Consider the following 144179-nt stretch of genomic DNA (forward strand, 5'->3'; position numbering starts at 1 on the left):
TGCCGCAGTACTGACAAATAACCCCAAATGAAAACCCAGATAATGAGATTTTGTAGCTTAAGTTAGTCTCACTGCAGGTTTCTCATTATGAAGACTAGGTAAAAACCTATTTGAATCCTCCTTATTTCAGAAGACAGATGAGGTGAGACACAGCTCCGAGTTACCTCTGTTACACCATACAGTGAGACTGGGGGTAGCGCATAACACTCAAACATGAAAGTGTCAGTCTTGTTGAGTATGTCTCTGTTTTAATTTGCACTTTTCTTTACACCAAGACTTATTATATATGGGAAAACATGGGTATGAGCGAGTAACTGAAGAGCAGATATTTTTGAAGAAGCATGAGAGGGTTAGGCCTTCAGTTCTCATGGAAGTGCGGTCAGAGACGGCACCTCACTCCATTACACACTTCAAAAATACAAGCCAAGTGAGAGTACTAAAATCACTCCTTTTCCACAGAAAGGCTTAAGGAGAGAAACGGCTGTAGTGAGGCCAGCTGGGCGACTCAAATCCCAACCAATAATTAGCCGTCATTTTCCTTACGATTCAAGTGTGCGTAAAGATCTCGCCTATTTGGAGAAAAAACAACTTCAGCCGTGAATGGTCAGTTTTCATCGTGAGCTGGATTACAAATAACGTGATCACTTCAGGAAAGACTCATTCATTCTTGTGAACAGAAGCGTGCTCCCTTCCTCGGTCTCCTTCTGGCCCCATGAATCTTACCCTTACTCCTGTACGGTGGTGCAAGTTTCAACAGGCAGGGCTGGAAAATGTTTTAATTTCTGTTTATAGGCTTTAGGAAAGTAAGTAAGTTAATTGCTAAAAATACACAGCAATCACAAGAATAGCTATAACATTGAGAACCGATAGGCAAAGTTAAAAATCTGGAAGTGGTATCCCGAGTTTACAAAAGGGAAATCACATCTGCTTAGTAAAGTTTGCTGCTCTTTCTGTATGGCTTTGCTTAAGCTGAACGATGGCTGAATTCACGCGTTTATCCTGGCTTTGCTCTTCAGCCAAGTTTCCTATTACCACAGTGAAGCTCTGCTCAGCCCGTCATTAACATTTGTCCTGAAGTTTCAGCAAATGCCCCTTGAACTCCAGAGCGTTGTCTCTGATGCAGAAAGAACTCGGTGATTTTTTAGTGTTTATTGGAGTATATTCTCAAGAAAATGCTATTAATACCCTTGCTAATGTTAACGATCCTGTGCATTTCTTTGAGAAATATTTTGACTGAAATTGTTGCACTAAAAATCTAATTAAGTTTAAAGTTGAGGTGCAGATCACTTCTATTTAATTTTTAACTACAATTTTACAAATATCTCTATTAATTTTGATGCTCTCAACCTTTGCTAAAAAGTGATTCTTTTTTTTTGTCTGTGGCTCCACCTGTTTTTCTTATTTTCTCTCTTCTTTACTTCCAGCGCAGAATTACTGTGCTGCCACAAGCTTTCGCTTAACCACCAACCAAAGAAGCCATTTACTCTGCAGAGTTTAATTCTAGCTTGTACACTTCAAGTGCAAATACTTACTTAAACTTGTGGCTAATTCTAAACAGAGCTAGTCAAGTGAATAAAGCTACTTACGTTAAAATGTCTGCGAGATTAAGCTTTTAGGCTATGTTTACACCACACTGAGTAGTGCTTTGTAGAGATACCCAAGCTAGATAGTGGAAGACAAGCCAATTAGGTCGGTCCTGCAGGCTTTGCTATCGTAACTAGATGATTTCTAGGATCCACTGGTGCGCTGGTAGTGCTGTACTGTGCCGTGTACAAAACGGCCTGTTCAGAACTAGCCCTGGACTTTCTCAAGACAGTACTGCACAGCGTTATCACATCATTAGTAGTATCAGTAAGGCAGGGATCCTGCTGCAGGAAAATGCTACATCATTTAAAAAAAGAAAACAACAAAACATCCTTTCATACACAGCACATATTTTTAAAGCGCTTGTTTAAAACCAATTATTGGTTATACTATTTCCGGCTCAAAATCAAACACGTATAATCAATTTTAGGCCACTATTTCAAAATTAAAGCTCATAAAATGGACATCTTACTATGTAGAACTCCTCCTGAACAGCTACCGAGGACTGCAGTTTTTTAACCAACTAAATTTAGCCATCATGAAAGGGCGTAATGATAATCAACATCATTAAGACTCTAGAACAATTGATGCCTTTTGCAAAACCTTTTATATCAATTTTAAATGTGAAGCGGGCAGCTGCATATCTTAGCTAGAATACAACTTGTATTGCCACCAAGATGCTGAAACGCAATTTAAAAACTATTCAAAGACACAATTCCCTGAGATCGCAGAAATACACTGCGTCCTCAGTAGAAATACTGAAAAACCTTTTTGCTGTTATTTTTATCTATGAAAGAAATTATGTGAAATGTGAACTAATTTCATTGTTTTGACACAAACATCTTGCCAAAATGCTGGTTTTGAATATAACTAACTTGTTCTCCATGTCGTTAACTGTGGCACTAAACTTGAGTGCAGTGCTGCATTTTTTTTTTGCTTCTTAGCTATCAAAAACTGTACATAACTTAAATTTATCAGTTCCTGAAAAGCTACAACATTTAGAAAGTTTGGTCTCATTAAAAGATGCATTACTATATCTACAAGTGACAAAGGAAGTTTTGCTATGGTGATCTCATCTGCAGCCTATGTGACTTAAATATATATCGATTTGTGTATCTAAATGCCCATACATCTATCTAACGTTAACTGCAGAGAAAGAAGAGAAAAAAACCACAGCCTGTCTGTAGAGAGGATTTATACCCAGCGCGTTTTTCTACTTTGAACTTCAGTTTCAACAGTCACCTTGCAATTATTCTTCATATTGATCTTGGCCACGCTGAAGCCAGAGGCAAAGAATCTTACCGATTGTTGTGGAGTCAAGTCTGCCCTCAGTTTTTGCTAGTATAAATCAATTACAATGTTAAAGTCCACTTGGGCCTTCTTAAAAATCCTATAAAATCTGGTCTGCATTCTCAGTGAAACTCAACTTTCAGAGGAAACAAAATTGCAAAGAGCTAAAAGCTCATTCTCCATTGTAGCTATTTGAAGGGTTGGAAGAAGTTTCCCAAGTTGTTCAATGGCAAGGAAGGGCTTAATCACCCACTGGCATACACAAGATTACACTGTGCATTTCACTGAATTACAAACATAAATTTCCTTGCACGTCAGTGACCAAATGAAAATACCTATGAAAGTCTGATCACTTAGGAGGAAAAGAACAGCTGGTCATGCCATACAGCATGTGCCTAATTCCCACCTCAGTAACCAGAGTTATTTCTCGACATACAACAGGCTGAATTAGGACTCCTGGAACAAGTTAGAACTTCTGTCCTATGAAAAGCTTCCTCCCATAAAAATGTAAGTTACTGGACTGTAAGTTACATCTTCCAAATTTCTTGTTCCAAAAATGCCTGAACAACTTTGACTCTGTGTTTGAGTGGGACAGTCATCAAGACTGCAAATGTCTCAAATCCAAATTTTGAAAGCCTTATTCCCTATTACCCTGTCTTAATGCCCTAGCTTGATTAAAGCAAGGTGCCAAAACCAGGCTGAAAGCAGCAAGATGAGGAGTTAGAAATGATAACTTGCAGTCCTTCTGAAAAGGATCATGTTTACTAACACAAACACGTCCTTCCAACAGTGCAAGTTCCACTCAGCACTGTGCCCAGCTCCTTCCAGATTGATAAGGTGAATTTTCGAATTCTGTTTAGATAATCCCTAGACACCTAAATTCAACAATTTTGAAACGGGTTTGACTATTCAGTGACTGCCTGAAAAGGCAGCAGTTGCATACTAGCCTCAGCAGGAAAATAATCCACTTGAAAATATTTTCCCCTCAGACTGCTATCAGTAATCCTCTTCACCATTTTAAAAGTTACTAGCCCTTATGCTTATCACCAAATCTGAAACACCATTAAAGTGATCGTGATAAGAAAGCTTACCAGAGTCAGTAAATACTTAGTTTAAATACGGCAAAGATGGAGATCGAGAAGACCAAACAATCCAGCCCCCTCTGCTTTATCGCAAAGGAACTGAGGGAGCACCATGCCACAGCCCCACGCAGACAAGCATCTTGCTTGTAGCATGGTATAGAATTGCACTTTAGATATAGCGAGGTGGGGGTCGGTCTCTTTTCCCTAGTAACAAGGGATAGGACAAGAGGAAACGGCCTCAAGCTGCGCCAGGGGAGGTTTAGGTTGGATATTAGGAAAAACTTCTTCACCAAAAGGGCAGTCAGGCACTGGAACAGGCTGCCCAGGGCAGTGGTTGAGTCCCCATCCCTGGAGGTATTTAAAAGACGGATAGAGGTGGTGCTTAGGGACATGGTTTAGCGGTAGACTTGGCAGTGCTAGGTTAACGGTTGGACTCGATGATCTTAAGGGTCTTTTCCAACCTTAACGATTCTACGATTAGTTATATAAGTAGTTGTCCTGACTGTTCTTTTTTGTGGTTTTTTTTTGTTTGTTTGTTTTTGGTTTTTTTGTGGTGTGAAAAATGTGTATTTTTCCTGCAACTGTATCTGGAGTTTCACTCCATTTGATCTCTCTGTTTATCTGCAAACTCCCACAACATTGGAGCATTTCCCATGGCTTTCTACCAAAGCAACTGTAAGAACTCTGGAATAATGACCTCTGATTTCTGAGATACACAGCACATGTTTTTATGTTGGAAACTTCAAGTTCCTTACAGAACTTGGATACAAAATGCCCCAAGAGTTAAAACATACCACAGGAAACTAAATACATGTTTGTTTTTTTTTTCAAAAGACTATTTAGGAGCATGCTGTAAATTAGTGTAATAAACCACGAGAAAGACAGCTCTGAAGAACTGTACGATTTAAAGTTTTAAAGCTGGGGGTTCATAAAGGGGGACCATCATAAAAACCTACGAAGTCATGAGTAGCGTAGAGACAGAAGGTAAGGAACAACTGTTTGTTGTCTCTTCAATCCACAAACGAAGCAGGGATCTGCAGGCGAAGGTAGCAGGAGCCAGAACAGAGAACAGCGGCTCTCCTGCCAGAGGGAGGAGGCCTGTGGCGCTCCCTAGCAAAGGACCCTGCGGGCACACGTAGCTTCCGTGGGCTCCACGGAGGGGTGGTCCTCCAGTAGACACACTCGGAGCAGACGTCCTTCAGGGTTTACCAAACGGACAAACCAAACCAAGCTCAGGAAATCCCCCGAGCTGAAAGCGGTTGAAGCAGCTGCTGTGCTTATCCTGTTCTTAACTGGCTTTAGGAGTCGGCTGATGCCCATCGCTGCCCACAGGGGAACGGGCGGCCTTCAGCACCGTAGCTGCTCTTACGTTCCGTGCAGAAGGAACTGCAGCCAGCCCGCAGCTCTTCAGAACAAGTGTCTAGCAGCTGACTGTATCTTGCTGAAACAACACTAAGTTCACCTGCCTGTTTTTTTGTTTTGTTTTGTGTTGGTGTTTTGTTTTGGTGGTTTTGTTCCAGTTTTTGTTTGGGTTATGTTTGGTTTTTTTAAGAGATTTACCATCTCTTTAACAATAATAAAAACATTATCTAATACTGCAACTATACTTGTCCAGAAAGAAGAGAGTATTCTTAAAGACCTGGCAAATCAAATGTATATAAAGTATGAGGGATTAAGAAACCAATTTGCTTATCATCCTATTTTGACAAGATGAAGTCTAAGGATGGAACCACTCCTGTCAAAGAATTTTTATGAACTCAAATTATTTTGTCTAAATACTAAAGCCCCAGTAGTATTGTCTTCTCTATGATATAGCCCTACCCGTAAGATTTATGAAAGAAGCAATTCTTTGAAGTCAGATTTGTTTACAAGCATTACATATTACCGGAGATATTGTGTCGTTCAAAGCTCTGCTGCTCACTTTACAGTCCCTTCTAGAAACACACTGATATACTCCATTGTTACAAAAGAGCCTATCAATTATTTTCTCTCAGTTGTGCCTAAGTTCCCCAAGTTTTTTGTAGGACAGATTACTGATGTCAGGTCATGGACACCTGGGATCTGCAAATGCTGGGGAAGAAAACTTTTACCACCAGACAGGGCCAGCACTGTGAGAGCAACAAACAAGGAAGACCTTTCCCACAAAACTTTTTATGATTTCCAAAGATTGTGTGTTTATTTCTAGAGGTTTTGACATGAAAACAACTGAAGGATAAAAAGTTATGTGTAGTAACTGCTCATATATGTGAACTTATCCTTTAATAAATCAGGCATGCTGATTTACTTTATTCCCTTTTCTCTCCCATTTAACAAAAGCACTTCACAGAAGCTGACACATAATATACATAACTCTCAGGGCCCTTAATTTAATTTTTTTTTTTTAAATGTAGTAGGCTGCTATAGCTTGGCAGCTGTTCCACAGGATCTTGAATAAGAAGAGCTATAGAGACAGGATCTGCACCAGTAAAACTGCCTACTTCCAGGGGACATGAAAATTTTTGTCACGTCTCAGGAATTCTGTCTTTTCCTCACCAGGAAGATATGACGCTTCTGAAAGCAATTAAGCCAGGAACAACTCAGAAAATTTAGTCTTGATAGCCATCTGTCATAGTAAAGGGGATCTAGATGAACCTTCTAGAAACGAGGTACCCACAGAAAGTGCCCCAGCAGCAGCAGCTGTATTTCAGCAGCTCATTCACCACTCCACTTGCCTTTTTCCTGGATCCTCTAATTCTGCTGCTCTGAAACATGGTTTTACATCTTTTAACTTGCAAGAACCTATAACCCCAAGTATCCTCTTCACCTCCCTATTTGTATAGAACAAAATAATTCTCATCAGGGATGGGGAATAAAATTATCATCTCCAGAGAAGTCCTAAATGGCACAAAGCTTTCCAGCTGATGATTACTTCCTGGAATTCCAGGACATTTTATGAATTTACACGATGTATGTCAACCTACAAAAAGGAAGCAAAAGACTAAGTGAGGGAGGCCAGAAGTCAGGGCTTAGGGAGAAGCAGCATCACTCAAGCAAGAAAAACTTTTCATTTCAGTTCGGATCATGAACAGGAACACACTACTGTCAGCAACCACTGAAATGACTAATTTTAGCTTTTTGTGCTTGTGAGTAAGCCAAATTTTCCAATACTCTGAAAAAAGGCATAAGATCCACACAACTACAGTGCACCACAGGAAAGAAACATGGACTGAAGCGCTGCTTTAGACACACGCAATAGCACTGTACTCGACTAAACACTCCAAGGGAATCCCACGAAGCAAATTACACCCGAAAGGGCACAGAAACGATCCCCCCTGCCCCCACAACAACCGTCAAGTATTGTTACGGGAAATGCGAAAGTTAAGGTTTAATATATTGACATCTTCATGATCCACCGCCATAAGACGTGATGGCATTCTGAAGCACTGTTTTAATCCTGTGTGCCACGTGGCAGCCCAGGCCTTCCCGCAGGCTGCCTCTGATCTAACTCAGGCTGGTGCTGACTGACTCTTACCCTCCACCCAGCCAGACCACTTTCTCATTCCAACAACACGCAGATGGTATTTGTCTCTACCACATTCTTGTTCTCTTCTCCTAATTCTGAAAAGGATTCTCTCATGTTTTCCTGTCAACACAGGAACTGGTTTCCCAAATAAGCTGCTGCTTCTATCACTCCTCTCCCGTCAAGATTTTCTTATCTTTAACTCCATACGTGCCCGCAGTAACAAATTAGTTGACCCATCTCCAAGGACAACCTCGATAACTAATAAGGCTTTTAAGAGCCTGCTGACGCCTGCTTTATCACGTACCATACCTACTTGTGGCAAGACTCTGTAAGAATCGTATCCACGTGCTCTGTTTGCTTCTGATGCAACAGCCTCTTTCAGGTGCAGCCTACAGCACTCTCCTTTCCAGAGGCGGTCCAATTAAGCTGCAACATCAGTGGGTTTTAGTACCTAGAAAATGCATGTTAGTTTGGATTACAAAGTTACCCTGGCTAGGGAATATCATCTTGAGCTACCAAAATCCACATTAGTTCAACCTCCCCATTTACGTTTTTAGGGAATGAGCCTGGGATCTGAAAGCATGAGTACTTCATATTTAAATTCAGTATTAGGTAGAATTGTCAGCAGACAAACAGCAGCGCATCAAAATAGCACTTTATTGACCTGATAAATAACACTTTATTGACCTGATTTAACCACATCCTCTGATAACCTGCACCATGCCAAGAAAAAAACCTGTCTGTATCTTACTAGAATTGTAGTGTTATACGAACAGAAATAAGCACATACTATCTCAACTGTATTAAAAAGTATGTATTAATTCACCATAAATATTTACAAGTGACACTTTTTCTTGTAAGACTGTTTTAAACCAAAAAAATTCACAAATAGTAAAGGGAGAATCTAATAAATTAATTGAGAGCCACAATATTGATCAATGACTGCAAAAGACTCAAAGTTACATTTTTGTTTTTATTTTTTAGGGAAATCCAAGAAGAATCCAAAAATAGTGGTTTGACTCTAGACGGTTATATAAATCTTGTGAAAGAATAAATATGCTCCTTCAATAACAACATCTGCACCATTTTCAAACTAATCCAGTTAAAAAAGAAAGTATGTTGAGGAAAGTCATTTTAAGTTATTTATTTACTCATTTATCTGTGTTAGCGACAGCATTTCTTCTTTTATTTAGAATTTATTTCTAGAATAAAATAGAAAAAAGAAAATACATTTTACAATGGCAAAGATTGAAATCCTCAAATTTCATTTATACAAATAGAATTCTATCAATTCTTACAAAGTACCTGCTTTTTTTTTTTCCACTTTGCTCCACGATATAGCCCAAAATTAATTTTCTGTGAAGAAACAGAAAAGTTTATTCTAATAAAGCTAGAGAACAGATAATTTTGGCCCCATGTCTGTAAAAAAAATTTGAATGCAGGAAATCACATGGAAGTTAAATGCAAGAAAATCTATAGACTTCAAAAAAAAAAATCAATCCAACAAGCCGTTCTAGAAAACATGGAGAAGATGTCACCAAATAATTCATCATTTGCAAAACGATTCATATCTATAAGATAGAAAGCTGCTCTGTCAAAGCATAGGAAGTCAGTGCATGACAAAATTACGTGTTCATTCAGGAAAGGGCAGTTATCCAACAGTAGAAGTGTGACATCTACTGGCTACCACATCTACTTGTTCACACACTTCAGCCTTCGTAAAAAGATCTGAAACAGGCTGCCTATCGCTCACCTTTAGTGTTAAAACAAATGCAGTAGTACTTATGGTGGTGCCTGTGTTTAAATGTCTGTATTAAAAATGTGCACACATATCAAATCTTCAAATGCTTTCTTTCGTTACCCGAATTAAAAAAAAAAAAACAACAGAAAAAATATGCTTTTATGATATATAATTGATGCAAAAATTTGTCTAAACCTTTAATACCAGAGATAAAAAGATCCATTTTATATATTAATGCTATATTGTTCTAATACAACCTATTAAGTGCCATGTTCTTGGGTAATTTGCCGTAACTGCAATACAATTCTTGCAAAAGCTGTCCCCCAAAAGATGATCATCCTATATAGCATTTACTTACAGACAGTACTATATTACATAAATATTTTAAAAAGTCACAGACTCAAGCAATAGAAAAATCACCCTAATCTCTCCAAAAACATAGAGACTATAAAAGATACTATAGAACTTTAAGATTTTTTTTCACTAATAGATAGTGCTAGCCTCACTCTGGAACCAAGACAATCTATCCCAACTTCTCTAGTGATGAGACCGAAGTGCTTTATTACAGTTATAGCATTCCTTTTCTTAGGTAATAAACGCTGCCCCTCTAATAATACATTAGAAATAATACAAAATATTAAGTAAGATTTTGTTGCTCTTTTCTTATACCCTTATCATGATTGCGTAGTGGGGAAGTGACTATTTTTCTCAAAAAATTCTCTTCTCTGTTATGGTGATCTAATTCAAATCCTTGCTCCCAGAACTGTATGCTTTATTTTCACTTTTGACTACAAAACTACACTTCTGAAAAGGGCAAGGAATCACAAACTGCATCATTTGAGAATTACAATACCTTATTTTACAACTGTAGTGTGTGCAAGTCACCATTTCAATGAAATTTCAGTTACAAATATTCTTAAACTGTGAGAGTACAGTAGGTTCTACAGAAAGTAACATGGATAATCAATATTCTACCATTTGAAACAAAAACAATAAATAAAAGTTTAAGTACTAGAACTAAGACAAAAATATTCCTGTACATTGTACAGTACCTTTTCATTAAAGCTTCTTAGCAAAAATATAGTAATGCATTTCAAGCATTCCAGTTACAGATGGTTCAATATTAAAATTTCAAGGTGTCCCCATCATGAAAAAAATATTGCATTTTTCCATAGGTGCAGCAGAAACTGTCTCTCTCTGAACAAGGCTTCAGTCTTTAAAAATATATAGACAGTAAGTATGAATTCAAATGAAACATTAAAAAATTATAATACAGTACTGAGGATGTACGGTTGTTGTGCATTACGGATTTTACATTCCTTCTTATTTTGTAAAAGCAAAGCTAGAGAGCCCATTGTATATCACTGAGTTCAGCTGCGTCCCCAAGTCCTCCATCAGCCTCCAAGTAATTCATAAGAGCCGTCATAGCAGTGTCATCATTTTCACATATTGCCTCGAAGTCCAGATGAGAATTACCACCTATAAAATTATTAAAGCGTTAACGTATGCAGTACAAAGCATGAAGAATATGGTAACTTTCAACACATATTTGTTTTTAAACAGCACTTTCCTTTGAAGTCAAGGCAAACATTTACATGTAAATGTTAAAAAAAACCCCAAACAAACAAGTAATAGAAATAATGGCTGTCTGCAGACAGTTACAAGGACATACGTAACTTGATTTAAGAAGACTTAAGTCTTGTCAATCCATTGGACTACCTCCAACTGCTAGCTAATAAAACTTGTATCCATGCAGTGAAGTTCATGTCACTGAAGTAGAAAACTGCTTTCTACTTTATGTCACCTCAGTGGGAAACACAATCATGTACCTGAATTCTCATCTGATGTATTAGGCCGGATGAACTCCCGAAACCTTACGAGTTACTGTGTGTTAGCTCTAGAAATCAACGCTATACCCTTGCCTTTAACAACAGCAAGGTAAAATGCTTTAGCTCAAGTATCAATGAAAAATGTTTCCTGGCCTATCTTGGATAAATGTTTGTTTGTTTTTGGTTTTTTGGTTTGTTTTTTTTTCCCCAAACCCTTATGTGAAGATTAGCTTATTTTTTCCTTTGGTGGGTTTTTTTTATATAAAGGTCTTATAGCTAAATCAGAAGAGAGCTACAGGTTATAAATAAATAACTAAATAAAGCTCTAGTAACTGAAATAAAAAAGGAAGATTGAAAAGTTTATAAGAGCTGAAATACAGGATAAGCATAAACATCGCTTTTATAGCACTTTGCCTTTTATGTTAAAAATAATACCACGGCATCCTCCTCTTATAGTGTCAGGGAATCCTATATCCAGACAAACTGCTGCCTTAGTGCATGCTTGAAGGAGGGGAAAGAAAAAAAAAATTCTTTCTGAAACATTTTGACTAGCCCTTTGTATTGACTATTCATAGCTTGCAGTTAAGAAAGAGGTAAAGTGTAAAAGGACAATAGTTCAGAAATTACAAACAGTTCCCTTACATTGCACTGAAATACTTTTCCTTACCCATCTCTCTTCTGGAAGGAGAACTAGTAAGTAGCTAGTTAAAACTGTGGCATGCAAGAATGCAATGGTAAACTTCTGTTAGAGGATGTTATTTTTGTCATGAGATTCAATCACTGATCAAATTTTGCTGTTTGCCTTCCAGCGATAACACATCTGTTTTAAGAGTGCTCTCATCTTAAGACAGACAGACAAATCTCTTTACAATTTATACATGGTTGTAAAGTAGTGCACTCAAAAGTTACACGATTTAATCAGAAACATCTTTCCCTGCAACCCTCAAAATATCCACAAGAGAAATAAATCTTACTGAGGAGAGGTTCATTATTGGGAAATGGAATAGCACCCTGGTTTTGTTCTGAAGTCTCTAGAACTTCTGTTTCCGAAGGACATAACTGAATCAACTCTTTATTTGGCACCTGAAAGAATAGAAATAGTAAAAGGGACAGAATTAAATCCTAAATTTAGTCACAATTATCACATTACAGAAACATTATACAAGTCAGGGTAATCTTGTTCAAACGTAGGCTTTGAGCTATCTAACGTTATTCTTTTACATTCGGATTTTTACAGGCAGTGACATACTCACATTGCTGCAGTTTACAGTTAAAGCTGGAGAAGGTGACTTTCTCAAGAGATGTGATGGACTTAACTCCCCAGATGGTGAAGAATGCAACCTAAAATTGTATATGTTTAGTTGATTTACCAAGTCACATTGATCATAAACCGAAAAATAGCCTATATGTTGCAGAACCCACCAGACCCAGTGACGAAGCACAAACCAGCTAATCTGAGACAGTGATGTCTTAAATTCTCCTGCTGCAAGTTTTGCTAACATAAAATGCAGAAGACATCAATAAAGGCAATTACTTGAGCACACTTTTATTTTTCTGTTGAATCACAAGCACTGACAGATCAAAGAGTAACAGGTTTCAGAATTATGCACACTGGGACAAATAGGTACATTTCAAATACATACAGAATACGGACAACATAAGGAAGTTTGGCTAAACAGTGGAGGGGAAACAACACATCCTTCTAATGCTCCCTCTGCTATTACTTTGTTATACCCGTCTTTCCATATATTCATAAAATTCCAACTAAAAGTAAAGATCGCTTGTTTGTTACCAGAATTCTTTGAGATACTGCTCATTCTCCCTCATCAAACATGCTAGATATGAAACTAACAGTGAAAATGTTGTACCAGGGCCCTTTGGACAGCTTGCTCCCATCGCCCCCTGCTCTTCCTGACGCTCTCCCAAAGCACAAGGCTAGAAGAACTGGGGCACTCTGGATGCTTTTGTTTCTGGCACTTCCAAAACGGGGTAAGGGATTGGAGGAAAGGTAGAAAATGTGTGAATACACAGCCTATCTTAAATAAGTCGAGTTATTTGTGTGGAGTATTTGTTAGTTCCCCGCATTCCAATATCCAGTGCGCCATTTGATAAGCAGTACTGCCATCTCTAAAAGCTGGGACAGAAACTCCAGATTGAATAGACTTATAGCATCGCTGTAGCTGAAATGAATTAGCAGCTGATGAATGATCAGTTCAGATATGCTTGTAAATAGAGCTCTAGGCATAGTCCTGAAATTTTAAAAAATACTTGGTGATGCCTGATGCACAGCTTGAGAACGATCTGTGTCTTACTGATACTAAAACAAACACAGAGAGCAGATTCGGGTAGCAAATGCACTCATCCTACTGGATTATGTTTGTAGTCACAAAGGTATTTGAGGAAAAACAGCTGGTGTTAGCCTCTGTTGATCACTTTTGTCTAATTTTGATTGCCTCAGCGCGTACAAGATAGTAACATAATTTCACACAAAAGAAAAATGAAGAAATATCATGAAGTTCTACTCTTCGGCTGGAAAGAAATACAGCATTGTTCTCAGCAACAATTCTGGAAAACTGAACTACCTCTGGGTGCAAGCAACTACATCCAGACATCTCCAGAAACATTCAGTTGTTATTGATGAAGCCTTCAATGGCTGATTGTATTTGTGAACACCTCTTCCTCTTACAGAGATAAAACTAGTTTATTTTCCCCCAAGATACAGGACTGTAGGATGAATATGATGCCAGAGATCCCAGTCACACAATGCAACTGTTCCCTTCCATAGCTGGCTTCTTTTCAAAACTGCCCTCTCTTGCATCATGCCTGGATATTAACAGTCAGAGATGAGAATTTTTGCCAACTTACTTCAGTCTTCGGAAAGATATAATAAAAAGTGACTCTCCTTCCCTCTATAGGTGGTACCGGTGAGAGGACATCAACAATGGTCTTACCAAAATGTAACATCCCATCTTTGCTGTTGAGGAAATCAATCAGTTTTTTGTTGCCAGTGCTTTTCCTCCTCCTTTGCTGGATAATCCCAGCAACCTGCCAACATGCTGTGGGATGGATTATGATTTTTTTCTTTTTTCCCTTCTGAAGTAGCAATCTTTTCAGCCCATCACAACTAAAGTGTTCTTTTCTTCCTTCCACTGAAAATGAAGGATTCCCTGTGCAATTTGACTATTCTAGTAAAGGGATGTGACTTCATCGTTGGAAGGCGATTCCAAAATACTGGAAACAGAGAAAGAAACATCTACCACTGTCACTCATCACACTCTTAGGCTCTGACCATAGTTTTTACTGTTTTGGAAAATTAAATACTGTCTTCTGATGAAGAGACAGCTGAGAAGACAACCACATTGTGAAGAGGTAATATGGAATCCTGGACTTCAGCATGGATTTACAAAGGGGAAATCGCACTTAATGAACCTGACAGCCTTCTACAAGGAGGTGACTAGCTCAGTGGATGAGGTCATAGCATTGGATGTTATTTACTTTGACTTTAAAGACTTTTCACACTGTTTCCCATAACATCCTCACAGACAAGCTGATGAGTCAGACTACTACTGGAACAGCAGAAGCTGACTATGCTATGGCATATTGACGTATGTATAGACTGGGGACAAGAGGCTGGACTGCAGCCCTGCAGAAAGAGATCTGAGGGGTCTGGTTGATGGTAAGCTCAATGTGGGTCAACAATGTGCCCTGGCGGCCAAGAGGGACAATGGTATCCTGGGGTGCATTAAGTGCAGTATAGCTGTGCTTAGTATATATAGTAAGTTATATATAAGTAAGTTTAGTAAGCTGCGCTTACTATATATAGTCAAAAGAAGCGACTGTCCCACTAGACTCAGCATTGGCATGGCCTCACCTCAAGTACTGTGTGCAGTTTTGGGCTCCACAATGTAAGAAAGATATAAAAATATAAGAATGTGCCCAAAGGAGGGCAAGAAAGATGGTGAAAGGACTAGAGGGCATGACTTCTGAGGAACAGCTGAGGATACTAGGTTTGTTCAGCTTAGAGAAGAGGAGAATGAGAGGTGACCTCATTGCTGTCTACAACTTCCTTATGAAGGAGAGCAGAGAGGCAGGTACTGATGTCTTCTCTCTGGTGTCCAGTGACAGGATGTGGGGAACAGCTTAAAGCTCTATCAGGGGAAGATATTAGGAAAAAGATCTTCACTGAGAGGATGGTCAAGCACTGGAACAAGCTCCTCAGGGAAGTGGTCATGACCCCAAGCCTGTTGGTGTTCAAGAAGCATTTGGACAACACTCTTAGATATATGGTTTAACTTTTAGGTTGCCCCATGTAGAGTCAGGAGTTGGACTTGATGATCCTCATGGATCCCTTCCAACTCAGGATATTCTATGATATGAAACTATTCCTTATACCTCTACCATTGTTGCCCAAACTGGCATTCTTCTTCCTGGAAGATTTAATATTTAGTATATTAGTATATTAGTGCCAGTGGAAAGAACTACATGGAAACTTGGAACACACTGCTCTGCAGTCAAAAAAAATTTCTTGGCATTCCTTTACCTGGAACTGGAAGCATAAGATCTAAAGTCTGAAGGATGGCTTCATTATCAAAGCTAACACTTAGATAACTTGTCCTGTGCTGATAGGATGATAGTACCGTTATCCTAAATTTGACCGTAACAAAAGTGGTTGGATCTTCTGATGAAGCCTTAATTCCTAAAAGAGCTGTGACTGAAAACAGACTTTTTCTGTGCATGTGTGTGCATCCCAAAGTCCTGGAACTGGCTGGCTTAGAGACTTTTAAAAAAATGTTCTTAGACAACAAATGCTGATACAGTGCAAACTGACATAGAGTAATAACCTCTCCCTCTATAAGCAAGTCAAGCACCACTGTGGGTGCACAACACAAAAAATACATAAGGATATTTTCACATTAAAATTATGTTTCTTCCTTTCAAATTCCTTGGCTATGCTGTGTCCCTGCTAAACTAGTTAGTTTTAAAACAGTCAATCTTTAATTAACAATTTGAATCTTGTATGGATTCCCATTTGGAATGATGCAGTGAGGTTTTTTTAATCTATGGCTGGGTACTGGGAAGGAATTGTGCTATCACTTTAGTCTACATTCATGATAATCAGGAAAGGGACAAGATAGGCTATGAAAGCGCTCCACTAGGGACTGTTTCAAGGAAAGTTCTCCTAGCAGAGAAACACTATCAGAAAAATACAAACACTACTCACAGACAACTGATTTTCCATTCCCAAATGGTTTATCTAACTATTTCAACATGTGAAGAAGCTGCATCACAGTAATGCTTTTGAAGTCATAGTTAAATAATACTTTCATTAACAAAGGAAATTGCATGCCCAGAACAAAACTATTTATCAACACCAGTGACGTGTTCTGCTATGCATGAGACTAATATTAGGTTATAATTGGTATCTCATAATGCCAGTGCTCAAACTAAAAATATTTTATATATATGTAACACAATAAAAATGAAACTTCAACAACCCCCACATAATCACATAAAAAACTTTTCTCTCTCTTTACTGAAAAGCCTAATGTATGATGTTAAGCATTTATTACCTTTGCAATTCTAATATTTCATTTGCAATTTCGGTTCCTATACTTCCAGCACCAAGAACTGTTCCAGAAGACATTCCAGGTACACTTACTAAAGACTGTTTTACAGCATCTACAGTTAAAAAAACAAAATAAAACCTTAAGTTTGTAGCAGTTTCATTACACGGCAAGGAACAATCACCTCAAGGATTCATTTTAAAGCAGTTTTTGTTCTAGATCACTTAATTTTAGAAAGTAAATTCCTTAAAACACTAACTCATGGGGGAGGGTGTTGTGTTATGTGAAATATAAAGATAAGTGAATAATATATTTGTGAAAACTGCTGATCTCCAGTAATGAAATTAGCTTTAATCATTACCACCTCCAGTCTCTCTCACAGACAACGCAAAACACATGAGAAAAAAAAACCCTGGATTTTTCAAACTGAAATCAGTTATTAAAAAAAATTTTTAAAAGCAAAAATAAAAAACCTTATAGCAAGATGACAAAACAGCATGTAGAAATCAGAATCTATGCATAGCAGAATAATATTAACAAAATATATATCAATATCAGTATCACCCTATATTCTACAGGTAAACTCCAATTGTACAATTGCATTTCTTCAAAAAAAAAAAAACAGGAAAAATGTGAAGAGGGTCTGTGACAGAAGTATAATATCCTGTCAATCAAAATCCTAGCTATAGTAGAAGCTGCTAGAAGGAAAAGATATGCTATAAGCCCTTCTGATCACAGTTATGTGAATGATATGAATTAGGATGCTGTGAGTAACTAGAAATTGTCACCAGAATTAGCTTTAAAAAAATTAATCCTTCCTTGCACAGCAACCTAGAATAAAAAAATTCCTGGACTGAATAAATCTAAATTTGTAACGATTGATCAGGAGATGCACTTATGATAACTGTAAGAAGCAACACTTGCCTTCTGCAGGCTGGGAACCATGGGGGACCTGTTCTTCAGCTGACTCATTATGACCTCTGAGATTTAAATAAGTAAAAAACAAACAAACAAACAAAATCAGCAAGTTTTTCAAAGGCAAAACCCAGCATATTTATGTTTGATTTCAATAATACTTTACACAGAGTAAAAACTAACATTCTCGAACTAGTTAAAAAAAAAAAAAACAAACCAGAGATATTCCTCACGTTTCAATGTTCAATCCTTTGTACTGTTGTTTCTGAAGCACTGGGTGAAATATTTATTTCTACTTATTCCCCAAATAAAGAAGAAAGGCCAATATAGTTGTCTGTGCTCCATGACAAGAGAACAAGGCTACCATTTTTACTCCTAGGAGGGAGACCAGTTAACCAGAAACAACCGCTACAGGGACAAGGCAGTGGCTACCTCCTGCCCACAGCTGCTGCTGCCTACCTTCCCTCCTCTAGACAGTTGCAGATGCCCAGATCTCCAGGGCAGGCAACAGTGGCCATTGGCTGTTGGGCAGCACAGACTGTCTTAACTGCTCTTCTCTGTCTTCTTGAGGAAAAAGGACATGGGCAACATAGGTGGGTGTTGACTTAAGACATGAACCAGCTACAGAACGGGTAAAAGGTCCCCTTGACAGCTTGGTTTAATGGAAATAAAATCCCCTCTGTCCCCCTCTCAAAAACCTAGTTGTTGGCAAAGATCCTCAGTATCATTGGACCAGTCCAAATTATAGCTCCATTGCAAGGCACAGAGAATGAAAAAGAATAATTAAAAATAAAGAACAAAGAATTAAACACACACATTTACTGTGTCACAGACTTCTCCCTTGCAATCAATTTGGAGAGTGTCTTGTGTCCTGCCTTGCATTTTTATGATCTATCAATTATGCTTCTCCACGTTCTGACACATGGTAGGTAGGGCAGCACTTAAAAGTATGTCAACTGACACATGCAGTCTTGTAAAGTGCAGAAGGAAAAGCAGAACTAACTTCATATTTCCATTTATTCATATCTACTTTTCTTAAAAGATCCTTCCTTTCTTCCTGTAATAAGAAACTTTCACCTCATTTTTTCTACTGGAAATAGCACACTTTTCAGAGTTAAATCCATGACTTAAGGCTGAAATAAAAATAACTGGTAAATGCAAAAAAAATGTTCTTCGAGGTTACTCAACCACTTTTTGTGCAGTGTTGATATTTTCTAGTCTTGTTCTGCTTCTTAAACAGGTTGCTTTCTGTTAATGATAACTGTAATTAAGACAAAAAATAACATGGGAATTCATATCATGAATTACTTACAATACCACAGTGTTGTTTGATACAATGTACTCCAGTTCTTTGGTCCACGGATTCATGAAACTAAACCACTGACTCTTTAAAGTAACAAAAGTCCCATCTTTTGCTCTAAATTTGTAGGAATTTGTAAATACTTTTTCTTTATTCTGCAACACTAGATAAGAAAGGAGTTGTAATCACCATATATATACTTAGAAAGATAAAGTTAAAAAAAATAATCTGTTTTATAGCATCATAAACCCAAAATGTTTTTGATGGCCAGAAATACAAATTAAATGCCAGAACAACTGACAGGACCGGACCCCTGCTAAAATCAAACTACAGTTTCAGCGATGTTAATTATCTTAAATTAAAGCCCAAGTACTAAGTTTCCGCAAATCACTAGTAGGGAGACTCCTGACTTGGTGAACTTTCATAATCAGTGTCTTTCATTACATGATTAGGCATATTTGCTCTTCAGGACTCCTTCCTCATTCTTACAAAGAATTGAAGCAGTGGGTTGAAAAGAAGCTTTAACATTATTCCCTTGCGATTAAAGCACTGCACCAAGATCCAAGACAACAGAAGTCAACAGAAGTTTCTCCCTGCTTCTATTACAAGCTTTATGCGGGCATATCTTAATGCAGACATAGAAAAGGACAATGCTAAGATTGTTTATTAATTCTCAGCTTCTGATTTTTTGATTTATACTGTTTTCAACACAGTAGTTACATGTGGTTATATGTAGTCTGGGAGGACCAATTATTTTGTACCTTCTTTATGTTTTTCAGCTAGATGATTGTGATCATCTTGATGGCAGTACTCGTAACAAGAAGTTCCTAGAAGCTCTTGTGGCAGATACCCTAAAATTGCTGTTGCACTGTTAGAAATAAAAACATGAACTACAGCGGATTCAAGCAATTGCAAAGCTTGTTTTCTTCAGTATCAGATAAAGCAGAAAATTAATATTTAAAGAAATAGGTGCTTGCGTTCATGTATGGGAAAAAGATATAACATTAGTATAGCTCTAAAACAACAGGAAATATTTTTCACTGCAAATTATCCATTTGCAATGAATGGCAATTCAAAGACAAAATAACAGTGTTTAAACATGCAAACCACATGTACACACAAAGTAATTATGATCATTAGGTCTTCCCATTAGCCAGTCAGGGTACTGGTCACACATAATGAGTCATTACAAAAATTTAGTAGTTGAATTTTGCTCTGCCGCTTTAAAGAATAGGTTTAAACGGACACTTTTAGATGAAAGACAAGATGACTGAAAACAATAAAAAGCTTCCAGTGACAATAATGAAATTCAAAATGCAAAGTGGTAACTCCGTCTATATAACAAATAAAAGTCTGATTTAGAAAGTTCAGAAAATAGGAACTTAGCTTTCACTTCTAATGAAATGATTTGGTACCTCATTTAGATAGCATGTATGCATTCCAAATAGTAAGATTTTAAGTAGTAATAATTTTTGGTTAAGTGTTTATTACTTAAGTCATATGCATAGCTATGAAGCTCTAACTTGAGATTTTTTCTTTATGAATAAATATCAGTGCATTTTACAACATTTTAATCTTGCTATCTCATCTTTTCCTATAGAACAATACACTTACTTTTATACATTACATTTTATGTTTGACAAAAAAACCAAAGCCCAAGTACTCATAGATTCAGAATGAACTGCTTCCTGTGTACAGCACCTAGAAATTCTATCCTGCTTGAGAAATTACAGTTCTGACAGGAAGTATTAGAAAGTTTAACTAGTGGTGTCATTTTCATTTTCTCTTCATTAAAGAACAAAACGCTTACCGCTGATCTACATAAACAAATTTTCCATCCATGGCAAATCGTGTAACAAATTCTGTTGCTTTGACTTTTATCTCTCCACTCTTTTGTGGAACAATATAAGGGTGTAACCTCCCAATTGCAACAAGACAGTTAAAGTTACTACTGTCCTTTTCTATATCATTTTCTTCTTCTACTCCCACCTCATTAGGAGGCCAATTCTTCATGTACCCAGTACAGTGAATGGTACAGTATTTTCTGTGATCTAATAAAAAGAAATGAAATAAGAAGCAGTTATGGTTCCAAAAGTAAACTGAATTACTTTTTTTTTTTTTATTCTGTTCACCATGAGACCAGGAACTATATTTTATGCTTACCTACAACAACTGTACAAAGCTATAGATAATTTTACAGAGTATTTTTTAATTAATTTCTTACTACTTCATTTTGGCTTACCTGGAGAGAGCGCTTCTAACCCTACGTAAGATTTAGGAAGATAAGCTATAGGTGTTGGCAGAAAAAAAAGTAAACCAACAGTCTGGTAACCCACAGATCACTCTCTCTTTATATAGCTTCATACGTACTGTAAATTAAAATAAACTAGAGAGGCACACTGTAGTTTCCAAATCAATTTACCTTTTGTGAACATGATGATCTTAATATATGCCTACTGCAATTGCTAAAAGAATCAGTCCAGAGAACAACCCAAACCAACCTAGCTTATTTTCTATTTATCTCAGGCTTCTGAATTCCTCAATTTTCTGGGAACACAAGTATTTTAAAACTCTTCTATTACAGCATACACTGTCATTTATTCCTATGGCTGGTAGACTCTTTGCTGTCTATGTAACCTGCAAACATCCTCATATGCATCAAGGCATAGAGATGACATTATGTGTCCTACAGTAATTATCTTTCAAAAAATTGCCAAAGTATTCTTGATATCTGTATTCTGAACAAATTATGCTTTACATAGATTTGACTGCGTTAACCTTATCAACTATGGAAAACATAACTCTGTAAAATGAAAAAACTAAGTTATCCTACTGTGACTTTGTCACAGTTTCTCAGATTGTCAAGGTGCCTTCCCTCAATACTGCTTTCCTGAGAAACTTTTACACACGTTAAATTCTTATCTCACCAAGTTAGTTGGCACATCAAGGGAGACTGAATTCTATTTACTTACAATGACAGACCTATTTTAAAATTTACTATTGTATGGCATATCTCAACAATAACAGGTTACATTGGAAAATAAAAAGTAGGATGATTTTTTTCAGGGGCAAACAATTTCAGCACACCTTTGCAAAAATCAATACTAAGGTATTAAATAAAAGCTGGAAATTACACTTAAAAAAGATCCTTTCATTGAAAGCTTGACAAGAGTATACTGCTGTACAGGCATACCAAAATATGAACTAAATTAAAATTATTGGAAAAATGAATGGAATTACACTGATAAATTAACTTTACTATTAAAAGCAAAAAAAAGGAAAATTCGTATTTTAAGTACACACAACACAAAGTAAATCAGAAAAAAAAAGTTGGTTTACTTGCTTTTTTTCCTTCAAAACAGTAGATTGTGCAGGCCTTATTCACAGTTATCTTCAAGACATATGTTATTTAGTTTCATTCTTCTGATCTGCTCCAGTGCTTTCAAAAATTTCCCTGAGACTTCTAAAATTTGACTACAACAGACCATGCGCTCCTAAACAGCCACTGTAACTCAGGTTCCTCCCTCCCTCTTTTCCAGGAGTGAACAGGGAGGAGAAAGAGTACAATTAGACTGTTTTTCAAAACGTGTCTACAGCACATATTTACACTTCTCTACAGCTATTTTGTGAAGTCAGTGATAACTACAAAGGGTCGCACTACTGACTCAGAACTTAAATATACCAAGTTTCAAGACAGAAATTCCCCACTTTATCTACACTGTTTGAATACCTTTCTTCTTTGGGTTGGGCAAGCACTCCTTTTCTTCTTTGACTGTGGTCCTACTACATTTTATCCGACAGAAGAAGGAACGTCGAGCACCAGAATTCAGTCGAGCTGGTCCAGCTTGAAAATCTGTGTGTACTTGCAAGCCAGCTTACAAAATTTTAGTAAAGTAGTTAAAAAAACAAAATCCAACAATAAAACTTCAGAATACAAGGCCTTTTCTTCATTTTAGCTTCCAGCACATTCTCCTTACTCTTTAGTTGCCTAAATTTTGTCCGTACATTAAAAACGAAAAAAGTCTAGTAACTTAAGCAGGGCAAAGAAAACATGACTGTCACACAGATTCCAAAATTAAAAAGAACTACCAAACTATTTTTAAACGCTTCTTGATATTTTGAATGGTATTTCAATAAATATGCTTTATAAATGTTCAACTTCTATTTGGTACAAGGCAGAACTGCAAAGATGCTTATAAAAGCCAGCTATAAAATAGTGATTAGCTGCACAGTACATAACGTTTTCCATATTAGAACTAACTGTAAACAAAATAAGATTTGGTTAAATTAGGATGACACTTAGCATTTTCAGAGAAGACAGTGATTCTTGATATTGAAGTATTTTATCCCATGTTCGACTACATCAGGTCTTTTGTATTGACAAGACCTATCAAATACAAGAAAAAAAAGTAGTATGCCTGGTAGGAAGAATGTCAGACCACATCTTGGTAAATGTTCAACAATGCAAATTTCAGTCATTCTTATCTAAAATAAATTCTTTTCTGGGCTAGCTTTTAAACTCTAAGTGCATTCTAAGCAGCAGATAAGCATCCAAATATGTTTGGTTCATAGAAATTATACCTCAAGTTTGTATATCCATGCACATATTAACACATGAATATGTCCTGCATAATAACTAAATTTATTAACATCTCTCTAAAAAAATCTGAGCACATTCAAATATGACTTACTTTTCCCATCTACGAGCTTCTCTCTAGGAGAGATATCCGAAGAAGAAAGTTGCTCCTTAACTTTTGCAACATCTTTTGGATGCAAGTAATCAAACAAACTTTGTCCAATTAAACTGGCCTGTTCAAAACAAACAAACAAACAAACAAACAAACAAACCACACACACCAAAACCCAAAAAAAGAAGCACATTGTTTTAGAACAGGACCCCATACATATTACTTATCTCAGAAAAACAACTTTCTACACCATTTAAAAAAAAAAGTGAAATACCACAGTTACTCTAAACATCAATATTTTAATCCACATTTAATTTGCCATTGTTTAATATTACTTTTATAAAAACTAGGAAGTAAAAATATAATTTGTTATTTCCCATTTGCAAAATAGCAGATTTAATTGGATATTAAAAACCAGTTCTGTAAAACCAAATGTTTTATTTATGTACATAATATGATTCCTGATCCCAGTGAAAGAAGCTTATGCACAAAATAACTCCACTCACAGATTATTGGGGGTGGGGTGGGGAGAAGGTACAGAAATAGGAAGAAATATTCATGCTACCTAATGACCGAGCTCTAATTTGGTTGGACAAAATAGCACTACTGAGCCAAGAGCTGCCTGGAAGCAGGGGTCAGCTCACTTCAGCATTCCTGAGTAGGGGATATTTACAGGTATCTCTCTGGCTGGGATCCATTCAACCTGCTGACTCTGCTGATCAAAGTAACTGGTCTGCTGCACTACTGTAGGCAGCACTACTTTCTTTTGAAACAGGAAGGAATTCTCACGGAAGTGGGCTAGTTTGGGTTTTTTGATTGCTTACCTTCACCACAGCAGGTCAAATCAATGGGTAGAAAGGAGCTGTGTTGACAAGCAGTATTCTAGATTCAAATTGCAACTCATTTTGGACCCATGCCACTTGCTAAGTGATCACTGCATACATAAAGCAGAGCACTTTTCCAATAACCCAGAGTCAGAAACGGGTTTAAAGAAAGGCTTCTAAGAAAGCAGGATAAACATACAGCCTCTTTCATTTGCCCAGCTGCCATCTAACCCTAACACAAAGGCAAAATGCTGAGTGCCACTGAGAAAGGCTAATAGCAGCCTTGTCAAAATATACAGGTGTAACAGATTAGGCTGCAGGATGGAATTCATGACCTAGAATGATTCCCAAATAAGCTAATAAATTCATGGGTTAAGTCAGTCATGTTATCTGAACCTCTTTGGCTTGAATAGCAAAGATCTTATGAGTCTGGAAGTAGGTATGTCTGATGTGAGAGACACCAAAAGGTACTTTTTAGTCTTTGAGTAAATTCAGTGTAGAAGTTTAAAAAAAAAAAACCAACAAAAAACCCTGCTTTATGCTTGTTCCCGTAAGATAATTCAATTAACTTTCATTTAAGAAGATACAGTTTTGTGTTTATAAAAAAATAAAAATAAAAATAAAACCTATAAAACAGAGTCCAGATTGGTTACCCTTCCGTTTTGAAGAAAACGAACAAATGGTTTCAAAGCTATAGAAGTAGACAGATGGAAGCACTAAGTGTTTTAGCCTGTTTTTGGAACAGAAGTCATAGATGCAGGAACAAGTTATCATGCCTTGATTATTTGTGGTAATTGTCCATGATGTTAAATGTCATGTAATGGAAGGTACTTATATTTTTCCCATTTCTCTTATTCTACAGGCTAAGCTACCTCACACTGTATCAGTTTCCTTCCAGTTAAGAGTATATACATGGATAGTTATTGTGGATGAGGTATTATGTAGTGCATCTGAGCATAAAGGCATTACCAAGGAAAGCTTAATTAACTTCCACTGCTGAACTACCAGTTTTCCTTGGTCTAAAAAAACAAACAAACCCACAAAAAAAAACCCAAAACACCAAACTACTCAAATCACTTCACCATTTAAAAGAAAATCTCTTGGAGACAGAAATTAGGACATCTTCAAATTATCCATTCCTCTCAGACTAGCAGTTTTCTTAAGTATGATCAATTGAAATCTGGTGCTATTACTCAGGTCAGGAACACTGACTGTACTCGCAAATATTTCATTCCAGAATATTCAGACTTACTATGAGGGAGGTTAAATCAAAGAAATTCCAAGAAATTATACACAAGGACTGTTTTTTAGTAATATACAATAAAATGGAAAAGTTCAAAAATTTCTAACAAAATGCAAGGTAAAAGCAAAGCAAGAAACTCAGTTATAACCACCTGATCATAATTAAGTATTTTGCAAACTGATTCTGAGACAAACAGAATTTTTCCTCTGTTGCATCCAACCACAAACAGGAATCCGTCTGCAGCCTGAAAATATAAAGATAATGTCTTTTAAAACATACAATTAAAACAGACAATGAATATTGATGACAAGGAAGCACACTTTTAAACCTGATTTTTTTAATTAAATAAGTTCTAAATCACACGAAAAAGGAATTAAGATTGCAAGGACCAAATCAGACCTTCAGCTATAGACAGCTAAAGTTTCTCAAACACAGCTTTGGGGAAAGAGGCGGCAAGCTGCAAAACAGCTTAACTTGGGAGTCATCTTACAGATCTTGGCCAAGTCTGTTATTGCAGCAAAGGAAAAAAAAAAATAGTTGCAAAAGAGAAAGGGTAAAGGGGTGCGGGTATATGACGAAGAGCAAAAACAAGAAGAAAGATTTTCTTTCAGGTATTATTTCTGCATCTTTTTCAAAGTACATCTTTAAAAATTTAAATGAAGCAGAACAAACAATTGCAAGTATATTTATGCGTAATTAAAAGCATTCTCTATACTTGCATGCAGACTTCTGTATCAACATAAAAAAATTTATGTATTAAATACGCGGATTGTATACAGATTTATTATCCCTTCAAGGGCTGCTGTCTGCCATGCTCACAAATCATCTTCTCTACCCCTTTATGAAAAAGCCTGTATAGCATAGAGCATTTATAAACCAGTACTTATCAAGTACATCAAAGCACTTGCTTGAAGAAAAAGATGGGGAAAAAAGCACTCTCCAACTAAAAACTCAAGTTAATGGCAAGCTTTAATAAGGACATCATTTAACTGAGAGTTTCCTTCCACTTACCCTAAGGATTAACTGTCGGAGCTCATCATCCTTTAAAAATGAAGGTTTATATCGGACTTCTGAATAGGAGCTACTGGAACCTGAAAAATAGGTTATTTGTAGACATGTCAAAACTTATATTTTTAAATTTACTTTTAACAGAGTTATACTTGTTTTGTGTTTTATAAATTTTCTTTACAACCACTACAGCTGAATAAAAAAAATTAACACTTCTAAAAATATTAAAAATAAAAAACACTCATAAACATATGCTGGTAACGAATATGGGCACACAACCAATTTTTTCTTGTCCTTTATTTAGCATAAAACAAGGAAACTTCTGTTCAGACATCTTTAATGTACTGCTAGAGAAATGGTATTATGAGAATTGAATTTTCTAGTAACATTTCATAGGCCTATTTCAGAATCCTTAACATTTGCTGAATAACTCCAATGTTATCAACTGTCACGAATAATGCTTCATTAGTACTATATATCCAACAATCCAAAAAACACTCTATTGTAGTTAAATTTAATGTCTCACTAAATGTAATGAGACCGACTCACTACATTTACTGTTCTAGTACCTGTGGCAAGTACTCTAAAATAATTTTTAGCCATTACAAGCATTTCCACAACTTCTTCTAGATATTTTTTTAGGTAAATAGCAGTTGAACTTTTCAGCAAATTCCAGCATTCACTATAATTCCACATAGTATCTTGTATTTTCTTAAAGCCTTTGTTTTGAAGATATTATATATAATAACTGTGCTGGATGGAGTCCAGGTTTCATATCCTATTGTTAAAATACAAATGTTTGAGCTGAAGATTTCTTGTAGATACTTGTTTAAACTGCAAGTGCAATTACTGCCCTGCTAATTAGTCACATTATTTCTTTATGCAAAATTCTCAGCCCGCTTGGGCCAATGGGCTTCTCGAAATCCTTTCTAACCTACCTTATTCTACAGTTCTATTACTGTCAAGTTAGTAGCATAATTTGTTTCCTACACTCCTTTCACATAAGACTAATGGGGTTCTTATTAGGTATGTTTATTCATAATCAACTTTTTTGCAATGCAGATAGTCTTTGATCTTTGCTTACAGTTGACCAAATTATTGTTCTGAAACAGCGCTGCCAAAAATCCTGAAATATTGTGTGCTGCTGATAGACCATGTGATATGCAACTTGTATTTGGATATAATTTTTTTAGGGGAGGAAAAAAAAATCCCCAAAAGTAGCAATAGCAAAAGGAGACGAAATACATCCTGGTTTTATCCTGACACTGAACCATTCACTGAGATCCATGATTAACTTTGCTAGCTGACTGAGGATATAAACTTTTGATAGCTCTCTCTCTTGGTACTCTCTAACATTTCGTGGTGCTTAAGACCTTAATGTAATCAAAGTCATCAACGATTCTGTTAAACTATATTTTGTCTTGAAATATTCCTTTTGACTCCTGTTCTTGCAGGCAAAAAAATAAGTCTGAAAGATGATTATGTCCAAACATAATTTTTTCTTTAGTTTTATGCAACTGGTTTTGGTTTGATGAAGTTACACTGTAAAAGACTTAACCTATCACTGAAGTGAGTTCTCTGTGCTCCCTACCAGTGCAACTACTTACATCAGTTTCTTTAGGTAAGCATTTTTTTAATGGTCTTTTTCCATGATGATGTAAATTTCAAAATCAACAGATAAACATGGAATTCCAATACAGAGACAAAGGGTTGATGCAATCACAAACACGGCAGTAACAAACAGGAGTGTGAAAACCATTTGCTTCCCTATTAGCAGTATAGCTGTTGGCATCAGTCACCACAGATATTACTGTTCCAGAAAGTGTGATGGGAAGTGGAGAGATCATGGAACACACGTTTAATTTAGGGGTTTGAAAATAAGGAAAGACAGACTTGCTTGATCTCTGTCATTTTTAAAAAGAATCAAGGAGTGACCCAATTGCAAGGTATACTCTTAGCACAAAGAAAATATCAGACATTGAAGGGTGGCTTTTTTTCTGCTGTACTAAGCAAAAAGAAGAAATGAAGTTCTAGAAGCTACAAACACGTAAATTTACATGAAGAACAGACTCAGAACTGAATTCAGTAAGGAAACAAAATAAATGACCTTTGATTTATTTAACATCAAAGAAGATACACAGTATAACTCCTGATAGAACAAGAACTTTCAGGATTATTTTCCTAAAACCCACCTTTTAAAGATTTTAAGTGTTGCACAGCCATTCGTAACACTGTAAGCTTATCTAGCTTTCGTGCCATGGGATTGCACTGAGGTATCATAGCAGACAATTCCTCTATCAAATTATTCATTTTGTCTCTTCTTCGTTTCTCTGTTTGACTGTGAGCCTCTCTAAGAAGAAAAATTGTTTTAGGAAAGATGTAGAACATATGATTTTTCCCATAATATTCATCAATTCAATTTTGGGAATGGAACATATCACAAGAAGTACTACTGCACTGAAACAGTTTTTCAGACACTACTTGTATTTGACAACTGAATTGGATTCACTTGCACAAAGCAATGGTCACAATAATGATGTGAAATATTGAGGGGGGAAAATATCTCAAGCAACAACTTGATTCTATGTGGCAGGAACAAGAGGCTATGAAGACTTATACAAGTTAAATTCTTCTTGTGACCCTTGATGTCCAAGTGAATACCTTGACACCTTACTGTATACCAGAGAACTTCTGATGTCGTTAGTTATCACTGGAAGACACTTCTGCTCCCTGGCTCTATCTCTAGATAGAGAGATAGATAGATAGCCTGTGTAACTAAGATGGGGTATTCATTCTGCCATTCTTTTCTCTCTCTCTCTTTTAAACAAAGAATGCTCTAAGCACTTGCTAAAGCATCTCAGAACTCCGTTTTATGCAAACTCACAACAATCTGAGATGAACCATGTCTTCTTGTTGTCTCATTACCTTAAAAAATTACTCAGATTGAAGACAGACACAAACACAAGCATTTACTCATAGCACAGCACAAGCAACAGACAACACATTTATATGTGCTTATAATAGATGTAGTGGAAACTGAAAGAAAAAGCTACGCCTCACCTAATTTTACCAGAGGGATTTCAGAAAGCTTTCCCCTTCATCCACCTGATAAGGTGGTAGAAAGGGTTTCAGCCTCTGGGCATACCTTGTGCCTCAGGTTTCATCTCTTGGTAAACCTCTGTCCAAGAACTCAACCACAGAAAGAGAGCTTCTCTTCTTGGACAGTTTTCATCAGAAAACCCATTCTAAGGCACATGACAGTGCACATTACAAGTATGTTTATATCTCAGGTCGCTTTTTCTTTAATTCTTTCTAGTGGAGTATGTTAGCTTTTCTAGCTGATCTCCTCCCCTCTAACATCCTCTAGCAGATCAAGAAAAGTTTAGTTCATTCCATTCCCTCCTTACCCAGAAGACAAGCTAGCCACTCAATTAAAATGAAGATTATTTTCCTTTCTGATTGAGACCAGACACAGTGGTAGTTAACTAAACTGGGGGACAACATATTTTGGTTAACTGATCTCCAAAACTCTTCCTCTTAGGCATACTGTAACAGAAAGCATTAAAGGTAATAAACTTAATTACATCTGGCCTGTTGAGAAAGAACAAACTACAGTTTTGAAGACCTAGTCTTCTATTATTTTTATTATTTTTCCCCAAAATAAATCCCCCCTCCACACAAATAATTCTGGGTCATTCATCCAAGCAATTAGCTTTTCTCTCTCTAAAGCCTTTTTTAAAATTTAATTTTATCAGTTATTCTCAACTCTACAGGTTCACCCAACCTTTCCTTCATGTCAGGTAGGAACAGTCAAGTAACGTATTGTGTATGCTCCTTGAACTGTGAACCCCAGGAAGACAGATACAAACATCTGGGGAAAGAGAACAATCTTCCACATCTCTAAGAGTCAGTAAAAAGTTATAGAAACCTGAACAGGTGGATGCAGAAATTCAGGTGATGATGGGATGATTCAAAAAGACTGCTGTCATATTCCCCAGTTACAAAAGGGAAGGGAGAAAAGCAAGTTCTCCAATAAGCTTGCGAAAAGAAACACTGGAGGGGGGTAACTTAAGCAAAGCCTCAAAGTGTCTTCTAGTAACTTTTTCCCTCCAACTAATGAACCAAAACTTAAGGAAAAAAAGTCAACAATACAACATGAAAGTTATTAAGGCAATGTACAAAACATTATCTTGTATAGCAATCTGGGATACTCAGTAAAGAAAAATGAATTTTTGAGTTAAACAAAACAACCTGTAAATATATTTTGGAACACTTTCATTTCTTCCATGTAATTTAAATTACAAGAATACTTCATAATTATTAGTTAGCATACTATGTAAACAATGCTTTTGACAGCAGAGTGGGTTATGTATTTCTGCTTTGACATCTCTGCTCACATGACAAATGAAAGACACTTTTATTTTTAAAACAACTTTATAAAGCAGCTGTAGTTTTACTAAGTCGCTTGTCTACAGTTTAAAGTATTTGTTTGGATGAATCAGGACTGCATTCAGTCACACAGCATTTCAAATCTTACAAGTGCTTTATGTGAGTTTCCATTTGGATTCAGGCAAGATGTGAATGCAAAGTGCAATGGCAAATCTTGAATAATTCCCTATGCAAAAACTTGTTCCAGAACAAGACTTCTTTGTCATGCTTTAGCTGAATCCATTTTCATGTGGGATAAATTTTAAATACCTCGAAGTGTAGACAAATCTAGAAAAAACAATTCTCAAATTCATACAGACTGAGGATCAGCTCCTCCCTTTATACACAACTTGAGCGTACAGCATTTAATTCTCACCTTGAAAATTCTAACCTCAGGTTTTTGCTAAGCCATCTGAGATATTCTGCAACACAACTTTCATTAAAATTAGTAGAAAATAAAATCCTCAAGGAGGCTCTAAAAATTACTATGTATTTAGGGGAAAAAAGGAAAAGTTTACTGTTAAATATTTGACAGTTTTAATGAACGTTACCCCCAAACTCATATTTTACTGTTGTGAATCCTAGTATTTACTAGCAAAATGTACTTTTACTGTAAATTAGTACCTGAAATCTTTTATTTTAACATGTTCTTCATCTTCACTCCTAGGGGAAAACAAAATATAGTTTTACATTGCATATTTAATACTCGGCACTTCTTTTCTCCCATGAATTCAAAAAGATACAGAAAATGCTACAAATTTACTATGGCTCTAACAAAAGTATACCCACAAAAATTCCTAATACAGAAATGAGCTAGCAAGTGATGCATAATAGAAAGAGACCAAAGCATAACTTCCAATATTCATAGTTATGTGAACATATCATGGGGATATTTCATAATTATGGGGCTATTTCTACCCTGAAGAAAACAAAATTAATGGAACATTCAAATAACTTAAGTCCAGGCTTGATTTTTTTTTTTTTTTTAATTTAAATATTTACAAGAGACATCATCTATTCATATTTTTGTTTCCAAAATCTCATTGCCAAAAGATGAAAAAAGTAACCCTAGCCTAGACTGGGCCTAAAATACACTTTAATTCCTCACAGTCAGAAAAAGTAAAAATTGAGTATTTTCCCATACCATACAGCAATGACTGGAAAGTCTATGTAATAAAATTGTAAATTAAAGACAATCATAGTGTCTGTATCATGACAAATACTTGGCAGCAGGAATATATAAAGGACAATTCAAACAGGGGCACTGATCTTTTTTTGTCCCTAAGATCACTGTATGCTTCACCACCATCTATTAACAATTTCAGAACATGGCCTAATAGGTATCTTGCTAATTCAGTATGAGCGATTTGGTACTTGCAGAGAGGTCGTTCCCATACAAATACTGGCTACTATTTTCTTTAAAAGAAAAACTTACACAAATATTTTTAATCTTTCTACAGCGGTTTTTGGGTTTTTTTTTAATTCGGCAGTGAAAACATCTCATGCAGTACTCTAAAGTCCATTCCAGAGGAGAGACCTGCTAGCCTATGAAGAGGCTAGACCATTTTAGAAGAGGCGTATGTTGTACCAGAAGGATTATAAGGACACAGGCCAGTAAGTCAGCAGCTGTTTCCTATGAGGAAACAGAAGTAGGAGGACAGTTGGAGATTATAGCTTTAGGAAAGACCTCAAAAGCTGCTTCCACCTGTAACTAAGCACTGACCCCAGCAAGGATCCAGCAGCCAAAGCCAAATTAACACACAATTCAGAGATCCAGCTCTTCAACCTGAGATTTCACTGGAACCTAGGAATCTTCTAGACAGTCTGGTAAACCCAAGCACAGGAGCAGGTTGGGCTCACAAGACCCTAGGACTTCTCTTCAGTGAAACTGTTTCAGATTTAGACAAGTTAGCAATAACTAGTATTTTTCTTTCATTTTAAAAGAAACGTTTACCAGAAATGTGCATATACTATGAACTCCAACAGAAATTACATTGTCTAACCGTAAGAGAAGAGGCAAGGGGGAGCCGGACCAACTGCAATGCAGCATGTGGCCTATTAACTAACCCTCCTTCTCCCTCAGGAGCTCCACTTGGGGAAGAAACTAGAACAAATTTGCTACTCAAGCAATCAGTCACAGCCTTCAATGGATTTATATAGCCTCTGTCCTAACAGCTGTGTTGTTACCGATATAAATAGCTAGATTAAAACTACCTTGACTACGTGAACATAGGGTGACATTCTACCTCATGACTATAATGTAGGTATACTTAATCAGTACTAGAAAGAATAGAATGTGTATTAATCAGGAGAAAATAAAGAATACCACCTTTTCCTCTATTTTCTCAACTGATTTATTAAACCTACTTCCCCATTTCTTCTAAAATGGAAACAGAGATTTTAAAGACAGAAGAGAAGTATTTTTATTCACACTTTTCCATCATGAGCACCGTGGAAAAAATCCACAAAGAAGCAAACAATTTATCCCCAAAGAAAGATTTTTATACTACCCAATAAGCCATGTACCAAACACTGACTACCCTGCAGAAAAGGATCTGGGGGTGCTGGTTGACAGCAGGCTCAACAGGAGTCAGCAGTGTGCCCTGGCAGCCAAGAGGGCAAACCGCATCCTGAGGTGCGTCAAACACAGCGTAACCAGCTGGTCAAAAGAGGCGATTATCCCGCTGTATTCAGTGTTGTTATGGGCTCCCCTTGAATACTGCGTGCAGTTCTGGGCCCCACAGTTTAAGAAGGATATTAAGGTACTTGAATGCATCCAGGAGGAGGGCAACAAAGCTGGTGAAAGGGCTGGAAGGCATGCCCTATGAGGAGCGGCTAGGGAATCTGCGTTTGTCTAGTTTGGAGAAAAGGAGGCTGAAGGGCGACCTCATCGCTCTCTACAGCTTCCTGAGGAAGGGATGTGGAGAAGGAGGTGCTGATCTCTGCCCCCTGGTACCCAGCAACTGGAGGCAGGAGAATGGCTCAAAGCTGTGCCAGGGGAGGTTTAGACTGGACATTAGGAGGCATTTCTTTACCGAGAGGGTGGTCAAACACTGGCACAGGCTTCCTAGAGAGGTGGTCGATGCCCCAAGCCTGTCAGCATTTAAGAGGCATTCGGACAAGGCCCTTAACAACATGCTTTAACTTTTGGTCAGCCCAGAAGTGGTCAGGCAGTTGGACTAGATGATCCTTGTAGGCCCTTTCCAACTGGAATATTCTATTCTATAAAAAAGAATTCTGCACAGCTACATATAAACAAATATATTTTCTAAAGTAAGGTAATCAGGTGCAGAAAAAAAAAAATCACAGAAAAGAAATCGTAATTAATAACCATCCCATAACATATATAAACAAACAGTTTACTTATGCTGCACAGCCAATCTTAACTCTGGTTTCTCACCTTGTAACAGCATTACTTTAACATAGTTGTGGTAGTTCTATTTTAAAAAGCACTTGACAAGGTTAAAACAAACAAAGAATGTTTACATGCACCAGTCCTAGAAGAGTATGAGACCTTTCCCTAGTCTCCTTATTTAACTGTTACTTTTCATTCATTACCATTCTTACCTGAACTTCAATACTAACAAGTGTGGTAAAGTTATAAGCAAGTCAGAGTGTCTTCTTAGAAAGAAATATCAGAAAACCTTAACATTGGATGGACCTATTCATCCTGTTAATTAGCTATATTTTTATCACCTTGTGCTGTACAAAGACCTGCCCTTAGACAAAGCATTCCTTAAGGCAAATCACACAGGTCATCTAGCCAAACAGGAGAATGTGACATGTTTATAGTACTGAAAACAGAAATGGATTCATTTATAAAAAGTACCTTTTCTGAGGATCACCATCAACTTCAACTGTATCCCTGCAGAAACAGGTAATAAAATGTAGTTTGAAGCACAAAAAGACGACTTGATATACCCAATGAAAAAAAGTCACAGAAAAATTTTAGTGGAAACCCCATTTGATAAGTTATTTTCAGCAAGAACATTAGTTTTTAGAAACTAATTACTAGTTCTTATAAAACAATACTTCTTCAATCGGTATTTCAACTTGGACATGAATTTTTTTTATGACAGAAGTTTCACGAAATCAGAGGGAGATCCAAACTTCAAGGAAATACTATTGATGAGCCAGCACTTTTACTGAACAGGTAAAAATCAACAAGTGCTACTGAAAAAGAATGGAGACTTTTTTTTCAGAAACCCCTCCTTTTTTAAAGGTGGATTTTCCATGCTAGTTTGGAGATACTTGTAATGGACCAGATCTGCAGGCTGACTTGTGTCCCTTACTTCTGGCTGATTAATATAGCTTTGAATAGAACACTTTTAAAAAAATATTTTTCTGTGTAAATGATTATTTGGTTAACTGGCATCTGTTTGGCAGTTGCAAAACAGGAGAAAACAGTAGTAGTATCATCTCAGTAGTCAGGTATGACCCACTTAAAAAGACTGAGTATTACTGTAGGACAGTCCTCATTTTTAGGTCACAGGTCTGTCTGGACATTTAAGTAAATGGCTGCCCTGGTCACTGAAGAAGCAGTTCTGATTCTGCAGTTCTAGATCAAAGAGCTTAACTAGTAATCTTGTTTCACGCTTTAAGGTGATATTCTAGTGTGCACCTGTGAGACTTCAAGCAACTTAATAACAACTTACTGCAAAGAGAACTTGCCTTTACTAGCAGACAAAGAAGGAAAAAAAAAAGAGAAAAAAAGTTAGGATTGAAATTTCAGCATTAGAGACACATTACCCAGACACTTCAGGCCAGGAAATGGCATTATAGAATTCTACATATATGCCTTAGATTTAAGGATTATTTTTTTCTATTTTTAGTAACTCAGGACTGTCAAAGAATGCATTTGGAAGAAATTGTAATAAATAATGGTAATAAATAAAGGAAAGAGGATTAGACAGTTACCACGTTGCATAATTAACAGATGAATGTCTCAAATTTATGTTGAGACAGATACAGAATCAGTTTACTTACTGGTTATCAGAATCACTTCCCTTGCGCTTCCTTGGAATCTCAGCCACAGAAGTGTTGAAAGAAGTGGTAGCAGGCTTAGTTATTGGATTCATGAAGCCGGGGACTCCAGAAGCAATGCATGGGTTTCCATCTATTGAGAAATTATCTGTGAATGAGAAAAAAAGCTCAGTGTCAAGTAAGAGCTATCATCATGTATCCATTCCGATGTTCATTTGGAAAAAAAAAAATTGTCCATGGGTGGCTTCTATGCCTCTGACATAAAAAACATAAAGGTTGCACTGCTACAACCTAAGTACAGAAAAGAGTACATTGTCTTCCCACAGTCCTGTTAAAGCTCTCATCAACCCAATCAATACACCAATGCAATATAAAATACACCTATTCTCCTCCTTACACAATCTTAGCAGACTACACTTAAATTCCCCAGCACCTCAAACATCCTGCTGCAAAATCACAAGATGTGGCATTAGTTAGCAGATCAAAATATTGCAACTAACACTAAATTAAACTCAAAAAATACACAGTGAACTATGTTTTTTAAACAAGCCGGACATCCAAAAAAAAAGAAAGTTTGCCATAACTATGTTTCTGACATAAAATCTACAATTACACATAACGTCAGTCATGTAAGTCAGAAGAGTCTTCAAGACTTTGATAAGCTTTCAAAGCTTATCAAGTTCTACCTCAAAGTTCCCTTCACAATTCTCCTCGCAAGGAAAACTGCTTTGTTTCTGGGTGGGACAGAAAAGTCACAAGCCAAAATAATTCTAGCGACCTACTGGGAAAAGAAAACAGTCTCAAGGAATCTAAGCACTATTACACTTTTTTCTATATCAGTGCAAAGCTATCACAAAGAATCACCCAGCTGATGTTTAGGTACAGAAACAAAATTAACTCTGTTTCAGCAAATGTAGGCACTCCTTTAGGCTTCACGTGCCAGTAAGGAAAGTATCCTGTGTGATACATCTAGAAACAATAAAGAATGATCTCCATGAAGGGACAGATGAGGGGTTGGGAGAGGTCATTTAAGGAACTGAGCATCTCCTACTTTTAGCAGGAGGCAAAAACCAAGATCAGTACTTTTAAAATACAGCAGGAAGAAAACCTGGATACTTTATTGCAAGCTTTTTTTTTTTTTTTTTTTTTTTTTTTTAGCATCTGTGCTGTCTGTAAGCAATAGTTAAAAATGTGTAAAAAGAACGATACACAGTGTATGTTCTTTTCCTCTTAGGTGTAAGCACATCTTTCACCAGAAAAATTACCTTGTAGGTCCTCATTTTCTGTTGAAATATGACTCTGGAGAGTTAAATGAAAATAGGCTAATACTTGAACAACAGCTTGCCTGGTCTTCCACTAATCCTCTCTCTACCAAGTCAGACTACACAGAGTCAGCCCCTGTTTTATTTCAGAAAGCTCTTTAAGTCACACAGGAAGTTCCAAAAAAAGAGGTGGAAACTCAAAGAATCAATAAATACTTGACAAATAAGTAACAGTCTTTGGGCATCTGCAACAGAAAGAAAATGTGGTTTCTTCAAATACACAACATATTCAAGTCAGGGATATTAAAAATACATTAAAAGAAATGACATCATAAATACTACAAGGGCAGAAATGGTAGATGTTTGAAATATCTTTGTGATTATTCATCACTTCATAATAATCTCATATTTCTACTATAAATTCGTGCAATTATAAAATAAACAAAAAACCCCAACAATTCCAAAGGAACTCTATTTATAAAGACAAGTTTTAATTCACTTAGGTCATAGCAGCCTATAATTACTAGATTAAGTTATTGAAGTATAATCATACTTCATGAATATTCATGAAACAGTACATACTAAACAGAAACCTACATGTATCAAAGACAAGAATGCCTTCAGCAAAACAGATCCTTTCGTCCTGGAACAAAGCAGGACAGAGCAGACCCACTGACCTAAATTCTCCTTTGCACACAGATGGCCAGCCTGCTTCCTAAACCACTTCCCTTTAAAGAAACAAAACGAAATGCATCATTTACAGCTTTTCTGATTTATCCTTCATATTATCAAAATAACTATTTTTTCCTCACAATCAAGCAACGAATTCTGAATACTCTGCTTATCTCCTCTACATTTCCTAACAACACCCTTTTTTTCTTAACTAAGAAAACAAAAATGTTTAGATTATCAGCAAAAATGACCTATTAAGAATGTCTACATTACAATTTTTAGGTGATAAATTGAATCCTAAATACTATCACTGTGACAAACTAAATGCCATGTTAAATGCCATCTAACTAAATGGCAGTAAGATAGCTTGTTGATCTTAGACAAAAATATAAGGTTAAGAATCTGTATTGATCCCTGATGTGTACAGCACGCAGCATATAATATTTACATATATTCTTTAAGATTCTCAAAAAGGCCCAACACAAACCAAAACAAACCCCAAAAAACAAAAACAATGCAAAAGCAAACAAAAAAGAGAAATAAATTTAAAGCTTCAGAACTACCAAACTTAGTAGAAAAGTAATTATTTGGAATTTAACAGACGAGCAAATAGTTTTAATACCTACAGAACAAGCAGCAGACAGAAACAGTTCATAAAGCTAAGTCAGCTTGGAGAAGTCAGTAAGAGCGCTTTAAAATAATCTCTTAGGGCTTTATAATAGCTACCATTATGATACTAGGTGATTTCAAGGTGCTTACTCTCTCCCTGAAGAGTGTCTTAACCTCGTGTAGTCTGTGATGATTTTTTTTACTTCTCCGGCTATAGCACTTTGGGAGAGCTGGATAAAGAACTTAACAATCTTTGGGTTCACAAAGAGAATGAGCTAGAATGCACCCCAATAACCAGGGTGTGCTTCTATGATAGGAAAAAGCTGGATTCTTACCCTTCATTTGTGCACCTGGCTGAATTTCTTATATTTTCAATTTCTGTGAACATTTTCATACCATTAACATCAAAAACAAACACCCCTAAGAACATATAAAGCAAAACTAAATGTTTCCCAATTTCATAGCACTCTTGCTTCATGAAAAATAATATCCAGAAAGACCACTCTTTATTACAAGTTTATTTTCCTGGAAAACTGAAATCATTAGTCAATTTTTAAACTACTAGAAACAGTTTAATACAACTAGATATTTTGTTTTACTACCCCAAAGGCTATTACTTACACTAGTCTGGTTTGCAAGTCAAATAAAATTCCAACTGAGAAATGGGGCTTTTTTAAAAAAAATTATTACTGTTCATTTCAAAGTTTTGCTAATGCCCTGGCATACTGATAACTGAATTTTAATGGTAAGTGAATAGTTCCTCAAATACATATGTCTATTTATGACCTATGTTTGGCTCTCAGTATTAAGCATATATGCTTATCTATATTAAAAATTAAAAATATTTTGAAGCATATTATGCACATTAGGACAGATGAAAGTAATGCTGAAAAAAACCCCACTGTAATCATTCTCTCTGCGAAAAAGCAAAGCCCACCCAAATATTACAAACACACCATATGAAAAATAGCTCATTCCCAGTAAGTGTATCAGAAATAAAAACCTATTATTTTAACACTAACTTTAGTATATTTCATAATCAGGCAAACAAAGTATTTAAGGAATGGTTATCAATATATACAGTTCTCATCACATCAAAATACAAGACCATACCCTACTGAACTACCACCTCTCTCATGTTTTCCCATAAGAAAAAAAAAAAAAATACAGTCCCCAAGGGGGTTGGCAAGGAAGTGAACAACTGCAAATGAGCTACGTGGAACTACTGTTTAGGGGTGGGATATGAAGTAAAGACATACGAAATCAACTGTATTCCTGTGTTCAACAAGGTTCTGTGTAAGTCACATGCAATGTATTAAGAAACAAGGCTTGGGAGACTCTACATTTTTCCAATTACTGACAATAATATTTTCTAAATGCATGCCACATTCCTGAGCTGTTTTCTCCACTAACAGTTTTAACATTTTCAGTTCCTAAACAAACACAATCTATTAGAAAAGGCTCATGGCCAAACTCCACCAGCCATTAAAAGGTGAGATTCATCCGAACAAATAAAGATGTCCACATCTGAACTAGCCATTCTAGTCCCTCTTGGAGGGAAGAAGACATTTCTAGGGTGATTCATCTCAACCTAAAATAGATTCTTACAGTTGGCTACATGAAATACAACATTTCTAGGGTGATTCATCTCAATCTAAAATAGATTCCTACAGTTGGTTAGATGAAATACAGTCCAAGAGTGCCTACCTCTATTCAGTAATTACACAAAGACCAAAGTAACTAGCTGAGACTTGTATATCTACTCCGTAGATGTCCAAAGATAAGTGAGATGATTCCCACCCAAGGTGGCTATAGAACTATCTTGCAATTCTTAAAATATAACAGCCACAGACAGCACCTGTTCGTGTCACATGCAACAAGTTTAAGCCCAAGACAGTCTTTCAAAATTACTGCCATAATTACGCACTACCACCTCATGACCCACTCACCCCCCCATGAAAGGTTAGCTTTTCTGGCTAGGTTTACTCCTCGTAGGCTTTCCTAAAATATTACTTTAGTACTAAAACATTATTTTGACTTTCTAGAATCATTAAAAGGAAATCATATAGGATACACATAAGCACTCCAAAAATCAGCAGAAAAATACAAGTCATGTAGGTTTTAATAAATAAATAAGCTGTCAGTCAGCCCTCATTTAGACAGTTTAAAAAAGAACAGCTAAATCCATCCATCAAGATATTACAGTAAAATATGCTTGAAACAAAATGTCAATGAATAAGTATATTTATAAAACTTATGGGTGGCACTCTTCATAGTCTGTGAATAAATGTACACACCAGACTTGGAGAAATGTCGCAGCTCTGCAGCTGCTTAAGTTAACAATGTGGTAACACTGGCACAACCTTTCTAAGAATAAGAAGGCACTTTCAATACAGCTTCCTATTTTGAAACACTTTCTGGCAGAAGGAAAGGAGAAGAAATAAGCTGCTTTGAATTGAAATTTCTAAGACCACAGATGCCAGAGACTATCAAAATGTGTGTTTTCCAAATGTATGTTTCTGGCATGCACAAAAACATTTAGCTAGAAATTCAAGCTTTGACAAGTTTAAAGAAGTCAAAATTATGTCAGAATTGACCATAGTTCAAGTGGCACATAAGAGCTCTTTAGTCTAACTAGGTGAGTTATTAAAATTGAAATCTACTCACACAAGCCATTAGGCTATGTCTAGAGTAGTAAATACAACGGCATAACAGCCACAGGTCAGTAGAGAGAAGCAGCTGGTGCAGAAGCCCCTGTTTCTAATTTGTAAGTAGTTCAGGGAGCTTACACTAAATCACGTTTAGTCTGGTTCACTGGGCCAAAAATCCTTACAATTCATGTGTTTTAAAGCTGTCTGAGAACAAACCACTGGTTCAGCCCCTTATGTTTGGAGTAGGAGTATGTTTGGTATGTGCCTGGAGTAGCATTAACCTGGCTACAATAAAATTCTAGTTTAGTTTCTTTTGAAAGGAGTCCAGTTCATTTATACCAAAACTGCTCTGCAAACCAAACCAATGAGCAGTAAGTGGGAATGATGGGATTCAATTCAAACCAATGCTATTGCTCTGTACCAAAACGCTAATGTGCACACAGCCTCTGAGTACTTACTTGATTTCAGGGTCTCAGACTAAAGTCGTTAGGAGTGCAGTCACACAAAGAAGCAGAGATATATAGAACCATACAAATCTAGGCACACAAGCAACCTAAATTTTCTAAACTGAGGTACTACCAAAGACGTCAAGTTGGATTCTTAAGTTTTGTCACAATTAACACACTGGGGTTTTTTTATGATATGTCTCTGATTACCTAAGCAATTACAGACATATCTATCTATACATGCAGCACACACACAGGATAGCTATTGAGTCAAATAATCTCAAATAACTCCATAGCAAAATAAAACCATTTACATGACATACAGTCATTTTTCTAAAATTATTTTAACAAATTCTTACTGCAAATTTTCATTAGAGAATGAGAAAACTATACCTATATCCTACACACAGAGAGTACTGTATGAGGAAGGAAGTTGCAGGTGCTGTGATATGCATCACTTTACAGGTCCTGCAGATCTGAACAGCTATAAAACAAAGAACCGTATTTTCTAAACAGGGGTGAGAGTTGTACTAAATATTCTTTTTATTTATTTATTTTAGAGCTTTAAAATAGGCCATGAAAAGCACCTTCAAACTAGTTACAGCAAGTCTGGCATCCAGATCATAGCCCACAGTATCTCTCATTAAAAGTTGGGGGCAACGATTTTCATTGCAATTACGTTGTGAAAAAGTAGAAATGTACTGTCTAAAACAGGGTTCCCCCCCCCCCCCCCCCCCCAATTTTATAAGCATGGGTAATGCCGGAGCAAGACACAGAGGCTTCAGTAATGAAACCATCTTATGAACACCACTATACAGAGAATAAACTCTTATAGGTTAACTTAAGAACACTGGATTTGTTTTTAATATCTCAAAATGATGAAAGGAAAAATTATAATATCCTGAATTACAGAAACTTAAATCAAACATTAACATAGGCAACTGATTACTTTCTGCATCTATTTTTACCTATTTTCACCACTCAGAAGTAGTCAAGAATCACAACTTAACAATTAAATAATACATTTACTTAATAGATTTCAAACACCAAGTATTTGGCCAAACCTATCAGCGTATTAAAAAGTATGACTATAACTAGCTAATGAAAAGATACTACACAAGCCCTTGAAAGGCTACCCTGCTTTCCCAGTTACTTTCAGGCTCAAACCAGGTCGCTGATAGAAATCGAGAGTCTCGTATATCGTAGTTCATTACTGAAAAAAAAGCCCAAACCAAACTCTCCAATCGTATACTGCTAAAGGAACAGAGGGTAGCTGTTTTCTTGTAAGTTTTTGATTCATATTATTGTAAAATGCTGATTCCCATCAAGTCAGCTGCAGAACTTCCGTCGTTTTAGCTGGTCCTGGGGTCCAAACAGGGAACTTTCAACAGAGTATTCACAATGATTCACTTCCCACAATCACCCACCAAATTATTTCTTCTTACAATGAATCTGAGTCTTAGTTGATGTGAACTGTCCAGTTTAGAGTTTGTTTTTCATAATGTGCAAGTATACCAACAATAACCTGTACACTCAAGTGAAAAAAACTGTTAAGCAGCTAACCTTAGTGTGGATCTATTCCACAGAAATTAAGATACTTTCATCTTTAAAAAAAAACTAATAGAAAAAACCTGTTACTTCAAAGTCTGTTAGAAGAATAGGTATAAACATGGGCAATAAAAGAAACCAGGGAGGAGGGTTTCTTTCACAATAGAACATGAAAGCCTATGGTTCATTGCTTTCCCAAATCTATTTGTAAATGGAAATGTCCGCATATTTGGGGTTTTCTTTATTTTGATTATTTCCTTTCCTTACAGTATGCGCATAATATAGAAACAATAAATCCTTGTTTTAAGCATAATTTAACATACTGCAAAAACTCCACAAAAAAAAACCACCAAAAACCCCACTTTGTTTTCAAACACTACATTACTTGCTACAAAATTATACCAGTATTTAAACAATCAAGCAGCAGAGACAGAAAAAGGCCAATTATTCTAGACAACCAGGATCCCCATATCAATTAAAACACAAATAACCCAAAAGACGTTTAAAAAACAACAACTACTAAACCTAGAAGAATTGGTGATAACTAAACAGAACTGCAATGATGACTTAGGAGGGCTTTGCTCACTTCTGTTTTTCAAAACCCCGTACAAAACACTTCTTTCTCCTCGGAGAGGGGAAGCGACACACTCAGTTCAAAGCAGGAGGAGCAGGAACAGCTGCTGGTGGTTTACAACTAGCCTTGTTTTACTACCAGAAACTTATGATTAAGAACAAGGAAGGAATATCAAACCTTGGTCACCATACAGCGTGGGCATGCACGCACACACACACGCACAGAAGCCAAAATCACTGTACCTAAAATACTAAATTATGTTTGCATACAGAAAATCATACTAGCGTATTAGGAAGACATAAAACGACTAAGTGTATATCAGTACACTACATACTAAGTTAAAAAAAAAATTTTTTTTTTGGTCCACATCACATCAGTATGATGACACATCTATAACAGCAATAAACAGAAGCACAGAGTGAACATTATACTGGGGATTTCTCTGTAAGTGCACAATATAACGCCGTTGCATCCAGCCCTGTCTACCTTTACGGAACTTCAATGGGAAAAAGGAGTTAGCAGCGTCCAGGTCACACTTCGGGCCAGCGTGCGTAGAGACCACAGAGTGAGTTAAAAAAAAAAAAAAAACGACCCACCACCACCACCACAGAGTGACACTGGGAACGCGACTGGACCGAAGTGCCCCCGCAGAAAGGCTATACCCCACAGGCGGCCGCGCACAGCCTGGAGACCCGCACCCCTGCCCCGGAACCGCGGGCACCCGCCTCACAGCCACCGTCACGCAGGGCTCACCCGTGCCACATCACGGAGGCAGGCAGGCAGACAGACAGACAGACCGACCCCACCCGTACCCACGCTCGCCCCACACACACACAGTGCAACGCACCACCCGCAGCCGTTACAGCGGGGCGGGGGGCACCCAGCCGCCGCCGGCCAACGGCTGCCCCCCGAACGGCCCCTCCCCGGCCCCCACCTTCAGTGGCCCGCCGCTCCTCCTCAGCACCCTCGGCGCCTCCCGCTCCTGCCTCGGCCATGGCGGGCGGCCCCTGCCCCGCTCCACAGCGCCCCCGGCACCGGCGGCATGCAGGAGGCGAACTAAGGTGAGGAGAAACAGCCCGTCCTGCCGCCCCGGGGGAGGGCTCACAGGCGCCCCGACAGCCGCCCCCCCCCCCTTCACTGGCGCCGCCTCAGCGGCGCCGCCGCCGCCGCCGCCCCCCCGCCCGGCCGGCGGGACACTTCTCGCGAGATTTCGGGGCGCGCGTGAGCGGGGAGCGGCCGGTGTCCAACGGCTGCTGGCCGGGGGTGGCGGCAGGGCCCCCTTCCCGCCGCGCCTCGGGCTGGCGGCCGTCCCTCATCCCCGGACAGAGGGCGGCTGGAGGCGAAAGGTGGGGGACCCGCCAGGGCGGTCGTGGCGGTTGGACAGGCCACGCTGCACCAGACCAGCTGTGTGGATACATGATGGAAGTGCCCCTGCTCCCTCCTGCCGTATGGGAGAACCAGGGTAGGCGCGGGCCGCTTCTGACCTTTGCAGTACGGGAAAAATCCCCAAATCACTTTGCCTTGGCCTGCATAGCTGTTACATTGTGGCCAAGAAGGCCCATGGCATCCTGGCTTGTATCAGAAGTAGTGTGGGCAGCAGGACCAGGGAGGTGATAGTGCCCCTGTACTCGGCACTGGTGAGGCCGCACCTCGAGTACTGTGTTCAGTTTTGGGCCCCTCACTACAAGAAGGACATCGAGGTGCTGGAGTGTGTCCAGAGAAGGGCAACAAAGCTGGTGAAGGGTCTGGAGCACAAGTCTTATGAGGAGCGGCTGAGGGAGCTGGGGTTGTTTAGTCTGGAGAAGAGGAGGCTGAGGGGAGACCTTATTGCTCTCTACAACTGCCTGAAAGGAGGTTGTAGCGAGGTGGGGGTCGGTCTCTTCTCCCTGGTAAGAAGGGATAGGATGAGAGGAAATGGCCTCAAGTTGCACCAGGGGAAGTTTAGGTTGGATATTAGGAAAAATTTCTTCACCCAAAGGGTTGTCAAGCATTGGAACAGGCTGCCCAGGGCAGTGGTTGAGTCTCCATCCCTGGAGGTATTTAAAAGACGGATAGACGTGGTGCTTAGGGACATGGTTTAGTGGTGGACTTGGCAGTGCTAGGCTAACAGTTGGACTTGATGATCTTAAGGGTCTATTCCAACCTAAACGATGCTATGGTTCTATGATTCTATTCTGTGATTTTCAGGGTGCTGTACAGAGGACACCTTCTCTGACGTAGAATTAGGATCTTGGAATGATTTTGGTTGGGAGAGGCCTCTTTGGGTCATCTGATCCAGTGTGTGGTCAGAGCAGGGCAGAGAACAGTCACACGTATCAGTAAAAAGTAGCATAAAAATAAGGTTAACTTTTACCAGTATATTAAATTGTGTTAGTAGACCTGGATTACACTAGGTGCTGGGGCTATAGCTGTGTTTCTTGCTAATACCAGGAGTGCACTTTTGAAGTGAATCTGCCCGTTATCCTCGCTATGCTTTGGTTCACATCCTGGAGTAGTGTGGGCATATGCGAAGTCTATTCCTTTTACACGGAGACCACGAGACACGCTTCTAAGAGCTTAATGTGCTCCAGCTGTTTCCAGGCATTCATTCCACAAGACCCCACTAGAGCTAGTCTGAACTGAAACCTCTACAACACGAACGGCGTGGGCATTGGGACCTCAGCAATGCCTGTTCCACTTGACAGAACCGTTCTTCCTGTGTTGCCCTGCTTGTTAATGTTGATGTAGCCTGTGCTTGCTCAGTTCCAGTTAAAGGTGTGGCAGAATAGGCTATCGCCTAGGACTTACACATCCTTATCTGTGCCATCTTCCTGGGCTGCGCATGTGCCTGCTTCTACCCGTTGGACTCAGGTATGAGGGAACTTGTATGTTCAGTGCAGCTGGTATCACTCACCTGCAAGGCTGGATCCAGATGATCGGTGACCTCTGTGAAGGAAGCTGCTTCTGCAGGTGTACTGTTCGGTGGGCTTTCAGAGCTTCTCTCTGTTACTAGTAATGGGGGTTCCTTTGGAACTAACAAAAGTAGGGAGTAATACTGTGTAAAGTATATTACATCCTTTCGTTATCTGTTCTAGTGGTTAATATCTAGGTCGTTAAAATTTATAACTTTGAGCTGCAGGCACGTGATTGTCTTTTTGGGTCTGGAGGCATAATAAAATTAAGACACAAAGAAAAACATCCTTTGCTAAAAGTGAAAAAGGAAGTGTGACTAAATACACACAAAAAAAGATTCACATGGTTTTAATAAAAGCAAGAAAATTATTTACATAAGTATTTTCATCATTGACTACTTTATGCTGAGGGGAAGTATATGTGTGTGAATGCCAGTTATCTGTCCAGGTCCAAGGAATCTGCAAGCATGCAAAGGGTTAAGACAAAGCTATGGGTTATACAATTGCTCTTGCAGAAATAAATTGCCTGAAAGATAGTTTTCTGAAAGGCTGTTTTCTTCAAGGGGATAGTCACATGCAACCGAACAATGAGCCTGGAGATGTAGAAACAGTGCAGAGGGACTCTTGTAGTAATGTTTGTAAGCACCGCACCACTGGTGGTAACATTACAGGTGATTATGGTTATTTATAAAATTACAAGAGACTGTTTACTATTGACTCTCTTAAAAAAAAGAAAGCTTTTTTTTATCCCCCTTCAAAATTAAGGAAATTTTGAAGTCCTACTAAAGATTCTTACTATAGCTTGATATACCTGGACAAAAACCTCATATGTGTAAACCAGCTGTTTCTATGTCTGTTTTCTCTGTGTAGGAAAGTTAGTATTTTATCTTGGGAAAGCTAATGCCTTGAAACAGAAGCCTCATCAAATCTTTGCTTCTCTGCTTCCATCATTCTGTCTAAGACAGTAGTTCAGTATTGTCTTTATTTTCATTATGTATAAACGTGTGTCTGCCAAAAAACTTTAATAAATTTGAGAAAGTAAATCCTCACAAAATGACATGGGCAAAATCTATTTGAACACCTACGAATTTAATGTAACGTGGTGGAAGATTAGTAACTTCCCTAGTCAATGATAGAGCTGGGAAAAGGCAGAAAACAAAGATGTGTTTCATTCATAGCTTTCTGAGATTTAGGCAGAATTTAGTTGGCTAAACTCCAAACTATAATCTTGAGAACGATTACTCAGATGCAGTCCTGAACTCCCTTTGTGCCATCTTTTATACTTTGACGCTCCCAAACGTTTCACATTCGACTTGGAAGCCCCTGTCTATATGGGAGTGGGCGGCTCAGGATCTTGCCCTTAGCTAAGCCCAAGGGTTAGACTAGGCATGTGGAAGGGCAGAGTGGGTGAACAGCTCTAACAGAATATGCTCACCTGGCTGGGGAATCGTGGGTTCCAGCTGGGGATGTTGCTGAACAAATGCAGTTGCGCTACTGTGACATTCTCAATGCACAATTTTTCATAAGGTGCTTTTTTTCCCTTGAAAAGCCAACTTTTTCTCAGAATTTTAAGTTGTATGTAATCCCACAGTTACTATTGCAGTGATACATAAATTCCACCATGCTGAGTTCAGTTGGTCTTAGAGAATTTGTATTGGAGAAAAGCAATTACAAACCACTTCTGCCCTACATAAAATAAAAAGCAGTAGGAAGAGCTAAAACCCAGGAGTTGGACAGTGTTGCCATCTTTGAGAAAATCATTGTCATGAATGCACATTTGTTTTATTCATATATTACAACTAATATTGAAAAAAATTTCCAAAAAATTTGTTCATAGGAAGCTTAAATGTCATGTTTGGCCCTGCTAAAATACTCTTTTGCCCCAGTTTTGAAGCTAGGAGCTCCCTCCTCCAAGTTTGCATCATCAGTGGACACCCAAATGTTAAGGAGATTTCAGAAGAGTGAGTCAGCCACATTGACTGAAAATGTTTCAGAGACTCAGTAACCACAGAAAGTTAAAGATGGCCATTGTTATAAACCTCAGTGAGTTAAAATATTTAAATAGTTCCAGAAAACTGTTTTAACAAACGTAAAGCTTAACAGCTATTAAATACAAACTCTCTCCATATGGGAACATTCAATGAAGACATTAGAAATGCGAGTTGTGGTTTTTTTTTTAAACTGACTCCCTAGAAACAGAGCTAATGTACCTTATTCGCATTTTATTTAGTATTTTTTAGTGCAGTAATAGAAGTACTTGTAATGCAAGGAATGCAGAAATTTTGGCACTTTATGGTATGTCTAGTCCGGAAAACCAGATCAATCCCTCAGCAGTATTTTTACCTGTCATGTTTTCTTCTGTGTATTTCTCATCCATGCTCAATATTATATCTCCTGGCACTTAGAGAGCTCTTATAAACATAATGCACTGCCAATTCATCAACGCAGATTTTAAACACCATTTATTATACTTATTTCTTATTCAAACGTGATGATTGGCCTCTTTGTTGAACGTTTCATACATTTCATATATGATAGTAACTGGTGTTTGTAGCATATAGTTAGCCTTGAGTCTTGGCAGAGTAGGATCCCAGTTTATGTAAGGCATTGATTTGGAGTAGGCCACACTTGATATTTTTGCCCTGTTTTTAGGTGAGCACTTTCTCTTGAGTAGCTTTTAGCTATAGAGAACAGAATGCTTTATGTAAGCAACGGATAGCCTCTTTTTTCCAAACAGCTTATACAACAGCTTGCTAAAGGGGTAAAAATAACAATCAAACCTCAGAGCAGTTAAATAATTGCCTGAGACTGAGCAGTTAAAGAAAGGTGTCTGTATTATTACTCTTTTTTCTTTTCTGTAAATGATTAGTGACATGTGAAGCATAGCATGTCTTAGGTGTTAGACAGCACAGGAAGAGCATCCAGTCAGCATTTCTCTGAGATACCATCCTGAAGAGGATGCACATTTCTTTGTGTATTTGCTGGGGCCAAGCTAGCTCCATGCACGTCACTCTTAATTAAAAGAAATTTCAGAAGCTGAGAGTGACTGGAAAAAAGCACTCTCCTCCTCTGAGGCAATACTGAGGTTAACTGTTATTAGAGTGACTTATATTGCTTCACATAAAAACATAGGTGACTGATTAGGGCTAGCTAGCTAACTTTTTTCTACTGAAACTTAATAACACTAAACTGAAGTTACTCAGCATACCTGTAAATACAAATACAGGTTTTCCACAGACTTCTGTTCCAGAACACAAGTGTCTATGGTTTCCCCTCAGACCACGGTATTACATGGCTCAAAGTAATGTAAAGAACAATACCTGTGTCCTGAATCAAGTACATTTTATGGACTACATGTGAACAGGCTAGCTAATTAGAAGAATAAATACAATTACAAAGCATTTTTTTGTCTGTGGTTTGTGCTTGAAGGTCGTTGGGTTACTTTGAAGGGCACCACAAGCAATTTTTTGACTTTGCTATAAATTCTGTGCCTATGTAAAATCTGCTATCATTTTAAAGCAAAAGTTCTTCCCCAAATCAGAGAGCTTTTTGCTTCAAAAATTATATAAATAGCATAATCATACTGTAATCAGCCAATAACAAAAATAAGCTCTTTAAAGTTATTTCCACTCAATAATTGGTCCAGAAGCCTTTCAAAGAAGCAAAAAAACAGCACAAAAGAATTCAGGCTTTGCCAGCAACAGGCTGGCACAATACAATGAGTGAAGTTGCATAGATTATGTTATGCAGACTGGATTGTGATAGTGATACAGTCTGGCCTCAAAGAGCTTTGAATCACAGACAAATTCCTCACATGATTAAACAAGTTTAACTTGAGAAGAGCTTCTAAATCTTACTTGCTCTCCCTCTCTAATCTCAGTATCGGAGCCAGTAGGATGGTCAATTTACTTTGTGGTTGTCTAATAAAATTAAGTCAAAAAGATTAGCATTTTCCAAAGTGCCTATGTTATTCTGGAGTCCTGGCTGGGGAGGTTTGTGCCCACAGATGAATTCACTTGCTTGTAAATCTCTTGCCTAAAAGTCTCTCAATTTGATGGTGCCGCTTTTGATTTAAAAACAAAATGATCTTCAGTTTTTAAATAGCCTTTTCATTCCTGGCAGAAATGAGTATTTTCTGAATGCCTAACAAGAGCCTAATGTCTAATGTCTCTGAAAAACAGTATTGCTGTTACAAATCTCTACACACGGATAAATAAAGCTGCTTAGGGGGTCTGCTGAAATGAAAAGCAGTTGAAATGTGCCCATGGTGCACAAGTGGCAGCCCCCTAGCTGAGTCCTACCTCTCTAGGGTCAGTGAGATCCCACCCAGTGCCTTTTCTGCTGTGGCTAAAAGAGAACAAAACCAGCTGTGAGGGCAGCTGTCTCCAAGGACAGAACACCTTTTCTTGGGTTTGCACACAGCCAGTTGGTGAACCTCCAAGCTGCAATTGTGTCATCCATCTTGCCTGCAAAGGTCCCGACAATGCCTTACATCATTGTCTGAAAGTCTTCTCCTTGATTAAAGCAGATTTGTCACCTGCAATACAGATTCCTGATCTTTTCAAGTGTTACCAGCCTCATGTTAAACAGCTGGTATAGGAACAATGTAAAGATACAGAAATGTAAACCACCTTAAACCTGCACCACTAAGTCAAGGCAGAATTAACTGAGAAGAGAGACCAACCGACTGTAGCACAGAGTGGGCCCATAAGGACGTCTAACCTCACTCAGCAGAACTCTGCTGACGGAATGCAAGGCGTTCGTTGTTCGCTGCCTGTGAACTTCACAAATCAAGAAGTCGTGCTGATCTGTCTGCTTCCTAGAATATGCAAAATCCATACTAGGGCCCAGCTTGGGTCAAATCCCACAATGACGTACTATGCTATTCCAGAAAAATGCATTTAAATAAATTGTACATTTTGCAAACCTCCCTTGAGGTATTAGTTTAATTCTATCAAACAAAACAGGTAATATTTTCTTCCTTAATAGCAGAAGTACCCTGCAAGTTTGTCACCTTCGTAACTGAAGCCACAAGACATCCTCTTCACATACTGCTTTTCAACCATTTGAACTCTATAGATAGTAAAATCTTTTTGCCTTATTTGTAACAAACGTAAAAGCATGGCATCAGCAAACAGCTTGCTTTTGAGACCATGCTTGTTCACTGCTTTCTTTGGGCTTTAGATAGGGATCTTTTGCTGACGTCAGTGGGAGCTGGATGAGACCTCAAAGGCAGCTCGCTGGACTGAAAATCGTGAGATGTGCGTCTAGTTTACCAGTGATTCACTCCGTCACGATCAAGTCACTGGAGTTCTTATCTGATCATGTTGTTATTAAATAGCTATACTGAAGTCAGAAGTAGACTTTGTAGAGAACTTAAGTGTCCAAGACTAGCAGAGCTATTGCAGTTTTTGAGTACCGCAGAGATGTATGTTCAAATCAGTGCTCCCATTTCAAGTCTCCAAGCTTTGCGGATGGCCGCGCGTGCATGGACGTGGCCCAGGGGAGCGTCTTGGCACCTGCTTCCCCTTGGAGCTCCATTACCTTCGTATTCTAGCCCGTACATCCACACTGAGGGGCAGATTCTGCCTCCATCCCCGGAAGGAAACAAGGGGTTATATAGACTTAGTGTGCATGTAACGCTTGCGATCTGTAGCTGCCGTCTGTTTTTTCAAAATGTGGAGCACGGGCTGTGGTTACACTTTTACACAACAGCTTCAAGGTCACAGCACTTACTCTGCAGATGAGCTGCCCTCTCAACATCACTCAGTTTCGTGGGCAGGAAATGTAGAGGCAAGGACAAACATTTTGTCTTTGGATGGGGGAGGATGGGCAGAGACACCTGGAGGGGAAGGAGCCGCTACCAATGGAGGTGGACTGCCCAGGGACAGCACATATAGAGCGCGCTTATTCCTAGAGGAGAGAGAAGCAGCAGCAGATGGTGGCTTGCTAGAAACAGATTAAAGCAGCTGGTACGGAAACAAGATGTGGCATCAAGGGTCAGTTCAAATGAGAAACAAGCTGTCCCTAGCAGGGTTCTGACTTGCTTGGGAAATGAGAAACCTGGGTTGATTTCCCTCCTCAGCATGAGGAGGTTCAAGCCTACATGCCCCATTTCCCTAGAGAACAGTAACCTCCACGCTATCACATAATCCGTAAAGGGATGGTGGGAGGAGTAGGAGGTGGCGAGATGAACTCTCTCGGCATGTGTAAAGATTCGTTTCCCCTCACGCCGACTGTAGAAGCGTTCTTGTGTGATGAAGTGTACAAATCCCAGTGCCATTACTATTGACAGAGAGTAAGTTCATTGTATTATATATACATTAACTTGCCCTTCAACTGTCCCAATAGTTAACATACCTGGTATCTTTCAGACAGCAACTTCTTTTAGGCAGAATGGCATTCTGTGCAGCAGAGCCTAGTGCTGCCGAACCCAGCGTAGCTGACAGGTTACGGTCTACTGGCACCCACATTTAAAACCTGCTTTCATCCTTGAAATTCAGCTATGGGATAGGCATTTTAGAACCTCTCTGATATTTAAAATTTACCTGCGTGATAAATAAAATTACGTTAAGGAAGTACATAAAGCACTGCCTGAACTGCGAATACATCCTTGTCTAGTCCAGAGCTGGGAACTGCTATTGTCATCACTCCCAACAGCAAGAGACAAACTCTTTTGAATACTCCTCCCTTCTCTTTCCACAGGAAGATTATCAGAAAAGACATTTTATTGTCCAAAGCATAATGGTTTTGCTTAGATACAAGGCACACTTTGTACAAGAATAAAGACATGAAAAATGCACAACAGATATTTGCAGTATGTTTTATAAACACTAAACTATATAATACTTAGAAGTGGTTGATACAAAAAAAAAACCCAAACATTTCTGCACACGCTGAAGGCATAGCCTTTAGATTTGCCATTAAAGTGCTGTATTTTTGAGGAATACTGAATTTGGTAATGCAAAGAGATAAAGAACTAAGCCTGCATTTCCTTACAATATGTAGCTTTGAGATAATATCTGGTTACTGGAAGAAAAGTGTAATCCCATTAGATAGAATTTGTAAAATTCTGTTAAAATTGTATCGCTTACTGAGAGCAGCAGTTCTCAAGTGGAAGGCTGTTATTCACTGGAGGGCTCCAGAGAAGGCCAGTCACCAGCTGCTAGCTCCTCTTTGCTTTCAGCTGCTCAACTCTGTAATCATTTTTTTACATGACTATTTCACAACTGCATCTGCTGCCACTGCTCTAAACTCGGCAAGAAATGGGGAACAGTAGGACAAAAGTGTTTCTGTAGTGAATCAAAGGACACAACTGCCCGTGGAAGTCTTTCTTGAATAAATTATGGTCTACAGGGAAGAAGATAAGTCTCTTGTGAAGAGCAATAACCATTTTAGAAGTAGTTTCACGTGACTGCAGTTGGTACAAGTTGAGCAATTTTTGCAATCCCTACTTTCTGATCGAGAGTAGGGACACTGGGGTTTTCACTGTCTATGGAATTCAACATGAGAATACACAAAATAGTGTCTCAGTCCCTTAGGTGCCTCCCATTCTGGAAGAGAAACCAATCCAGTACACTGGTGTGAAAAAATAAAACCAGCAACTTTACAAAAAGAATGCTACTTTTATTTTCAAATGCTGTAAAAAGCCTCATATAAATTTTTTATAATGCTTCTATGTAACTTTCCCAACCACAACTAATGAAACAGTCTAGGAAAAATATAGCAGTTGCCATTTCGACTCCAAGAACGAGCTGCTGTAATATATCAACATTAAAAGGACAAGGTACAGTATGTTACAATGCTTGTAATTGCTCGTATTATTGAAAAAGTGAGAGCACTTCCTAAGCATTAGAGTATAACCAGGCTAAACTGCAGTATTCCCTACTTGCTGTTGCAGAGGAGGAAAGCCACCTCTTTAGAAGGAGCCGACACAACACCCTTTGTACTGCTTATGCCCATTTATCTTAGTAGTGTGGAGAGCTTTCAGCAAGCCCCTTTGCACTTAGGTGAATTCACCCACGTCAGATGCTATTATTCCATACTGTATCCAACGGCTCAGGTGTTTTAACAACTGACCTATAAAAATAACACTTATATAACTCTCCAGCAAGGCAAATTTAACAGTGCAAATGCAGTATCAACAATATTTGATTTCTGAATGCTGGCAATTTTTTTAACTCCTTTTGCACATGAAACAACTCTGCTGATGTCCTGTACCTAAGGCCACTCACTCTTGCTGACTGGAGATGGAACAAAGTGCAGCAGCTCAGCTGCATTTCCCAATCCAAGCTTCCTCCCCAGTTTCAGGGTATTCAGATCCAGAATTTGGATTCAGGCTCAGCACTTCCATCGATGCACTCAAGTTTTCCCTGCTGGAATAGGTTAACTTCCCAGCAAACCTCTGATAACAATTTGCATACACAATTCCACATTATAACAAAAGTTAACAAAACATACTTCCAGAAAATAAATTTTCACATGGTTGCAATCATCAAGCCATTTCAGGATCTTTGGTACTCCAAGAATAAGAAAAATAAATGGCACAATGACAAACATCGCCTAAGGAAAACAACACAACCATCCAAAGGAATAAGACAAAAATAACAAAACAAAAAGATATGTTGCACTTCCATTTTTTGAAAGCCAGTGTAGGTTAACCTTCTGTTCTCTTTCATCCATTACAGTGTCACAGTTTCACCTTTAAAAAAATTCGATCATCCTAAAAGCAGTAGTTAATATTTTGTTTAACCTGACTTATTGATTAAAATAATGCTATGTTTAAAAAAAAAAAAAAATCAACTACCACAATACAGGAGTTTATGCTAAATAGGCTGCAGGCTGTTTCCCTATGGATATAACTCCTATGTGAGCACTGATATGATTAATCATCCGCAATTTTAGATGAGTATTATCTTTAGTGTTACAAATGTAAGGGTTGAGCTTTTTCCCAAGTTTGTAAACCAGTGAGTATGTACAGACATAGTTGTTTAATAGATAGATTTAAATTAAGTGTGTATTTATCTCCCTTCCCCCAAACCCCACAAGAAAAAAAAAATCACCAGTATTACTGAGCATTTGCAGTTTCCATGATCTTGTCTTAGCAAGTTCAAGCAAAGACTTTGTTTTATATTACGCAAATAGGGTTACTGTGGTCTTTTGAAATGTGTTGTTCACAGGAATTCCACTTGTGGTGCACACAGTGCCCCATGAATGAAACTGGAAATTAATAAAAATTCTCTTTTGAATAGCAGTGTCCTTTGAGGCCAAGTTTGCATCTCGGATATTTTCTGACCAAGCTTCTCTGTCTTGGTAGAATGGATTGAAGGCCTTAGAAAAGGAATTTCCTTTTCTGAGAAACCTCAGAAGCTGCTAGGGCACTGGCAGAATAAAGTCTGAAAGTATAAACATGGATTTAAGCCAGTTATTGTTTTTGGACGGTCTTTGGATGGGTACAGGTTGAGCTGAAGCTCAACTACATTGGCAAGGCTAAGAACAACACTGGAGAACTTCTGAGGGATGTTGCCCCAACGGCAGTAAAGGGGTGTTAATTAGTGTAAGGTCTGGGAAGAAAAACGGGGAGATCAATGAGCTGTTCCCACAGGAGCCTAGCATTTAGGCAAAAGTTTAGCTTAGCCATGTTCTGATATAACACTGTATAAATTGGATGGGCCCTGAGGCACTGGCTACTCCTCTTGGATGAGCTGAAGACTAAAATTTTTGTTAGAAATGGAGTATAAATAGCAGATATTAGATGCTTGAAGGGAGACAAAATATTGGAGGAGAGACATCACTGAAGCCCATGAGGAACCTAGTAGCTGTTGGATCAGGGAAGACTACATGCACATTAGAAAGCCATTGATGCACAGAAATCTTGCTGGTAAATGGTCTTTTATGCAGCAGATGAACACCCCAGTGTGTTTTTAAAGCATACAAATAATTCAGAACAGCTGATACCATGGTGCCTAACAGCAATAAATATTTCCGTAATGGCTTTATAAATAGTCACTTCCATTTTGCTGCAAAAGCCAGTCTAATGGAGTCTTTCCTACTGTATGCCAAAACAGCCTGTGCTTCACTCCGATGCCTGTTGCAGAGGTTTTAGAGTGCCTTTCACTTGCATTCAGAGGAGGAAGACGGCAACAGTGACTCTGTTTGTTCAGTTACTGGGGAATTGTTCATTGCTGTAAAACTCTTTTGTAACCAGCAAATGACATCAAAGATCTCTACTGTACTGCAATAGATTCCCAGTACTGCAGATAATATGCTAGTACAGGCAGAGATCTAGATAAATTTGCCAGTGACCAGATAATTGCAAACTGTTTGAGGAGTGCAATTCAGTCCCAAACTGCTGCTGGGCTGAGAAGCAAAACCATACCCTGGATATGGAGGGATTTCTGCTTCGGTTTCCTCGACCTAGGAGAAGGAGACCTGCCTCTGCTGTGAGTTTGTCACCATCCTGCAGACTGCGGAGAAGAGCATTTAGATGCTCCGCCCAACTCAGCTGTGGTTGGTTGTGGTTCCTGGAAACTGGGCTGCAGACTCAGCTGATCCTTTGTAATCCCATGGTTCACATTAGATGGAGACACTAGAAGATGGAGCCCACAGGAGAGTGAGTCTAGCGGGGCACTCCACTTCCTCTAGCTTGGCAGAGGCTGCTATGGGGTATTCTGGAAAGTAAAGGCTAGAACGGCATCCCTTCTGCCTAGAACTTCTTCGGGAGACAAAAAAAGAAAAAGCAGCAATTTGATCACTTTTCTAGAATACTTTTTGCACAGATAGAAAAGGCTATTTGAATTCTGAGTAGCAAAAAGATGATCTGCTTTACAGGAGAGGCAGGAATGCAGCCCTGGAAACTCTGCCATCTCTTCAGAACTTGGTATCAGAAAGTTTCCCTTCTGTTAAAAATCTTTGTAATTTTTATTCAAGATTCCGGTTTTCTTCCGAAGTTGCCAGCAGGCATCATCATCTTAAATGGTAATACCCATCAACTATCATGTAAAGCAGAAATACCACTAAACAGGGACTGTCGCACCACCACGCACAGTGGAAAAAGGAAGAAAGAGAAGGAATGATCGGCTAATAAAGCCCTCCAGTGGGGAGAAGTGAGGGTGGGCAGGGTACAGGTAGGCCCACAGGACACTGCTATTTAAAATAATTCAGTGTTGCCACACTCATGGGGCATCTGCAGACCACAAATGGAACACCCTTGAGCAACTGCTCAGAGAATTTTGCAAGTGTGGGCAATGGTTTTTTATACTGCGTATCTAAAACCCACCAGGTAAGCAGTATAACAACAATGCTGCATAAAATGATATGTTTTACTCCTGGGTGGATTAGATGGCTTACAGTACAAACAAAGCCACAGTACAGAGGCATAATTAACCGTTATACACACATAGGCAGTGCAGTTAAAGGGATGTACGTTCCTTTTATTCCAGTACCTTTGTATAATAAAGTTAACAAAAATATTCAAATATTAAAAAAAAAAAAAAGCCAGCTGGCACTGCCAACTAATTCCTGTAGTAGTCTTAGAAATCCTAATCCTGTAGAATTTCCTTGTGAAATTGATGCGCACCAGAGTCAATGTATTGATAACTAACGCCAAGCGGGTCTGGTGATGCAGCTACCTGAGGTTTGTATTTTTATTTCTTTTGTGGGTTTGTGTTTTGTTTCACAACTTCCCGGCTTTCATGTAGGAAGGGATCGAGCCACGCTGCGTGAGCCCTTCAAACCTCTTGTAGGTATAATTGAGGAAAACCCAGTCTTTGGATTTGTAGTCAGGTTCCGTTGTGTTTGGCACTAGAATTCAGAAACAAAAGTAAAAACAAAACAATTAAAACCAGCGCTGCTTCTGAGGACTTTTCACAGAGCACTGACAAAAGCAGCCCATAACTCTTATTTCCCTAGTCAGCAGAAATTCCTTGAAGAAATCCTGTTTGTTATCAGGTCAGTTGCCTTTTGTCAATGGTCTGAGAAGAGTTATAATTTCAGCATATATCTCTGAAGCAGAAAGTTTTTTCTTGTTTGTGTGGGTTTTTTTTTTTTTTTAGTATGTCTACACACCATAACGGGTTCCCATACCTTGACAGGAACCTCTAAAACACCCACAGGATATACAATTATGAGAAACATAACATTTAGGATGCTCCATGCACAACAAACGCATGCATACATATCGTGTTATCCTCACCGCAAACAGAAGAAAAAGATATATCAAAGTTCACCCAAGAGAACTACCCGTATCATGCACACGTTACTCTCCTAGGACTTCCTCCCTGCTTAGAGCTTCAGCAAGGCTTGTACAGCCTCCTTTTATTTTACGAACAGCCCATACGGCTGGCGTGCTGCACGTAGACATTCACTGCAGTGGCCTTCTGTATTTAGCTCTCTGGTTGCTGCTTTTAGAGTTCTATAACAGTATTTTCAACTCAAGATGCCAAACACACCAATATCGATGTTTGTATTTACATATCTAGATGTACAGTAACATTTTCAGTGGGTCTGAAATGCCAAAACCAATACAAATGTACTTGGCATTATCCAAATACGGACTTAAACAGCTTAACTTAGGCACTGGAGATTGATTGCTTTTGCATTAAAAGGACAGACTTCCTTGCCATTAAATAAAAGCCATTTCGGAAAAAAAACACAGCTTTTTGATAATTCTTATGGCTGTTAGCACATGTACACTTATCTGTCATCAATTAATCCTTGTTATATATCTGCCTATCTTTAAGCCATTAATAATTAATTGAAAACAGTGGTAGCGGGGAGAATTTGGCACGTCAAGAGAATCAAGGCTTTTATGTATACCAATTTCCTACAACTTGCCAATAGAAATTAACAATTAAAAAGACTTACATGATTTGCAGAGCCACTCAGGTTCATAAATCACTATATTAAATAATGATCTGTCTAAAAATTTTTGCCCACAAATATGTGAACATTTATGTTTGGCATGAAACTCAAAAGTCATTAAAGATCAAAAGCAAATCGGTGCATAAGGTTTTACCAGAATTTGGCTAGACAGACTGTATGGTAGAAAACTGTACTGTTTTCCATGCTCATTATATATGCAAACCATTTTTACTAATAGATTTAGCTGTTAAAATATGTGGACTTTTTTTTTTTGTCCAAAGTTCTAAGGAAGTAGAAGGTATGAGAAATCATAGGTTTAAATTTATATTTGAAAGAAAGTCTCTAGATCAGGTCTGTATATTAGCTTGATTAGGGTATCAGAAAAATAAACAACAACAACAACAAAAGCATCTGTGGAGTATTCTGGCATGTCATAGATAGAAATTTGGAATTTGCAATGGCAGTCTCACCTGGCTGTAAAATATCAGATTCAGGAAATTCATCGAAGTTGGAAGTATCATCAATGCTTTTGATTTCTATAGGGATTGCAGCTGGTCTTTCCCTGCAAATAGAAATAAATGCCAGAATAGTCAATACTAGGAAAAGATATATTAAGTTCCAGTTTTGTTTAACTTAGCTTTTTACAGTTACAACATCCCTTTAGCTTAAAGCACAAAGGTTCCACTGAGTCCATTGGAGATGTATCTGACTCGCCTGTTTGCTGACATCATGGGGAGATTTATTGGTTTCCTATCTAGCATTAGTATCTTCTTGGCAAACTTGGGGAAAACACAATTTTCCCATTAACTGAAACAGCATTCCACACTTATCTGCCGTATAGCTATCGCTACGATCTTGGTTGTCACCAAAAACCACTGTGGTTACCTTCATTTCGTAAACCCAGCCTACCCAGCCGAGCAAGATTTTACTTGCATTTGGAGCCATCAGATGTGTTGCTTTACAATTCCAGTGCTCATCAGCCTGGACCTCATCCAAGTACCTTTCGACTGTAGCTCCTATTTCTGACACTCAGTCACCAGTGTCTCTCATCCAAAATGAGCTGGCTCTGACATGTTCCTGCTTATTAGCTCAACAATTAGGGAGCCCTTTACGAAGTTTTAAGGTGGCTTTCCAAGTTGCTTAAGTGATCTGTCCCACGAAAGCATTCAAACTGCAACACGGCACTGTGGGAAAGTCATTAATTTACACCTGTAAACTTATTACGGGTGTAATTACTACAATTACAATTAGATCCACTTCTGGGTGGAACGGGGAAACGCAAATGTGGCATGAACATATCTGTTACTGCTCTTGCTGCTTATTAATGTCTCCCACACTGAAATGTTAAGTTAAATGAGGCTTTCTGCACCAGAGGAAATGAGAAGTACAAGAACTGGACAATCATACGCCCACAGTATGGATTTTCATGTAGAAAACTACAGTATTACTGAAAGAATAGACTACCTCAAACGTTAAAGAGAGCTGAACAGTAACTTTCAGTTGAAATGATGGCAGCTGTGGGGCCACCAGAGTCTGCTCTGAAGGCGTTACCACTTTGGGTACGTGCAGATGTAGTTCAGCATCTGCAGGCAGAAGCTCAGGCTGGAACTGGTACGGCTGCCTCGCCCGGGCCCTCTACCCAGGCTTGGCCCAGCAGAATTTGACCACAGGGGCTGCGACTCTGAGGTGAGTCAGTGCCTCTGCCCAGCGCTCTTGTAGACATACCAGTTCACTCAGGTGTAGTATCTGCAGCGTGCAGTAAAGACATGCCCTGTGTTTTCCTCCTACTTGCTGCCTCTCCTCTTCATTCATCTATTTCCCCTGCATTCTTGCAATAGAGTTTGCTTTTCTCGTGCTCCTATTACAAAAAAAGTCGATTATAGCAATAGCTCCAGAGCCCGTTACTACTGGAAGGGGAGCTCTCTGCTGATACCGGAGCATGTACATCAGGAATAACTCAGCCACCCTACCACAATTTCTGTCCATCCTGGGCACTCTGGGGCAATCTGAGGCATCTCAAGACAGTTAAACTCTGATCAGATCTATGAATGTCAGCAAGGCCTGAAAACCTTCCCTGTCATCCACCTACTGCCAGCAGCTGCCTTTCAAAAGAAAAGATAAATTGGAAATAATTATCCTTGACATCATAGTACATTAAATTCTTGCTTTCATGGCTTTTATTCTCTCTACAAAATGTGTACATATAATACCTGATATGTCCCCAGTCCACTCCTTCAAAAAACGGATGACTTTTTATTTCCTCTACTCCATTACTACCAATTCTATTTTCCGAGTCGATACAAAACCTGAAAAAGTAGAAAAAAATAAAGGGAATGTTACAATAAATGCAGACAGAAGCAACAGCAAATAAAACTGCTGTGGTATCCTGTATCACGAATTTGAGGAAGTTCTTTCAAATTGTTCCATCACCTGGGGTAACGTAGAAGGATCCTGTTGCATCAAGGAAAGAAGGGAAATAGTAGAAGCAGAATATTGTTAGTCCCAAAACAAAAAAGCTATGATGACAGTAATTTACACCTTTTCTAAACTGTTGCATCTCCCTACCACTGAAAACTCCTCTGCATGTTCTCAACTATTTAAAATCCATGTTTCAAAGTCAAACTACTTTGAACAGATACACTTAGTGAAATAGGGCTCTCTCTGATGTCACATTTTGGAACCACAATGAGCCAGACACATTCAAAACATGCCATGTCACTATTCACCCTGTCACCCCCTCTTGGCATGTTTTGAAGAAATAGGCCTTAGAGGTCCAGGTGCTGGTGGTACAAAGACCCAAGGCCTATTTCTGACATGGCCCAGCTGCGTAACCTCAGCTCAGACTCTAGAAGAAACTGGTAGTTTATGAGAAGCAGCTGTGAGGAAGTCTGTAGAGTCAAGTAAGAAGAAAAAGGTGAAGTTGGAGACAGAGATCATAGAATCACAGAATGCTCTGGGATGGAAGGGACCTTTAAAGGCCATCTAGTCCCCATCCCCCCTGGCAACTGGCAGGGACATCTTCAACTAGATCAGGTTGCTCAGAGCCCCATCCAACCTGACCTTGAATGTTTCCAAGGATGGGGCATCTACCGCCTCTCTGGGCAACCTGTTCCAGTGTTTCACTACCCTCATCGTAAAAAAATTTCTTCCTTATATCTAGTCTAAATCTACCCTCTTTTAGTTTAAAACCATTACCCCTTGTCCAATTGCAGCAGGCCCTGATAAAAAGTCTGTCCTCGTCTTTCTTCTAAGCCCCCTTTAAGTACTGAAAGGCTGCAATAAGGTCTCCCCAGAGCCTTCTTTTCTCCAGGCTGAACAACCTCAACTCACTGAACAACCTCAGCTTTTCCTCACAGTAGAGGTACTCCATCCCTCCGATCATTTTTGTGGCCCTCCTCTGGACCTGCTCCAACAGGTCCATGTCCTTCTTGTACTGAGGACCCCAGAGCTGGGCACAGTACTCCAGGTAGGGTCTCACCAGAGCAGAGTAGCAGGGCAGAAGGATAGATAGGATTGTTGAGATGGGGACTGTTACCTGTTCAAGTAGGCAGGAGGAAAAACACCAACAAGGAAAAGTATAAAATCCTAAAGAAAAAAAATAGGGAGGCAGAAGCTCTCTGACAGCAACTCAGTGACATCAGGGATTTGTTCCAGGGAGCAGCAGAGGCTGACCCTTCTCCTCTGGACTGATGCCTGCCTGGACCGCTGCCCAGCTGGCTGGAAAAGACTCTGAAGTATCTCATCACGGAGATGGTGAGCATACTAATGCTTAGCCTAGGAGTTCATTAAATCCTAGCTATCTTTTGTATGTGTTAGCAAAGATATAACTGCTTTATATTTTTACACCATCCTTGCAGTCTCTTTGAGCATGGCAGAAGGTGTCAACAATGACACAAAGAGGGAGGCTTACAATAACAGGAAAAAATGCACATTTCAAACAAAAAGCTTGGTCTTGCCAAGCGCGGAGTCACCTGACGACCTCCTGGAAATGGGGAGTGCGTGGTAGCATGGGGATGTGGGCCTCCTGTTGCTCTAAAAGTCAGCTGGACTTTGTTAAATGAAATCCTGTTTGCCTACATGAGCAAAGCCTCTGGTTGTTGATTTAATTATCCCAAACTCATAATCTCTCCACACAATCACATCATCCAGATTCACAAGGCACTTTTCACATCAATACATTGCAATACAAAAAAGGTCACCTTCTCACTAGTTAGTGAAATTTTCAGCAGGTAATTTAGTAACATAGCAAGTTAGGCTATAAACGGTCTCCAATTATAGACTGTAATGTTCTTTTCCTTGTAGTTGAGTGTCACCTGGGAAAAAAAAAACTGCTTATATTTCTACTGCAGCCCAGCCAGTTGGCTGATGCCAAGTACTAATAATAGACCTCAAACCTTGTAACAACAGTTAGCCAGACCAGGTCTCAGGACTTGTCAGGCTTTGTCTGGACTTGAGCTTATTTTAGCTTGGTTTTATCTGTATCCATAAAAATAAAAAAACCTTTAGCTTTGTCTGCAACTTCCTTTAAATTGAAATATATGTTGTCTAACTTGTCCAAGCTGTAATGGACAAAATACCCAATGGCCGGGTGTTTGTTGCCTAACCTGCTGTTCTGACCTCATTTTAGTAAATTGTCTATAACTAAAGATGTTTTACCCCAATTTAATCCTTCCATATATAGAGAAACACTAATAAATTCAAGTAGTCATTGTATAAGTAAATTCTTGAGCAAGACATGTTAACAAATAAACTGCCTGAAATATCCAAAAATGCCCCAAACACAGCCAAGACTGAGGAGGAAGAAATCCACAGCAGCAACACTGTGCTCTTTCCAGCAAAGAACTCAGGATGCTGACAACACACAGGAGAAGTTAAGCAGAACACTAGAGAAATAGACACTGAAAATGTAATAAAACTGTTATACACAAACTTATTAATGAGGATTAGCAATAATTAAATAATTTGAACTGTTGGTATCACTGTAACTGGATTAAGAATAACTGTTGTATGTGTTATGTTTGTTGTATGCTACTGCAGCACTGCTTGGACTCGTAATAAATTCTAGTTCTTGGCTCTGCCTCTGAAGTACATTCCCCTTTTTGCCTGTAACAAAATTGTGTACGCTTGTAATATTATCTTGGGGGGGAGAAATCAAAGCCAAAAACCATATCCCCCCAAACCTCCCAGGACAAGAGAGCATTTCTGCCCGACCTTGACACCAAAACCCCTTGCAAAAACTTCAATGCAAACTGAATGGATTAAAAACTGTCATTTTGGAAAAAGTGAGTAAATCCAAAACATCCAAAGATTTATGTTCAGCGCATTAAACGCTGGTAAGCGGTTATTTTCTAATTGCCTCCGAGAAGAGAAAAATTGTGCATTAATCACCTTTCCCCCCCCCCCCCCCAGTCTGCTCTGTTTCTCCTGATACTGTGGTACAATCAAGATTATTACAGCTTATTCCTTCATATCAAACAAATGGCAAAGGGAAAAAGACTAAACAAACAAACAACAACAACAAATCCATCAAGGATGGTGACAAAGAAGAAACCAACTTTCCCTCCAATCTAAAGCTTCCTTCATGCAGAACCAAAAGTTAACCTAACGGAAGATGACTATGTCTGGGTGAGTGGCCAGAAGTGAGCTTTTGTCACTGACCTTAGAATTAAATCCTTTGCTTTCTCTGAAATGGGCACCTCTGGAGGAAATACCAACGTTTCTTTCCAGTTCATAACTTTCCTATAAGTCTCTTGTGGCGTTTCCGAGCAGAAAGGTGGATATCCTGCACAAACAAAGAGAAAAATTAACAAGCTTTTCTCAGAAGAGGAAAGTGACCTGCGCCTCTGCTTTTGCCACTACGGCTCCCAAATCTAACAAGTAGTACTAGCCAAAAGTTTTCTCTTTTGTAATGCAACATTAAAGGTTATTTTATTACTTCCAAGTAATGAGACTGAACCTCAAAAACATTTAATAGTGCACAGTTATTCACTGAAACAACTGACTGAGGCTGCATCTCTTGCTGTCTTCTTGGAAAGGTGGGAGGACTTCAGAGTTTTACAGAAGCTAAATTTGGGGTTTTCTTCAGGTAGAACTGAATGAAATTCTGGTATCTCCACTATGCAGGGGATCAGACTCGGTGAACTAATGGACCCTGTTACCTTTGAACCCTGTAAGTGATTCTTAAGTTGGGATCTTTAACGTACCTATTAGCATTTCATACATAATCACTCCCAAAGACCACCAGTCACACAGCTTGTTGTACCCAGTCTGCATAAATACTTCTGGTGCAATGTAATCTGGGGTTCCAACAGTAGAATAAGCCTGGAAAAAAAGAATAAACTCTTTAAAAGATAAATACTACATTTTTACACTTTGCAAAACCTTTTCCTGGGGAGTCACATATAGGACCTTGTTATTTGGATGGACAAGAACACTTAATTTGAGAATTCACAGTATCTAAAAATCCCAAGAACATTATTCTTTTACATGAGTAAGCACAGAGAACCTTGAAAGTAAATGGAAATCATCCTCCTAAATGTGATGAAATCATAGAATATTCCCACTGCAATATCAGAAGGTCATATTAGCTAAAGTTTCAGGTAGCCATATTACTAAAATACCCAATAAGTTCTGTTGTTGTTGTTGTAGGTTTTGGGTTTTTTTTTTGTTTGTTTGTTTTTTTAAAAGGGATAACCTGTGGTAGATTCCCACGTGTGACACTCGTGATACGCTAGCTGTTCCATGTATTACCTTGTCTTTATTACAAAATTAACTTGAGCTCTTACTGGACCCAGGCTCCATCCTTTTAACCTTTTAAATGTGCAGCCTAGATGATTCTGGCTAAGGACTAAATCTTGAGCTATTCGGGAATTTCTCTTTACTGATGGAAAATTTTGCACAGAGCAAAGGAGGAAGAAAAAAACAAAACCCAACAAAAAAACCCACAAAACCAAAAAAGTCCACCAAAACCAGTTTTGCCAGAAAAATCTTTTACTTTCATTGGTCTGACCAGAAACAAAATACTTCATTTTATTGAACTGAGCCAAAACATTTGGTTCTGAATCAGTGAAAAACCAAGAATATGGCTCCTTTTCAAATAGCATTGATCCAAGTTGTCGTTTTGGCCTTTTCTCTCTGTCGGACTGTCTCATGATTCACCTAGCTTCACCGCACAGTTCTGCCACGTCAGTCTTTACTGACCTGGAGATGTAGTCTTTTCAGGGATGCAACTCCAAGCGGAGTAAGGGTGTGAAATACAGCCCTTATGAGGCAGTATGATTGCAATGTAATCTCATTATGTCTCATGAGGAAAGAAAAAACACCACCAAAGCTTTTTGGGAATACTGCAGCATATCACTTTTTAAACAGTGTGTGCAAAATAAAAAAGTTCCAAAATTTGAAAACTGAAGTTTTTGCAACTGCTGTTTGGTGAAAATCACAAGCAGGGCTGAAATTCTGAAATCCCTTGGCTGACAGATACTTTCCTTTGATTCAGTTAATGCCAGAGCTCCCTTTATTTCTTGATCACTTTTCATTATAAACCCAGGCTTCAGCACTCCAGTTCCAATACCCTCTACTGCCTTTCCATCACATTCCTGTTCAGCAGAAGGACAAACAAGTTTTCCCCACAATTCTCTAAAGAACCACGCAGCTAGGCATCTTCTTGTGACACTGGACTTGTGACTGCAGGAATTAAACCCAGGTGTTCACACACAGTGTCAATACCAGGTCAGTGTAGGAGACAAACTCAAGATACAGCTTTGCTAAGCAGTTACTGACACCTGAGGTTAGTTAGTCCAGATGCTCATAAGGGAATCAAAGGCATAGAGAAGAGCAGGGTCTTGCTAGTCACAGCTCTGAAAACAGACAGACAAAGCAACCCTGATCTCTGAGCTATTCCACAACCGGAATCACTGGACCACCTTCTTTTTAGTTATTTGCAATTTTGGGAGCTTGAAGAGAGTGACATCTGTAAGGAATAAGGGCCTTTCAAGTTTTTAAAAACCAGTAGCATTAATGCCAAGTTTTTATGTAACATTTTCTGTAAATAGTTTAAAAGAAAAAAAAAATTATACATAATTTTATTAACTCACCAGCTGTCGCCTGTTCTTCTTCCATGTTTCTGCTTTTCTCTTTGAGTTCATATTCTGAAATGCTAATTTACAAAATAGTTATTAGATAATAAATGCATTTGTGAGAATTAAAAGAAAAGATTGATAACGTTCTGTTTTCAAAGAATGACTGTTTTGTATCTTTAGAATGCTTTAGTCTAGAAACAAATACTTGATTATAACTGGAGATGGGAAAATGAATAACTACTGTCCAATATGCAGCTGAAACTCATGTAAGTAGGACACATGATCAGCAATTCTAAATTAGAATTTGCTAAAAGTTTTACAGATTGATCTGAGATCAGCAGCACTTACTATTGCAGCTGGCAACATATATTCAGATACGGGCAATGCTGTTTTAAGCAACGAGTGAAGAATCCAAGAAGAACTGCAGAGGAATTTTACATTTGTAGAATAAAACACTAATGTGGATGTGTCACCAAGGCACAACACCAAGGTTGTTGATGAACAATTTTACTCCTAATAAAAGCTTCATGAGATTGTCACTGACTTCAGTAAGTCAGCACATGAAACCTATGTCCCTTCTGAAAGAGTATTTCTGTAACTTCACTAACACTGTTATGAAAAATACATTAAAATATAGATACACCACATTATGTGTATTTGTATCTGTGTACAAATGTGCAAAAATACATTAGCACTGCAGAAATCATCATTTCTTTCCTGTGAAATGCTTCCATGTCCTGGGGAACATGCATTTCCAGTTTTCCAAGTAAATGCAACCAGCCTGACCAATCTTGCTTAACCCAGCAGAAATAAATTATGATGTGGCATAGCTGCAGCTCATAACTATTTAAATGTTTAACTAGGACACCTTATACTTACAGAAATCACTTGGCGGGTTGTGTGTAAGATTCCTGTAGAACTCGGTTCTGTGAGCTTTCTTTAAACCTGTGCATAGCCCAAAATCAGACAGTTTTACATGACCCTAAAAAAATCAGAGAAGATAAGAACATAATTTAGAATGACAGTGCTTGAAAAAGAAAGTCTTCATAACTGCACTTGCCTTCTCAGGCCATCATGGACTCGCACAGGACTATCTAATCCAGGACAAGTAGGCAAATAATGACTGAATCTTGAGGTACTGCAAGAGTGTGTTTTTTCTCAAAAGGGTTATTGCCCCCTGGGAATAGTTACATCTGCAATTCTGCAACTGCTGAGGGCAGCTAGTTTGCCTGTTTTTTGTTTTGAACTGGATACCGCTGAGACTGAGAATGCCTCCAGGACAAAATTCCTTTGCTTTGTTTTGATAGTAACCTGCTTTTAATCAGGTTTCCAGACATCAATGCTAGATGGTCTACAGATTTGTGTATGATGCTTACTGAGTCCATTTCATGGCTCGCTATAGTCAGTCTAACAGACAGAGTGTTTCCACTGGTGAGTGGGTAATAAAAAAAAAAAAAAAAAAAAGATAACTGCAGGAATTGAACTGATTATTTAGCATTGTCTGAATGTTTCATGCTTTCATTTGTCTTGAAGTAACTAAGTGTATCAGTTTTTAATGTGTATGACTATGAGCATCTGGACACCCTAAGTGAAAGGCTTGCCTTAAAAGGGTTAAAAGGCTTTCCAACAAAAAACAAGGGCAGCTTTGCTTTGTTTAAGTACACTAGTGTTCTACAAGGAAAAGAAAGTGACCACTTTCTGCCTTTACTCCAGCTAGTTTAAAGTCACCAGTGTGGCACTACTGGTTCCCACCGAACCACTATAAATGGTATAGTGCAGACTGAGATGTTTAAAGCACAGGCAGTTTACATGTACATTACATGCCTTAGCATCCAGCAGAAGGTTATCTGGTTTAATATCTCTGTGGATGAATCCCAGCTGGTGAATAGCATCTATGGCCAGCACAGTTTCAGAAATGTAAAACTGTGTCTCCTCTTCTGATAAGGTGTCTTTCTTCATTAGTAAGGTCATCATGTCACCTAATCACAGAGCAGAAAATACAGCTTAGAAATCAGAACATTTTAATCACAAGACTAATTCTATGTGAAACCCCAGTAGAATCCAAATTTAACCTTAACTGGCCTTATAGCTACTAATTATAAAACTATTACTGCAAGGACCTACAAACCCAACATACTTTTTTAGTAAACTGGATGTCTAACTGTTGAAAATCCTAAATAGGAATTTTAACTGGATAGCCCAGGAAGATACGGTGAATTTTAATGCATAATACATGTATTGCATGTATTTACTAGCTCTGTGTATTGCATATATTTACTTCCTTCAGCAGTAAAAAGCAGAACATTGGATCAGAATAATTATTTAATCCAAGTCTATTTTAACATCTCTCCATAACCTTTCTCTTTCCCCTAAAAATCAGGAGTGGTTACCTTACTGGGACTTCATTTAAAAGGACATTAAAGTTTTTTATTGTAACAAATTACACAGCATGCTTGTTTCTAACATTTTATGAAGCTGACAGCAGAAGCTAAGGAAGAAGTACTTCTATCACCTAACACCACAACATACAGCTTACCTCCAGGTAAGAACTCCATGATCAGGTAAAGATTTCTTTTATCCTGAAAGCTGTAAAACATTTTCACTACCCAGGCTCCATCTGCTTCAACCAAAATATCTCTTTCTGCTCGGATATGGGCCACCTAAAATAAAAAACAAACAAACAAAACTATTATTAAAGGACAATTTAAATATTTCATCAAGGAATGCCATATTATATTTCTAGTCCTACAATATAGTTTCTTCATTAAAGATCGTGAAAATATTTTTCATACTCTTTTTCATATTCATATTTTTCATAGTTTTTACTAGATCCTACACAGTCCTCACAAAATACCCAGCAGAAGCCCACAGAAGTCAACTCAATGTTGAAAATAACTGTTCACACAACTTGGCAGAAGCAGTCTCTAGAAACACAAAGCATAGCTCATTAAGCTGTCTCTGTTTATTGGAAAGAACTGAAAAAGCTGGTGGAAGAGTGCAATTCCCTTTTTTACTATACCCTAAAATGAAACAGGAACCTTCAAAAAAATTACAGAGCTGACCATCACAGAGCTTTATACGGTACTGTAAGCTCAGACAAAAATTTAATGTGCAACTCAAGGTGCAAATACTGACAAAATTATTGGAAAAGGCCAGAGCTGGTCTTAAAGAATGCAAAACCCAAGAGGTAAAATGGTAGATGCATTCTGATTCCTGTCAGAAGTTATCAGATTTCTCATATATGTATACAAAGAAACAAAAAACTAATAGCTACTTCTACACAGATATCTCACAGTTTAAACTTGGCAAGATAAGCCTGGGGAATCTTCTCTAGCAAAAGCGACAGAGTGCCTAAACTAATTACTTCCCGAAAAACCCCATTTTGGGGTTTTTGGTCAAGTGCCTTGGCCAAGTGGGAACAGGGCTGGGATGAGCGTCAGCCCTTACAGATGACGGCAGGTAGCAAACAGTTCAGTGGCCAGCATTAAAGCAGTGCAAAAATGGTCAGGGTCTTGGGCTATTTAAGGGGGGGTGGGGAAGGGAAGAGAAAATGGAGCCGTTCCTCCAAGTGATGTGCACGAAGCTGGCCCAGAACTGATACAGCCACCACTGCTGCTGATGTTGGTCCTGGGCAAGTGAGTTTGGGAACGTCTGACCTCGCTCAGGATATTCCAGTCCCAGCTGAGGTTTTTGAAAAGATATACTGAGAGCTGCTACCCCATGAATTCACTGGAAACTAAGAGTAATAGAGATTGGAGGAGAGGTGAGTGTTTCACTAGAACGTACACTCATCCTGAAGGAACGTGACAGGAATAAAATGAAATGGAAAAGTGTTTCTTGACAGCTGTAAGATTTTCATTATTCAGACACCAGAAAGCAACTTCTGGAGAGGAAGTATGTACCACTATTCCAGCTTTGAGGGCTATTTCCAATAAGCAGCAGAGTCTTCTGCGTCTCTTCCCCAGTTTTACTGGCCAGGAGCATCTTTATGCCTGTATCTGCTTTTCACAGGGTTTCATAGAGCAATGGGTTCTCTCTGTAGGAAACTCTGATTTATCTAGCTCTATCTATTCTCGTTAGAATTTCTTTCCACCCTCCACTCCTCAATGTAGCTATAAAATATAGTATTAAAACCTTGCTTAAAACACAGCTAGGATATCTCCCAGAGCTATCAGGCTTGGGAGAAAAAAAAAAACAAAACCCAAACTTAATTTTCTTGTATTTGTATCCTGTGTTGCATTCCATTGAACAAACCAGGCAATGAAAATTACAGCAGATAAACACTCTCCAGGGAAGATTACAGTCCCAAACTAAATGGAGAGTGTGAGCTCAGCCTCCTTGCCACATCAGGTTATGAAATGGGGGCAGGACTTCAACCAGAGGGCCACACACATCCTGGCTGCTGTGCAGGACGTGCTGCTCCTCTGGTTCCCTATATTCAAGGCATGGGATCGAGGAGACAAAAAGCCTGCGCCAGGAAAAAAAATGAAGTACAAGTAGGGAAACGTAATACAAGAGCAAATGATGGGTAAGGTTTGGACAAGTAAGGTAAGTCCTCTTTTATCTGCCCTTTCGCTTGAGACATCCACACTTACTTCTTTGCTTTGTGGTGCTGAAGTACTTACTGTTTCCCACCAGGAATTTGCAGTGAATTGTTAACTAAAATGTAAAAGCAAAAACCAAACCAAACCAAACTAACAAGACGACAAGACCCAACTAAAAATGAAAACAAAGCCAATGAACAATGTGACATCTGTTGGTATCTAACCATCAAAAGAAAACACCAAGTGCTCTCAGTTTTTACTTTGGCTCAGTATTACTTTACAAGAAGCATTTTCCTTGAAATGCAATTTTACAGATTAAGCACTATAAGGTCTGCACTGATAAAGGAAGAGAGAAAAGATATCTTTGTCACTATTCCAAATTGGTTGTAAATAAAACATTTTAAAAAATGCTGTTACACAACCTTATTTCCTAACTTCTACTTATTCTTTTGTACTGTGATAGCAACTCCATAGATGCTTTGGACTGCTATACCATTACTGGGGCTTTCAAAGTGGAAAATATGACCAAATAGTATCTGCCACATAGAACTTCAGCAATTTTCCAGACAGCGTAAGTTTGAAAGCTAGGGGGCTTATACAACACAAACCTGCTCTTTCTCCAGCATATCTGCTTTTCTTAATATCTTCATTGCGTAAATATGGCCTGTATCCTTCTTCTGAACAAGGCGTACCTATAATGAGAAATATAACCCAATCAACCTTCTCTACCTCAGAAACTAGACCCCACCGTGAAATCTACTGGAAGGCTCAAAATTGGTGGGCATGGAAAAGTTCTTTTGTTAAACACTTAAAAACACATGGAAAAAAAATAAATATTTCTACACCATGTACAACACTAACACTAGGGATGAACACATAGTTTGAAGTAGTTATTGTTTTAGGAAAAGTTAGCAGGCACACTAAATTCCAGGTAGCTGTGAGATTGTTTACAATAAAAATTCAGGAGCAGATACGACCGTGATGTTACCCAGGTCAGGGAGAATGTTTACGGAGAGGAGCTCTGCAACTGCAAATCCATCATTTCAGGGGGCCACACAGGCAACACCACTCTGGGCTAATAGGAAGCTGTGGGAAACTAAGGGCCTCTCCAGGGACCCTGAGAAATCAATGCACATAATTCATTACTGGACTTATTACACTTGTACAGTTACTCAAATAGCTATTCTTCTGCAGTAAAACTCCCCAACTGGAACTTTTTATTCTGCAATTAAAATGTTTCATTTTAATGTTCAATCCAATTTTAATATCCTGTTCAAGCAAGAATGCCACAAACCTCCCCAAAAGCTCCTCTTCCTATAACTTTTAAAGATTCAAAGTCATCCAAGCCAAGTCTAGTCCTCTTCAGTCGCAGAAACTCTGTTTCTTTGCGAGCGTGTTGTGACCTGCGCAGTTTTTTCTAAGGAGACACATACACAGACATTTATAAGTCATTTGACAGTAGAAAGTCAAGATATACCATCTGCCTTCCATTAGGGATTACAGAGAAAATGGAAAAGGAGAAGTCTTTCTTAATTTCTCAAAGTATGGTCCACGAGCACAGTCTTTTATATAGAGGCCTCAGGCCCAGTTTCACTTTTTTGGGAGGGCTGTTTTGTTTTTTTTATTACTTAGATATAAAGAAACAGTAATAAAAATTAATAATAATATTAATTTAAAAAATCATACTGGTTCAAACAAAGTACATCAGTCCAAAAGCTAAAGTCACTAGTGAGGCAAGGACTCTTGTTTTTGGGCAGTGTGAAGGATCAATAAAAGCTGAAACTTGCACCCTACCGAAAAGAGTGACGACAGGCAACAAGGAGCCTAACAGGCAGCAGAGATCCAACTTACGCTATCTATAGCAAAATCCATTTGGTTTAGGGCAGGCAAACACTCGTATTTGAAAGAAAAATCTGTCCAAATCCTGTCATATGTTTTGTTCTATAAAAACGTCAATGGGATTCACCCTGAGAGAAGACAAACGCTGACCTATGCTCCCAAAGATGCTGAGATCTCAGAGGCTGCTAGTGAGACCCATCGATCAGGCACCTGCCAGGTTTTGTACTAGGATGACAGTGCCATTTAAATCCACAAGATGGCATTATGCACCCACACTTGCTTCTCCCTCTCCTAGAAGTTACAGCAGCCACACAAACTCAGAAATGACCGAGGCACTGTTCCTACTTCTTTGCCTGCCTATCCTGAAGGCAGTACAGGCAGCTGTGCTGTGATGAACCTCAGAAAAGCAACTTATTGACCAAAGTTCTGAGAGATGCCAACTGGACAAAGATCCCTCCTCATCCGTATCCAAACGGAGCAAGGGTATGCCCAGTTTATTGTTTAAATCAACAACAACAAAAAAAAAGGTTCAGGATTTTGCTTTCTACACACTCCTTCCAAGGGCATCTCACCTTTTTTTCTTGCCAAACATAATGGCAAGCAATTTTAATCTTTGAAAAGCATACTATATACTTGCTGCGGCCACGTGTCTCATGACTAAGGGTGTGTCACAGTTTAATCCCAACCAGCAGCTAAGCACCACGCAGCCGCTTGCTCCCCCTCCCCCTCTGGATGGGATGGGGGAGAGAATCAGAATGGTAAAGTGAGAAGACTTGCAGGTTGAGATAAGAACAGTTTAATTGAAATGAAATAAAATAAAATAATAATAATAACGGTAGTAATAGTGAAAAGGAAAACGACAAAAAAAAGCAAAACCCAGGTGATGCAACTGCTCACCACCTGCCCACTGATGCCCAGCCAGTTCCCGAGCAGCGATCGCTGCCCCTCAGCCAGCTCCCCCAGTTTCTAAACTCAGCATGACATCATACGTTGTGGCATGGCCCTGTGGCCAGCCTGGGTCAGCCCCCCCGGCTGTGCCCCCTCCCAGCTTCTTGTGCACCTGGCAGAGCATGGGAAGCTGCAAAAAGTCCTTGACCAGTGTAAGCCCTACTTAGCAACAACTAAAACATCAGCGTGTTATCAACATTATTCTCATCCTAAATCCAAAACACAGCACTACGCCAGCTACTAAGAAGAAAATTAAGTTTACCTCAGCTGAAACCAGGACATGGTGGCAGGAAAAGCCTTAGGTATCACAAGTATCATTCAAGTGTATTCACAGCTTCCCTAATAAGCAAGTTATTTACAGGGGCAACATTCATTTACAAAATAAAACTTAACGTCATGCTAGCTAATGTTTCTGTAAGCTCCTCAAATGCCAGTTTGAAGTAGTGCGACAAAAGCAAAGGAGTCTCTTCAAAAGTTACTTAAGTAGTATTTACCTCCTCATCTGCGAGGCCCTCCTCTTCCATAGCCACTTCTAGCTTCTTCTGCCTGTGAAGGAGATTGCTTTTTTTTATTATTTATTAAAAACAAACATAACACTACAGCAAGACAATGCCTTTACTTTACATATTCCAGATACCAAAGAATTTGCCTCAGATGGAAATTTGAAGACTTACTGCCCACTCCATCCATTTATACATTTGTGACCAAAGCTGTTGAAAATGTATAAGCAAATCTAAGCACATACTTACGTATTTGCAGAATTAGGCATTAAAGGTCCAAACATATAATCGCTCTAATGACTTATATTTCTTCATATAACCTTCTTGAACGAAGGCTGGTTTTATCAATTAGGATTACGAATCAGAATAAACATTGGGTTTTTTTCACCATTTCCATCTCAGCTCTACCTCCAACACCTCAGCTAGCTTCAGCTTTCACCCCCAGTCTCAGCCTTGCTGACCTTTGCCTGGTCACACAACTGGTCCTGCTCCCCCTCCCCCTGCGCCAACTCACTCTACGCCCCTGGATTCACCATCATCTCCTCCCAGTGTCCGGCCTGGGCCAGGCCTCACCAGTCCTGGGGCTCCTCCAGCTGGTGCCATGCCAGGCTGGGAGGGTCTAAGCAGGGAGCGAAGCCTGGGAGTACCCCACAGACGGCAGGGGGTCAGCATGTGGCAACGCGTTTCCTGGACCCCTCTTTTTCCGCCGGCGGGATGCTTCTTTATGACTGTCAGGGCGCAGCTTTCAGAAAGCTGGTTACACACTAGCAGCAGCCAAGAGTTCAAAGGCTGGGTGCGAGGCTGCTGGCGTCTTTCCTCACTTGGGGAAGTACAGCAGGATCCCCTAAATTAAAGGCCCTCGGTAGACAGTCTATTCTTCTAACTAGAAGCAACTCAATTACATGGGATAATGACTAAATATGATGAAGAGAGAAACCCTGCTGCTCAGCTGAAAGCCCCTCAATTAAAAACATATTACCAGGGGAACGATAATTTCACATGCTGATGACAATTTGAAACACAACATTCATTACAATCAAATGCTTGATGCTTTGACACTTAATTCAAGTAGCACTTCAACACATTGGAGGCAGAATTGGGCACCGATGAGAGAAGTTAAAGTGGAGATGACCAATGCATACTCCCACGCAAGGAGTACCAGTCAACACCACCACAGAAGAATTTAGAAGTGGGTATTACATTACCCCCAAAATTCTTCCTGCCCACCCAAGAGCCTCTCAAACCCTCCATCAACAACCTTATGCTCTTTACTGCCCCTTATTTCCACCCCAGGCCACCCCCACTTCTCTGCCTCCTTTCTTTACCCCATCACCCTGTCAAACACTTCTCCTATCAGTCCTGTTCCCTACCTCCTATACGCTCCCTTCTGCAGGGTTTATGAATCTCAGCGTGAGCTCCATGCTGCAGAGCATGAATAGACACCACAAGCCACTGCCTTACACAAAACCAAGTTACCACCCAGCAGCAGCTCTGCAGCATCTTCCTCTGTAGAGTTTATTCCCTGCGGCATGCGCAGAGGAATCGCAGGTCACCAGCCCCACACACAGAAGTGGAAACCTCGCACGTGCTGCGAAATAACACCCTGCAGAGAACAGTTTCTGCAAAGTTGTAATAATCTGATGAGCAGGTAAATCGTATGAGAACATCAAAAGTCGAGGTCCTTGGTCACGCAGTGACTGCTTGGTGCAGTAGCAGAGGATGTTCACAGGTCTACCAGCACAGCCAGCAGCTGAAAGGTAGCCCGTGCCCTTCAGGGATTAGATTCTTGTTACTAAGTACAGAAAAACTTCTGAGAACTGCTCTGTGCACGGGGATCAAAGTGCCCTTGAACAAACACTGCCAAAAGCCAACCAGAAAACGCTGAAGAGGAGTGAGAGGAAGCAGAGCCAGTACCTGGTTTCTCTCTCTTCGTGCTGTATAATTAGGTTGCTGTAGAAGTTCTCCAGCGTAAGTTTGGCCACCGTCACTCTCTCCCGGGTGTGGTTACTCATGGGAAAGGATGTTGTAGTCCCTGCAGTCATCGCCATGGTAACATGTACTGAAACAGAGCATGTCAAATCATTACTCACTTGAAAAAAAATTAATATATATATATTTTTTTATCCTCTTTCCCACTCTCCATCTCCAAATTCTTAGATGCTATAGAATTCACAAGGAATGCACTGTTCTTTAGATATAAGAAAGTCCATTAAAAAAACCCTGTATTATAAAATTATCCCAAGATAGCAGGAGGACTTAACTACCCACTCTCTAAAAAAATAACAACATGTTGGCAAAACAAAGGGTGAATCATAGCAAAGAATTATGCAGGCTATGGGCAGCGCTTGTCCACAAATGAGGAAAACGTACCTCCGGCAGACTGGAGCCCAGCCTGGGGGAGGGAAGAGGCAGCAGAGCACAGAAGGGAAAGGGGGAAGCGAGAGGAAGACCAGGCAGCTCCCACAGCTGGACATGTAACCAACTCTAGGACAACTTCAGAGTCCAGAAATGGTAGGTGCTACCAAACGGACAGGATAAAGTGAAAAAGTAAATGGACAAACCCCCTAATCCCATCCAGAGGAGAAGCTGTTTCAAGGACAGAAGATAGCCATTAAGTATCTTTGAATTGTAAAGCCACTCAACAAAGTTACATGTGGACAATTGGGGGGCTTTCTAGAAATTATCCCATGAAAACAAAATAATGGAATTGCCATATTTTAAATGGAAAACTTCTGTTGCTGTTTTTCTGTTTGGTTGGTTTTTTTAAAGCAACAACCAACCACCAAGAATAGAAAACCCTTCCCCACCACAAGGCCATTAGGCAGCAAGTCCTTCTGTTTATTTCCTATTTATAATCCTTTCCGACCACCTCATGCTGCTGATGAAGCGAGTGTTTTCTGGAGCAGTTGTTCCTTACAGAGCTCCCTGTGTTTGGATTCTCAGATTCGGGGTGTGGGGGGTGTGTGTGTGTGTGTGTGTGTGTGTGTGATGTCTTCTTATGCAGCTGTAAATATGTTACCATGTACAGTAGTTATAGGTCAGGGCACATGGTCACTGAGCACTTAAAAACTGGGAAGAACGAACAAAGAAGAAAGGCCGCTCTCTTCGATAGCTTTCATCTTGAACCCAAAGAAGTTGGATGTGCTAGAATAATGCTTTTAACGCTAGGAAAAGACATCTTAGGGCAGTCCTGAGTCCTTGCAACTGGTCTAGGGAAGCCAGGGGAGATTTAAAAAAACAAACAAACAAACAAAACCCAAAAAAACCAACCAAACAAAAAAACCCAAAAAACAACCCACCAAGGCAAGCACAGTTTGTCCTAGGACTCACGCCCTACCTGGAAGTGGGTTGAGGCACTTTAAGAGAGCCTCACGGACGGGAGCCACAAATAGCAGCATCTCAGCCCCGCGCTCATTTGTTCAGGTTGTTTTGGGGTTGGTTTTGGAAAATTACACAGAAGTACATACACTTCCTTTTGATTATTTACGTAATGCTTCTATTTCACCAGGGGATTTTGAGGAAGACAAATCCCAAATTAGGTTTATGATCTTCAATCATATCCTAATACCTTTTAAGGTGAACCGATTAAAGGTTTCATACAGAAGAAAAACTGCATGTCCACATCAGACGGGAAGACTGCTTATTTCTGCTCTGGGTTTTTTGTTTTGGATTTGCCTGCTACCCCCTGTGAAGATGGTATTTCATCTCGTGGATTTTTAATTGGATTTGGTGCGACAATAAGATACTTGTTGCCAGAAACACAGCTGCTGTGTCACAAATAGAGGCGTTTTATAGCATTATGTAGATATTATTTTAGCTGAGTATTTTGGAGCGCGCAAGACACCAGAGCTCTGAGAATAAAAATGTATCTTTCTATACATATACAGTGAAGTTTTAATAGCACTACAGCTGCTTTATGATGATGTCGATATTTCTATTTTTTAATCAAACTTTTATTCCCTTCAATTTTCTAATAAAGAAAGATGAGAGCTGTGAACTGTTAATAATATTTACTAAAAATTAAGGTGTTTATTCTTCACACAAACATGTACCCCATACTGGACACTTCTTGGAAAGCTGGAGAACTTGCCTCTGCTCTCCGTATTGAGTCCGTTATACAATACTACACTCTCTTTCTCCCTTGATAGGTGGGAAAAGATAATTATAAAACAGGTCTCTGAGAGCAAAACCTACAGCACGTTGACACACCCAAATCAAACCGAGCAACTGCTGACCACATGCTGGCATCTGCGATTAAGTTATTTCAAGAAATGAGCTAATAGAGTAAAAACCCGCCTTCTGATCATTTTGGAGCGTCAGGATAGCGTAGCATTAACCCAGGCTTGAAATGGATTAACCTTTACTTAAGGTATAATGAGTGCACTCTAGCACCGGCAAGCAACAGGGTATTTATCCTTTGCACGTCTTGTATTCCTGGTAGGATAAAATAACACTGTAATTTTGTTTCCTGTTAATTTGTTTTCCCCATGCTCCTATACTCACAAATGCAGACATTACCAAATAGCAAATCTAAGTCACTTGATTTTATTAAGCCTGTAAAAAGGAGATAACAATTCTGGCGCTAGCACGCCATGCTATAAATAGCAGGGCTGACCCTCACTGTGGTTCTACAGTAGGAAAATATAGATGAGAACCCAATCTGTAAGCTAGCGAGCCCAGAGAAAGCTATTTAAACAGAGAAGAAACTTCTATCGACTTCACCATCATACCATGGCGTGAGCCCACCAAAGCAGGAGGGATACATCACCAGAAGCATTTGCTTCCAGCACCCCGTGTACCCCGCAGACACCCCACCAGCCCTGCCTCCGGACCACGCTGTACCACAGCGTAGCATTTCCTCGAGACAGAGTTTACTTGACATTTGCTCAGTTTGCAACTGGTGGCCCCAGTTAGCTCTGTCACTGGGGGCTGTGTGTGCATGTGTGTGTGGCATCATCTTTATAAAACCAAGAAGCTCTCCAGGTTCCCCAAAGTAAGTGGAAAAGAGCACAGACCTGGCAGGGGACACTAGGTACCCCACAAAATCCTATGTCAACTCACAGCCCAGAAAACATCTTCATCCTTTTTCCTCCTGCCTCTCTGCTTCCACCAGCAAACCCCCAAACAAAGCACAAATCCACATCCCAGACAAAACATTCAGTTGGGAGTAACCAAGTAAAATCCTTAAGTATGACCTTTTATAAACAAATGATGCTGGAGGGGATGGGGGGGGGGGAAGGAAGAAGCTTTTAAGTGGGGCCGTTTATTGACAACACACTACTTCTACTGACCTCAGCACATTAACTGGAACGTTTTGAAAAGGTGCCACCCATAGTTCTTGGAAATGCCCTCAAAAACCTACTAATTCACCCAAACTCATGCCATTTGCATAATGGAACCATTCTACTCCTGCTGCATCATCGGCCTTGCATTAGGCTCCCTGGACCACGAAGAAGGTCATACTAACCAGCCAGATGTATTTGGCCTAAACTCCTCTGGCTCACGAGGACAGAAGACCTTTCTTTCCGAAGGGCCTGTTACTTTGGAAAAAATGATACACCACTGGCTGTGAATGAGAGAGACATCAAACCAAGCTAATCAACAGGAGACAGTGAGCAGCGCACAGCCCGCAGGACAACCTCTTGGAGCTGCCAGAAGCAGAGACGCCATATGTGCTGCTTGGCCCAGAAATCGAGCCCGTGCCTCTTGGACGGATGGCTGAACTGACAGCACGAGCCCTTCTCCTGATGCCTGCTCTGCTCAGCAGCAAACACCTATGGTGTGAGCACAGGAGAGAGAGGGATGAGGAGCTACAGGTGTGGGGTGACCGGGGGCATCTTGCCCCAAGAGGCCGGTGGGACAGCAGCGTAGCAGGGAGGAGACGAAGGATGTTCCTGAAGGACAAGGGACAGCAGGATAGAGCAGCAGACAGGGGACAGCAGGCCCAATTCTAACAAGCTGGAGTTATCAAGAGTCTCCTTTGAGCAAGTCTGTCCTGATCAACCATCTCCTTTCCGGTAGAAAAATGCTGCCTGGTCCAAGCATACATTTGATCTTTTTATTCCCAGATCTTTCCTGATTGGGAAGCAGAGAAAGGCCAAGCAGTGTTTACTACAACTTCAGTCTGTGCTCCCATCTATCACAACAGCTCTAAGTCAAACCCTTGACCGATTTTCCTGAAAGCGTTTCCACTGGTGAAAACGCCACACCCAGCTTCTGCTATACAACTGGTAACTCAAAACTCACATCCTCTCCAGGGTGCTTTTCTTGGCAGCTCCCACAGTCCATCATTAATGTTTTCGTGTTAGGCTACTGGATTGAGGCTCTGGTTAATCAGAGCAAAATCACTGAGGCATCCAATCCCACCTGCTATGACAACTCAGAAGAGGAGAGATGGAAGAAATCAAGGCACCTAGAGAACTGTTCTCCCCTGAAAGAAACATTTGGCACCTTGCGGGATCATTTTCTAATCGGGAAGGTATGAGAACACAAAATCCAAGCCTCTCGCACATCGTCTCCAGCCTCCACAGCTCCATCTCGGGACATCCGTGATGTGCGAAGAAGAGAGCAAGCACAGAGCTGTCGCTTAGCAGGAAGGAAGGATGGAGGTTTGACACCCTCAGTAATTTTAGAGCCTATTTCTACATATCCAGGTAGCTCTAGACTTTAAAGAGAAAAGGATAACAAGGGATGAAACAGGATCTCGACACACATGTGCTGCAAGATCTCAAAAAATTCGCTTTATAACCCCATGGCATACTTTCCAGCCTGTAAAATGGAGCAACAGGACAGGGATATGGAGTAGAGAGCATAATCATAACACTTCACATCACCAAATGTCTGAACTGTAGTGGTGGTGAAGATTCAAATACTTCAATAGGAAAAAGAAAGGGAAAAACAAAAACAAAACAAAAAAAACCCACACAGAAACCAAACACAAACACCACCACACACTAAAAAACAATGTCCCCCCCAAGCAGGTAAGTTCATCATTTCAGATCCTTCTAACATTCTTCCAACCTTTCGCATTTACTTTTTTAATGATTTCTCACTGAAGTGAGAATATAACCGCGAGACTATGCTACAAGCAGTGAAAACTGAAACCAATCTTTCCAGCTATCTATCTTCCTTATTAGAGGGTTTCACATTTCTCAGGATACTTCAGTAAGCTATTTGATCAATTCTTGCTTCCTCTTCCACAGATTGCCAGCAAAAGCGCAAGTCTGTGCCAGTTAGACAGTGGATATCACGACTGGACTTCACTTCTGTAAGAATGGGTCTGAAGGTGCCGGTCTCTTTACGGGCAAGTCTCCTGCACAACTGTGTTATATCGCATAGCTTGTTCTTACTATCAAATAAGGCTGGATCTATATCATCAAATTAATCTGGACCTAAGTGACACAATGGAAATATTCTTAGTTTTGAAACCATGCGTGTAATATAATTATACAGCAGCCCTAGAATAAATTTACTCTGGACTCATTACTTAGTGCATATTTAAGTTAGGGAGCAAACACCACATACAATTCTCTTGGAGAGAAAAGCATGTTTTTTACTGCATCACAGAACGATACTACGTCGTGCTGCTGGGTCTCCGATTGGGATTTAAAACGTAAAGCTACATACATTTTCAGCAGGACAGGGAACACCAATCCTTCCTCCCAAAACAGCTACATCACTTCATAGAAAGGCCAATAATAATTTTCATTTATACACCCAAGCACACCCCTAAAGCCCAGCAATTAGGAAGGCAGTTCACTGTTGCAGCAAAAAGGGTGAAACTTCAGAGTTTATAAAGTTTCCACGTACATTCCAAGGGAAGCTGGCTCCTGAGTGAAAGCCTCTGGGTAAGGCAGATACCAAAACATATTTCTGCCTTTCAAAGTTCCCATTTTCTCGGCACGACACATTTTGTCATTCAACTTGCTCCTGAAATGAAGCATACAAATGGCATTTTTCAAGAATTAGAAAGTAGAAGAGAAAGGAGAGAGAGAGGCTTTCTGTGCCAGACCTGTTCCAAAGTAAACGCGTACAGCTCAATAAAGCGAGTACCTTCAGAAACGCCAGCTATCACCACCGTGTGTAGTACTGGAGCTCTTCTGGGTGAGAAGTTAAAGCAGACTTAGTAACACTGCTTGGCTCCTTACAGACAACACAGCAGACCAACTCGCAAAACTGGGCGCTAAAAAACCACCGGTGACAATGATTATATTTAAAAAAATTAAGTGCTATCTAGGAAAGAAGCCTTGCTGTATCCATGCTGCAAGTATAAGTGCCAGCCCTGCTGTCTCCAAATTGTTTGGATTCTCTTCAAGAGAGACAGCAGATATATATATATGTGTATGAAAAAAACCAAGCCACCATACACAAATAACAGCATGATTCACACCAAAAGGCAGTGGGCAGGGACAGATAAATGAAATAAGCAACCAAGGGCTCAGCAGGACGAGGTGGTGTGACATACCAGCAGGAGCGAGGGGAGGAGCAGCAGCTGGAGCAGCAGCCGCCCAGGCACCCTGGGCAACTTCTGAAACATGCAACTGTACATGCTATGAGCTGACGTGCAAACAAAAAGCAAAGATAAAAATGTTGTACAACAGCTGATAGCTCCAGTGATGAAACAGAAGGAGAAAGCGGTCATACTGTGGTATCAGCCTGGAGGGAAAACGACTTTCTGCGCTACAGTTTCTGCTAGCACAAATTCGGCAACTGCACTGTGCGTATTGTCACCATCCAATTGTTTATACTGAACTTCCTCGTGGAGAGGTTCCCTGCCTTCATAACCTGCTTTAAATCCACTTCCAAAGCTTTTGAGAAACCTCCACAAACAAACAAAACACTAAAGGATCCCAAAGTCTCCAAGCAGCAAGCAAATAAGAAAACCCCACTACTCCAATCTACATCAAATATGGGCCAATATTTTTCAACTCTCAGAGCCTGATCTTAGTACTTGTGTTATTAATAAACAAAGATTTCCATGTTCAGAAGAGAGCCTTGTCCAAAGTTCACTTATACCAATAAAAAACCCACAACCTTCAGCTCAATAGGGTTTGACCTAATATTCCTATTCTTGACATCTGCATGATGCTAGCTGTGCTACTGCTGTTACTGAAGTTCACAGTTATCGTATCAGTGTGTTTGCCAAGCACTGCTCTGGGGTATGTTTCAGAAAGAAAAATAAATATTATGTTCCTACATAATGCATGTTTTCAGTAGTATCACCATTCACAAGCCCCTTTTTTATTTAATATGCTACCTGAACGAAGCAACATTCCCTGCCAAACACAACAAATCAGATACTTCACACACAGATTCTTCTTCTTCGATGTTATTGCCAAGACCAGATCTTTCTGGCACCCTCCCGTTTTTACAACGGTCCCTATCTGGGAAGGGAAAATGAAATAACAAGACTGCAACAAGCTGTCGCTGACACTTTAGCATTTCATTTACCTCATTTATATACTTCATTTCCTCTAGTTTGTTATTCATTCCCCAATGTGTGTTATGTTCTAATAAGTTTTGCTACTTTGAAGTTACAGAGTGAATTACATCTGTTCTATTTAAAGTAGCACTAAGAAACTGAGTAAAATTAGCCCCGTCAGAACAGGCTTTGCTATTTAAAAGCAAAAGATGTTCAAATGTTTTAGCCATTTTAAGTCATTCTTGCTTTCCCCGTGGAGCGTCTGGGTAAGTCGCCCGTTATAGTCACAGCTAAAAGCAGAGCGCGCTCCGTGGCTCACCCAGCCCCAGCTCGTAAACCAAAAAGAGCGGACGCTCCCAGTGCCCTGCCCCCACGACCGTGAGAAAACCTTGAGGAGACGTTCACAGGCACACAGGACTTGGGTATGGAAGCGCTGCACGGGTCCTGCAGCCTCAGCGGACCGATGACACCAGCGAAACCTGGGGGACTGCGAGGCCCAGAGAGCAACCTGGGGTGTCAGTGGCCAGCTCTGACATGCCCCCTAAACCCCAGAAGAGCTTTTCACCCAGTGCACCCAAGTAAGAGATGCTTTCAAAGCAAAGGAAGTTACTTTCCTACCTTGGGGTAGACTCCTAAACCTGTCAATACCCCAGAACATAAAGGAGGGGTTCTGAGTAGACCAGGCAAAAAACCGCACCAAAAACCACCAACAACCCCCTCCCCAGCAAAGGCCACGGTTGTATGCACACTGTAAGCTGGCATTAGCCAGTACTGTTTCTGAAAGAAGCTGTCCCACTTTCCATCAAACCATCTGCTTGTTTCTCTCCCGCTGCCACTCGATGCTTTGTGCCAGCACAAGAAGCTGCGTAACCCAGATTGAGGAACTGCACCGGGCTAAACCGACTTCTTTTAAAACAGCTTTGGTGAGGCTGGTTTCACCTGTATTGATTGAAAAGGGCCACCCCTCCTCAGGCTGAGCCTCTTCATTCCTTCCCATGGAGTTTGCCTGAAAGCCAGAAGCAAGCGACAGGGCCTTGTCTTTTCATTTGGCTCACAGAAATTAATCTTACAAATCATTCCAACACACCCGCAGTAATGATAAGGAAATATTTCCTAATATGGAATAAAAACTGAATATTGGAGTCGCGCTGCACTCCAGGATTTCCTGCTATTCAACGAAGCTGAGCAGCAGAAGTCTCCCATCAACAGCGGCCGTGATTCAGTTCTCTGCGACTTCCAATGAGCGGCAAGCATGGCTGACAAACACAAATTCGTTTCCCTGACAGGAAAAGATACAGGCTGGGTGAAATGTATGTATATACAAAAATATATATGTTTATGGGTTATATAAACGATGTATATTTACACCTATATAAAATATATGTGCTTTGTTTTCTTCCTTTTAATCTTTTGTCCACTTCAAGTAGCAAAGAAACTTTTGATCCAAACAGCATAACCTTTGCTTTCACTAACAATGGGAGACTGGTCACCTAAAGTTTAGAAACACAAACCCACTAATAAGGTCACTTCCATCTCAGCTCCACTTGCCTCAGCCTTTGGATACAATTACATTCTTTATGCTCTGCTATCAATAGCTCTGTCCCCAAGTTAAGAGTACATTTTGAGACATCCTGTACTTAGCCCACTCACTCAGCGTTGAATGACTTGCAATGACATACCAAAATCTTCATGAGCTCAGTCCTTTCAAATAACTCATTTTATTTTTCTTTACAGAAGGGCTTTTTAAGGCAATCCAATCATTTGGGTTTTAGCAGTACCCACTCAAATTGTTTTACTGTGCATCTGTGTGTGGCTGCAAGATACGAGCCCCTACCTACCCCATTAACCTCATGTAGGGAGAGAGGAGAAAACAGAGGTGGTACTTCTGCTCCATCAGCCAGGACGGAGGGCTAGAGCTAGAAACAGGAAGGGAATAGAGGTGCTGGTGTATCCACACCCTGCTCTGTCTTCCAAGGAGTGCTCCAAATGGGAGGTCAGCTCAGGACAACACCCTGGGTGAGTAAATGAAGCACAAGACACGACGAGGGAACTAGACTTGCAGCCCCCACGCAGCCGTCCCTCTCTTCCAGGGTTTACCGCAGCATCCGAATTGATGCATTTTAATTTATTGGCAACAAGATAAATCAGTAGCTTGCTGAAAAGCTTACAATGCTGTGCAGTGAAATGGCATTTCATAGCTTGCTTTAGCTTATCTGTATCTTTCCTTTCTCCTGGCTCTCCCCAAGTTTCACAGTGCTGCAAATCTTTGTCCTCTTACAAGTGTCTAAAAACAGGAAGCTCTTCTGTCTACTGAAGTAATTGCATTCCTGTGCACTTAAGCATTTTCTCAGCTTTTAGCAGGCACTTGCATCCAGGCATATTCAAGAAAACATTGTTTTAAGATCTGCTAAATTAACTGGCATAAAAAAGCCCATGCTAAATATTTCGCAGCAATGTTTTGGATCAGGAAATAATTACGAACAGAGCAAGGTCAATGACCAAAAACCTGCTTCCTCCTCAGTTACTGGTTTTCTGGATAAAATTATACTCAGGTCTAATGAAAGATACATCCCACTCCAAAAACATGTACAACTGTCTAAAAGTAAAATTCAGTCACAGTCGATTTCTCTACATCTGGCTCTTTCATGGCCAAGAGAGACAACTTAGTGCAGAAGTAAAGAATAAGAGGAGGAGCTTCTACCATGGCACCTGCATAAAGTTGCCTTGAAATTGTAATACATTTTCAGCTTTGATCCAAGAAACTCTACTCTCAAATTTTAGGGATGCTGTAAAGCCTTTCTATTTTCTAAGGAACCTAGGGAGGCAGGAGCAGCGGGGGGCTTCGCCTTTGGGAACTAAGAGGGATTTTTGCATTGGAGAATGCTGGAGGAGAAGAGGGCACTAAGTTCGTTTTTCTTTTTACTGGTGTATGTTCAAAACCCCAACTCTTGCTAGGCTCTTTTTAGATCACAGCAATCAAATAAGTATAGTAATTACAAATTACAAATGATAAGTCTGTGCCAGCAAAGGAGCTGACCGCTAAATGAGATGCAGAACATCAATGACTGGCTATGGCCTGTGCAATGCCTGTAGTCAGGGTTAATGAGCACAACAGATCCCTCTGGCCTTAAAAAGCTGCAAATGCAGGTAGTGCATCTTGTTAGTATATGCAATACTGGAGAGCAGATGTTTGCCCATTCAAATCCCACTACAACAGTTCATTTCTTTAACTATGATTTTTGGAGAAGGAGACAGCTGTTGGCACATAAAGCAGACTACCTTGATGAGGCCCAGGATACAGAGAGATGAAAAGATGTGTGCCGTCTCTTGATGTAAGAGAGCAATACATGGTACCATCTTCCTAGTGCCTGAAGCTGAGAAGCATATTTGGAACGGCAGGGATGGAGCTGTGCCATACTCTTACCGCCAAACCATCCGGAGCTCTGGCCATTGGTACCAAAGGTGGAGAAAGAAATATTATTTCATAAAGGAACCATGATGGCAACATCTGATCCCTACAGTGATAACAAGGACAACAGAAAAGAGAAAAAGATTACCATTCTGCCTTATTATCAGACTGGTTTAGGAGAGAACAGTCAATACAACCACAGTTTTGCATTTCAACATTTATATCACTTTGAGAACAAAAATACACTGCAAGTGGGTAGCTGGGGCTTATAATTCTGAGATTTAGAGGTTTAGGTATAAAGGAAAACAGCTCTTTCAGTGACAAACTCACAGAGCCTCGCCTTCATGAAATCTTGAGTCTTCCTGTAGCCTATTGCTTAACATCCCAACTACCCATCTCCTCTAGGGCTAAAGAGTGATCAGAGCAGTGCTTTGTTATGGATATGTGTATATACACGTGCTCCCTCCTACACAATCACATATCCACCCTTCTAGGAAGATAACAGAAAGGCAGAAAGGAAAAGGAAATAAAAGATTTGCACCTAGGTGAAAGATGATGAGGCTTGTGATGGGCATTAGTTCCCTGTGGAAGTTCATTCTCCAGTCTTGGCCTGGGAAAGCTCACTCAAAATGGGTGGTGTTTTCCTCTAAGTTAATCTCAGAGATTTGATTCAATTATCTGGTTTCCTAGTTAAAGGACAAGAGAGGCAAAAGCAGGGTGTGGACAAAAGCTCTGGCTATATCCAGCTGCAAGAGAAAGTGAGAGGGAAAAGGAACAGAGGATATCTGTTTAAGTTTCTAAAAGATACTAAGGCTGTATGTAGCTGCTATGCTACAGTTAAACATGCAAGAACGGGCCAATTTCCAGATTAAAAAAGTAATAAAGAGGCCAGTTTCATACACTTTCAAGATTAAATTGATTATGGCAAGAGTAAGAGAACAAGACGACAATGTCTCTAGGAGCAAACCTTTCCCACCAAGAAAGCCTTCAGAACAATCTTGTAGCATGTCCTGAGGGCTAAGCATGCTCTCGACTGAGAAAAGGAGCAAGACTCATCAGTAAGAAGGACTCTTGATGGAACACAGGTCACCTCATACACAGGTACAGGCTTTACAGAAAAGCAGAAGGAAAAGCAACACTTGTGTTCCTGCAGAATGGCTCTCACTGTTCCTTTTCAAGGTATAAGTTTCTATTGCCCTGTAAGGTGACTAAGTGTCATTGTGCCTCCATTTCCTTATCTGTCAAGTGGAGATGAAGACAAGTGGAGTTACCTGCAGGAAATTCGAACAGAAATATCAGTTTAGTGCAAACAATGTGTAAAGATGGAGGCTGGTGGAGTGGCAAATAAAGGAGTCTTTCAGGCAGCAATCTGAATTGCTTGACAAGTTGGATACAACCAGCTATTTCCCATAAATAGTAACCAGAGAAAAACCCAAATAAGCCGTAGGAAGAATGAGATCATTTCCACTTTGAAATATTATTTAACATTAACATTTCCTTATGGGGATGGGCCCCATGCACAAGGCCCTTACACAGAAAGGATAGACATTGCTGCCAAGTTCTGTTTCAAGGAGTGTCGATGCAGGTCTATGAATTGCTTCTTAGAGAGAGAGGTCCCTCCCTCTCACTTTGCTGCTCCCTCCAGTCCTGGCCACGCACTCCTACAGTTTTCCCAGTAATGCAGCCATAGGCAAATTAGGTGAACTCAGCAGCCTGACAAACCTAAGCTACCAACCACTCCCATCCCCCTGTAAGAATGAGACCATTTTTCCATAAAATCAGCAAGTTGGGTTGTCCCACCCTCCAACTACACAACTGCTGAATTTCATGAAAGAAGAGTAACGAAACATGGATAGGCACAGAGGACAAGGGGGAGAACAGCACCATCCCTTTTGCAGGCACCCAAATTTGGACTACATCCAAGTAGCGTTTGGATACACTCGTGGTGATGGGAGGACAGGTCTGTCCCTTTTCAGTGGCCAGTAATTCAGACAGGGTACAACATACAACCCAGAGTCTGTGACAACTGTTAAAGAAATGCTCTCACCAATGAGTCACGTTCCTCTTGCACCAACTTTTGCTGGCTTCATTTGGAAATGGGCTGGTGGAGAGGACGGCTTTGCAAAGCTCTCAAAAGACAGGCTACAAATACTTTCCTCACATCCCCTTCAAGCTGCAACACTAGGGAACACAATTCGTTTGATATTGATGAAAAGGGTTATGGTGAGGCTGATCACGATGAACAGCTGAACACCTATACCCTAGATGGCGTACCATATGCTGCACTCTTTGTAAACATAGCTAGGGTCATTCATGAAGACCAAGAAGGGTTCGTACTACGTGCTGCTTCTGCTTGCTTCGGAAGCCATACCAAGTGCTCCTCCTGGAGCACTGCTTGGTTCCTGCATGTTGAACAAAGCTCAACGCGGAGAAACAAGCTCAAACAGCAATGCTGACATGGAGCAGAAGTCCACACTGTGCAGCACAGACATAATTTGTGCTTGAATTTGAATAGTTTTATGCTCGCCCAAAGAATGCCAAAAGCAAGGACTCAGAGCAAAGCCTGGTACCTGATCTACAGCAACACATCAGGAACATCCACCTTAAGACCCACTCGCATTTCTCACTCATTCCTTAATGCGTCCCCTCTCATCCCACTCGACAACTCTACCAGAAGAGTTACCAGCGAAGGCATGCCTAACACAACCTCTAATGGTGACTTGAGATGACAAACCTTTCTGCAAAATAAAAGCACATTAAATTTCCGGTATTTGCCAGTGATGCAAGTGTTGAAGTCATGAATATTTTGAGTTTTCTTTTTCTCATTGCAGATGATGTATGTACAGTGGAAGGATGCTCTTGCGGCTACAACACAGGAAACTGCATTAAGTAACAGATGATCTGGATTCTATTTTATTTCCCATGTACAAAAACAAATGCTACAGAAAAAAAAAAGAAAGAAAAAAAGAAATGTACTTAGGGTGTGCCTCAGTTACCCTACACAAAAACAAACATATCATTCCTGTACCTAGCAGGTCACATTAGGAGGCTTAATGAGTTCATATGCACAAAGAACCTGGGCTCTTTAGAGAAAAGATGCTAAAGTAGTATTAAAAAATTACTTATTAACTCATTCTGAAAATTCATTTAACCTGGCCCCAAAACTTGAGGCATGTGGCTGCTTCTTTTTCATTGTGCTTCTCTGAGCTGCCCATTCGATCAGACTGGACAACCAGTTAACTACTACAGTCGACTGCAGAAGAGGCATTAATCTGTATATCGTGGATTTGGAAGGGTGAGTGGCAAGATGAGCAACTGAGATGTTTTTCACTGTTCCAAGGACAGGGTTGACGTCTCATTCTGGTTTCAGAAACTGAAGGAAAAATATACGGGGAAAAAGCAATAGAAAGGACAATTAAATACTAATACACTGCAAGTGACCAAGTTTGGTGATTACATTTCCAAGTTGAGCTACAGTCAGCCTTGGCGAAATGTTGCTATTGTGAATCCAGCTGAAAGCATTCATTTGAATGACTCCCCAGTCAATGTTTACACATTCTGTTGTTCATATGCAAATAACATTCATCAACTGTCCTTTAAAGTACTGATAAATGGACAACATTTGGAAAGTTTTACTAGTTCACATAATATCAAGAATGTAGTTTGTCACATTGATATAACACAGGGTAGGAGAGACTACTTCTCAATTTCACGAATCACTAGGAAGCAGCTGCTCTGCTATATTCTCTTCACTTCTTCTGAAAATATAAAAAGCACTAAAAAAGAGAAGGGAGTCTAATAATACAGTATTAGTACAGAATCAAAAACATTTACATTTGTGATTCCTCAGACAATTAATTATTGCTTCAATTGAGTCTTAAAATACATTTCAACTTGCACTCATTTACAAAAAAACCCAAGTGAAATCCCTTATTTTAGAAGTACCCCTGGCAGTCAGAAAAGGTCTGTGCAAAAACTAGCACTTTTTACTCCACAGATCATGCCCCAATTGATATTGAGCCCTACCTACCTCGCTAGCCTAGCTGCATAATAAAAAATTCACTACTCTCCGCAGGTCTAAGATGTTAACACAGGGATGGAAGCAAGATCTGGAGGCTAGTCTATTTTTTTTTCCTGCATCCCCTTGAGTAAAATCTTCCAAAATAAAACAGTAATAAAATAAATTATGGAAATTTCAGCAAATCCTGAAAGCACAGGGAAGCTGCTGTGCTGGTAGCCTCCAGGAAGGAGGTATGCCCTCCCCCTTCCCAGCATGCCCAAAGCTGCAACGGTCTCTTGGGGCTGCTACCAAGCCTCAAGCTGCTTTCCTCTCCTTTGGGTTATTCCTCATGTTAATAATGCCAGAAAGCATCTTCCTCTTCCAATGAGCTGGAGCTCCAAGCTTTATTCTGCTTCCCTATGTGATGAACCTGCCTCCCAGCTTTCAAGCAAATTATGTTTTGCCCTTTTAAACTATTTTCCATTCAGATCTCAAGGTACTTTGCAAAACTGAAACATAAAGCACATCATCTTAGTAAAGCATGTCAGCAATGGTATCACAGCTGACTATGAAGGAAAGTAAATGAACCCAGGCCCAATCCTGGGGGGACTTCAAAGGTATATGAGCAAGGGAAGAACTTGACCAGAGAACTCTGCCTTGTAACAAGTGTCTACAGTGGCCTGGGGAGCAGACCCCTTCCATCTCCACCCATTTATTAGTACAAATATATCCAAGATAACATATAGGCTTACATAGCACTCTCTACGTACAGTTCTCAAAATATGATGAAAATTTCAATCTGATTTTTAGAAATGGGGAAAGTGAGGCACAGCAAAATTAATCAGAGTTGCCAAAATAAAAAATAATTTTTAAAAAAAGTAAACTGTGCAGCACCATACTAGCATCTGAAGCACAAAGAGTAATTTGTAGAAGCTGCCAGAAACCCGAGGGAAGAGCTGAGACATGGAATCGCTGCATCAGTCCTGACTCTTACCTTGAGTTTAGTATTACAGTCAGGTCAGGTCAGCACTGGGGAAAGGCAAGCTGTTTCTCTGGCAAGCCTTCATACAGATACGAGTTTGAAAAATAAAATGTGTGCACTTAAGGAACATAAAAATGTTTTATGGAATCCTGTTTTTAACACTAAATGGCACAATGAACTATGGGAAAAACTAGAATTACAGCAGGAAACAGAAAAAAAGCTCAATTGACCTGGGCCCGGGGTTTTTCAGAGGTGCAACTACAGAGGAACTCTGCCTACTTACACTGGTGTTTACCCCGGGCTCTTGCAGCTGCTATTGAGGAAGCACATTCCTCACACTCTTCTAGAGAAAAACAAAGGGATTCTGACTCCGCTGTTGGCAAAACAAAAGGAGTCTGTGAATTCACAAGTTTTTGCGTGCACCTGCAGGGATATTTTACTAAGGTGAAGCCAGCGGATTATTTTATTGTTGAAATGTCAACTGCCATATGAAACTACTGGGAAGTCACACAGCAGTATCAGAGCGTCTATACGCATTTGAGGCTGCACAACTGAAAGTCCACCAGGGCCTTGCTTGTACCCATCTTTTTCTCCTGAAAAAGATGTTAACCTCTGTTCTACCAGCTCTAGTGGCAGAGTCCTAAAAGAGTCGCCCTCACAGAAGGCGGAAGCAAACATCTCCTCCTAGTGATTTTTCATCTCCACTGACTACAGAGGACTGTTAAGACTAACTGGCTTGGATGTGCAACCTTTAAGCACCCAAGGGCAGGCAGATGAATCCTGCCTGGCAGCTGATACAATGCCAACTCTCCTTGTGATGAGGGTACCTGGAATTAATCTTTGGATTTAGCAGTTTGCTTCTCCTGATCGTCTCAAAAGCCTGTAACTGTTGGCCATGTCTCTAAGAGGTTTTTCAAGCATTTCTAGAAACCCAGCCTCATCACATAATAGTCCTGCAGCAAATGGATGTGACTTACAGTTAGAGTATGTTCCAAGGGCCAAATGAAGCAAACAAAATAGGTGGCATCCCTGCCCCATCCCCATCTGCACCACAGAGCGCTGGGCTCTCCAGCACAGGAGGACCAGGCAACTGTCTGTAACATGGATAGACCCAGCTCCCACCAAACTTGAGACAACTTGAATCCAACTGTGGTTTGAGCATCTTGTCATTTTTACATCCTTTAACTCCGGGCACCTCACAGACAGTAAAAATATTCTCCACATAAAGAAAAAAGATGAAGATCTGAAGCTCTATACATAATGTTTGCTAAAAATACCTCTTTGGAGACATCCTTTGCCAAATAAGTGCCAAAACTTCAAAGGCTGAATTATAATGTTGAAATATTTGTAATGCAAGTTTGTTATGTCTCTTGTGAAGCATGGCTGGCAGTCAGAGATGGCATCTTTCAGCTCAGAGACCCGGTCCAGGCGGTAACTGGAAATAGCTCTTTGGTGGCTTACGTGAAATGAGTCAATGGATCTCAGTCCAGCTCTCAATAAATTAGGAACCACATCACAAAGCATCTGTAAGAGTCACTTCCTTTGTTGATACCATTCTAAAGGCCAAGGACTGAATAAGGTGGGGAAAATGAATTATCCTCCCTCAAAATAGCATGTTCCTTCAAAACACGAATTGCTTTTACCTAGCATCTTTGGTGAAAGTATCCCAGTATGTATTTGCAAAATATGAACTAAGTATTTCTTTAAGTAATATATGTAACGCCACACTTTCACAGTAGGAAAAAACAAGACCTGCTGACTTTCAACATGCCACAGCCATGCAAAAGGAGAGCAGCCAACAGGAATATTCCCATCCCACATGCTTTCTGGAGCCAACAAAAGTTTAAGAGCTCCCAAGTATTTTTCTTTAAGAAAATTTAGCATATAAACATAGGCTCACCTTGAATAAACCACTCAATTTCAAGGACTCACATCATTAGGAATATCTGCCTTGTCTCTTGCCAGTAAAGGGGCATGAAGCAAGTAATACGAACTTAGAAAACTAAGAGAAAGTAACAGTATTTTAAACTCTGCTTTAAGAATACAGAGTAATTTTAAGAGGACACAGATAATATGGGATCAAAATCTTTGATCATGAACATCAATCTTCATTTCTCATAATAAATCCCCACACCCACAGAAAGCATATAGATCCCAGTGAATTAACTTTGCTAGAAAGCAAAGCCATACGTGTCACAAATACAATTCAGAGCAATAGTTTTGAAAAATCAGTTGATTATATTAATTAATTTGAACTTTGTTGCATTCAGATGGCACATGGTAACTGAATATAAACACACTTAATATTAGGGGATTGGTGCTGCTCAGTAAATTTAAAGATGCCGAGTTGAGAGAAAATAATGTGTTTAATTCAAAGAAGCTGAAGGCCTTCTGAATTTTGGTGCTTTGTAAACAGCTGCTAAACTGATTGAACAATGCCTTTGAAATACGCAGCGTCAAATGTGGTCAGTACCTCAAAGAGCACCAGATCTTTCAATATTGAAAAAGCACTCACAAAAAGAACTTGGTACATTCGTATATTCTCTCTCTGCCTATCACTTAAAAAAATGTCCTAGGTATCCACAACAGAGGCTGGATTATCCTTTGTCAGTCCCTTCTCCCTCAAAGTTTATGAGAATTATACTACCAAATTCAGTATGGGTAGTAAATTTAGCTTTGTATCAACAAAAGAGGCTTCTTGCTCAGAAGCGGCATTGACTGAGGTACCAAAGGAAACCAAGAATTACAAAGAAATCCTTAAGTGTTTATTTTATTCATACATTAGTCATCGGCAAATATTAATCTAGATCCCATTAATCTGGAAAGCCATTAGAATGCATTCAGTACAGCTTCCTTGTAAAAAGTAGGGTTAGACAAATCTTATTTCCCTTAAAAATCCTACACTCTTGGTCAAGCATTAACTACATTCCTGATCTACCCAAGGAAGAGAAAACAGGAAGAAAAAGCATAAGCAGGTGCAGCACTTGTTATACCACAAGCAAAAAAGCCCCTATTTCCATCCCTAGATGTACATTTATGATGGGAGCCTACTTCTGTGACTTCATCTTGTAAATCAGATGCTTTGTTGCCAAGATGATCGCCACCCTTGAAGAGAAGGAAGCTGCACCCAAAGCGCCGATTCAGACGTTCCAGACAGAAGTCTGGCCTTCCATCCAAGACAAATATGGAGCTTAATCTGCACTGCTCTTACTGTGGTTTATTAGTGTGTAATATCTGGAGAGGATTTACTTTACGATTCAAAGAGAAAGGGCGGGGGGGACACCTTAAAAAAAAAGGGCAGGGGGGACACGGTAAAATCCAGCCTTGCCTTGGCAGGCAAGAGAAGGAGGGAAAGCACTTAGATTCCACAATGACAGAAGAAAATCTCATCATGCAACTGCATTCTTCAACTGTGCACAGGCAGATCCAGATTCACTATTGCTCCCTAATGTCCTAAGTAAGAATACAGAAGCCTTTAGTCTCTTAGTCTGTATGGCAGCGTTCTTTACATATGACATGACTTCTTCAGAGCACTTAGGTAAAAGAACCAAGAAAATACATTTACGGTAGCTTTCCCAGACTGAGAAAATTACAGTCAAATAGAAATAAGAAAGATACTGTCAAGACCAGTTTCAAAAGTGAGCTTCTACATGGAAAAAAAATACAAAGAGCACTAACAGGTTTAAGGTTGGTTGGGTTTTTTTGGTGGTGGTTTGTTCTGTTTTGTTTTTTAAAAAAGAGAAATAGTATAACCAAAATTGTCATCATCATTCTTCTCCTGCAGCCTTTGCTCCCTAATCAACACAGGCTCATCGCATGCCTGGGGGTCAAAATGTGAAACTGAGACTGGACTGTAAACAAAACTGAAATTGGCTTTCTAAATACTACTGCTTGTTTAATAAAAAGGGCAGAGGGAAAATTAGCTAAAATTACTTATCTTTATTAGAGCATAACAATTTCCCCCCAATTACCTCATAATTACTTCCTTTTTCATTTTTGACTTTCCACTATTCTTTCAATCCTTTCAAATGCAGTGATCTAAAGTCCGCATGAAAAAATGGATGTGTATCTATTAACTTTTTTCCTAAATGTTGCTCTTGTAAGGATTATTTTACAAAGCAGAATGTTATTTTGCTTATTTAAACATATAATGGGCAAGCATATTTCTTCATTGTACCCTCACCATGGCCAGAGCTTTGCATCTTACTGATGAGCGAAGGTGAAGGCAGCAGCATTTTTGGCAAGGTTCAAGGAACCTCTTTGCTATTTTCCAGCAAAGGTGTTCAGCAAAGTTATTCTGTCAGCAGCCAGGCTGCAGCACAAGCTGTGAGCAGCAGCTGAAATCAGTGCTGTATGTCAGGGTATATTCAGACATGTGAAATTCTCTCATCTCCGGTTTGGGTGATAGAACGTTCATCTATTTTTCCTGAACACTGAAAGGGATTTGTTCTTCTTTCATTTGCCACTACACAATTGGCTTACATGTCTGTGAGCAAAAGCAAACAGTTCACATGAATCAGGTGCCCCCTGGGATTAAATGGGGCTTACAGGTACCCAAGTGCGAGCCTAAGACTTTGGAGTAACAAATGAACCACAGCTCTCAGAGACAACGCTTTCAGTATGAACGTAGAGCAAACGGCACCGTGATAGCAGGGAAAATGGCAGGTTGTACCCAGATGCCTCCTGAGAAAACAAGTGGAAAGTTCCTTTAGGTCACCCCCCAGTAATATCAGCACCACTGATATTGATTGAAGGAGTTGGGATTGGAGCTGCAATACATTAAGTCAGCTTGAATATCCACATGTTGGTTAGCCCACTAAGAGATCCGTGGTCTGAGACCATGCACCATCAGGGGGATTGATTGTGTCAGTATGGCATTCGTTTCATACTCCTCTTTGTGACAGAGCCCAGAGCAGTAAGCCTTGGAAGACATGAGGACAGATCACCATTCCTGTCACAAGAAACTTCAATACAAGTTCACTTGCATCTAAATTACATCTCAGGTGTAACCAATCCTCTGGAAACACCAAGATTTACATGCTCAAACTAATCAGCTGGTAAAGATATAATCCTCCCCTGGACAGCTCCATCCTTCCGTATTATTACTACCATGCCAGCACAGCTGAAATCCAAGTTTTCATCCCACACATTTGTTCTCCTGTAACACTACCTTAGCTACATGGCCTCAAATCTTTGGAGACAACTTTGCATTTCCTTGTGCACCTGGGGCTCACAGTGACTTCAGTGTGTTCCTTCCTGTTGAAGGAATAGATGAATGTTGCCTGTAAACACTGCTAATTACCGAGTACTAGAGCTGGTCGAGAAGCGGTACATGCTGCAACATAAGAAAGAAGCTAAAAAATTTTCCAATTTCTTTGAAGGTTTGCCAGCAAAGCTTGAACATCTAAAGCACTCCACTTTGTTCTTTTCCCTTTATCACTGGCTCATGAAAAAAAGACAGGGAAGGAAAAGAAAGGAGAAGAAAAAGATTTAACAGGGGGAGGAAGGAATCCCCTTCTCTACTCCCTTCATCTTCCAAACCAAAATAACTGGGTTTGTTTCTCCAGACCTTTATCTCCCTTAATCTAAAACGCTATCCTTCTCAATATCCTATAATAAATTACCTGCATTTCATTTTCTTACCTGAAACTATTTCTGACGATGATTGTTCCTCATACCACAGCTCATCATAACTCAGTGATTTCCAACCTTTGGTCCACGGACACTGTCAGCAGCGTGCAGCTGGTCAGTGGGACAGGAGTGTTTTTTTTTAATCAAAGGTGCATGATGGTCTGGGAGTGCGTTGTGGCTTGACAGTAGCCTGTGGTTCACTGGAGTCGAGAACCACAGCCTCAACTTCTGTTCCTGTCTAACCACTCCATGGCTGGTATAACTCGACCTCAGAGACAGCTGTAACACTCAGATTCAGCCGAAGAATATCAAGGGGGGCTTTACGGGACTTCAGTTCCACATGTATCTTTTTAAGCAGATACTAAAGGTCAATTATATTCATGTTTTATACTGTACCCTCTCATCACTAAATGTTTGATGTAATGTCTGTATTCTGCACTTTGGGTTTTTCAAGTACTTCAAAACAGTTTCTGCTCTGTAGGTTTTTATTCCTCTTATTGTCATTTTGCCTGACTTCAAGTTCACTCAATTTCTAGTTGGAACAATTCAAAGCATAAGCAATTTACAGGTGATTATTCCAGGTGTTCTTAACATAATTTGTTTTTTATAAAGGAGAGATACTCACATAATACATATTTTATATGAACTCTCCTTCTCTGCTAAATGAAACTCCCTGAGAAGATAAACAGGACAGAGTAGGGAAAGAGTCTCCATACAATAATTAACCATAAGAGAACCTATCTAATACACTTCAATATAAAATGGTCATCTATATATTTTGCTTGCAAGACATTTGGGAGCTGAACTCATGGAGAACTCCTGTTTTAATAAACCTTGCTTCTCTGCCCTTAGTCATCACTTTCTAAGATGCTACCTATGCCTGTTAAGACTGGGGAAGGACTGAACAGTAAGACTTTATTAGAAATTTTATTTACAATATAATCAGGGTTGTTTTGTTTGTGTCGTGTGTCCCCCCCCCCTTGAATGTGAATATTTCCTTTCCTACAGCATTTGCAGAAACCAAGATTCATGCTGTAACTAATTTCATGAAGTGAAGGAAATAAATTATTTTAAACTGTAAGCAGGCAGCTTACCTTAGTAATAGAAATTTTCTTTAGGCACAACAAAACTTTTGATTTACAGAAGTGAAATCTGGCAACTCAGTCATGAAGAATATCAACTCACCTGCCCAAACAAGAGTTCTTTACGACTTTAGTGGACTAGCCAAGCACAAACAAAAAGCAACAAAACCCAGTGACAAAGATGCACATTAACGACACCAGAAGTGATAAAATTCCTTTCTTTCACCTGATCTTGACAGTCAGAATTCACTGCGATGCACTTAACTGCTTTCTGAGACACACCGCTATTACGATCTGCACCATAAGACGACCTTACTTGGTATGTCTCACCAAGCGCATTTGCTACACAAATACCCGTTAACCAAAAGCCATTACTCCACTGAACAGGAATGTGCGTTAACAGTTGGCTGTTACATGTTTCTAACAGCCATGTCTTTCATTGCCGTATGATTGCCTAGTGTCCCACAGAGAAGCTCATATGCAGAGCACAAAATTCTCTTATAGTTCCAGATGTTACAGCTTGTTAAATTATATTTTTAATTCTTGTTAAACAGATTTCATTCTCCATATTCAGTTTCTACAATTTGTAAAAACAGGAACTCCCATTAAATCTTCACCTTATGATTGAATTTGTTCTCCTTTCCTGCTCTGCCAAACACTAAATACCACAAAACAGGAGAATCCAGTTATCTTTAACTTCAAGAAACAACAACGGCCTTTAAACAATGCAGTACAACGCTTTTGTCTGTGGAGCTACTAACATAAGCTTTCCTCTTCATTCAGGACTCAGCATGCTAAAAATTAGTGACATTTTAAGTGGAACACTTCTTTCATCATCAGGCTGATATTTGGCTGGTGTTCTGGTTACCTCCCTCATAAGGCATCAGCGAGAGGGAAGGGCTGGGAACACATTACGCAACTATTCATTGCAAAAAAATAATTTAAACAAATTTTAAGAAATGTCTGTGATAAACACTTTTCCAGTATAAAAAGCAAGACAAAAGGAGCCTGATGCCATTGGAGTAAGGTCTGCTATTTCTACCTGGCTAATTTGGAAAATGGTAATTTTTCCTGAAAGGACAGGTTTTTCTCAGTTTTTATGGGAAGATGCCTGTGAGCTGCTCCTGCCTTCTCCACATTTTCGTTCGGATCTAGCTAATCAGCCAAAGAGGTAGTTCTGAGCTGGGAAATAAAGGGGAGATACCAGGCCACACCTGTGTCCTGTCACCCTCTCCTCTGCGCTCAGTTGTGACACATGGAAACCTAAGATGGCTAATCCCAAGTTCAGCTTCAAACCATGGTAAGCGAGTTCTGTGGCTAGGTAATCCGCGTATTGGCTGGCTCGTACAAAACGGCTCTCCTGCAGACAATGAAATATCGCTTGGAATTTAACTACCAGTTCAGCTATAAGCAGTCCCTTTTTTCACTACTGCACTCATAACAACACTGAAGCTTTCTACCAAGAGAAGCTATAGGTGTTCTGGTGTTACATGGCAGTTGAGTCAGGCCTCTCCCAATATTAGATTCAGCTTTACTCATTCTGGAAAAAAAAACGAAGTAGAAAACAGTGATCTGTGGGAAAGGTCCACTTTATCAAGCGATCCCCCACAGGTGACTGAGCTCAGATTGGTAGTAGTGCCAGCAAATTCAAGGTTTGCATATATGGTGTAAGCAAATCTGCCTTGGTAATGAACACTGCCCCTGGAAAATGCTTTTCCCACAGAGCAGACTCAAGAGTCTCCAAACTGGCAGCGGTCTGGCGGGAAGAGGACATACGTGGCCCCTGTGGGGGTTCTCAGCGATGCCGAGAGAAGTTCATGGTAGAGCCCAAGTGTGCTAGAGAAGTTGTCTCGCGCTCTGTTGCGTCAGGGACAGGGAGATGGAGCCCCACCTGGTACAACCAGGAGAGCCCCCTCAGCACACACAACTCCCCACCTGTAGCAAGCTGCTTCTGTCAAGCAACTTTCTTTTGTTGTTTGCGTCCTTCTTGGCAGTAGCTTCAGGGTAGTCGTGTGTCTTACTGAAGTTATGACTTTTGTTCCCTCCTCCCCTCAGTTTAAACTCCTCTGTATGGAAGCTGACTGCATTTGTAACGCCTATGGCTTGGCGTGACCTAATACCTTCATTTTAATCGCACCCAACTTAAGCACGACTGTATTTCTCATAAGCATTATTCTACTGTAGTGGCTCATAAAAAGGGCCCTAAATGAAGTACTTCTTTCTGTTAAAGTACCCACTTGACTTAAGTTTTCTAATTGTTTGTCTGGGGGGCAGTTTGCTTGGTTTTGTTTTACTACAAGGAGATTTAATTGCTAAAATTTCTTGGCACGTTTTATAAATGCACTAGCAGTGCCTTACTTAATGTGACATTACACATAGTACTCTCAGGGAACTGTAAACTGCTATCTTTATTACACATAGTAGAAAAAGGTCTCATGACCTTTCATCTGCTCAAAGATTTTAACAAAAAGGGGTTTTGTTTCCACTTCTGTGGAAAGAAATGCAACGAATTCCGATATGCCAAGATCTTCGCTAAGTCTGCAGCTCCCCTACAGCATGTCAGCAATCACAGGCTCAAACTCTGGAACACAAGAGGCATAGCTAACATAAGCTGCAATACAATAAACACTCGTCCTCTAAACATAGCTCCTCTCCCCATATAGAGCAGAGTTATCCCCTTACTTCCTCCCTCCCATTCATTCTGCCACCTATGACAAACTCAATCTGTTTGCGCAACCCGTTTGCACCAAACTATTACTTAATATTGTCTGTTCCTTGTTACTAAAAGGTGAATGGTTGTCTCTCTTTTTACTGCTTCAGGAGATTCTTACTCTTGTGAAATCCCATAAACCCAGACTACCATTTTAATCAACCATTGTTCCCTTTTACTAGTAAAAATACAGACGTTGACTGTTCCTTTGACAATCAAAATCTCATATAAGTAGTCTTCTGAAGCAAGTTTATTACATTAAAATTCTAGGTATCTGCTTTCTTCATATTCTATTCAGTTGCAATTCTCATAAAACCACATCAGCTAACAAATTACAAGTTTCTAGGTATAAATATTAAAGACACACATCACAAACTAAGTTCCCAATCTACAGTTCAAATAGACAATTCAAATAGCATAATGATTAATATTCTTTCCCAATCTGCTGTTTTCCTTTGCTTTTTTAACCTCTACAAAGTATTAAGTGAGATATTAATGCAAGCCTCACAAAATTACCTAATTTCACAAGTAAAAGACAGTATTAACTATGACAACTGCTCATTTTAATGCTTCCCATGCTGATCGAATTATTTACGACAAGGAAAATAAGGTTTTTTTCCAATAAATTTGTTCACACATCCCCCCCCCAGTCCCCGTTTTGTTTTTATCGTTGTCAAAGAAAAATGTTCTATTCTTTCCTCACGCAGATGCGGGAGCAATGGGACTGCCAAAAGTTATTCTGTAGTTGTAAACTACAGAGCTGCAGGACTTTTTGTACCAATAAAATGAAGAAGTCTACTCTTCTGCATTTGGCAACGACTAACTTCTGATCCTTCAAGAAAAGATCCCCCACCTTAAATACAGTTCAGCATATAAATTCACACCATGCACTAAATAACTCCTTCCTGAGTTCATACCCCATAACATTAGGTTGGGTTACCCTCACTGTTACTTCTTTTTGCACAATGGAAGATGTTATTTAGTCACCAGACTTTGAAAAATCCTCCATCAACCCATCCCAAAGAATTAAGACTTCAGTCAGTTATTTATCAAACCCACATTTTCATGCTACAGTAATGCAATTACTACCGATGGCAGGTCTGCTCTAAGTGCAGCTATATGTTGAAATGGGCTGTGAACAAGAGAAGATTAAATGATTTTGTGGACAATAGTATGTTTGATTTATGTCAACTGTCATTACCCTAAGACACATAAAGCCTCTTTCTGCGAGACTAAAAGCAAACCATTTACCATGTAATATCAGCTTAGTAGTCTTTGTGCTGATGAATACTGTATTCAGAGAAGTAATTCTTTTCACTGTAATTTACATGTCTACCCTGCATCTCCTAGAACACAAATATCAAAGTTTATCAATTGGCTTTACATTTTAACTAACTGTCAGCTTAAACTTGGTGGGAAGAAGAACATTTTTATTAGAATAAACATGGACTGAGTGAAAACTGAATTTATAGGGAGAAGGTAAGCTTTAAAAACAAGACAAACCCATTGCCTAGACAGATACAGTAGACAAAAACAGTGCTTCTCAAACTGTGACTAAGCTCCTTGTGGTTACTAAAGGACTCAAGAGAGATCCCAAACTCCAGCAGGTAACTTAAATGATTAAAAACTTCTACCCACTGTTCAAGCTTCAGGGACATACAGATAGATGAGCCAAAAGGAGGCTACACAGAAGTCCTGAGAAACAACAGCCAGGCAAACCTCACCCACGTGCGTGAGAAGCTGTGCATACACTGAACTCCAGTGGAACTTCAGTGTGCCATCCCATATCCTTCCAACCCACCGGAGGCCCACCAGGGACTCCACTAAGCACAGGATCAGACCCTCAGAGGTCAGCAACAGAAGGCTTGCACAAGCAGGTCCGCAATGGATCATTTGACAAAACTTCTGTTCCCCTGGGAACATGCCCTCATTGCACACCCAGAGCGTAGGGGCCTGGTCCAAGTCCACTGCAAGTTAATGACAGGGTGGGGGTTTGTTGTTTGGTTTTGGTTTTTTGTTTGTTTGTTTTTTAGAAAGACTAACTTTCTGCAAGAAAAGGCAGAAGAAATAAAGCATGATACCTGTCCACTGTAAATATTTGCTTCTGAATTCTGTTTAGCTAGCGGTTTGGGGGTTTCTTTTCCCCAGCAATGTTTGAGAAATAAGATGCTTAATTTTAGAATTTTTTTTAAGTTCTGTTAAGCAATAATATTTAAATTGAACATATACTATGCAGTGTATAATGCGAAAAACATCTGAGTTCCAGTTTCACAGAACTATGCAAATTTGACCTTTCCTAATCCAAGACACCTTTTAACAAAAGCAGGAAAACACATCTACATATAGCACAGAAGACAAAACTGCATCAGTTCTATTAGATACGGTAACAGATTTCTCAGATGCAATGAGTGCGGCCACTGCTCATCACCTCTCAGGTTAGGAGCCCATGGGCTAGCATCTCAGTTAACTGCGCAGAGTAAAATTAAGACTGATACTCTTTCACCCGTAAGTTCCTAAAGTATACACAATGAAAGCAGTTTTTAAGATTTCTGTGTATATTCAGGCATCTTTTATGGAACACGCACAACAATTTAGCGAGATTTATTAGTGTTATATACGCTCACAAATAAGATCCTTCTACTTCAAGCGACTTCAAAAAACTGTAATCAAAACACTGAATCAGCATACGTGACAAAACCCAACATAAATAAAAGTAAAATTCCAAAATGAATTTCACTGCTCTTTAGCAAAGAGCAAGTAAAAGCAAAACAACATGAATATATCCCACCAGATATCCTGTAAGAAACTTTGTTTTTTTTAAAGTCGAACTTCAGCATTGCTTTTATTCAGAGGCTACATCACGGCTCGTTCATTCCCATTCTGGATTTTGCAAGAGGAGATCAGGTGTGCAACACCAGCGGAGGCAGCCTTTTAGCAGGCTTGTGAACTCTATTAGCCTAACCCAAGACGTTCCGGATTAATTAAAACCAAACAAAACCAGGAGACAGCTCATAGCTCGTAGCATTTAACTTTATCTTAGTCACTGCAAATTGCCTAAAGATACAGAGCAGGAGCCGGGCTGTCCAATTACGGGCCCAATCCAAAACTCCTTTGGCTCAGGGAAACCTTGCAAGAGCAGGTCTTGGATTCGTTCACCTGAGAGTTTTGTCTGCTTGCTTGCGCGGTTTTTAAGCGCAATACAGAGGCAATTTTGCCCCTTTACTTATTTATCTGTTTCTGAAGAGGGCAGGAGAGGCTTCAGCCCGACAGCCGCGCTGCCTGCCGCGGGGACGCCCCGCGCCGCCTCACGATCGCCCGCCGCCACCGAGCCCGACCCCGCCGCGCACAGCGCGGACCCACACCCGCCCGGCTTCGCCTCCCGCCCCGCCGCCCGCCCCCCTCATCTCTCCCCCCGCCGCCGCCAGCCCCGGCCGGGCACCGCCGGCCCGCCGCCCGCCGCCCCAGCCCCTCGGCGCTCCCTCCGGGCGCCGCGCCCGGCCGCCAGCCGCCCGCGGGGCAGGCGCCCCCCGAGCTCAGCCCTCGCTCCCTCCCGGCCGGGGGACGGAGCGGCTGGCGGCGGGGCACCCCCGCGCCTGGCTGGCTGGCGGCACCCACCCCGGCGAGGCGGACGAACTCGGGCAACTTGTGCCGCCGGCGGGAGGCGGCAGCCCCCGCTCGCCCGCCGGCTCGGCGGCAGGGGCAGAAGTCACCGGAGGGGCAGCGCGCCGGCGGCAGGCGGCCAAACCGCCCCGGCGGCTGCCCAGCCGGGAGCCGCCCCCGGTCCGCCCGCCTCCTCCCGGGGCTGGGCAGCAGCCGGGGCTAAGGCTGCTCTCCCGCAGACTCTACGGCTATGGCTGCTCCTGCTGCCTCACGGTGGGGGGGAAGGAGGGGAGGGGAGGCAGAGGGAGGTCTCCAGTCTCCAGTGACAGGGTCCCTTCTCCCCCCGCACCACGCCAGGGGAAGGCGGCTCCCCCACTCCGGGGAGAGGGCCGGGCCGGGCCGAGGGGCGCCCCCGGGGCGGAGGGCTGCGCCGGCTCCCCGCAGCACTCACCCTCCCGCCGGCTCCTCGCTCGCTGCCTGCGGCCGGCGCCTCTGCGAGCACGGCCCCCTCCCCCGCGCTAATGGCAGGAGGAGGCGGGCGGCGGGAGGGCCTCGGCGGGGGGATGTTTACTGGCGGCTCTCGCGAGAGCCCGGCGCCGCCGAACCGGGCCGCCATTGGCTGCTCCCGCCGCCCGCCAGCGGCGCGGCCCGCCCCGCCCCGCGCGCCCCGGCCCTCTCCTCCTCTCCTCTCCTCTCCTCCTCTCCTCCTTCTCCTCCTCGTCCTCCTCCTCCAAAGCAGCCGAAAGTTCCTCAGGAGCGGCGGCCGGCAGCGAGCGGCCTCGCCTCCGGCTCTTCCCGGAGCGCAGGCGCTGCCCGGGGCCGGCCGGCTCCCCGCGGGCCGCAGGGACTGCCTTTCTCTGCAGTCGAAGCAGCCAGCTTCAGCCTTGGCTGGCAGCAGGCTCTGGCGGTTAGAGGCTCACTGAGGGGCTTGTAGTTGTGAAGAGGTCTCGCAGTCAGGAGGGCACCGTTCAGCTTGCCTTGAGCACACGTAGCTGCCCAGGTGCTCACAGAGAAGGCAGCAGAATTAACTGGAAACAGTGCATTTGCAGGCCTTTTGCTCTCCTACCCTTCCGTCCCACCACCGAAGTACAAGGGTAAGGACGTTAACACAGGCAGAAGATAAGTGAAACCGTGCTTTGGTTTTAGTACTACCTGATCATAAAACGAAGCGGTGGCACTTATGGGGAAAGCTGTTACCCCCAGGATGCAGCAATACAGATTTCTTACACAGCCAGCTACATAGAAGGCACATCTCTGAGCTCAGATTGGAAGAATGACAAAGTACAGCCGTCTTCTGCTTCTGTCACAACATGCAACGTGTGGAAGCTAGTGAAAGTTTGTCCTAGGGTCGTCACTTGACTTGAGGATAGTTGCTGATGAAGATGACTTATTTGGCAGCCGCATTTAATTTGTTTTATCTCATTAGTCTCTATATAGAGACAAGAGCCTTAGGAGCTCTGTACACTAAAGCAGGTTTCTTGCCCAAAGATCTTACCATCTCAGGACCTGCGAATGTATCTCCGTGTCCCCTTTGCCTGCAGGCAGAGCCAGGAAATTCACTGTGGACCTCCCTGAGCACTGTAGACCTACCTGCTGAGACCGGTTTTCAGAAGCATTAGATTTGGTAGGTTTGAAATGCCTAGATGCCTAGGATGATGCCTAGAATTAGCATGTTTTAACTTGAATGCGATGCAAGAGTGCTTCCTGGAGGGACTGCCCTTTGTGATATCTGAACTCCGTTTCCACATTTGGAGCCTGCGGTAATGAAGTTGTGCACTCGCATTTACCATGTTGCAGTGTTGAAAGCACAGACATAACCCAGAAAAAGAATTGGCAAGAAGGGAAAAGACACTCTACACTATGATAAGTAAATTCAAAATAAACTGGTTACGGATCTAGAAAAGCAGTATTTTGCTAAAGCACCCTTCCCAGAGCAAAAGAAGTCTTTAAAAATCTTTATCAGTAACAATGGTAAATGGGAGTGACAGACACCCCTGCCCCCCCAGCAGGAATGGGGACTGATTTTGACTGGGGATTTCTGGTGTTTGGGAGTTTTGATTTCAGTATCTTGCTTCTGTCTGCTCCCTTGCTCTAAAGCTTTCAAAGGGAAGTTGGGGGAGGCAAGGTCAGTCTCAGAGACAGTGAGGACCAGCTGTGACAATGAAAATTGAATGAATATTCACAACATGACGTTACAGTTCCTGACTTACTGCTGTTACTCCTCTTGTGGGTCCTGCCAGCACAGCAGATGGCAGACACTGAAAGACTGTTGTACCAGTGGAAAATTACTGAGTTTTGTTGGTCCTGTGTATGTGCATGTGCAAGGGGGGAAGTGGGGCAAACTTCTGTTAATTTAATTATTTTCATGAGAGGAAAGGAAAACGAATGGTTCCTAAGACTACAAAAATTACTGGCATGTAAAGAACCAGTCTCTTATTTTAGAAGAATTATAGGTGTCTGTTTACATTATAAGTTTTCCTTGTAATTCCATATAACTTTCCTCATAAGTCAGAACTGTGAGTTTTCCTAAATAGTAGAGCAAGAGAGACATTTATTTCCTAAATAGAGTGCAAAAAGAGAACAACATTGTAGCACTGTGTGCTACTTAAGAGACCAATGGAAAAACTAAGTATTTAATGTTTCTATTTTTATGTGGCTCTAAAAGTATTTATGTTAGTGGATTTTCCATTGCAAAACAGATGTGGGTTTTTTTTTGTTGTTGTTTTATTTCGTTGTTTACTTAGCTATAGACATAGAAGGTTATCTTACCTGATCTGGCAATGGGATAACCACTGTTGCAGTTGAAGTCAATGGGACACCTAATGTGAATGCAGTTAAGCATGTCCGTAATCTTCAAAGGTCTGCACACTTAAAGAAAGCTACAACCAAATGCTCATCCTGAAATGAACCATGGCAGAACCAAACCTGCAAGTAATTTCTGTGCAGGCAAATGAAGTACAGAGAGATGACAGAAATGCATAAGGTTTTAACCAAAACTATGATGCAACTTAACAGTTACAAAATGCAGTGTTTCCCCAATAACTTCTGTTGGCGTATATTTGCAGAGTTAGCCCTTAATTTAGAGGTATAAGAACCTATTCACTATGTAGAAGGGCAACAGCTCTTTAAGTTGCCAGACATAGGACTTACTTAGAAAAAGATTTTGAAACAAAATCTTTGTTCTAAATGTACATACTTCTGCACACTGTATAATGTTCCAGTCTTGCAAGTTGCAACAAGCAGCAAAAGATTCTGCACCCTCTGCTCGGACGGTTCCAGCTGCAGCATCAGGATACACCCTGGTGCGCAGCAATTAAAGGCAAACACAAAAGCCTAAATACCTATTGTCAAATTCCACTGAACCTCTGAAGCCTTCAAAAAACTTAGGGGAAGGTCTGTAGCAAACCAAAACAGTATTGTCCTCAGTATTGTAATCCAAAAGAGGGATATCTTTTCTCTGAAAGGACGTTTATGCGAGGTTTTGACACACATTTCTTTCTTCTGCAGTCGTTGTAATAAATACAAATTGCTATATCAGAGTCATGCTGGAGATGTCTCTTGGAAAGATTCTGGGTTTTTTTTAACCATGGAAGGTCCTTCTCAGCATCAGAAATAACCTATAAATGTTTAATTCACAGGAGGCATTACAAGTAGTTTGCAACTAACTACTTAATCAATGTAACATTTAGCAATCCATTCTGACTTTCCTTTCTTGCTTTCTTACTGTTTTTCTCTACAATATAAACCAGTTGCATTTCTTAAAATGAGCCAAAAATACCAAAACTGTTAAGACTGGTTAAGAAATAACGCAGAGCTAGGTAAGCATAATGCAAGTCATACAGAAACATTCACACAGATTTTCCAGTGTCTTATGATTTTTTAGCTGCTGTCGATACTATTTTTAATCCAAATTTTACTTGTAACTCCCTGATCTGCCTAAATAGCAAAAGCACATGTTTTTGTTGTTTAATATGTAGAAGGCCAGGACAAAACGCAAATCTTTTAATCTGTTTTATGACACTTAGCATGCTATTATACAATTCTGACAAGATTTCACACCTGCTGAACGTACTGTAGATCTTTAGTTGCTTGACTCCTGTGGGGCACAGTAGTGAATCAAATAGTTAGAAAATGCTGCAGCATAGAAGAAAAGGTAGTTTCTTAGTAGGCAGAATGCAAACTTAGAAGGAGGCACGTATGGTTGTACTTCATATGCAATGTTTCACAGTTGAATTAAACAATTAAGAAGATCTGTGGCCTGCAAACTCTTGACAACTTAGGTAACACTGAGACTGATTGGGTTTACTTCTGTGAGACTATTCACAGAAGTAACCTTACTCATCTGGTTGTTTCCTAGGTCAGGCTCCATATTTATGAAACTGTCATCAATATTTAAAAAGATGTAACAACATAGGAATGTCTGCACTGGTTCAGACCCAGGCGCTGTCTAGGTCACATTTCTGTCTTCCTGGTGATCACAGGCAGACACCTAGGGAAAAGGAAGAACAGCACAAATTCACGATGGATTCCTTTAAAACCCTCCCACCCTCCACCTATCCTGAGCCTGATGTGGTCTATCTAAATAGTAACTCCAAGGAGTTGCTCTTCCAAGTGCTTGTGTAGTCTCCTCTTAAAACCTTGTAAACATCTTGCATTCCCAGAACACGAGAGTTGAACAGCCTGTTGTGTGAAAATCACCCCTTTGCTTGTCCTGAACCTCATTCCTGAGAGCATTTTGGTGTGGCTCCTGGTTTGGGTATCAGCATAGACAGTGAACTATTGATCCGTGTCCATTCCGGCAGTGCTACTCAGTTTTTGTTTTTTTTTTTTATATCCCGCACCTTCTCAGTTGTCTTTATTCCAGATTAAAGAATCCTAGCCTGGAAGCCGTTCCACACTTCTCATCATCCTTGTTTCCCATCTCTGAACCTTTTCCATTTCTATCACATTTTTGGAAGTAAAGAAACCAGAATTTCACTATTCAAGGTGTGGATGAACCATGAATTTATTCAGGGGCATATACTTCTTGCCTCACCTCTTAATTTGAAGGCAGAATACACCATTTACTATGACTCTTAAAAATAGTAACAAAGTTAAGCAATGTCAGCAAGTAAGTAACATTAGTTAAGTTTTTAAAAGAGGTGCCTTTTGAAGGCATTTGCAACAGTCCAGCTCTGTTCCATAGAGGCAACTACAGATGCTTGCTATCTCCACACCCCTTCTTAGGAAGTTTCAGTTTATACTTTCCTGAAAGCCCAGATAATTTTCTTTATATTAATAGCATCTATGTCACTGGGAAACCATTTGTGTTTCCATATGTGTAGTCTAAGGAACAAAGCAACTCATTCAGCTATACAAAATCAAGGAACTTACTAGTCACCTCAGAGACTGTCAACTTGTATGCTTAACGTCTTATCTTTCCAAACTCAGTATTTTGCTAATTTTCAATACCATTTAAATTACTTCTTTCCTATGTGAGTATTATTATTTTTTAGCATGAACTTCTGGCTTGGCTGTGACTTTTGCAGGCAATTTGGAACCCACTGCATGGTTCTTCCTGGCACAGAGATACCAAATTCCTCATGCAGGAGTTAAGGATGTGACAAATTTGATTCATTTTGTAAGCAATTAAAATATTTATAGCTGAGTTCACTTAAACAACGTCATCTCTTAAAATATTATTCCTGGATTCTCTGTGGAGAAAATCTTTGGTGGACTTGCAAGAGACATATTTAGTACTTGATCTTTTTCCACAAACAAAGAAACACGGAAAGTCTGGAACAAAAAAGTTAGCAAAAACACTAACTAATAATAACAACTATTTTTAATTACTAAGGAAGCTCAATATTCTTCATCAGTTAACATAGTCAGCATTGTCCTTTCTTTAGAATTCTAGAGTTGACAATCTTTCCAGTCAACCCCAGGGATACAAAATAATATATTTAACAAAAATACTCCTATTCTTCAGACATTTTATTCTTCGTTAATATAGTTAATCTTTTCTTATGCTGTTTCAGGAGTGACCATATGCTTTTTTCCTCCTAGCAAAGATTCTCTGCAGATTCTTTCCTAGATCCATTGTTATTTTCACATTATCCTGATACATGGGAGGTCATCTGTATACTGCAAGCTTACCACACAGTCTGTCTTCTTACTTAATGTTTACTTTCTGCTTGTCTTTGCTATATAACTATCTAGTTCAGCTTTTGTGTCTGACATAAAGCTCTTAAAATAAATTAAGAAAAAAAGAAGCTGGAACAAGATGTAAACGAAATGATGCAACTTGCCGTTACATTCTGTTCTCTGTTTTTCAACCCTAATGCATCTATTTTAGGGCCTGATACTGAAATCTCTATACTCACAGGAGCTATCCCATTGAACACGGGTTTCTGGAACAGCCTAGGGAGAGGACATTCTTGCTTGGAAGGGATGGCTGGCATCACAGCGTAGTGTAGCTCTCATAGGAGAACCAAGGAAAGCAAACTAGGCACAGGAGGCATGGAGACTAGCCTGACTGGAATTGGACCCGTCATATTTCTTCTACTGTAACTCAAAACACCACACTTCATGTCACAGGATAGGGTTGTGTGTCTGGTCAGACAGAATGGGGCTGAAGTTTGCCTACGCAAGGTGACAAGCTTCCTCCCTGAATGCCATGGACTTCTGGCCTCTCTCCCTCTTGATATCTTCATGTATGGATGGTCAGTTGCAGGGCAGTCAAAACATCACTGGTGTTGTGAAGAAACAATTCTAGGACCATGAAAGATTTGTCCAAAAGTGGCTGGTATAAGCTTAGAACATAAGCTTGCATTCATGTTCAGGCATTCTCCTGCTAAGATGGTCCAGCTGCGGATGGTCCAGCTGCAGATACCTCCAGCTGCGGATGGTCCAGCTGCGGATACCTCAGAGGAGCTGCACTGAACGGAGAAGGATTTGGTGAGGGACGAGGCTAGAGAAAGGGTCACAGATAGCCTGAGAAAACCACAGTTCCAAGGATCAAGGAGTCTCAAGAGCAGACCCACTGTTTCCATGATGGAAGAAATAAGGGCAGTGTAAAGGGATCATCAGAAAGAACTTTGGAGGTATTTCTTACCCAAAGCTAAGCTAATTCAAGACTAATGCAGCACTGCAAACTCTTAAGTGCTTAAAAGTCTTAAATTAGCTCTCCCCTCCCAAACTTTCACAAAACTCACAAAACCTTGAGTCCAGAAAAGAAGAAGGAGATGTTGGTGATGAAATCCTGGGGTTTAGTCAAGTGTTTTGGTTATTTAATTTCCTCTGCCTTGTTCCTCTACTACCCTCCATTTCAATGGAATAATTAAAAGCCTGAAAACTCCATCCTAAACACACACACAAAGATGCAACCCCTGCTCTGCTGCATTCTTGATTTACATTTCCAGTCCTTTCCCTCGATGTTTTCCAGCTCCATTCCCTAGAGCCCTCCCTGTTCCCTACGTCCCCTTAGCAGTACCTGACTGTCCCTGCACATTCCTACTAGGTTTCCCTAACTCACTAACAGGCTGGCACAGCTTCTCCTTTGTTTCCAGTGTGTGTGAAGCATGTCTTTGTGATGTCTTTCATTACTGACTCTGCCTTACTGAACGGTAGAGGCGGTATTTTCCATACTGCTTGCTGTTTCATAACATGAGAAATCTCCTCCAAATTTTGAACGCTAGTTTGGTTCTCTCTTGAGAGGTGTTGCCTCTCAGCCAGCACTGAAGCCAAGTGCCTGAACCCTTGCTCTTTCTACCGTAACTGTGCTTCTGTTACACCTCTGCTCCTTCCTCAAAGCTGTAGGCTGCTAGTGAGGAAGGTGCTGTTTACTGCCAAAGTTGCAGAAAGGGCAATTCTCCAACCTTGGCAGTAAACAGTAAACTTTGGCTCTGCTATGCAGAGCAAAGAGGGAACTCTTTGCAGGAGCAGTGTTAGCAGCTCTTGAGGTCTGGGTATTTCTCACACATCAATTAAATGCAGTAAAATCTACAGAGATATAAAAATAATAGTTCTCAACTTGGCAAAGGTCAGTTCTTAAATGAGCTGGATTCTTTGCAAATTTTCTTAGCTATGTGTATCATCTAATGTGAAGTAGGAGTTTCTAGACAAAACATTTCAAAACCAAAGTGTAATTCTAATTTGAAATGGGGGTATAAGAATCAGTTTCCTCGTGTCTCACATACAGCCCCTATAAATACCCAGAAAATGTAGTCTTTTTCTAGTAAGAGAGGAATTGTGCTGCTGGTGAAGTCCTGATAAACTATCGAGAATCAGTTCTTGGTTGACATAAATTTTATGGAGTCTCTGACTGTCTATTTTTCTGTCCTACACACAAGAACATACAGGCACAGTTAGTGTAATTAAAACTGGCATGTGAAGATGTCGAGTGTACTGGCCTATATCAGCAAGATCACTTGCATTCTTAAGTTTTAATATCAATAAAGAACAAGTAACGCTGCATGCTATTGCCCTACACAGTAGGATATCTGCATGTTCAGCCAGCGTGCAATGCGAACACAGAGTGTGCGCGTTTCCCATCATCTCAAAAGCAACCCTCTGAAGGTTTCCAACTGAAGTGCTAACTACTGTGAGCATTTCAGCAATAGTTTTAGCATTTCAGCAATAGTTTTCAAAGTTTACTAAGGAGAGGAACTGGTCAACCATTGCATTTGTAGGTCAAGCCCATAAGAAATTGAGACAATCACCTGGTGAAGACATACCTAGTAAATGGGATGACGTTTTGAAGTCTCACCTGTGTTGCAGGCAGAGCTTGCAATGATACTATCATCTTCCCAATTTAGCCTCTCAACACAGAGATTTGATTAGGTATCCTTTTTAATGCTACTTTTGTAGTAAAAAACATGTAAACATGCTTTAATTTCCTTCCTTTTTTGCTGCTCTTCCTTGTGAGACTTGCCTTTGTTGTCCTTCTTTTTCACTATCAAGGTAATTGAAAACATAAATTATGTAACTAGCCTTTTCACTTTCAATATACCACAACCACACACTGGAATATAATGATCTAAGCGCAATCTACATCTGCAGAAGAGAAGAAAGTGATTCCAAGCTAACAAAATAGTTACAAACTTAATGCAGCCTCACACTTGTTTAGACTACTAATGAGGGAGAGCAGAGAAAGATAAACAATTCCGTTCCATTCCAGTTATCTTGTGGGCTTGGATCTTTAAATGAAAATAATCCAATTAATTGTCACAGCATGAAGAAAACAGTTGGGTCTGATAAAGATGAGGCAGAACCCTAAAGAAAAAAATATATGTTTAAGGTCTTAATACAAGCCAAGAAAAGATCTCCTGGCTTCTGTGTACTTGTTCCAGAGCCTTCTCTGCCCTGTCTCTGAACAAGTATAATATGTCATGGATGGGTAGAGCAGTCAGCCCAGGCACATTTAGCAGGACCGGTTGTATAATGCTGGATCTCGCTGATTGTCATTTCGTCCGATGAAATTCTTCCAGAGTCTTCAGGAGCGCAGAGCCCTGTGCAGAGGCTGCTGTGCACGAATGGAAACAGAGTGAGTAATTAAGCCTGCAGTGCTCAAGTCCACTATGGAGAAAGGCCACAGGGGGCCCAATGAAGAAAAGCTTTTTAAAACAGCATCAAACATCAAATCCCCAGAGCTCTGTTCTCACCCTCCCAGTCAACAGCCAAGGATCAGCCACATTTTTCAAAAATGATTGCAATTCAGAAAACACGGGCAATAAGCTGCCAGCAGGGTGTCAGTGAATCTGGAGCTGCCAAAGTAATTTCCTGGTCTCTCCAAAGGGAACAGAATGTTAATCAATGTACTCATTTTTCTCCTTCCACTATAATTAGCCATGCATGGCCACAGCTTGACCACCTGAGTTAACTCAAAACTGTTGAAAAAATCAGTATGCTCAGAAGGATTACTGACAGAAGAGAGTAGCTTTGGAAGGACAACAAGAAGCCAAATATCTAGCCTAGATTTGTGAGGGGGTCTATTAAAGCAAGCAGCCTGGTGATACGGAGTGCATACAAAAAAGAGTAAGCATGGATGAAAACTCTCTGAGGTTTCTTATGATTTTAACTAGTCTCCTGTCTCCCTGGGACAGTAACATTTCTTAGTAAAAACAATAGTTCCAAGGCTGTTTCCAAAGAGATTGCATGCATTAGGGTTCTTGCACTAGCTGGAAGTTTTTCATCAGCTGAACTAACCAGGAATCCCTACTCTTTAATGAGACTCCTGTCCTTCTGCATGTAGAGGCGGAGGAGTGACCCACGGAGCAACTGTCAAATCAGGACTGAAGCCTTTGGTTCTGCACCCTAAGCATTGTATGCTAAGAAAACATGGCAGCGAATATGGAAAGGAAAGATACAACAAAAGCAAACAGCGATCAAATTCTTCAGAGAAGCTGGAGAAATTTCTTATGGGAAGAAAGTATTTCAGATGTGAACAACTGGTCAAGTTTGTTGAAGGGGGAGAAGAATATATAAACTCACTTTTCATAAATGTTTGTATAAATAAGATCCAGAAGGTAATTTAGAGAGTAATTTCATTTATGCTAGGAGACAAAAATGTGAAGAGATGGTGATACTAGGTGGCACCTTCTAGGTCTTCCTTTGTTGATGTTAGGGAGAGTCAGGGAGCAGCAAAAGCAGGGTTTCTCTATGAGGAAGGACAAGCTGGGACCAAGGGTGACCACAGCGCAGATAATGCCCTCGCTGGCCAGGGCCCAGTCCTACAGTATGTGAATAGTGTGCAGCACCCATCGACAGTCCCAGGCAAGGCAAGGTGATGGTGAGGTCTGGATTCTGTCCAGGGAGTCCAGTCAGGAGCAGCACAAGACAGAATTGGAGACAAGACTACAACATAGACCTGAGGTCCATCTGTCCGGGAGACAGGGTGCAAGCTACCTACAACATGGATCAGAGATCCAACTGGGAAACAGTACCAGAGACAGGGCTGGGAACAGGAATATCTACAGCATAACTGGTGCAACGACTGAAGGCCCTGACAAGGAAAAATACGCCAGGCCCCTCCTGACCAGGGAAGCAAGTCAGACATGAGTGAGGTGGAAACAGCAGATTTATTGTCCTCTGAACTGCAGAGATCAAGTGCAGGGCTGTTGCGGGTATCTCCAGTCAGTCCCTGTTACATCATTTGCATACCCTTATAGTCCCCTTTTCACCCTCCCAGGTTCTTCCTCTTTCCCACGCTCATTCCCTCCCAGATAAACAACCCACACTGGTTGACTGTTGTCCCATCGTCCTTCCTGTTACTCTTTTTGGTGCTTATCATATCTCTGCTTTAATAATTTCTACCTCAGTCATCAATTCCATTTTCTCAGAACCCCTCTTTTGTTATGTATATTTCTCATTTCTGCCATTTTTCACGTTACTGTCTTGTTAGTGTAGCCACAGGTCAGGGATTGCCAGCTGCATATACATTACTCCCCCTTCGCTATCTCTAGCTCCTTGTAGTTTTTCGTGTTGTTATCTTGCTCAGGGATGACCTTCTGCATATTTCAGCAATTTATATCAGCTAATAAATAAAGTGAGAGCATTTAACTTGCAACAGCAATAGATAAAAATCTGTTTTCTTCAGTTGTGGGGACTATACAGTTCATTGGAGTTTTATTTCCAAGTTGAGGACATACAAACATATGTAAGAAGTTCTCGTTAGTGGCCTCCATCCCTTTCCCACTTGTCATTCTTACTGCCTGCTACAGATAACTGAAGACAAATGAAGATACATACTCAAAGGTGCTCATTTTGTGTCTGTTTTTTCAAGGTTTCTTTCTCTGAACCTGACCTACACAATCTTCTGTCGCTCAAGGCCTCAGTCAAAGCCCACTGATGCCAGTGCTAGATAGCAGTAAGAGTGGAGATGGAGATGTTTCCTTTTCATGAACTGTCTCTGTCCCAGCTCCTGCTCTTGCTTAGAGTTGAACATGTGATATTTACTTTTTAAAAACTGAAAAGAGACCCAAACCCCCAACTCACTGAGGGTCATTGAGGTCTTTCCAAGCTTACCTACTAGTGAAAAATACACAAAATTGCTAAGATTTAGGGAACATATATTTTATATCTTTAAGTGAAGGTATTTTTGTCTGGCTACTCACTTTTTCATTATGCCATGTCCTGTTTGTATGTTTACTGTTTCCACTGTTTAAGGGACACAGGGAAATCTCGTTTGTCAGTTTGACCATCAGGTATCATTGCACTTGCATTGCAAAGTAAGTCTATACTGCTGACCTCTGCACAGTTCTGTGGCTGGACTTTAATGTAGACAACCTGGAGCAAGTTTTAAACCATCCAGCCTGGAAACTGGTGACAACAGAGTTGTCTCCAGGCATCCCAGCTGCAGAAGCAAAATTAGGGTTTTTTTTCTGCTTCAAAGAGGAGGGGCTGGAGTTGGCTGGGTGCTTCCCACCTCTGCCAGGAATGGGGTCAGCAAGGGAACTGGCAGATACAGGGCAAGAGCACCTTGGGAAACTGGGCTTGCTGCTCCTCTGCTATTGGACAGAGGGGACCCTACTCCCTACCACACTAGCTCTGGCCCCACGCATCTGCTGCTGAAGTACCAGCCTGACTCTCACAGGCTAACTGCCCTGGGAGACTGATGATAGGAAGCAGCCTAGACAGAGTAGCCCAGAGATCAGTTTGGATAATCACCTCTGCAGGTGCCCTCCTTAGTGGGATGGTTCGGCAGCCTGCTGTGAGCTCCGGGCTGCTGCCAGTAGAGTGCTGGCAGCACTGGCAGCACTGCCAAGGCAGTGCCAAATTTAAAATTAGGTCAGATATACACAGTGAGCTGAGAGTCAGCTCCAGCGTCAACATGCACACACTCATGCTATACAAGGCTTTTACAGCTTATGGACTAAGCCCATTCTTGGAAGTCACAACATAAAGCTTTCACCTCTGCAGGCCAAAGTGTTATGGGCTCACAGGGACAGAACATGAAGGCAAAAGTCTCAAAAGATATTTCCAGAAGAAAGAGGAACTCTTGAAAGACTTTCAGAAGAGACGTGTCTTCAAAAGGGAATGCTCTGTGTCTCTTCTGTTAGTCCTGTGTTCTCTAAATCTGACAGGGCCCCAGTTTGGAGCCCTTTTCACACATTTACAGGCATATTGTGGACATGACATCCTATTTTCTTGATGTGAGCAGTGGTGGCAAAGCAGCTGCTAGTAAGATATAACTCCATAAATTGCTAATGGAGGAGGGGAGCTAGTCACTTGGGGCCAACTCTGAATGGTCTAGGACATTTTCACCAAGCACGTGTTCCTATTGGCTTGCTATAGTTTTGTCCAGCTCTCTCCAAGAAGTGCAACCATGTCGGGCGTTCTTGTAAGCTGCATTTTTTTCCACTTTTAGAGCTAGCAAGTCTTGTGCAACTCCATGTTTGCCTAACTAGCTGCCTGGGTAAGGTTTCTCCAGTAGGCAACAATGTGTGTGCCACCAGTTCTCCCTCCTGATCTGTCAGGGCTCGGCAGGGGCCAGCTGCTCCCCGAGGAAAGGGAAGCTAAGCATGATACCATGGCCAGCAGGGCCGGGGCCTCACCAGCCAGGCCCTGTCCCACTGCCTCCAAGCAAGGTGAGCAGGGCAGCCCTGGGGATGACACCTGGGGTCAACCAAGAGTCCAGATCATCAAGCAAGTCCGTGGTGATGAGGCAGGTCCAAGGGAACATGAGTTAGCAAGTCTGGATTAGGTCCAGTGTCAATAATGAGGGTCAGACTCTGCTGGTGATCACCAAGCAAGTCCATAGCAATGTTGCAGGTCTGCAGTCAGGCCTGGTCCAGATCAAGGGGGTCCATGGCCAGCACAGTTGGAACTAAAGGCAGGCACACCTACAGCGTAGCTCTGGCAAGGTCTGAAGCCCAGGCCTGAGCTTAAACAGCCCCATGGGCCCTGGGAGAGGCTGTGGGTAGAGGCCCCAGGTGAGGCTAGAGACAGGACAATTAAGGCCTATTGGTGCCCTCAGGGCCCTGCCAAGCTCTTCCTCCTCCTCTTTCTCTCCTGCCAAGAAGAGACAGGGGAGAAAAAGAGCCTTGGCGAGGCAGGGCATGGTGGGCTAAAGGCAATCTTTGACCCCATGACCAAATTGCCAGCATTTCTAAGCATAAAAGCAGAGCTGAAAGAAGGCGTCATTTTTCATTTGGACGTGAGTAGGACAGTTCTTGTTTCCATGCTCTTTGGCTTTATATAGCAGCTACACTCCCAAAAAAGGCTGAGGATGGACTTTACTGTAGAGGCTAAAGAGGATGTAACATCCTTTTCAGTGTTGTACACCATAATGCAAATCATTACTTCACTCTTTTCCTCTTGTTTTACTGTGCCTAAAGATGTATGCATGTCCATTTTCACATGAACTCCAGAGACAGAGAGTTTTTACAGAGGCAGAAGCCTCTTCTCCCATGGAGAAGTCAGCATAGGCTGGCCTCAATATAATGTCATATGCACCACTTTCTACTGATCTGAAAAAGAAAGTGTTCAGGAGCTGTGGTGTTGGAATTATTAAACACCCTGCTAGCTTCCCATTACATTACACAGTGTAGCAGAAGGCACACTCTCATGAAAAAGATCTGGAACCTGAAAAGATGCGGAACAGAATTTAGAGAAAGGAAAGTAGCTCCAAATGGAGCCAGCCCATGCTCAGTATGAAAATAAGCGAGGCTAAGCTAGATGAGGAGTGGCCAAGGTGTCTCTGCATCAAGATGCCCAGTGCTTCCAATTCTAGGAGCAGAAAGCAGCTAGAGCTAGAAGAGTTTACCAGCTGAACTCTGATCCGTAAAAGCTGTTAAACTCAGCTCATCCTGGAAAAGCGTAGCATCGTCCACACAGATGTTACATTTGTTGTCCCACTCTGGCTCTCTGCAGAGCCAGCCCATGTGTCTCTGAGTGTGTCTTATGGTCAAGCCTCAACTCAGGTATTGCACTATATGAACAGCCAAGAATTAACCATACATTGCAATCATACCAGCGGACATACTCCTGACACAACAAAAGCTGCAGAACTCAGAGTCACAGCCTCACAGCGTAACAAGCTTGGGAGGCACTTTTGGAGTTCCTGTATTCCAACCCCCCACTGAAAGGAAAGTTAACTGGAGCAGCTTGCTCAGGACTGTATTCAGTTGGGTTTTGGATATCTCCACGAATGGAGACTGCACAGCCTCTTTGGGCAACCAGTGCCAGTGTTGGAGTGTTTGCCCACCCTCACTGTAAAAGTTTTTTCCTGTCTTTAGATGGAATCCTTTGTATTTTGTGCCCATTGCCTCTTGTCCATTCACTGGATAGCACTGAGAAGAATCTGGCCCTGTCTTCTTTACATCTTCCTATCAGGTATTTATAAATGTGGATAATGTCCCCCCCAAGCCTTCTCTTCTCCACATTAAACTATCCCAGCTCTCTTAGCCTCTCCTGATATGACAGATGCTTCAGTCCCTTAATCATCTTTGCAGCCCTTTTCTGGACTTGCTCCAGTACACCCATGTCTTGCTTATACTGGGGAACACAGAAGTGGACCCAGCACCACAGATGTGTCTCACTAGTGCCGAGTGGAGGGGAAAGATCACCTCACTCAACCTGCTGGCAACAGTTTTCCTAATGCAACCCAGAATGCTGTTGGCCTTCTTTGCCGCAAAGACACATTGCTGGCTCATGTTCAACTTGGTGTCCACCAGGACCCTTGGGTACTTTTCTGCAAATCTGCTTCCCAGCTAGTTGGTCCCCAGCCTCTATTGGTTCATGCATGCTCATAGATACACAGTCTGTTTGTGCCTGTAAACCTGTAGCACAGCAACGCTGGCTGGCAGGGACCTCTGTAGATCATTATGTCCAAACACCCACTTGAACTGGGGCTACAACCAACGCTACAACAGGTCTTCTTGTCTAGCAAGGTCCTGAAAACCTCCAAGGGCATATAGTCCAGTGTTTTTCTACCCTTCCCACCAAAAATATATCCTAATGTCCAATCTGGACTTCCCAGAACAGTTTGTGGCCTCCACATGTTATACCATCTGCCACTGCCGAGGAGAGTTTGGCTCTTTCACTTTTGTAACTCCCCTCCAAGTAGTTTTGTTTTCTCTTTAATTCATCTTTTTAAATAATTATGCTACTTTAATGAGTGTCCACTTTACAGGATGCCAACAATGCTGTGTGATCCTTTTTGTAACTGGCTCTGGGAAATGGCTCTGTATGCAAGTAGTATTTGCTTATCATGTGGCTGTCTGCACATGACTAGCACACCTGGTGAGGTCAAAGGACATCAGTCATAGATAGGAGAGCAGACTAAGGAAATCCAGTGACATTTGTTTTTCTTTAGGTTCAAATCCCTTCTTTTCATTTTGAAAGCATTTGTATTTTATATTCCAAAGCTATTAATCCACTGGTAACAGTTTAAACCTCGTAGCTGGTACTGTGAGTTGCTTCTGCAGCTGATAATCCCCAAAATGCTCTTCAGTAACGACCAGCAAGAGGTGCTTTCTTCTTTACTATTCCCTGTAAATGGTGTTGGCTGCAATCTCTAATAGCCCTGGACATATCTGAATACTCCTTTTTCCCATATATTCCTATGAATACTGTAAAGTTCAGCTCAATCATACTGCTCTCAGCTTCTGTGATCACCTGGAAGCTTTCTGGAGAGCTCTAGGACTAGTACAATGTATTCCTGTTAAGGCATCTGGCTAAGAGATCTTTTTTTCCCTAGGAGATATACCGGAGTCTGAGTTTAGAGCTCTTGAAGGCACACTGAATGGTGTATTTATTTAGTCAGGGCTTTTATGGCCTTTTGTTGACCATTAGAGGTTTTCTGGCAACTACGTGCAGGTATTGAACTAATGTCAATGTGTTTCTTAGGCTGTCTGTGAGGTTGGTTTTGCTCTCATCTGGTCTCATCTGATTTTGCTTTTTTAGTATAATTTTTGTTAGACATCAGTTGCTGCCAAAATGGGCACAGAACATACCTTAGAGTAAGCAGGTATTTAGATAAAACGTTTAGTGAAACTGGACTTCACTGAAGGATTCTGTTCTCTGAGGCACACAATGGTTTGGGGTGCTTAGGCCAAAATCCAGAACTGTGACTCTCCACACTAACATCAGGTGTACAGTAATACAAGTTTCATCACAAGAGATGCTCATCAGAGTGCTCTGCTTGTTCCTCCCCTCTCTGGAAGGCCCTGTCTATTTTATTAAAATAGATGTTAAAAGAATTCCTTACAGTCCTCTATAAAATACTGGGAAAATGAAACACTGCAACCACCTCTACTTTCCCCTCACTCAAGAAAAAATCTATTTCAAGCAGGGTTTTTTTCCTAGTACTGTTCTGGCTTGTCAGACTAAGCCACACCATTAATTTTAGCCAAGTGATCATTATATTTGTGCTTTTTTGATCTTGTTTTTTTATATCCATTCTTCATTTGATTTCAAGTTCACATGCTGTATTTTGAGCATGAAATTAATATTCTACTGCCAGCTACATGAACAGAGCTAATTTTGTCAAAGAACAAACTACCACTACCTTACAAATAATTGTCTGCAGCCTGGTGCAGGATTTCTGTATTACTCTTGATTAGGTGAAAAGAAGATGAAAAGCTACTTCCATTGCCAGTAAAAATCACATTTCTTTAGCTGGACTTTCAAAAATGTAATGATGCAGCACAACTAAATCCAAGAAGGCAGAACTTATGTCATTGCACTATTACCCCGGCCAAGAACTATTTTGAATTGAATAGAATTGCAAAAAAACACTTAAGAACTTCCTCAAAAAGAGAACATTCACCAAGGAATAATTCATAAGTAACCTATTGGTAAAGCTACTTCATGCTTCAAATATTACCACATCTGGTCCAGCAATTTTGACTTACCTAGTGGTAAAACTTCCCGATTTTGTTTTAAATTGCCGTAATTTCCTCCCCTCATGTCTAAAGCACCATGCAATGCCTTATTTAAGCCAGAGTAAGTAGCCAAATGTACCAGTTCCTTACAGAATGGTGGTAAGTCACCTTTTATTACAGCAACTTGGTAGTTGCCACATCCACTCCAGGTATGGACTTACCTCACGTAGCAGATAGATAGATACAAGAACTGACAAGAAAGGGCAAATAGCCTGAGATCTGCAAGATTAGCATGCTGTTCATAAAATGCATCAGCTATAACCAGGCTAGACTCCCAGGGACCGGTTGGCCGCACGGGTGCAATGCCATGAAGCAGGTGACAAATTTCTGCTGCTCTTGCCTGTAATAATATTCTTAGGTGTGCAGTAACATCAGTGAGGCAATAAAAAATAAAAGCAACAAATGCATCTCAATTAGATATACCATAAGTCACACAAGACTACACCCCTTTGTTTGTGAAATTTTCATCACACCTTTCTTAAAGTGACACCTCTGAACTAGTTTTGAGGTCTGCCAGGAAAGGACGTCATTAGAGAGACAGCTCCTGAATGTAAAAGTGATTAACAAAAGCTCAAGCTATTGTAATATTTAAAACTGGCACTAAACCCAGTTTCTTAAGCTCTCTTAAAAAGTATTCAGAAATAGTCCTCATTATTGCCAAAATAAGATCTTTTCAGGTAATGTATTAAGAGAAGCAGGCACCATCTGGATCATCGTTAATGAAAGAACATGGCGGCACTTACCTAGTTATGGTTTACAGCTGATGTTCAGTCCTACTGTTCAAGTCAAGGGATGCTGCTCTTCTAATCTGTTGTCACCTCCGCCTTCCTATTCCTGCTGTGGGGTTGTTCCCTTCTGACATCATGTGTGGGATGAAGCTTCCATGACTTCTGTGCACGTGTGAGGTTGTGGCTTTGGTGATGGCACTGAGGGCAGCAACAGCATCACTTACACATTGGATCTTCTCTCTCATTGATCTATTTTATCACCACGATATCTATTCTTCAAAGTTATTCTTTAGAGAGGAAAGGACTCTTTGTATATGTTTCATGTCTCTTTGCCTGTGTGCATTTTAATGAGGATATTTTAATTAAAAATACAGAGAAGGACTGTTGTTGTAAGGAAAATTGACTAGTAGAATGACCATAAAAGGATGAAAGAAAGAGCAAGCCAAATTGCAGGTCTTGTTGAGCTAAGACACGTGAAATTAAAGGGAACTAGAAATACAATAAGTTGTGGGTGAATTTTACTTTCAAAAAAGTTGCTTAGAGCAAAGCTGGTTATGCAAGCCTGTGCTGGTCAATAGGGCAAGATTTAGTCGAAGTTAAGAGAATTTCTTTTTGGCGTTGTGCCCTAAATGTAGGGCAAAACATTATCAGTTGGTTGAATCATCTGAAAAAGCATGTATCTATGTAAGATGTTAAGAAGACCAATTTGGTGGAGAAATTATTCACTCCATTTCCCCTAATTAGCATGATTTTGGAATGTCTTCCCCAGTCCACTTGCTTTCAGACTGTGAGTGCTTATGGGGATGAACACCTTACTGCAGGACCCCACTTGCTTACAGGGAGGGCAAGTTAGCGCTTACTGCCAAGTGCCACCGTGCACACAAACACACAATTCATAGCATGAAAGTAACTGGTCCCACATGTTTGTTAGCCGAGAAGGAAAAGCTTACAGCATCTCGCTGTCATTCCAGCTGTCCAACATCTAGCATCAAATATGTCAGTTTACTGGGGCTGCATCTAAGAAATCCCGGTTTTGTTGTGGGGCGGGGATGGGAATTGTTGACCTGGATGTTCAGTGCATCATTGCTATGGTCTGAAAGGAAAAGTCTGCTACAGAAGAACCCTTTCTTTCTTAGGAATGGATCTTCATCACACTTTCCGAACTGCAAGCTGGGAACAAGTAGGGAGAACTTTTGGCCTCAGTGCAGCTTATTTTTGGAAGGACTGGAGAGGAAGCAGGGCATGGAGCAGTGGGCCTCCTGCAGCAATAACTGACAGAGCGAGGAAGGCAACTCAATGATAAATACTACTGACCACATTTTCATTACGCATTCCCTTCCTCGTCTGTTTGAAGAGAACAAAGCATAGGCACTGGCTTGAATTAGTTGTTATTTATAGCCCTGCCTATGGACAGAGCCCTTTTCTGGATATTGGAAATAATTTTTTCCTGTCCAGAGAAGCTCGAAGTTCACAATAGATATTAGGTGCAGGGGACCAACAGCAGGAGATGTACGTTGTACTCAATGCCAGTCCAATAAACACCCTCACAAAAGGAGCTTTTAAAAATTTACCTGACTTTGGGAAGAAACATGAGCAGCACTAAGGAAATTAGCATGTGTCTTGAAGATATGCTAAAGGACAATCTCCTTGTTGAGAATCAACAGAGTAAGCTGCTTTCCTTTGAGCGTATGGGCTCTCCTGTTGTAGCGCGTGTATCTCTGCGACTGCTGAGGCAGCATCTGTATGACTCCTTGTAGGCACTGACCCATAATTGTGGTTGGTACCGTGGTTGACACCAGCAGTTCCCTGCAGAGCTGATGGGGACTGTGCAGCAGAGTGAAGATGTGGGCTGGGGAAAGATGGAGCATGATATTGGATTTCCAGTTTGGATGGTGTAAGCTCTAATGTCCTGGCAGTTAATCTAAATACGATCATTAATGCTTACTCACTCTTTGTCATATCCATGACCCCTTACTGAATTAATCATAGAAAAAAATGTCGAGTTATCTCTGTTGAAGTTCCCAGAAGCCCTCTCATGTTTATCCAAAAGAGGAAGGCAGTTGGCGTGAAAAATTGTGTATCGATCATTCTGATTTCATTTGCATCAAGTGTCTTCCAAGGACCATATAACATATGTCTTTAAATGGACATAGAGACTTAAATATTTGATCTTGCTGAGGTGGTTTTTTGCCAAAGTTTAGTAACTGCCATTGTTGTTCAGTCAAACAAAAAGTGACCTGATCCCTAGAGGGAAGCGTCCTGTAGATATTTCAGGGGATGGAAAGGATGGATGCTGCTTTTTAGCTAATCCTATCACTGTCATTTCATATAATTTTGTAGAAAACAGCAGACAAGAAATGCAAGATTTCAGTATATTTTATTGCATGGGGAACTAGGGATCATTTTGTTTAACTATGAACTTCATACAGTAACTTATCACAGAATATTTTATTGATGCCTTACTTTCAGCAAAGTGTTCATGCAATTTACTCAGCTCGGCCAGCTAGAAATAGGCAGGAGAGGAGGGAAGAGTGATGAAATGTAATGTATGTTCTCCCCACACCAGTTTCTTCATAATGGTAAAGTGCATTGGCCTGCAGAACAGGTAGCTTTCCCAAATGATCTGCACAGTTTTGCTTTGTTTCTTGCAGCAAGGCACTTACACGAAGACAGAATAACTTGGCTAGCTTGGCTGCTGTCTCAACAATGTGATACAGAGGCAATCTACTTAGTTTACTTCTCAAAGCTACAAAGAGGTGTGAGTCACAAAACACAGACACAGAATCCAGATATCGCTGTCCCTAAAGTTCAAGGAGTTCAGCTCCATTGTTTCTGTTCAAGCTTTTCTCTCTTTGAGACGGCGAAGTGATGAGCCCTGAAGAAGAGGAAGCTAGCATGTTTATTAGTACACTCTTAAAAAGAAAAGAGGAACCTAAAAAGGGCAAGGCAGTCATTAGTTCTTGGCAACGTAGAGCTGCAAAGTAGCTAGTGCAGAAAACTGAAAATAAGGGCTAGAGGAATCTATTCCTGATTCGTTGGGTAGCCTTAGGAAAGACGCTTAGCCCTGACTTTTGTTAAAATACAGATACTACTCGTCAGGATTACTGCATTCAAATTAAAGCTTTATATCAATTGAATATAAAGCAGGTATCCCTTGGGCAATTTTCATGATTTAGAAGAATTGATCACAGAGATGCACAGATGTGGTGCAAATTATAGAATGAGTGTGTGCGTGTGTGTGTGTGTGTGCGTTTGTGCGTATTCATGTGTATTTGAAGGAATCAGACTTTACCACAAAAGTCTCTCTAGAAAAATCCCAGTGCTGGTGGAACGAAGTTTGCCTCAAACTCCTTCAGAAGGGTGGAATGTGTGGATTCAGATCTGGCCCTTTGATTTATGTCTTTCTCCATTTGGTTATATTTTATGAGTCACAAAGGTACATAAAAATTCACAGACAGAAAAGTCTGAGAAATTGCACATATTTTTTTTTTGTGATCAACTGGACCAATTTACCATGCCAGACAGGAAAAGACAATTAAAAAACCATCTAACCTTTTTCTGAAACAGATTCATGGTAAGGAAAAATAGTCCATGCATTTCCTCCTTCAATTAGGAAATATGAACTGTTCTAGGAATCACCAAGAAACATTAAGTAATTTGTAGAAAGCTCAGATTATTACATCATCTGTCTGAACAGAGATTTATTGCTGCCAAAATACCATGCCGCAGAAACACAGCACTAATAAATCATTTCACCTTGTCAATAGCTTTAATAGGAAAGGGAACGGGCTGGAAATTTTTCTAGCCGCAATGGTACTCCAAAAGAAGGTCTGAGACAGGAGTGCTATTGCCTTAGGAGTAACAATACTTACTTGTCTCTCAACGGGGAGGTCAGGAGCATATCTGCATTACAAAAAAGAGCACTTGAAAACACTGCTTGGTTTCATCCCTTGTGCGTGTTGCCATCCTTCTGAAGGAGGTTACTGTCCCTACAACAGCTACCAAATAGCTCATGAGAGCACAGGTGAGTGTTCCTCATACACGTCAGCGGCAGTGACTGGGCTCACCACCCTGACTTTGCACTGGAGTGGATAAGGAGCACGGGCAGAGCTCGTTGTGTGGTCAGTAACGTCCAGCTTGTGCCAAAAAGCAAATGGATTGGGAATACCTTTTATGCCCTAAGCTGGATAATATTTGTGAAGCATTTGCAAGTGAAAGAACTGTATAAATGCTAAATACTGTTGTTTAACTGGGTTGAGCTCTTTTCATAATTGAGGAACTGCATTTTATAATGTGGCCTGTCTTTACTGGGAGAGATTTTAAATGATTTCCCATTCTCCAACTTGTGTAAATATACCGTGTTTACGGCAGTTACTGTGTAATTCTGCAAAACAACAGGACTGTAATTTCAAGGTTAGTAGGATGGGAGATTATAGGACTGAGGCAGTAGTAACTTGTCTATGGTCTCATGCGTACTTTCCATTTCTCGCTTTTATACTATCTCTTGACATTTTTGTAATCCTTTTGAGTATTCCCCTACTGACTGGGGATTTTGCTCCACAAATGTATTGCTTTATGTAATTTTAAAGAAGACTGGATAGCCAATAGTGTTGGTTGTTTTTCCTTATGTGATATTTCTGCTTTTCATTACACTTACTAAAAAATATCTTGCTTTCATCCTATATTTAACTTTACTTAATTTGTTTTCCTAGAACTCTTAATTCTGCACTCTCCCTTCACTATAGTTTACATTTCTCATGTTCTTTATCCTGTGAGTGTTTAGCAACCACAGTCAAATTTCCCTTAGCATCATCCCAAGAAGGTTTAAAAACCCCTTCAAAAAGAAGTAGAATTTGTTCCAAAAGAAAGAAATCTCCAGTAAGGAAATGAAAGCAAGACTTGATATTTCTAAAGTAAAGTCAAGCTATTTCATATCTGCTTTTACATCAGAAGAGAAACTAAAAAAAGCCCGCCCAGCATCTTTCCCCTTTGCAGGTTGTCTTTAGGTAGGAACTCAAAGCTGGAACGAGTAGAGTGGCCTTGTATTTATTGATCTCACCTCAGTTGCCACCTATCACCTATGAAAGCTCTTAATCTATCAGAGTGAAATGCTTCAAATGCAACACAGGAATTCTACAGCAAGCAGATGGCTTTAACTGAACCACAGGAATTGCATCATGAAGCATCAGTATCAGTGCAGAGGTCGCAGTAATAAGCTATTAGTTCCCTGTATTTTCTACTATATCAGAGCTGACGGGTGGAAGCTGCATGACTAAGGATTTATAACAACAGCAGAAATCTTGTGGTGACTGCAGTATTTAAGCTGAAGAAGGAATTTACACTGCCTATTCATACTCACAGACCCTCAGTTTGTCTTTCTATTACTATTTCAAGTGTTAGAAAGAGTGAAGCCATGAACATGGGATTGATCAAATTTTCCTGTCTGCCTTACAGACTCTGTGGGACAGCAATCCATAAATGGGTTTATGCACTGCAGTACGTAACCCTTTGCTATGGGGTCTATCATGCTGCCTAGTGTAACTGGCTCCAAGTTAGATACTGAGGTACCCTGTATAGGTGTCCTTGTAGAGTATGGACATTGGAAAATGAGATTCAGAGAAAGAAACAAGTTGAGCAAGAAACTGCCCAAACCAGCCAGAATGAAATGCAGAGGAGTATGCCCAAGGTTAATCCTCAAAGTCAGTGGAGAGAGAGTAGGTGATTCTCTGTGTGCTGCTCTTTCTGCATGAACTCACTCTTTGAGTCTGGTGCCTAATCCAAGTGAGCCACTCCCATGTTAAGGAAAAGGAAAAAGCCCAGAAACAAAGAGAAACTGCATCGTATGTCAGCTATATGTTAAGCCAGTTGTTAAGGCAGATACTTACTTTGAAAACACAAGTTTACTAGTTTGCAGTGGGGCTGTTAAAATAAGTCTCCTAATGTCAGGCTTGCGTGTGTTTTAGCCTGAGCCTCTCTTGGTTTCTCTTGTTGGGGTCGCTCCCATTTGTACCCTTCATGAAAAAGCAGTAGAGTGAGGAACTGACAAGTAAAGGCAGAGCAGCAGAGCAAAAGGCAGGCGCACGGAGGGCTGCAACCTAGAGCCTGTGTTCCCACCTGTGACAGATTTTTGGTGACCAAATATTTATTAAAGGCAAGTAAAGCACATCTTTCATCATCTTGTGGGTGGTTCAGGGTTCAATTTAATTGTTTTTCCGGAATCAGAACTGAACAAGCCAGAGCCAGTTTTGCCTTGCAGATGCTTTGGGGCTAAAGTGCAGATTGACCACTCCTATATTTCTTTACTGTAACAGGTAAATACCGGTGTCTCAGGAATTTACCAGTGCAGAAGCAAGTAGCCTTGGCCCCTGCAAGTAGGGGGAAAAGCTCCCTTAGGAAGCTTTGCTCTTGGTGGGTAACTCTGTTCAAGGTTCATTTATAGTTCAAAAGGCATTTCATGGGAGGTGTTTCATGGATGGGCACTAGCTCCAGTTCTGATTCCAGCAGATCAGCAAATGCCATGTAGACGAATGCAAGCTAATTGCATGTGATCTTTCCCTGGGGCTTCACGGTGAGATATACCCAGGAGAAAACCAGGTGTGTTTGAAACCTGCACTTTTTAGACTTGGAGGCGGAAGAGCATTTCCATCAAACACAAAATTCAAGTAGACAGAGGAGATCCTTCAGGAAGTGTGGAGGCCTCAGTAGATAGCAAAATTTGAATGGGCTGATCAGCCACCCAAAACACAGTCCTTCCACTAGTTGAAAGCTGTTTCTTGGCAAAAAATCCTGTATCGGGGAAAAACAAAAGACTAGATGGATCTTATGGACCCTTATGATTGATTGTTATAAAAAATTTATAGCTTCTGGTGGATTGCTGTCTCATAGTTTGTGATGAAATGTTTAATGGGAGGATGCATGTTCACTAAGCTACAGTGGCACTGGCAAACCGATACCTTTTCTGCAAGGGTGTAAATTCCCAGCAGAGGTTATTCTTTACTTTATTCTGGTTTATGGAGTGCTATGGTTTACCAGCACAGGTCCTCCATGCACTTTATTCTTCTTGGCAGGATTTTCGGGGTGACTGAGTATTCCACACAGCGTCAGGCATTCCGATGATCTCAAAAAATCAGTTGAATCAGCTGAAAATCTGGCCTTAAGCATTACAAGAAGCACTGATGGGTGATGGACTTCTGAGAGTCGGATCCAGTTGTGAAAGCTTGAGCTCTTGACAGTCCCTGTGTGTCAGGGACCAGAAGAAGCCACCCAGCCTAAGATGGAAGCTCAGTGTGTGCAGAACATGATTAAAACATGCCAATATATCTCCACCTGTCCTACATGTTTAGGTTTTCTTCACGCTCTTCCCCTAACCTTCCTAGCCCACTGCTGGGACAGCACATTTTGCTGCTGTCGCACCAGCATGGCATTCTGCCCCAGTCCATTGGTCAGTTTGTTTTATATGGCTCATTTCTGATATGTGCGGTCCATGAGAAGAGCTGAACACAGGTAAGAAATCTTCAGCCTCAAGAGGAAGGGAGGACTTTATAAGAAAACAAGGGCAGCTGAGGACAACACTGTGCTGTTTCTTGAAGATGTCTTGAATTCTGCTGGCAGCAATGAAACAAAGACCGTCCTGGACAATACAATACACCTAATACACAAATGCAGGCCCTTCAGGTGATAATGAGGTGAAAAAGTGTCGCCTAAAATATAAGAAATGGCAGGTGATCAGAATATTGAGATCCAAAGAAAGCAGTTGCTGACACACCTTCAGTGGGAAGTGGAACAACCTCTTCTTTGCCAAGGGGTCGGATGGTCTTGGGTACACATGTCTCTACTACCAAAGGCAGGCTATTGAGGGGCAGGGAGCTTGGGAAAGCTGGCACCCGAGCTGCCTGCCATGCCATGACAGCTGTGCAGGTGCCAGCCAGACACACTAACAGGGAGCAGGCTGGTTTCCAGTGTAAATCAGCCTGGCAGGCATGTTTGCCCCAGAAACCAGCCTGGGCTTCGTCAGAAATTAATTGACACTGACACATTCCTGCAGAGCATGTTGGGCCACCAGGCAGGGTCTCCTCCCTCTGCGCTGTCTGAAAATGGGACCCGCTTTTACAGCAGTGGGATGACAGCAAGAGGGGCATCTTGTGGTCTATTTGAACCTCACAACTGGAGCAGCAAATACAAGAAAACAGGCAAGAAAAGGCGAAGGCTTGCTATGGTGGAAAGGTCAGCTGTTCAGCTTTGTGAATGCTGATGTAGACCTATTTTGTTTACACACTTGATAATTAATGGTGTTTGCCTAATTGTCTCACTAGACTAATTATTAGTTTTACCCTGTCTGTAAATAAGACAATCTGCGGTTATAGTAGAACAGAATCCCTCACTGTGAGTTTGTCAAATAAACGCAGATTGTGAAATACAAACATCTACTCTGCCCTGTGAGCAAGAGCCTGCTTTGTAATACTGCAAAGGGTAGTCTGGCTGAGTAATAAACCTCCTGTGAAATGCAGAGGCTCCAGAAAAAACAGATAGTGAATTTGAAATATGTAAGTAATTTCAGACTTTGTTAAACGCAGCTGGTTTGTGTTACTGAAAGCACCGTTGCTTTCACAGCACAGGAAGGAAGGACAGAGTTTTAAAGTGACACATGATCACTGAACAAATGCCCGATGAGGTGTTGGATGAGAAGCACCTAGTGGATGCTGCAGACCAATAGGTTTCATGGTGCAGGGATGACAGGGAGCAAATTTGACTTTGCAGTGAGAGTAAGGATGGTAATACTGGAGCAAAGGTGCTACAGTAAGACTATGTTAGCTTATATTTTATGATGGCACATTGCCTCTGCTGACTGCTTAATCCTTAGGAGAACTCAGTAGCTGCAAGCTTCTGGGGCCCTTGCAAGTGGATGTGAGTAGATATGAGCTGAGGATCTGGCTCTCATACTTCAAATAGGTTTGTAAACGCTAAGTATTTCCCAGCACCAGTGAAAAGTCTCTCCAGAGATGCACTATTACACCCTCCTTCTGATGCATGCGCAGTTCTTGCTAGCCTGCATGAGTACAGAGGCATGGGAGGGATTTGCTTGCCTGGCTTTGACCATTCTTAAAGGAGGCATGTGGCCAGGAGATGCCTCGCTCTCCCCCGCCAGCCTGAAAGGCAGCCTATGGAAGTAGCCCAGACACCTGTGTTTTAGAACAGCAAAGTTAGGTGAGATAAATTTCATGCTAGTGTGACAACAACCAAGGTTGCAATCCAAAGGTGTGTGAAAGGGCCAATCACTTTAGTCATAGTAAGTTCAAAGGGCACCTCAGAAAGCATGTGAGCAGGTTCATATTTTGCTCCAGGCTTTTTCTGGTCTGCTCATCTGTGGCGGATATACTGCACAGCGTGGAGCCCAGTTAATATCTGATTGCTACCTGCTATCTTGCCCTATGATGCACAACATCCTTAATTAGCAAAAACACAAGAATGAGACAACACATTAAATTGCTAATGTGAATGAGTATGTCACAGACATTTCTCTTTTAATCAGTGAGAAAACTAAACTGAAGATGTATCGGCATACTCACAATAGCATCACTCAGCATGACCGTGCACGTGATTAAGCAAGACCCTTTCAAGGAAGTGATTCATTGCTTTGGGTTTGCTTTTTTATTGCATTATACGTAATAAGCATATAAATGTGCTTTTGTTTATAGATGGCTCTGGGATAAAAATATACACTGTGTGCATCACCAGTTAAGTAATCCATGTCTGCCTTTATCCGAGGGCGCAGACATCAGAAAAGCACAACTAAGAGATGACCATCATGCAATAATTATGTTCCAGTGTCTCCTCATATTGAGTCAGATCATTTTGATGGAGGATAGCTTCTGTGAGATTGTTCTCACTGAGCATCTTTTAGAAGTTGTGAGACTCAGGATGTCTTGCCTAGCTGTGTCTATTCTGAAGTACTCAGACCTATCTTACCCTGTTGTTCTGGCTAATTTGTTAATGGATAATTGATTTAATGGGAAAGGAAAGTTTCCTGTTTATAGTCAACTTTACAGTACTGCCTGCCTGGATATGTAGTACGCCAAGATACTGGCTCCCAGGATCATATTTCTGATCTTCCACCTACTCCCAGCACGTATCTGATGTCCTGGTTTACCATGTGTCCTAGCCAACAATTAGACCTAAGCAAGTCAATACTGAGCAGATGTCCCAGGGTACAGCTTATCAGATGCAGATTATCGTCTCAACTATACTGTGTTCTGGGACATGTGTGCTCTTCAGAGTTAGAGCCAGTCTCTCTGTATGAGGAGCAAGTAAATGCTAGGAGAAGAAAGTTGGTTTAGTGGCTTTTTGTTTATTTTTCCTTACTAGCTGGGAATTAGGAGCCATGAATTTAACACAGGGTTTTACATGGGACTTCCTGTGTGGTCTGCAACAAATCAGTAGTTGAATGTCCTGGTGTCTGTAAAGAAATAATGCTTCACTGCTATCGGTGCCCTTGAAAATCAGCCTTAAGTTCATTGGGCCTCCATAGCCATTTGCAAATTGTTTCAATTTACGAGCATAGGACAAGTCTTAGAAATCCTCTCTGCTGAAGAGGAGGAAGCATTTCAGTGCTCATAAAAGAGAGTGAATGCTGAGCAAAGGTAATTTGAAAATTATTGCTGTGATTATCAAACTGCAGTACCAGTAAATAATGTGGTATCATAAATGTAGTAAATAATTTGCATCCAATTTCCACATTTTATTACAGTGTCTGTCTGGAATTTCAAGTGCTGCATCCTAGCCCATTTCTGTAGCTCAGCCCTGGGGGAAGACAAACCTTTACTGTTTCTGTTTCACTCTCAAAAGCAAAAATCAAAGAGGGCAATCACCTCAGCTTCCTACCACTGGGGCTAGAGAGGGCTCCCCTTTCAATGGCTTTGGTGCCAAATTCAAATCCTCCTTGAACCCTAGAACGAAATCCCTTGAATTTTAGCGCTGTTTTTATCACTGATAACCCTCCTAAGACTTCAGAGAAAATACTTTGGAAGGCAAGAGCCCCAGGCTGTACCCAGCTCCGGCAGGGTGGCTCAGACAAGCGTGGCTAGCAGGACCTTGCCATCCCAAATGCATCCTGCTGGGTGACTCACCTGTGCCAAGAGGTCAATGGCACCATGAACTATTTTCCTACTCACCTGAACGGCAAGTGCATGTGGGATGTGTGTGCGGGATTTGCCTTTCGTACTGAAAAGCGAAGCAAAATCTGCGGTATGCTAACGTGGCCCCATGCTTGCATTATCTGAAGAGTTTCATTGTGGGGACGTAGATTAATGGTTCTCTACCTCATTTGCCATATGGCTGACAGCTTGGCAAAGCCCGGGGCCTCCAGCTGTCACACACGATGGCGCAGCTGACGGCAGCATGTGCCTCACTCTTCTCTTGCCCCCAATCAGGCTGTTTTGAGGCTGACTGAATCTGTGTCACTACATGCCATCAATTTACCACTTGGCTTGCCTAAAATGCTGTCGCAGCTGCTTGTGGCGGACATCTTCCAGTTACCGATGTGAAATAGCCTCTGAGGACCCACTGCTGAGCTCTGCGTCTGCCTGTGGGCGGTTTCATGGGAATGAGCAGATAAGATTGCTTTTCTCCCATTATGCACATCATGATTATTCCTCCAAGGCTGGGGCTGCTTGGCCGAGTTTATAGGAATGTCAATGTAAGATGGCTCTGCAGGCCACCAGTGCATGCTCCCTTAGCATCGTCCCGGAGACCTAGTGATTACCCTGGAGCGGTGGGATTGCGTTAGGATCTGTGTGCGGCTGTGTTGTTTAGCATTTCCCCCTAATTGTGACAGTTGCCCTCTGCTTTAATACCTGATACTGTTTCTGTCCCAGGTGGATTAGGATTTACCCCTCCTCATCACTATCAGTGTATCCAATGTACTGTCACTTGGTTCCTCTCTGTCTTTCCTGCAGCTAACGAGAATGCCCTTGTAGGACAGCTGCAGGACAAGAGCCAGATTCATCCCTCCAGCTTCTTTCTCCTGCCTTCTGCTTGTGCAGTGCTTTTTCAGCATGATCTGTTTGAAGTGAATGCATAATCAGCTGTTGTCAGGATGGGCCCATATTATCTCCCATGTATGGCCAAACCAAGTTTGTTAGTAGCAGCTGATACATTGCACATGCCTTCAAAACCATCATTACAGGTCAAATCTTTAGCATCGTTTAGCCTGGGCACGTTAATGAATATTCCCTGTTGAGGGCACACTAATAGGTGCTTCTGCTGATCAGTTCCTGGCCTGCTATCCGAAAAGATTATTAATATTTTTATAGACTAAGTAATCTCCTTCTCTGAGTACAGTGCATTGTGTCTTTAGGTGGTTCCTCTAAAAGGACCCAGTAATGTTTTTGGTGGGTTACTGGGTATACCAGGAGAACACAAGCGTCTGTTGACTGGCAGACAGTCAATATGGCAGGCTGGTGTAGTGATGGTTTGTTTAGGTGGGGTTGTAGTAGACATTAACTGGCTGCCGTAATCCATGGATATAAATCTTTTAGCCTTGATTTAGCCTCCTGCAGGTTCAAAGCAGAGGGATCACATCCATACCATGGCTATTCTAATGATGCTCTTTAGAGCTAGTTTTAGGACCAGAACATGCTTATAGATACACCTTTAGCCATTAAGGGGGCTGCACTCGTAAATTGGTAATAGCAACATGTTGCCATACAGTCAGAAGACCCTACTGTAAAAGCTGAGTGCAATAGCAGTGGCCTCGAAATGATGTTACCACAGCCACACCAGGCATGGGGCAATATGGATGCCAGGGATGGTGGGTGAGTGGCTTTCTTCCTTCTCGCCACGGTGTGTCTGCACCTTTGTGTTCAGCTGACCAGCTTCTCCAGTGAACCAGCGGATGGTATTGCGGATGCAGCGGTGTACATCAGTGACAACGTCCTTCTCTTGCCTATGTCCCTCACATTGAACACGGTGAGCCCCTATGGCTTCCTTGGCGTGTTTCAGTTTTGCAAGTTCAGTTTAGATACAAACCTAGGCTGGGTTGAATAAGGCTTTTGAAAGTGATCTAGATGGGCCTGAATCCCTCTGACCCTGTGGGCTTGTTTTCAGTCCTCGTACTCAAAGACTCTTTTCAAGATCCCAGGCTGAGCAACCAGGTTCGGCTTTTCCAACACTTTGTTTATGCTTTTCCTCATGCTTTTCCTCCTCTAACCTGAAAATTCACATTTTGCTTTTGGTATGTGCTATTTTTTGCCTTTCTTTACTTGGGTTTTGGGCATGCTATGCGGGCAGGCCACTATTACCAGCCTTGCCTCATCCATCAGCAGCACCCAAGCAATCCTATCATGTTGGGCAACAAGATCTCTTTCCAGGTTCTTTCTAGGATCTGGCCTTACCTTTTATAATACTTTGTGGCAACAGAAAGATTTCATGCAGCCTGGACAAGGATTTTATGGCTGAGAGCTGAAGTCTGTTAGCTCTGTTCCAGCTGTAAAGACAACCCCTTTTCAGCATCAGACGTAGGTGTGGCTCACGCTCTCGGTTTCCAGCTTCTACCCTCCACCCGCTCTAACTACAAAGGAACAAAACAAAAGGCTTTCTGTTCTCAGATGGTTTAAGAAAAAGGTGAAGTACTATATTTCTTGCAGTCATATCACTTAAAGTGATTTTGCCCTTGAGGACAGCATTACCTCACACACATCAAGAGAATGTCTGTGCGTTTAAATGTCAGGCCTCATGAGACAAGACTTGCTCCGCTGTAATTGCTTATGTAGCTTTCCACAGTTTTCTCGTATTTGATCTTTTATTGGTTCTGGTACAGAGTGACCAATCATCCTGGCACAGCTTTCCTTAACACAGTGGACAATTTTTATTTAACACAAGGGAGGGATCTGTCACAGCAAGTGGAGCGGCCAGGTAAAACTGCTTAAAAGCCAGCACTCTTCTGCAAAGCAGCATGTTTGCAGAGCCCCGTCTCCCACTTGGCATATTCTTGTTTAACAAATATCTTAATCTCTATGGCTCTGCTTCACCCCTGCCTTGTTTGCCTTGTCTTTCCCTGGTGCAAGTTCATCAGGGCAGCAACTGCCTTCCTGTTTGTACATCGGTGCCTTCGTCTCAGCCAGGGGCTCTTGGCACCGCATAGCTAACTGCACTGCAGAAGCATCGTTTCCTTCAGGCTACTGCTAGAGAATGGAAACACAGCTGACATCTGATTCTCCAGTTAATCCATAGGCCCCATGCTAATTACCTTTACACAGTAGGCTGCACAGCCTAAGTGCAGAAAAACAGCTTGTATCAATCCAGAGAACAGCTAATGAGAATAACCAGCCATTAACACATCAAATCAGATAATAAATGCTGAAGAGCACATCTGATGGCTCAGAGTCTCTTGTAATATGTGAGGGTTGATTTTTATACTTCCCAGTAAAACAGCAGCCACTTCTGTGCAGCTTAGCTTCATAGGAAGTGGCTTTTATTAGGGTTATAGATCAAATCAAAACAAATGGTGAGTTACAGTAGCTGGGATTAAAATTCTAGACTTACCCATTAAAATTGCCTTCTGCCAAGGCCATGTTTTACTCTGCTGGTCAAGGGCCTTAGGGCCAGCTGGGGGAAGTCTGAGGAGAGCAGAGCTCTCCAAGTCCAAGCACTTTTATCAACAGACTCAGGTGTAGGGACTGGGTGAAAAGGGGCAGAAAACAGACTAGTGAAGTGTGCCAGAATGCCCTCTTATGTGTTGCTTTAGCCTGACCTAGCTCACACAGGATTTCTGTATGTAAAGATTGTTTGGCATTAGTCCTTACTACAGCAAGCATAGAAACAAAATACATTTGGAAATATGATACCTGGAGTTAAAACTTTGAGACTAGCAATCAGAGGAGTTTTCTGAACTTCTGTTAGATATTTTGCTTGATGGTCTTAAATCTCTTCCCAATCAATTAACGTATTTACGTGACACCTCTCCACAGTAGAAATTGGCAGTTGCTGAAAAGCACTTCTCTTTGGTGTGGGAAATAGCAGAAAATCAGCAGCCTGGAGACTGTAAATGCAGAAAATGAGGACTGCTGAATGATTTTTAAGCCGGGCAGAGTGGTGAGAAGGGAATCTGCATAGACAATGCCATCATCATCTGGGATTTGATGTTCCTTTTCCAGCTGAAGCTACCACAGGGTCTTTCATGACCAGTTCGCATCATCAGTGGTCTTACTCAAGTGGGTCAGGACCTTTCAGCTTCTAGCTTCATCAAAGGAAGGAGTACTGCAGCGGCACAGAGCTGCAGGACACTTCTCAGGTATTTGTTCTAGCAGATAGACACTTGGAAGAGAGCTGGCTGCTGCCTCATCCAGCTGTTTTGTGGAGCACAGAGCTTTTTACTTGCAAGTCTCTCCTAGACGCAGCTGATTCCCTCCTGCACCATGTTTTCCTCAGGTAAACCACTGGGACCCTGGCCATTCTCCTGCCTTAGGGCTTTTTTGCCATCTCTTTTGTGTGCATTCATATAAGATAGAAGATCATAATTCCCACCTAGGAACAGACCAGCATAACAGGATCTACAGCTGGACCATTTTCCATACAAAGCCATCCTTTAAAGAATTACTCTTCTTTGCAATGTACTCATGTGGCTATACTGCTTTAATTAGTCACTTGGACACGAGGGCGCTGATGATGGCATCACTATGATGCACTGTCGAGCAAGAGTCTCTGTCAAATCTTCAGCTCACTAAGAAAGTGTAGGTTAGCTATGGAGCCAGCTTTATTGTATTGCAGCTCACGCGCTTGTGCCAGGATGCTCTTCCCTGCCAATTCTTGATGCCACTCAGAAGCAGCACATACCTGCAGCTTGATTTCCTCACCTGTTTCATAGCATTATTAGCTTGGCTTAGTCAAGAAGTCGACAGCAGCTGCCTCATTGAGTTTCACTGGATGGGCTGGCAGAGGCTTAAAATCCAGATGCTCATTTATTTTCGTTACACAGACTGCGTATGTTTATCTTTGGTGAGCTTGATGCAAAGCTAGTTGAATTGTTTGGGAGACTTTGTGTTACCTTCAGTGTGCTTGGATCTAGGCCCATAGGAACATTTGTTCCTTTTTGCTTGAAAGAGTGAGATACATCAGGCTTTGTTCCGCAAGGTAAAAGCTAAATTGGAAAAGAGTGATGGCTGGGAAGGAAAAGAAGGGGAATGTTTTCTCTCCCACTAGAGGATGTATTTTGAAATACTGGTAGATTTATGAAGCCTGCATCATTGCATGGAAAGGGAGCAAGGATCCTTTCTGGGGGTAGCCATTAAGAACGCCATGGATGAAAAACCTGCTGGCAAGAGTTTCATTTATCACTAAAGTGAAAATATACCATGTATTGTATAAGAGTTGGTTCTCCTTTTGCCAAGATCTGATCCCAAAATACTACAAATAACAGAGCAAGAAAAACTCCTTATGAAAATTACAGGAAAGCTGTCCCATGAAATCTGAGACCTTCAATTAGTCCACATCAGGTCTTAAAGGAGCAGAGAATATCAATGAACAAGGAGAACATTTCTTTCTTTTTCTGTGGCTCTGTCTTCTAACTTATGCTTTCAAATTGCTTTGGGCCATTTCCAGCTAGCCTAAATTCCACCTAAATGTCTGTGCCTGTAGTGGGTTTAGTGCCTCTGGAGAGCAATTCAGAAAGCCTGAGGGAAGTGCAGAGTGAGACTGTTGGGAGTCAGACAGCAGGAAACATGAGAAGATGACACTTGGTGGTATTTAAGCCAGCTGAATATGCCCATTTTCTTCTGTTTGTTTTTATAATGGTGGTATCAGCTGGTGTGTTTAAACATTTCTTTCTGTCCTTTCTTTTTTAGGAGATGGGCTGTGTAGGAGGAGAAGAGAATCCTTTTGCTTCTAAGGAACATAAGGTACAAACTCAACCTCTATCCAGTGGATACTGTAGGCTGCTTCCAGAAGGAAGATCTTGTGCCCATTGTCCATGAACCTTGTGGGTTCACACCATATCTCGCAAGGAAGTGGGACTTCTTGTAAGTGACTACAATAACAGCAATTCAGACACAATCATCCATTTGATCTGCATGTTTTAAGTGATAATCAATATTCATACAGTAATTAGAATCTCAAATAAAACTGGTGCCGACATACAAAGTTCTCATTCCCAGTCAGGAGGGAAGTGGGTGGTGGTATGTCTGAGTAACCCTTTTTGGGCTGTCTCTGCATCCTCCTTTGTGCAGTGCCAGGGTTTGTTGGTGTGCTGGCATACTCTGTGGTTGCTTGGCTTTTCAGAAGGGTGATGCTGTCGACCAGTGCAGGTGGGGTGTTCTGCCTGGTCTCCCACCAGCTCTCCTCAGGAGGAAGATGGTGGAAAGAATGAATGTAAAACACATTGTTTGTAAAGCCAGTGCAACTCCTCCATCAAAAATGTTTCCTTTAGGCCATAAGAAAGTTCTGGCAGAGTTACTGTGGTCCTGGAGACCTAAGGACCTTAACATCTTAGGAAAGCCCTTTTTCAGCCATCAGACAGCAACAGCAACGTTCAGTTCTCCAGGGAATTAGAAACAAGGCAGCCAGTGATGTCAAGCTATTATATCTCTCCTCCCTGGGGACTGCAGCCTTCCAGGACACTGCTGGGAATAGGGAAAGAAAGGCAGAGAAAAGTACAGTGATTTGTCCAGTGGGAACAAAACCTGTCTTTTTTTAACCCCTGCTCACATTATACTCCTCCTCTTGGGGTGTAATGCCAGAAGCATGCCATCAGGTTAAAACTGTGATCACAGGGTGCTAACCTCCAGATGGAGGTATTAAATAAAACCCACAAACACCCCTCCCCTTTCACAGAGGAAGCTATCAAAGCACACCTGCCCATAGCCAAGGGGGCGGGCGCAGTTCCATGGGGACAAGCATTTGGTTTCTGCTAAGGCTTTTTGGAGGATTTTAACTTGCTCACAGAACAGACCCAGCAATATTCTACTTTGCAAAAGGCACTGACTTTTCTGTCCTCTTTCAAACTAAGCACCCCTTATTGCCCTCCAGGAAAGTGTATTGTGGGGACTGGCAGCTCTCTTCTGTCTCGTTTCTTTCTTCCTTGATTGCAGCCCCTGCACTCACTCCACAGTCAGGAGTCCTCGAAGGCATTAGAAACTGCGGCTCATTTCTTTATATCTTTGCTACTTGCATGACCCTTTTCACTGCAGCATTTAAATATCTTTAATGTACTTATCTTTCTAATACCACACTAAAATACGGAAGTGTTGTTGTCTGGAATTTACAGATAAGTAACTGAGGCGTAGAAGACTTAAGTCCTAGATCCTGGGCTGCACCAAAAGAAGCATGGCCAGCAGGTCGAGGGAGGTGATTCTGCCCCTCTACTCCGCTCTGGTGAGAGCCCACCTGGAGTGACTGCATCCAGCTCTGGGGCCCCCAACATATGAAGGACATGGACCTGTTGGAGCAGGTCCAGAGGAGGGCCACAAAAATGATCGGAGGGATGGAGTACCTCTACTGTGAGGAAACGCTGAGGTTGTTCAGTGAGTTGAGGTTGTTCAGCCTGGAGAAAAGAAGGCTCTGGGGAGACCTTATTGCAGCCTTTCAGTACTTAAAGGGGGCTTAGAAGAAAGACGAGGACAGACTTTTTATCAGGGCCTGTTGCAATCGGACCAGGGGTAATGGTTTTAAACTAAAAGAGGGTACATTCAGACTAGATATAAGGAAGATATTTTTTACAATGAGGGTAGTGAAACACTGGAAGGGGTTGCCCAGAGAGGCGGTAGATGCCCCATCCCTGGAAACATTCAAGGTCAGGTTGGATGGGGCTCTGAGCAACCTGATCTAGTTGAAGATGTCCCTGCCCATTGCAGGGGGGTTGGACTAGATAACTTCTAAAGGCGTCTTCCAACCCAAACCATTTTATGATTCTATGATCAGCAATGGCATTTAATGCATGTATCTCTTTGTGGAGCTAGTCCTAAGTGACCTTTGTAAGGGCACACAGCAAGCGTGTGCAAGGAATGGGAACTTACCGAACATCTTCCAGGAATTAAACCAACGTCTACACTAGTGCTTTCTCTCCATCCCTAGCTCCATCTCTACAGGACAGCTTATCAACCTATGCCATCCTGCCCTGTGTCCTTGGGTTTTACTCTTATCTCTCACCTTTGTTTATTACAGTGCTTGCAAAGGATTGGTGAAGAATGAACTCCATTTCTACCCCAAATAATTTACAGATTGCTGTGTTTCATCAAAAGAAATAACACTGAATGTGATGATTGCCATACTTTGCCACTTTGCTAAATGCAACAGCCCACCATATAGTATTCTGGACTTACGGAAACTAGTGCTCAAAAGCACTAGTAAATTAACGCTGGGG

At 40.8% G+C, this 144179-nt stretch overlaps 2 protein-coding genes across 4 annotated transcripts; both read right to left on the bottom strand.

Annotated features, from left to right (window-relative positions):
• Positions 1–8473: 8473 nt before the first annotated feature.
• Positions 8474–44890, bottom strand: BMAL2 (basic helix-loop-helix ARNT like 2). 2 transcript variants are annotated; one of them, XM_082310481.1, is made up of 17 exons: positions 44678–44890; positions 35985–36129; positions 34828–34863; positions 31623–31661; positions 28763–28920; positions 26574–26653; positions 25714–25806; positions 23499–23616; positions 22538–22681; positions 20618–20858; positions 19569–19675; positions 18820–18970; positions 17517–17572; positions 16599–16707; positions 12282–12369; positions 12003–12111; positions 8474–10678 (listed from the first exon to the last, which is right to left on the bottom strand). In XM_082310481.1, the coding sequence occupies exons 1-17, from the start codon at positions 44736–44738 to the stop codon at positions 10542–10544; spliced, it is 1872 nt and encodes a 623-aa protein (XP_082166607.1). In that variant the 5' UTR covers positions 44739–44890; the 3' UTR covers positions 8474–10541. The 2 variants fall into 2 exon arrangements, with proteins under 2 accessions (XP_082166607.1, XP_082166608.1); XM_082310482.1 differs by lacking the exon at positions 31623–31661.
• An 8690-nt stretch (positions 44891–53580) lies between these two features.
• On the bottom strand, positions 53581–106810 carry STK38L (serine/threonine kinase 38 like). Of its 2 annotated transcripts, none has more exons than XM_082310339.1 (14): positions 106691–106810; positions 77319–77463; positions 75399–75450; positions 73412–73534; positions 72726–72809; positions 70110–70233; positions 69398–69552; positions 68453–68555; positions 67589–67650; positions 65699–65816; positions 65154–65277; positions 61706–61801; positions 59966–60057; positions 53581–58436 (listed from the first exon to the last, which is right to left on the bottom strand). In XM_082310339.1, exons 2-14 carry the CDS (start codon positions 77450–77452, stop codon positions 58309–58311), a joined length of 1395 nt encoding a protein of 464 aa, XP_082166465.1. In that variant the 5' UTR covers positions 77453–77463; positions 106691–106810; the 3' UTR covers positions 53581–58308. The 2 variants fall into 2 exon arrangements, with proteins under 2 accessions (XP_082166465.1, XP_082166466.1); XM_082310340.1 differs by lacking the exon at positions 106691–106810 and adding an exon at positions 83457–83575.
• Positions 106811–144179: the final 37369 nt, after the last annotated feature.

The sequence above is a fragment of the Platalea leucorodia genome (genome assembly GCF_965183815.1).
Source record: "Platalea leucorodia genome assembly, chromosome: 4".
Taxonomy (NCBI): Eukaryota; Metazoa; Chordata; class Aves; order Pelecaniformes; family Threskiornithidae; genus Platalea; species Platalea leucorodia.

What these genes read in the sequence shown, in the direction of transcription:
- BMAL2 (XM_082310481.1), bottom strand. Translation starts at nt 44,738, where the DNA reads ATGGCCGAGGCAGGAGCGGGAGGCGCCGAGGGTGCTGAGGAGGAGCGG. An exon ending in GAAATATTAGAATTGCAAAG is followed by an intron (nt 12,370 to 16,598) that starts GTAATAAATGCT and finishes ATACAATTTTAG; the next exon opens with GTTGCATTCTTCACCATCTG. An exon ending in CAATAATGAACCTCTCCTCA is followed by an intron (nt 10,679 to 12,002) that starts GTAAGATTTATT and finishes ATAATTTTATAG; the next exon opens with GTGGTAATTCTCATCTGGAC.
- STK38L (XM_082310339.1), bottom strand. Translation starts at nt 77,452, where the DNA reads ATGGCGATGACTGCAGGGACTACAACATCCTTTCCCATGAGTAACCAC. An exon ending in CACGAAGAGAGAGAAACCAG is followed by an intron (nt 75,451 to 77,318) that starts GTACTGGCTCTG and finishes TCTCCTTCACAG; the next exon opens with GCAGAAGAAGCTAGAAGTGG. An exon ending in TATGTATGAAATGCTAATAG is followed by an intron (nt 65,278 to 65,698) that starts GTACGTTAAAGA and finishes TTGTTTGTGCAG; the next exon opens with GATATCCACCTTTCTGCTCG.